We start from the raw sequence: 120,492 nt of genomic DNA, 5'->3' as shown, positions 1-120,492 counted from the left end.
CTCGGCAGTCGTCTCACATTTGTGACCTTAAGGTGTGCTTTTATGTTACTGGTTTGGGGTGGAAGGTCTGCTTATGTAGCCCAGACTAGCCTTGAACTTGTGATCTCCTGCCTCAACTTCAGTAGGTATGCACTGCCGTTTATGTTACTTTGTGATGCAATTCCAGAGGCTGTGTCTAACATTTTGTTCACTGAGCTTTTACACCTGCCCTGTTTGAGCTGATGGTGCTGAAGATGGAAGATTTGTGTTCCTGATGCAGGAGGGAAGGTAAGCTGGGCCTAATGCTGGGCTCACAAGACTTGTTAGATTCGAAGTCAGTGTTTCCTCCGCACCCGCCCTCCTGGATTTGCCAAACACAACCTATACATGAATAAAAAGAGGGAAATTTAATGGTACCACTGCATAGAGCGTGAGAATATGGGGGTAACCTTAACTCTGCATGTTCTCAACCATGAATTCATGGTTAAGTCATCCTTTTCAAAATATACTTATCCAGTCAATACTAAATGTACTGTGAACATAATAATGACTATGGAAGCTGCCTTCAAGTTAGCTGGTGTTTAAGGGCAAACTAGGATGGGAAGTAAATTCCATGTGGACCTAGGAGGCAGCAGTGAAAGATTTGAAGGTGAGAAAATGTTAGGAGCCTGCATGAGGTGGAGCAAGGCCACTGGAGGGCTGATGGGCAGAAGGTGATAGGCCACTGGAGTCTAAAGTTGTCTCCCGTCCCACCCGGCTCTGCGGTCCCACAGCTGCTTATAAAATAATCACTCACAGGCTTAATATTTATAAACTGTATGGCCTATGGCAGGCCTCTTGCTGGCTAGCTCTTATATCTTAAATTAACCCATTTCTATTAATCTGTGTTTTGCCACATGTTCTGTGGCTTTACCAGTCTGCTGGCATGTTGCTCCTTGGGTGGCAGGCTGGCGTCTCTCCAGACTCTGCCTTTCTCTTTCTTGTGTCTGTCCTTGGATTTCCCTCTTGCCTCTAAGCTGCCTTGCCATAGGCCAAAGCGGCTTATTTATTAACCAATGGGAACAACATATATTCACAGCGTACAGAAAGACATCCTCCAGCAGGCCATGCTAGGAAGTTTGGATCTTCTGTATCCTAAAGACCGTCTACGAAAGGGTTTTAAACAGACATGTTTGCACTTATAAATACATTGCTCAGTAGAGAAGTGCTGTAGAGCAGAAGCAGGGACCATGGGCTGTGAAAGTCTGGAGCAGGAAATGGTGTCATTCCCAAGACGTGGCAGTGGAAAGAAGAACATGGAACAACCACTTGTGTCTGTTGTCCATGAGGTGATAAAGGTGTAAAGACATTAGATGTATGTCCAAGGCACTGAGAACTGCAGTCAGTGAGGGAACGAGACAAGCAGCAAAAAAGTGGCTGGCTTTGGGGAAAGCTGTGGAAAACACAGCCAACTTAGGAATGGGTGGAGTGAGCAAAGGGAGAGTCAGCTGCTGGGACGATGGCTGCCACTTGGCAGAATTAACAGGAGTAAAGCCAGGTGTGGTGGTACATGCTTTAACCGTAGCTCTTGGGAAACAGAAACAGGCAGATCTCTGTATTTGAGGCCAGCCTGGAACATAGTTCCAGTCCAGTTAGGGTTACATAGTGAAACCCTATCTCAGGAATAAATAAATAAATATAAATGAGGGTGAATAAAAACCTAGATCCACACCTGGTACAGACCTTTGATATCAGCACTTGGGAAACAGACGGGAAATTGAAGGCCATTTGTGGGCTACATGGGGAGACCAACAGTAACTATGAACAAAAGAAGAGGTTTTGGCGGTATTGAGAGGAAAAAATAGGTGCTGAAGAGATGGCTCAGTGACTGACAGAACATACTTCCCTTCCAGAGGCCCTGCGTTTGGGTCTCAGCACTCAGGTAAGGTGACTTACAACTCCCTGTAACTCCAGCTCCAGGGATCCAATGCCTCTGGCCTCCATGAGCACTTGCACATAATTCAAAATAGTCTTAAAAAATAAAAAGGAGAAAAAAAATAAAAAGGAGATGAGTTCCAAGAGTGTTGGTTTTGCTCATATGAGAACATCAGAATGGAATGGAGCTTAGGAGGGAGACCAGCTCCCACTTTTTACCCCTAGGATACTCTTGAGAGAGAAGTGAGAAATGCTTAGATAGAAATATAGTATAGAGGAGAAAGACAGAAACACAGGATAGCCTTGGGAGGGCCGGGATCAAAGCCCATCAGCCCCCTCTGGCTCTACTAAAGGGCTTTTAAAGGAATGCCAAGGGGTGGAGCAAAAGACCTCCCCCAGCACAGCCAAGTGCAGGCCCTTCCAACCACCTGGGGACCATGCACGTGGTCAAGCCATCCCTCCATGCAGTCCTGTGTAAAGCAAGCTCAGATCTCACTAGGAAACCTTTGTGCTCCCACAAGCTTAGGAGAGACCTGGACTGTGAATGTTAAATGCCTATGAGTGTCTTGTGTGTGGTGGTGTGCAGTGGGTGTGAACATACCCTAGTCCTAGTCAGGGAAGCTGGTAGAAATTGTATGGTTACTACTAGGAAAGTCTTACTGAAGCTGCTATATTAGTTTGTTGGTTGTTAGGGGTCAATAGGCCCTTAAGTCTTCTCCAGAAAAGATGTATGAGCTTTTATTTCAAGAAAATTGGTACACCCTCCAGCCATCTGTGAGTCCTGGGCAGGGCTCAGAATCACCTGGAGGGCTGCACCTACAGATTGTTGGGCCACCCAGAGGCCCCAGGTGCTGTAGGTGTCCTCTGCTAGTGACCATCCTGAACTGTTGCTGAAGTCCATGGAGGGCTAAGGGGGAAGACTCAAAAGCATCGTGGGGGCCGGGCGGTGGTGGCGCACGCCTTTAATCCCAGCACTCAGGAGGCAGAGCCAGGCGGATCTCTGTGAGTTCGAGGCCAGCCTGGACTACCAAGTGAGTTCCAGGAAAGGCGCCAAAGCTACACAGAGAAACCCTGTCTCGAAAAACCAAAAAAAAAAAAAGCATCATGGGGGACAAAGTGGATTTTTGTTTTGCTTTATGGGACTTGATTTTAGTTAGGCAGATACTCTATATTTCTGCCACAGAGAACATGTCGGAGGAGCAAGTGCTTGTTTCAGGTTTAGGGCCCAGCGTGTAAAAAGATGTCTTGTAGGCTAACGTCACCTTGGCGTGTCTTGACCATCTTTTTTTTTTAATTTGGTTTTTTGAGACAGGGTTTCTCTGTGTAGCTTTGTGCCTGGAACTCACTCTGTAGCCCAGGCTGGCCTTGAACTCACAGAGATCCGCCTTCCTCTGCCTCCTGAGTGCTGGGATTAAAGGCGTGCGCCACCACCGCCCGGCTGTCTTGAGCATCTTAACTTTGCAAGACAAGAAATGATACCAAGCATTATGTGACCCATGGAGCATGTCTGACCTCTCCTCAACCTGGGGCTTTACCTTTTGAAAAACCCACTAGTGGGCATTAAACAATGCATTTGAGTTGTAGTGGAGGCTTACTTCTACTGCCCTAATGGGGGGATCTTTAAGCTCTGGCAAGTACCCTGCTCAAAACTGGATGAAGCTGCCACTTCAATAGGAGATATATTGGTAGATATATATGTTCATGTGTGTGTGTGCATGAATAACCTGAGGTGTTGTATAATATACATTACATTGGTAAATTGTCATATACTGGTTAAGCTTAGGTGGACTCTGGGAGTAAGGAGGCCCACCCTTGTCTCCTGGCCGAGCTGGCCTCTAACTAGTAACGAGGATGGAAAACAGGAAGCACCTAAGAGTCAGTATTATGTTGGGCTGGAGAGATGGCTCAGCTGTTAGCCCTTGATGCTTTTCCAGAGGACCTGAGTTCTATTCCCAGGAGTCAAGTCTGATAGCTCACTACTGCCTGTAAGTTTGGCTCCAGGGGATCCAACATCTATGGCTTCCTCAGGCACCTGCAATCACATGCACATATCTACCATCCCTATACATAGAGTTAACTCTTAAACAGTACCTGTGTCCTTGAGAATGGCTAAAAAGTAATTACTTCCAATCAAGGTTACTGTTTTTAATCTGACAATATAAAGCTACCCCCAGTAGGAAGGAAAAGTCAAATGCCCATCTGCTTTGCCTGTAACTCCAACTCCCACTAGGAGCTGCACCATGGTTCCCTGTGTACCCCATGGGTTCTGCTGGCTGTTTGGAAGACCCTGATGTGCTGATGTTACCTGTGTGTGTGTGTGTGTGTGTGTGTGTGTGTGTGTGTGTGTGTGTGTGTTTTGAGACTGGGTCTCACTATATAGCTTTGACTGTCCAGGAACTGGATGTGTAGACCAGCCTGGTCTTGAACTCATGGAACTCCACCTGCCTCTGCCTCTGGAGTGCTGGAATCAAAGGTGTGCACCTGCCTCTGATGTTATCTTTTGTTTGCTCTCTTACTTGGATTCCTCCAGGAAGGATGGATGTTGCTGGTGCTGGATTTGATTATCCTTTGCTATCTATCTGCAGCTTCTCTTTGCTATTGGCTGCTTTGTAATATAAGTGTGTGTGTGTGTGTGTGTGTGTGTGTGTGTGTGTGTGTGTGTGTGTGTGTGTTTCTCTTGCCTCTGTGTATGTCTACACCTCATGCATGCACTGCTCGTAGGGGCCAAAAGAAGAGCTGGATCTCCTGGAACTGGATTTATGGAAAGTTATGAATTGTAGTGTCAGTGCTGAAGATTGAACCCAGGTCCTCTAGAAGAGCAGCCAACTTAACCACTGCGTGTATATCTGTGTGAGGGTGCCAGTTCCTCTGGAACTTGAGTTACAGACTGTTGTGGGCTGCCATGTGGGTGCTGGGAACTGAACCTGGGTCCTCTAGAAGAGCAGCTGGTGCTCTTAACCACTGAGCCATCTCTCCAACCCTTCTGTGTAGACGTAACCAACCGTCATATTAAATAAGAAACACAGAACCAATGCAAAGAAGAAAGCCAAGAGGTCAGAGCTAAGAGCTAAAACCTTACCCTTCCTCCTGCGGTGGTCCTACCTCTCCGAAAGAGAGCTACTTCCTATGTTAAAGTCTTTATAAAGACTTTCGGTTCTGCCTTCTCATTGGTTGTAAACCCAACCACATGACCGCCTCGTCACTGCCTGTCTGTACAGACCTCCAGGTCTTCTATGGTTGGTATTGAGATTAAAGGCATGTGTCTCCAATGCTGGCTGTATCTCTGAACACACAGAAATCTACCTAGCTCTGCCTACCAAGTGCTGGAATTAAAGGTGTGCGCCACCACCGCCCGGCTTTCCTATGGTTTGCTAATAGCTCTGACCCCCGGGCAACTTTATTTATTAACATACAAATAACATTTTAGTACAAAATAAAATATCACCATACTTCTGTTTTTAGTTTTTGTGAGACAGGGTCTCTCTACAAAGCTCTGGCTGTCCAGGAACTCACTATGTAGACTAGGCTGGCCTTAAACCCAGAGATCTACCTGCCTCTGCCTCCTGAGTGCCTGGATTAAAGGTGTGTGCCAGAATGCCTGGCAGTACTTGCTGTGTGTATACTTAATCAGAATCCAAAGCGTGGGTATTGTTCATCGTTTTCTGAATTGTACAAATAGTTTGACATACTATCACTATTCCTGAAAGCTTTAACACAAATTTTGACTTGCCAGTTAGCTGTTTACTAGGTGACCTGCGGCAAACCATTGAATGTTTCTGAACCTCAGCTCCTCATTTGATAAATAGGTTGGACAAAGGTACAGCAGGTGAGCAGCTTCACCCAGTGGGCATAGCTTTTATCTTCCACTAGAGGGCACCAGTAACCTGAAAATCTGAGGAAGTTCATATTCATCCTACATATTCATAAGGATAACCCCTTAGGTCCAAGTCTTTAAAGACCCATACTCATGGTGTTTGAGGGATCGTTGGTAAGATTCTTCTAAAGTCCACCAGTAAAGCCCTGAGTAAAAGAACATGATACTCTAAAATTTCTATTTTGTCTACATTTACTCTTCTATCTCCATCTCAAGCCTGTCTGTAGCCTAGCTACAAATTATTCTCAGTAATAACCTATTGTAGTTCCTTTGTTCCCAGTTTATTCAAACGCATTGCTCTCTTCTTCCCCTGCTTTGTCTCCCATCCCCCACAGTGGCAGCCTTGCTCCCAGCAGGCAACAGGGATAGGGATCTATTTCTGAACTCTGTAGAGCTGTAGAAGTCCTCCCTTGATCCCACATTGTGGTGAGAGTCTAGTGATCCACAAATGTCCACCACAGAAAGCTATGTCCCGGGCGGTGGTGGCGCATGCCTTTAATCCCAGCACTTGGGAGGCAGAGGCAGGCGGATCTCTGTGAGTTCAAGGCCAGCCTGGTCTCCAAAGCGAGTTCCAGGAAAAGCTACACAGAGAAACCCTGTCTTGAAAAAAACCAAAAAAAAAAAAAAAAAAAAAAAAAAAAAAGCTATGTCCCAAGGAGAAAACTCTCCCATGAGTTGGGAGACACCTAAAAGACAAGGTCACCAACCACCACAGTCTCCCCCAGATATCACTGACTTCAGGAGAGCAATATGTAGCAGACTACACACGTGCACGCACGCACACACGCACTCACAGCTTCTTAAAATCTGTCTTAAGTCCTGAATGATGGGGAAGGAAATACAGCACCAGGTTAGCTCCCAGCATCCTCCCTGAAACCACTGTCCTGGATAAGTGCCCTAAGGAAGCCTGGGGGGAATGCCATGCGCATTGTAGGGCCTGAGAACCAGAGAATACTTAGATGGGTGGGGAGAATCTCCAGAGATTAGCACCAGCCCCTTATGTTTAGAGAGCAGAAGTGGCATGGCCAGGTCAAAGGCCTCATTAGTAGCAGAGTGTATCTCTTTAGAAAGATTTGTTTTTATATATATGGGTGTTTTGCCTACATGTATGTCTGTGTTCCACATGCATGTAGTGACCATGGAGGCCAGAAGAGGGCAGTGGATCCCTTAAAATGAGGTAGAGGGAGAGAGGTGTAGGGGTGTGTGTGTGTGTGTGTGTGTGTGTGTGTGTGAGAGAGAGAGAGAGAGAGAGAGAGAGAGAGAGAGACAGAGAGACAGAGAGACAGAGACAGACAGAGAGAGACAGAGAGACTGACTATCCCTTCCAAATTGGAGCATCTTTGGGCCCTCATGACAACAGCACATTTTTCTGAACACCTTAAAGATAGTCATGGCCTTCCTCTGCTGAGGGCCGCTGATTTAGGTGTGGGCATAAAGAAGAATAATATATAGAATAACTTTCCTGGCTTGGGTGTTTTTATATTAATAAAGGCCACAAGATGGACACAGGAGCAAGACAAGAGGAAGAAGACTCCTGGGATGGAGCATGGCTCCAGAAGGGATTGAACTCTAGGACTATCCCAGCCATGGTCACTGGTAAAACCTGGACTGACCTCACAGATACCTACTTGTGGAGTTCAGTGGGAACTCATAGACAGGGAAATCAGCTCGGCTGGGGTAAGCCAGAGAGCCATACCCACATTAAGAGTGCCTATTAGCCAACTCCAACCAGGTGTTTCCAGGTGGTAATGGAGAGCCATTGTTACCTGCCTTTCTCATGTTACAGGAGAATCTACAAAGACAGATTTTCTAGAAAACTTCTATTTTAGTAGTAGTAAGCCAGGTGGCGGCGGCGGCGGCAGCGGCGGCGGCACATGCCTTTAATCCCAGCACTCAGGAGGCAGAGGCAGGTGGATATCTGTGAGTTCAAGGGCAGCCTGCTCTACAGAGTGAGTTCCAGGACAGCCAGAGCTGTTATACACACACACACACACACACACACACACACACACACACACACACACACACAGTAATAGTAGTAATAATAATAATATAAGGTTTTAAAACACTTAGTTGACAAGAATAGCCTGTGACCTGTGGGTCAAGTCATCCTGAGGGCCACACCCATCTGAAATGCTGTACCGCTCTTCTAGCAGGTAGAAGGAAGCGAGGTTTTTGGTGTCTTGCACACCACACAACCCTGCAAGGCAGGTTCCAATGTATGCCAGAAGGAATTGGCCACAGTCTAAGCTGGCCGCTAGGCAGAGAAGTGAAGAGTGTATTCCTGGGACAGTGACTCCACTGAGGTGGGGATTCCTGTCCTGTGTCCACCCCTTCCAGGCCCAAGTCTGGATTTCTGGTGCCATGGTCCTTAAGGGCAGAATCAGGAACACAAGAGTTCTAGTGCAATGGTTCTGAACCTTCCTAATGCTGTGACCCTTTAACACAGTTCCTCGTGTTGTGGTGACCCCCAACCATACAATTATTTTTGTTGCTACTTCCTAACTGTAATTTTGCTACTGTTATGAATCATATTGTAAATAACTGATATGCAGGATATCTGATATGGGATATCCCCCCCTCCCACCCCCTGTTGAGAAACACTGCTCTAGAGCTTGTTTATGGTTGTAGTGCAAACAGCTCAAGCCCTGGCAACTGGTCCTTTGCCAAATCCTGTCATTCTACCTGGTGTGTAGGAACCGGAAAAGAAGTCACCCAAGTCTGTGCTCCCCAGGGGCCTTTGCCTTGATTCATAACATTGGCAGCTTTTACTCTCTCAGCCAATGAGTCCCAGCATCAAACTGCCAGAGCTAAATAACTGATTTTCCAACCCAGCTATTCAGCTGCTCCACGGTGCCCTTTGCTGAAGCCCTCTGGGAGCTGTGTCTTTCCTCCTGCTAACAGAAAAGGCCAGATGTACCAACACTGTCGCCCAGGTACTCTGCCCTGGTCTCAACCCGCCTTCCCTTTTAGAGCACAATGGGGCTCGCCACCAGTTTAGCTGGAACCTGGAACTCCAATGTGCGTGTTCTCCAGGACTTTCCGGAAAGGGGTTGCCAGGGGCTTGCTTTCTGGTCCAGCAGCATTGTGCCTTTACCCTGAGTGTTTCTACCTCTTTAGCAGTGGGATATCTAAAGTAGGGGAGAGAGCAGGGCATCATCAACCAAACTCCTGATGAATTGTAAATGTGGGCTGCAAATCCTCGTCTCTAACATGCTGAGAAATTGCTGCTCGGGTTTATCAGGCCCTGGCCAGTCTTTTCTGAGGCCTGTAAGCACACTCCTCCTCCTCCAGCTGCCTGTTCCAGGTAGGGGTCCAGGAGGGAGATGGTCCTGGTTGTCTGTCTTTCTTGCCTGCATGCTAGCAGGCTAGGTTTGATGGTACTGCAGAAATTTCTGTTACATGGGGCTGGAGAGATGACTTGGTGGTTAAGAGCACTGGCTGTTCTTTCTGAAGGCTGGAGTTCAATTCCCAGCACCTACATGGTGGCTCACTACTGTCTGTAACTTCAGTCCCTGGGGATCTGATGTCCTTTTTGGCCTTTGAGGGTACTGCACACAGTGGGAACAGACATACAGGCAGGCAAAACACCCATACACATCTTAAAAAAAAAAAAAATTTCTGTTAGAGGACCATATAGCCTTTAAAGCACTGTGGCAGAGGCCTTTAATCCCAGCATTTGAGAGGCAGAGGCAGGAGGATCTCTGAGTTCAAGGCCAGTGTGGTCTACATAGTGAGCCCTAGGACAGCCAGGGCTACACAGAGAGGCCCTGTCTCAAAACAAATCAAAACTCCAAAACAAATAAACAAAAACCCCAGAGAGGACCATATGGGTAAAGGCTGTTGACCATTGGGACTGACCCAACAAAATGTCTTACGACTGGTAATTTGTAAACAATGTATTAATGTTCTAAACATGGAAGCCTGTGCTCAAGATGCTGGTGGGCCCTGTGTCTGGTGAATCTGTTCATCGGGGTAGAGCCCCATGGTGTCATTGCCTCTTAAGGGCCTTCAGACTCTCATGTTCAGGATTATAGTGAGTGTGTGGGCATTGAGACCATATACAAGCCTTGGAGCACAGCCCCAGGAGAGGCACTCCGCTGAGTTCCCTTCATCTCCACTCTGGCATCCCAGGAGTCAATCAGCAGGTCCATCTTTTTTTTTCCCTCTTTCTTTCTTTCTTTCTTTCTTTCTTTCTTTCTTTCTTTCTTTCTTTCTTTCTTTCTTTCTTTCTTTCTTTCTTTCTTTCTTTCTTTCTTTCTTCCTTCCCTCCCTCCCTCTCTCTCTTCTTTTCTTTCTTTCTTTCTTTTTTTTTTTCCGAACAGGGTCTCACTTGGCCAGGGCAGAACTCACTTTGTAGATTGCTGACCTCAAGCTCACAGAGATCCACCTGCCTCTGCCTTGCAAGTGCTGGGATCCAGGAGTGTGACACTATACCCAGCCTGGCCTTCCTTTCTTGACTGTGATCATCTCCGTGTCACCCACAGCAGCAGCAGCAGCAGCAGGAAATCTGTTTGGCTGTCCCTTGATCCCGTTCACAGAGATGATACTTGAAATTCTGTCTCCAGTGTTGTCTGGACAGTTGATCACAGATAGCTTTTACTGGAAGACTCAGGGAAATCCAGAATTTCACTCCTGAGGACATGTCCTCACTTTGAACACCTGGAAAGAGTAAAAGAGATGGCTTAATTTTTTTTTAGATTTATTGATTTTATTTTTTATGTATGTAGCATGAATCTTTTTTTTTAAAGATTTATTTATTTATTATGTATACAGCATGTATGACAGCAGTCCAGAACAGGGCACCAGATCTCATTACAGATGGTTGTGAGCCACCACGTGGTTGCTGGGAATTGAACTCAGGACCTCTGGAAGAGCAGTCAGTGCTTTTAACCTCTGAGCCATCTCTCCAGCCCTGTAGCATGAATCCTAAATGGTCTTATTAATAAAAACAAACCTGGAGCCAGGTATTGGGGTGAACACTGAAAGATCAGAGAAACAGAACCAGCCACAGCTAACCTCACCTCACCTCGCCAATTCCTCAGCTGATCTCATTTCCTCAAACTGGAAGCCTCTGTGTCCTCATCTGAATGGATCCTAGCTGAACTGATGCTAAAAGCCTAAAAGTTTAACCAGGCTCTAGTTCCTGTTCCTCACGCCTTCTATACTTTTCTGCTTCCTGACATCACTTCCTGGGATTAAAGGCGTGTGTCACCCTGCCTGGCTTTGAACTCACAGAGATCTGGATGGATCTCTGCCTCCAGAGTGCTAGGATTAAAGTTGTGTGTGCCACCATTTTCTGGCCTCTATGTTTGTCTGTCTATCTATCTATCTATCTATCTATCTATCTATCTATCTATCTATCTATCTATCTATCTATCTATCATCTGTCTATCTATTGGCTGTTCTGTTCTCTGACCCCAGATAAGTTTATTAAGATGTACAATATATTGGGGAACACAGTATCACTACATATGTGTGTTTTGCTTTGCCTGTATGCATGCTTATCATGTGCATGCCTGGTGCCACAGAGCTCGGAGAGGGCATCGGCTGCCCTGGAACTGGAGTTTCAGATCGCTGTGAGCCACTGTGGGTGCTGGGAACTTGATCTGGGTCCTCTGTGAGAACAGCAAGTGCTCTTAACCACTGAGGAGGGTCTCTCTGGTCCCTGGCTTTGTTTTGTTTTGTTTTTAGTGTGGAGCTTTAGAATCAAATTGAGGTCCGCATGCTTGTATGACAAGCACTTCGATGACTGAGTTATTTCATGAAGGATAGTTTAAAGCCTCATAAAGGATATCATCCCCAATAAGGTAAACTTCTCTGAAGATCATTTATCTTGCAGGAAACTATTGCATTCTTATTTTTTAACGATTTTTTTAAATGTGTATGTGTGAGAGCCTGTGTGTGTGTGTGTGTGTGTGTGTGTGTGTGTGTGTGTGTACCACATGAGTGCTGGTGCCTGTGGAGGCCAGAAGAGGGCATTGGATCTCCTGGATCTGGGGTTACAAGTGGTTGTAGGCTGCCTGATGTGGACGCCGGGACTCAGACCCTGACTCTGTGAGAACAGCAAGGGTTCTTAACTGCTGAGACATCTCTCTAGCCTCCACATTCTTTTTTTTTTTTTAATGCTGAATGCCATTTATTGAAGGAGGGAGGAGGTCTTAAATACAGGCTTACAGCACAATGGGAGAACCCTGGAGGGCAGAAGTATGCTACAGATGTTTTACAATCTTGCATCTAAGCTGTTAACACCCATTATGCAGGATACACAGATAAGGAACTTCCCTTAAGCATTCAGGAGGGTGGAACTGGCAGGGAATTAGCATAGGGAGGACATCAAGGACAAGGTCAGCAAGCAAGGCAACAGTTACCCAAAATGGGGGGCCAGGGTCCTACAGGTCCCCCCTTTTACTAAAAAATGAGCTTCTGACTTAGGTTGTGTGGGACGTCATCAGGTCACCTTACCTGTCATGGAGACGCCTGCCCAGGTCCCACAGGCGCTCTGTCTTAGGTTGGTGAGTGCCCCCCCCCCCCAGGCATTACCTGTCTCTGAATACTCATTATCATATAGGCTCAATCGTGTGTGAGCTGCAGAGTTAACTGCTGCCAAAGATCTCAAAGTGGCGCTTAGCCTCCACATTCTTATTTTTCTCATTTTCATCCCAGATGTGACTGCCCCGGGCCTCAGAAGGGATTGGCTCTGGGAGCCGCTGGGCTAGCTGGCTCCCCTCCCCCATGTTCTGTGCTTGCAACTGCAGTGTTAGGTAATTGGCGGAAGACCTTGAAATGGCCATTTTTAGTTTCCCTTTGGGTTGTCTTTGCCTTCCGTTGTCTTTGGGTCTTCTTATGACTGTAAAATAGAGAAAGCTGTTAAAACAAATGATTGTGTTAGAGACATGCAAGGTATATCTAGTGGAGATACAACTGATTGTTGCTCCGTAGATATTGACCATCTACTAAGCATATTGCTTTCAGCATTCCTGAAGCTTGTATAGTTTCTGCTCTCTAATCAGTTCCTTCATTAATTGATGAATTAAGTCAAACCATGGCATAGGCTAATTCTAGATTTTTAAGAGGGATTTGGATTTACTTTTAAAGAAACTTTCCCTTTAACAATATTGACTTTGAAGGTTGTTGTAAGGGTGAAATACATCTGTGACTAGGAGAAAGACTGCACCAGATTTCTGGCTGGCCATAGTGGGGCAATTCATGTTTCTCTTGTTGTCCATGCTTGGGGCCCCCTGTGTCTTTACAGGCAAAATAAACAATAAGAACAAATTTTTGAGATAGGATCTCTCTATGTAGGCCATGTTGGCCTTGAATTTACAGTGATCCTCCTGCCTCTGCCTTCCAAGTGCTGGGATTGAAGGCATTTGCTATCATGCCTGGGAGCAAGAAATCTTTTAATAAAGAATCTGCATTAGGGTGTTAGAACTTTTCACAGGGGTTTTCACAGTCTGAGAGAGTGCATTGGTAAGTGTAATGGAGAAGATGCAGAGGTACAGTGTACAGGTGTTTCAGGTGCTGGGGCCTGGCTGCCTTTCCGGTATTTAATTACAGAGGGAAGTTTCCTACCCTCTCCCACCCTCAATGTTGGGATCACAGCTCATACACAAAGGAGGTTCTGACTTTGCATCGGCATCTTGAACACTTACCACCGAATCCTTTCCTCGGCTGTATGGGAGGGGGACGTGGTATGGAGACAGAGGAGAACCTGATGACTTACAGATAGAAAAATGCTCTCTGGGGTTTCTTAATCCCAGGGTCTGAATCCCAGGCTCATGGTTCTCTGTGACTGGAGCCATGCTGTAGTTCTAGTCAAGATGTCTTGGACCCTCCTGCTTCCACGTTCTTGCAGTCCCAGCACTTAGGCTGAGGCAGGAGGATCTCAAGTTTGAGTCCAGCATGGACTACATATTGAGACCCCATCTCAGGAGGAAAAAAAGGCTGGGCTGGTGAGCTGGCTCAGAGGGTAAAGGTGCTTGCTGTCAAGTCTGATGGCTGGAGTTTGATTCCCAGAACCTACATAGTGGCAGGAGAGAACCGAGTCCTGCAGTTGTCCTCTGATCTCTAAGTGGGTATTTTTTTTTTTTCCCGAGACAGGGTTTCTCTTCGTAGCTTTGGGTGCCATAATACCCACTTAGAGCCAGGTGGTGGTGGTGGTGGTGGCGGTGGCGGCGGCGGCGGCGGCGGCGGCGTACACCTTTAATCCCAGCACTTGGGAGGCAGAGGCAGGCGGATCTCTGTGAGTTCGAGGCCAGCCTGGGCTACAGAGTGAGTTCCAGGAAAGGCTCCAAAGCCACACAGAGAAACCCTGTCTCGAAAAACCAAAATAATAATAATAATAATGTCAATTACCTTGACCTGAACTGGTTAAAGCCAAGTCCAGGGTAGCTCAAGGAGGTAGGAGGGGGGCCTCTCCAGCACAGTGCTCTGTGCTTTAGTGGAGAGATTGCCCGAGATGCTGGGAGAAGAAGATCTTACAAGTCAGTGAGGGAGGCAGCAGCAAGGAGTCTGTCCTCTCTTGGATTCTCGGAAGGGCGGAGCAGTTCTTAGGACCCGAGAAATGTGAGAAGCCACATCCAATAGGTGGCTTCCTAAAGGTTAACTGACCAGACCTTCACGCAAGGTCTGGGCTAACTGTAGCAAGGCTGATGGATGCTGGGACAGGCCAGAGGGCAGGACAATATCCCTGTTAGTAGGAAACCCAGGAGTCCTGGGCACGTGCAAGCCAGAAGAGTGTCTTCATGACGGATGGGAGTCCCATGGGAAGCAGCCTTCCCTCCTGCCTTCCCCGAAGGACGCACCCAGTGGCTCCAGGCCCCTGCCATCCACTGATTGCTTTATGATGAATGCACATCTTGTCCTTGCTCCATACCCCACGTTCCCATGGCAGACCCTTCTTAAGTAATTCACTTAGAAATTATTGTCCCTAGACTCTCAGCATGCAGTATGCAGGCAGTGACCAGTGAGATGGGCCCATGATTTCCCTGTGGAGTTTGAATCAAGGACAAGCAGGTGAATCTCAGCATGATGGAGAACCTTAAGAGCTGTTGTGAGCAAAGCAAGGGCAGCTGAGTCAGACTCTGCTGAGCAAGAACTGCCCATCTTCCCACCCTGCGCACTCTTGGGCTTGGCTGGACAATAAAGAATTTCATGTGGTGGCTATTCATTGACACTGTCCGTGGAATTTCAGCCTAATTTCCCATAGAAGAAGCAGCCTACCCCTCGTTTATCTGAAACTACACAATTGGGAGTCGGGAAGCCTTTTCTCAAGTCACCTACACCAGACAGTGGATACCAAGGAGAGAAAACAAACACTCTGAAATGAATTTCCTCCTTTGTTTCCTTCCATTTCCAATTCCCTTTCCTCCTCTCTCCTCCCTCCCTTCCCCTCCCTCCCTCCCTCCCTCCCTCCCTCCCTCCCTCCCTCCTTCTTTCCTTTTCTTCCTTCCCCTCCTTTTTGAGACAGGGTCTCACTATGTAGCCCTGGCCTGGAACTCTCTGTATAGGCTGTGATGGCCTCACATCCCCAGCCTCTGTCTCCTGAGTGCTGGGACTAAAGATGGGCACTGCCACAACCTGCACATCTTCGTGTCCTTTATCTGCGTCTGGTCCCAACACAAGCCGCGTATGAACTAGACCTGACGCTGGTTTAGCTACATAGACTTTATAATTTATCAAAGCAGAATTGCATGCTCTTAAGGCAGGCATTCAACAAAGCTTCACTAGACACAGAAGATAATGGGAGTTCTCCAGGGAGAGCATCACACGAACGTACTTTATTCCACTCACTCTCTTACGCTGTCAAACTTTCCCCTGCACCCACTTCATCTGCCCTTGCCTCCCTGCCTTCTGCCACAGGGCAACTCAAAGTGCGTGTACTTGATTTAAGGAAGCCGGGTAAGGTTGAAAAAAAAAAAGCTGGAAGGGGGCACCCTGCCTATACAATAGGGCCAGGGATACTGAGGCAGGCAAGCACAGCAACCGGGGACTGCACCTGGCTTGGGCTAGCCCCACACCTCTCTTCTAATAATGCACTCAGCAACCTAGGATGCTCAGGTGCATCCAGCTGCATGGGTGCCTGAGGTGTGGCCTTGTTGGAAGAGGTGTGTCACTCCCTGGGGTGGGCTTTGAGGTTTCAAAAGTCCATGCCAGGTCCCCCCCCCTCCCTCTCCCTCCTGCCTGCTGCTTGTGGATCAGATGTAAGCTCTCAGCTACTGCTCCAGCGCCATGTCTGCCTGCCTGCTGCCACACTTCCCACCACAAACCCTCTGGAACTGTAAGCAAGTTGCCAATTAAATGCTTTCCTTTATAAGTTGCCTTCCTTGGGACTAGTGTCTCTTTACAGTAATAGAGCAGACACTAAGACAGCATGCATTCACAGCAATGCAACTGTGTCCACTGAGTGAACTGGAAGGAAGGGAGAAAGAAAAGAAGAAAGGAGGAAAGGAAAACAAAACAAGAAAGCTTACTTGCCACCTCTAAAACTATTTTTAGATTAGTTTGTATGCATGAGTGTTTTGCCCACATGTATGTGTGTCTGGTGCCCAAGAAGGTCAGAAGAGGGTGTCAGATGCCCTGACACTGGAGTTATAGATCGTTGTGAATCATGTCAGTGCTGGGAACTGAACCTGGTTCCTCTGTGAGAGCAGTGAGTGCTCATCTGCTGAGCCAAGTCCCCAGTCCTCTATTTACCATCTTATATCTATCCATAATTTTGTGTACATATGATCAAAATCAGATGCATCATCAGAAGGGAGATACACAGCCAGAAATGACTTAGGTATTTCAATCCTGTGGAGAACCACCTAGATTACATACCTTGGCAACGGGCCCCTCCTCCTAAGACCTCATAAGGAAAGTCCTAGACAGTAACCTGGGGCCCTGAGCCCTGTCCCTCAGGTACCCGATGCTCTTTGGCCATGAGCCTGATCTATACCATTGTTTTGCTTCTGAATAAAGCTTCCTTGCGCCAGGCAGTGGAGGTGCACGCCTTTAATCCCAGCACCCGGGAGGCAGAGCCAGGCGGTTCTCTGTGAGTTCGAGGCCAGCCTGGGCTACCAAGTGAGTTCCAGGAAAAGGCGCAAAGCTACACAGAGAAACCCTGTCTCGAAAAAACAAAACAAAACAAAAACAAAAAACAAACAAAAAAAGCTTCCTTGCAACTTTGCATTTGGTGTTCACATTTCTTCCATTTCTTTGATGCCGAGAGCCTGGAAACACAGGTCTAGATGCTGGCCACTGGTAACATTTTAAGTTCTTGAGTACGAAGTTATGATAAGTTGAGGAATGTGAATTCCTTCAGTAGCCCACGCAGGGGCACAGAAAGAAATCAATCTTCTGCTGTCAGGGAGCGTTTAACTTAAACCACTCTTTGGAGGAAGCAGCTACTGTGAGGATGGGCAGCCATACTCAGGGGCCAGGTTCTCCCTGCAATGCCATAGCTCAGCATCCTCTCTGTGAAGCCAGTAGACATCCTTTTTCCTGGGTGTATGCAGGGGATGAGTGTCCCCGTGTGCAGGTTCCCAACCTTCTTGATTCTCTCCACTCTATCCCTGCACTCTTGGACTATTTAATCCCTGCCTCATTCTGTGGTCCTTCCTATTCTCAGATGTGGCCTTGGGAGGATGCTATCAGGGAGCGGCCCAGGGCATGGCCCAGGAATGCTTTGGATGGGAGCTTGCTGGCTGGTCCAGCAGCTGAGGTTGGAGCAGTGAGCCTGGCCTGTGCTCACGTGGTCTTTCAGTCAGACCTTGAGGGAAAAGAGTTCACTAACCACAGCTCTGTGAGTGAGCGACTGCTGTGACTCAGGTTGACAGATGTGGTATGGAGAAGCTAAATGACTTCCGTGGGGTCACACAACTAGCAAGCAGTGGCACAGGGACTTGATTCCGGGCAGTCTACTTCCAATGTCCACGTGCTTACAAAAACCCACTTTGCCCTCCCACAAAAACACTCTCTTAGACTCCCTTTGGTTGTGAGAGACGAACCCCATCCCAAGGACATGCCAGGCAAGGCAGCAGCAAAGGTGAGGTGTGGAGCCCAAGAGGGAAACCGTGTGATCAGGGAGGTTCTAAGTTCCTGAGAGTGAAAAACGGGGACATTGGAAGTAAGCTGCCCTGAATCAAGTCCCTGTGCCACTGCTTGCTAGCTGTGTGACCCCACAGAAGTCATTTAGCTTCTCCATACCACATCTGTCAACCTGAGTCACAGCAGTCGCTCACTCACAGAGCTGTGGTTAGTGAACTCTTTTCCCTCAAGGTCTGACTGAAAGACCACGTGAGCACAGGCCAGGCTCACTGCTCCAACCTCAGCTGCTGGACCCTCAGTTGGCTCATGTGCACAGAGGCAAGGGACTTCTGCCTCAGTGGCTTGACATAGCGCACCAGTTATCACTGAGGCTGGGAATGAGGGGGGCACCGGGAGCGGGGCCTGGCCTGGCATTGTGCTCTTTGCTCGTTTTTCATACCTTCCTCCACTCAGCCATCTTCTCTTTCCTCATCTTTCTGTGGGTCTCCAAACCGTTTTCTTCCCACCAGCCTCCCCCGAGAGTGAAGAGTACTGTGTGGAGTCAGCTTTGACTTCCAGTCTTCGGGCAGATTAAGTCCACCAGTCCACCTCAGTGCCTCGCATGCAGATGCAGGTCCCATTCTTTTAATCAAAGATTCAACAGGAGAGGGGTTGTGTGCCAGGCACTGAAGGTGACAGGGGGCCGTGGGAGTGCTTTGGAAGCCTTCTTCCTTTGGGGGTTTGCTCTTTGATGCAGTGTGTGTGTGTGTGTGTGTGTGTGTGTGTGTGTGTGTGTGTGTCCGTCCCCTTGCTACTCCTGATGTTCGTCTGTGCTAGTTTTGATATTTGAGTTCTCCCTGAATCCATCCAGTGGACTGACTGGAATCAAAAGTTCCCTCTTTTCCATACTGTCAACTCGACTGCCATTCTGGATACCAACTATTGGCAAGCAGAGGAGGCTAGCCTGGCAACCACTTCTACAGGAGACTGAATGCCTCATCCTGAGCCTGGGCCAGTCGCTGAGAGGTTCTAGGCTTTGGTACCTGCCTCAGGCAGGCTGGCCTGACTGTTCTCCAGTTCCCACAGAAAGAAGGGCCACAGCACATACAGAACCGAGAGACTCCAGGAGGCAGAGGCCTGAGGTCTTCTCCCTGGTACCCAAGCCTCTCAGCAAAGAGTTTCTGGCTGTTTTTTTTACATTGGCCTCTCTGGGCTCCTGTGGTTGGAGGATGGGAGGAGAGAGGACACAGGATGTTATTGTATGTAGCGGTTGCTCTTGTCAACTAGATTGTACTGAGAAGCTCCTAAGACACAAAGCATGCCTTAGGGTGGGGCTGTTGTCATTCCTAGAGGGATATGTGTGTGTGTGTGTGTGTGTGTGTGTGTGTGTGTGTGTGTGTGTGTGTGTGTGTGAGAGAGAGAGAGAGAGAGAGAGAGAGAGAGAGACAGAGACAGAGACAGAGACAGAGACAGAGAGAGGGAGAGAGCTGCCTTGAATGTGGATGCATCATGCGGTGGGCTGTGGGCTTGGAAAGAATAAAAGGAAAAGAGAAAGCAGACCTCTCTGCCTCCATTATGAGAGCTGTTCTTGGGGTTGGGGATTTAGCTCAGTGGTAGTGCTTAGCCTAGCAAAGGCAAGGCCCTGGGTTCAATCCTCAGCTCCACACAAAAAAAAAAAAAAAAAAAAGAGAGAGACAGAGAGCGAGAGCTGTTCTCAGTCATACTCTTCCCACCACACCCTTCCCCCCACCACACCCTTCTCCCACACACCCTCCCCCCACCACACCCTTCTCTTTCATACCCTTCCCCCCACCACACCCTTCTCCCACCACATCCTCCCCCCACTTCCCACCACAATGGCCTGAAGCCCCTGATATTGTGAGCAAAAGAAATCTTTTCTTAGAGCCAGGCAGCTCTCTGTGAGTTCGAGGCCAGCCTGGGCTACCAAGTGAGTTCCAGGAAAGGTGCAAAGCTACACAGAGAAACCCTGTCTTGAAAAACCAAAAACAAACAAGCAAACAAACAAAAAAACCCTTTTCTTCTTTGCACTTGCTTCCGTCGGGTCCTCTGATGAAGCAACAACAGCTGACCGACACAGAGTGCAGAACAAGTCACAGGGTCCACACCTGCCCTGCAGGTGCACAGGGCTGCTAGAGTGCAGGCAGTGGCCCCTTCCCTTGACCCCAGCCAGCTGGAGTGCTGACAGCCGGGGCTGGACAGGACTTCATGGAAACAGGAAGCAAGATGGCGGGGGCTGCATGGAGGGAGGGAAGGCTGGGTTTTAGATTCCGCCTTTCACCCTCCTCCCTCAGTGCTCAGGAGCCCTGAGGATGACAGTTAGGGTAGAAGGGACTTTAGAGATTGTGAGGACAGCTGCTTGCTCTCCACAGGGGAGGATAGGGAGACCTGAAGAGGGAAAATGACCTCCATGTCTCAGAGTTTCCAGATTGCATACTTGTTAGATCCATTCCCTGGGAGCAATAGACATTTTTTTCTCCCTTCAAAAAAAGATTTATTTATATGTATTATTGAGTGCATGCATTCATGTATGTGTGTGTGTGTGTGTGTGTGTGTGTGTGTGTGTGTGCACCTATGTGAGCATGAAGGCAGAAGAAGGTATCCAGTGCTCTCTTCTGTCACCCTCAGCTTATTTCTTCGAGTCAGGGTCTCTCCCTGAACTTGGGGTTCACATTTTCTTGGCTAAGCTAGACCCCAGCAAATACCATCTATCCTCTCGTCTCAGTCTCCTTTGGAATTGGGGTCACAGGTGTGCATGGGATGCCCAACTTGCTACATGGATGTTGGGATCTGAACCCTGGTCCTCATGATGTCACGGCAAGATGTCTTAGCCACTAAGCCAGCTCTCCAGCCCACAGTTTTCGACACTTAGGACCATCTTCCAGAACTGTCTTCCCCAAACCTGACAAATACCTGAATTAACTAGAAAGGCCTTTGGTACAACTCTGGATACTGAGTGCTGACAGACTAGTAGATGGTAAACGTCTCCATGTGGTAGAGGATGGTATGGATTTGGTCTGGGGTGTCCCACTAGCTTGCTGATGACCTTGGCAAATCACTTCCCTTCCCTGGATTTGGTTTCTTCCACTGGGGTAACTAGACTTGCCTCTGTGTCTTATTGGACTAGAGGCTAAAATATGATAATTTTCCCAATAGATTCATAAGTTCATTTAATTCTTCACTCAGGTACATAGAAAATATTCTGAAATGTACCTGTATAATATGGGAGGTCAGACTCTGGAATCCAGAATGAGGGCCCATGAAATGTCTGAGTAAACAAACCCACTCAGCCCAGGCCAAACCCAGCCCTAGCTGCACAGTCCTGGGGTTATGTGTATGGGTATTTTGTTTGCATATAGTCTGGGTAACATTTTTGTGCCTTGTGTCTGTGGATCTCCTGGAACTGCTATGAGGTACCACGTGGGTGCTGGGAATTGAACTCGGGTGGCCTGGGAGAACAGCCAGTATCTTAACCTCTGAACCATCTCGTCTAGCCCCCACAGAACTGGAATTTTAGGGGCCCTAGAGGTAAACAGTTACATTATTGAGAAATCTTTAGATTTATTTTATTTTTTACATGTACGAGCATTTTGACTGCGTGTATGTATGTGTACCCTGTGCATGCCTGGTACCCTCAGAGGTCAGAAGAGGGGGTTGGATCCCCTGAACTGGAGTCACAGGTGGTTGTAAGCCACCACACAGGTTCTGGGAACGGAATCCAGGTTCCCTGGAGAGTAGCAATTGCTCTTAATGGCTTAGTCATCTTCTGAGGGCTTTAGAAATCATGCCCAGTTCTCTTTCCTGTAAATGTTGCCATCTCGCTGACTACTGTTGTTCATTTTCTGTACTCTGGGAAGCTGAGTATAAAGTGGCTGGGATAAAGTGAATATGCAAGGCCACATAGCGGGTCGTAGTGAAAGGCCCCAGCATACTTGCTTAGCCTAACGCCATTTTGAGCAAGGCCTGAAAAGTACGGGGAAAGTTCAGTTAGAGGACATGGGCACAGGAACAAACAGGGTATCTGCGGTCGGCCACCTGGCCCCAGAACAGGGAACTAAAAGGTCAGAAAAACAACTTGTACCCTAGATAAGAGCCAAGTCAGCAGGCGTGTTGAGCTCGGGGAAAAACCACGAGCTGTCCTGAGCTTGAACCTGGCCTCATATGTATCGTCCAATCAGAACCCTGTAAAACATGGCCTCATATGAGTCGTCCAATCAGAACCCTGTAAACCATGGCCTCATATGAGTCGTCCAATCAGAACCCTGTAAACCATGGCCTCATATGAGTCGTCCAATCAGAACCCTGTAAACCATGGCCTCATATGAATCGTCCAATCAGAACCCTGTAAACCCGCCCTTCTGCTGCCCGACCATATAAAAACCCTCCACTCCAGCCCGTGGGCGCGCCAGCCTCCTGAGCTTCTGGAGTGACTGTGTCGCCCCGGGTACCCGTGTTCCGGAATAAAGCCTCTTGCTGTTTGCATCTGACTTGTGGTCTCGGTGTGATCTCTGGGCGAGGGTCTCTCCAGAGGGAAGACTACCTTCGGGGGTCTTTCAGTAGAACCAGGACTACTCAGTCCAGGGCGTGGTGGGTGCCAAAGAGTGTCTGGGGATCCTGGTCTTACAGCTTCAGCTACCCATAACCTCTGCAGATGGTGAGGCCTAGGCGAGGGGCAACACAGGTTAATGTGGCCTTGTGACACCTTGGTAGCCAGAGCGGGAGTGTCTGCGACAGGGCAGAAAGGGAGTTAGAGGCAGAGGATAGACCCAAGTGGGTGGGGCTTGGAGAGCTGGGTCCCAGACAAGGCAGAGCTCCAGGGTCCTTCCCATCAGGAGGATCCCTGGCCACACCACCACAGCTCAGAGCCAGTCCTTTCTGGCACACATTTGTGTTAATAAGTTTGTGTTATTATAATTTCTTTCTTTTTTCTTTTTTTAGTTTTTCAAGACAGGGTTTCTCCATGTAGCCCTGGCCATCCTGGAACTCACTCTGTAGACCAGGCTGGCTTCGAACTCAGAGATCTGCCTGCCTCTGCCCCCTGAGTGCTGGGATTAAAGGATTGCGTCACCACACCAGGTTTTGTAATTTCTAAGTGATAAGGTTACATTGCAACTTCTCTCTCTTTTCCCTTGTGAGGTCCTCAAGGGCAGGACTCCATTACAAGGCCCCATACAGCCTAGTGGAGATTAGTGGGTGATTAATGAGAAACCCTGGAGTAAACTATTAATAACGATCCTTCCCAAGACTGTAAAAAATGATCCATAGACATTCTGTTATTTACTCATTCATTAAAATCCTTGAGCTGGGCGATAGTGGTGCACGCCTTTAATCCCAACACTCGGGAGGCAGAAGCAGGCAGATCTCCGAGGCCAGCCTGGTCTACAGAGCAAGTTCCAGGACAGCCAGGGCTACACAGAGAAACCCTGTCTTGAAAAACAAACAAACAAACAAACAAACAAAACTTCATGCACATTTGCTGAATCATCAATAACATGCCTGGCTGGGGGTGTGACCCCTCGGTACAATGGGATCCTAGCTTGTGCAAGCCCTGGGTTCGGTTCCCAGCACCATACTAGAAAAAAAAAGGTCAAGACACCCTGTCTGTGTCCAAGGAATTGGTGGTGGGTTAGGGCGAAGCAAAAGCAGAAAATACAGAGAAGAGCATATGCAAATTGAGAGGAGGGTCATGGGAGGTCCCAGGAGGGATGAGTCAGGGCTGGGCTTTGTGAACTAGGGGCACCAGGCTACCATGGACATCTGGGATGGGATGTGTTTGGTCTTTTGCTGCTCCCGTCGAGGGAGCGATGAGTGAAACAGCAGTTTTGATTTGAACATGGGACGCTTTGCATTTTACATCTATATCTCAAATTAGCCTAACTGCAGCAGGAGCAGCAACGAGCAGGAGCTGGCTATTTCTAAAAAAAAAAAAAAAAAAACCAAAAATACCCGTTTTTGTGTTTTACCTGTGCTAGTTTCATGCAGTACCCATAGAGGCCAGAAGAGGGCACTGGGTCCTTTAGAACCGATCTATTCAAATAGATGGCCACGTCAGGGCTGGAAATCCAAGGCAAGTCTCTGGAAGAGCAAGGAGTGAGTGCTCTTCACCTCTGAGCCCTCTCTCAGCCCGCTGGCTGTTCCTAAGAGGTCTGTTTACCTGTGTTATCTTGACACCACCCTTCTGAGCAGGGGAGGCCCAGAGAGAACTTGAGGAGGAGGGAGATCGCTGACTTCCTCACTTCCCTGAGTGATGGAAGTAAAGACATGTTTGGGATGTGTGTGTGTGTGTGTGTGTGTGTGTGTGTGTGTGTGTGTGTGTGTGTGTGTGTAGGATATATGTCTGACCCTGTGACAGGCAGATTACCCAGGTTCTGCACTGGATGTTTGGCAATGTATTCTTCTAGAAATCTCCAACCCCAGATAGTCCTGAACCGAGCAAAGAAGCAGGTAAATCTCCAACCCCAGATAGTCCTGAACCAAGCAAAGAAGCAGACAGCGAAAGCCAGCTGGGGCTGTCCTAAAACTTTCTCCACACGAGCTTGCATGTCACAGAGGGGACCTGAATGTCCCCACCAACAGCAGTGACTTTCTTCGAGTGGAGCTTTTTGGCTAGCTATTAAAGCAGTAAAAACCAGGGCCTTCCAGGGAAAGCGACCCAGGGTACCCGGCCACAGGCATCTACTAGCCTCAAGGCCTATTCCAGTTTGTGCGGCTGGTTACCAAGCCGGTCAGTTGTGCTCTAGCTTTGGCCCTTTGATAGCCAGCCTGGCTTCGTGGTCACCACTAAGGCAGGGGCCTCCCTGATGTCACTTCAGGGAAGAGTCAGACCCGGGAGACTTTACAAATCCTGGTTCACTTCTGTCTCCATGTCCCCAGGATTGGATCTGTAGTGTTGACACAGTTCTTACCCTGCTTCCCACATTCTGGGTTCCCTAACGTACTAGTCTTGGGGGCTGAGGGAGTAGGGGGAGTTTCCTTGTTGGCCAGAGCTGCAGTTATGTCAGCCTGCAATAAAGACTTTTTTCCCCCGATGGTTGTCGCTTTCTCCTCTCTTCCTTCCTGTTGGCCATTGAGACTGCATCTGTGACCATCTCTTTGCCCAGCCCTGGGTCGGGCCAGCTTCCACACTACAGAGAATCTAACCATTGGCCCTGCCACCAGATGCCCAACCTGTGGCCTCGCTGTTCCCTGCATGAACCTTTCCTTTTGTGTGTCCTGACCCTGAAATCTCTCTGGGTGATGCCTGCTTTTCCACCCCATGGAAATGACCTGTCTGCCAGTGCACCATGCTCACAGAATCCTCTCCTGACCATGGGAGTAGAATAGACAGCTGATGGACTCTGGCATCCGAACATGGATCTTGACTGAACTGGCCGCTGTCCTCTGTTGACACTCTTGACTAGAGCGTGTCTGATCACGATAGCTACTGAACTCTCAACACACACTGTCACCTGTGAAACCACCTCTTTCTGTGACAGTGAATTTGCAGGTGGCTAAAAACTTCTCAGTACTCCTCCTCACCACCCAAAGCGCTCTGGGGACAGGCACCCCATTCACTCCTGTTTACAATGTCTGGCACGTGTTTATTTTTGGATAAAGCACCACGGCTAGACTGCCCCCAATTCTAGTGCCAGTCATTTCTTTTAGTATTAAAACTCTAGTTAGAAAAGTAATATATGAGGTTGTAGGGCTGGCTCAGCAGTTGAGCACTGGTTGCTCTTCCAGAGGACCGGGGTTCAGTTCCCAGCACCCACATGGCAGCCCATGCCCTCTCCTGGAGTTCTTGGTCGCCAGGCATGCAAGTGGTACACAGACATACATGCAGGCAAGACACCCACAGGCATGAAATAGAAAATTTAGGAAAGTAATACATATTTACTGTAGGAAAATTGGAAACATACTTTAAATATATGAAAACAAAAACTAGTCCATTCCTTTGAAATAGCTGTAGAAAATGTTTGATGAATTTCACCATGTATGAATGCCTCATGTATGAATTCACCATGTATAAATGCCTCATGTATGAATTCACCATGTATGAATTCACAATGTATGAATGCAACATGACTCAGGTGACAGAGCTGGATATTTGTGTTGCTTCTGTGTTGTTTTTGTTTTTAGATTTATTTTATGTGCTCTAGCTGCATGTACACCTTTATGCCAGAAGAGGGTATCAGATCCCACTAGAGATAGTTGTGAGCCACCATGTGGTTGCTGGGAATTGAACTCAGGACCTCTGGAAGAGCAGCCAGTGCTCTGAACCTCTGAGCCATCTCTCCAGCCTGTTTTTGTTTTTTGTTTTTTGTTTTTTTTTGTTAGTTTGATTGGTTGGTTGGTTATTTATTTATTTAATTTTATGTGTATGAATGTTTTGCCTGCATGGATGTATGTGCACCATGTGAATGCCTGTGCCCACAGAGGTCACAAGAGAATATTGGATCCCCTTGGAACTGGAGTTACAGTTAAACTACCATGTGGTTACTGGGAATTGAACCCAGGTCCTCTGCAAGAACAGAAATGCTCTAACCTGTTGAGCCATCTCTCTAGTCTTTTGGTTCCTTTTATTGACAATCTAAATAGAGCTGCCCTGAACATCCTTCTGCATCAATCCTTGTATGAGTCTCAGACTTAAGATTTTCTACCAAAGATTATTTCTACCAGATAATTCACAGGTTTAGGAGTGGAATGCTAAGGGCCCTATGTAGACTAAAGGTTCTTCAGAGCGGTGGCACTAATCTGCAGGGCTCTGCTGTGGAAGGTATGAGAATTCTCCCCACCAGAACACTGTCATTCAAGACAAAATAATATTCAAAATGGAAAAGTAAAGCACAAGAGGGCTCCTGTCTTGCTTGTCCTGGGTGCTGGGGCCATGCACATGCTGGCAAGTGCCTCACCATTGAGGCACCGTGTCTTCAGTCAGTCACCAGGAGCCCTTGACAACAGCACTTGACAATTCTTGACATCTTGCACTGGATGATTCCTAACTGTATGATCTGTCCTGATATGTGAGATGGCTCAGCATCCCTGGCTGACCATTAGATGATGGTGTGATGGTGGTGCCCTTCCTCCCCATTTTCATAACCCCAAATACCTCCAGATAGTCCCAAATGTCCCCTGGCAACAAAACCACCCCTAGTTAGGAACAGCTGTGTCACACTGCATGACCTCTTTATTGGCTTTAAGTAATAGGACCAACTCAAAACAAACAAGAGGAACCTGTGCAAAGAATCTTAATGGGCTCTTGGAACCCAGGGGCAGGGATGCAATGGGCCTTCTCTTTGTGGATCAGATTCTTTCTTTTCTCTTGTTGCAGATGGGCTTTCTGTACATGCTTCAGTGCATGGCGAGAAAGGACACCTCTAGCAGATCTGAAGCTAATGCGAAGTCAAGACCACGGTAGAATCTCTTTCCAAATCCAGATTCGTAGGGAGGGACTCTGATTGACCTGGACTGTGGTGGGTCGTGCATGGCTGATCCAGTCAGTGCTGCTGTTCATTGAGCACAGGACACAGGGTCCTTGGAGTCTTGCTGTAATTGCTATGCAGATGTGCAGTTCCTGGAAAGGAAGCGGGAAGGAAGCAGCTGGACCACTGGTGTAGGAATCCCCTAGACAGTGTACGTTTGAAGGAGGTTTAGGGAGTTCACGCACAAGTGTGCAGATATCCAAGCTGCACAGTGCCTGAGAGAGAGGGCAGGGACCATCTTCAAGCTTGACTGTTACCTCAGTCCCACTAGACTTCTAGCTAGGCCTATGGGTGACAATTACCACGCCACCCAGCCTTTGGTTTAGGGGCCTCTGTGGGGCAGCATAGCTTACTCAGGCAAGTCCACTCTAGAGAGAGAACTTGAGAGTCTGGCATTTGCAAGTCCATAAAGATGTTTTATGTAGGAAATTGCTGCCGTCTGCCTTCATGGTGCTGGCTGGAGTGTGCAGACACTGATGTAGCGCAGGCGAACACTACTCCTGTGCACTCAGGGACTCAGTCTCCGCCTCCAGGAAGGGGGCAGTTGGTGCTGGATCAGGACTGCCCTGAGGCCCAGCCCCTGGGTGGCAGGTTATTGCCTGAGAGGACCCTGCCCTGAGGGCTGCAGGATCACCACCAGTTGTTTTGACGCAGTGCTTTCTAAGGACTGCCCACCTCCTGCCAAGCCATAAATATCCCAAAGTCTGAATATGATCTATTCACCCCTGTGCCCAGAACTTGGGCAGTGTGGTTGTTTTAAGAATTTATTGATTTTTATTTTACGTGTATAGGTGTTTTCCCTGCATGTATGTCTGTGCATCACATATGTGTCACATGCCTGGTGCCCATGGAGGCGGAAGAGGGCATCGGATTCTCTGAAACTGGAGTTACAGATGGTTGTGGTTGCTGGGAATTGAACCCAGGACCTCCGGGAGAGCAGCCAGTGCTCTTAACCTCTGCACCATCTTTCCAACCCCACACATTGTGCAGCAGAGCAATAAGTGAGCCTCACCTTGTGCCAGGGTATGTGTGAATAACCCACAAAGCCAATGCTTTTATTGTGGTCATTTCACAGATCCTGAGGTTGGAGCCCAGGAAGATGCCATGTTTATGATCACCCAGTACCAGTGCCCCTACTCATCAAAGGGCTCCTGGGTTTCTTGAGGAAGAAGGACAGCTCAGGGGCAGCGTGTTCCCGATCTGTTGAGCAATGGGTGGACTTGGGAGTTCAGAGTTTCTCTGAAGAAGTAGTGACCACAAATACCTTTATTGCAATAAGATGTGTGCAGCTTCCTCAATATATCTGCTTTCCCTAAGACAAGATCTCACTATGTAGCCCAGGCTGGCCCCAAATTGTGATCCTTCTGAGTGCTGGGATTACAGGCACATGCCACCATGCCTTGCTTGCAATATACTGTTTAGGGTTGTTTTGGGGCTGTTTGTCTTGTTTTGTTTGAGGCAGGGTCTTACAGTCTAGGCCTGGTGTTGAGTTTACTATGTAGACCAAAGTGGCCAAACACTCATGGGTAACCCTCCTCTAATCCTAGCACGAGGGAGGCAGAGGCAAGCGTATCTCTGGGAATTTGAAGCCAACCTGGTCTACTGTTGTAGAATATTTGTTTACACTGTGTGAAGAAGATATGTCTCTGTGATTGATTAAATAAAGAGCTGAGTGGCCAATAGCTAGGCAGGAGAAAATAGGTGAGACTTCCGGGGAGAGAGAGGAACTCTGGGAAGAAGAGAGCGGTGGGAGACACCATCCAGACATGGAGGGAGTCAGACATACAGAATGGAGGGGAGGTAAATAACATGTGGTAGAATGTAAATGAATAAAAACAGGTTTATTTAAGTTATAAGTGCTAGTTGGGAGCAAGCCTAAGCTAAGGCCAAGCTTTCATAATTAATGATAAGTCTCTGGGTCATTATTTGTGAGCTGGTGGCCCAAAGCAAAGTCCGACTACAGTCTACATAGTGAGTTTCAGGCAAGTTAGGGCCGCACAGACAGGCCCTGTCTTGAAACAAAAATAAAAGCAAGCCGGGCAGTGATGGCACACGCCTTTAATCTCAGCACTTGGGAGGCAGAGGCAGGCGGATCTCTGTGAGTTCGAGGCCAGCCTGGGCTTCAGAGCGAGCTCCAGGACAGGCTCCAAAACTACACAGAGAAACCCTGTCTTGAAAAACCAAAAAAAAAAAAAAAAAAGCAAAAACCAAATACTTTTCTAATTAATATCATTTTAGATGCTGTGCCATAGAGGCAGCCATCATCTCCACCCCAATGAAGGAATTAAACTCTAAGAGAAAGGACCCTTCCAAGTCCCCACAGCCTGGTGCTGGGACCTCATCCGCCCTCTGCAGCAGCTCATGAGAGTATTGGATTGTTGCCAGTTTACAGATATGGTACATGAGACTCATATCCGCAAACTAGTAAGTAGGAGAACTGAGGTTCAAACCCAGACTGGGGGGCTCTTCAGCACCAACTTGCTTCTCAAGAATGGTCCATCTTTGTTGAATGAGTGGCAGGGGGAGAGGGAGAGATGGGGGAAGAAGAGACAGGGTGAGGAAGAAGAGAAGGGAGAGAGAGAGAGAGAGAGAGAGAGAGAGAGAGAGAGAGAGAGAGAGAGAGATGATAGAGATAGACAGACAGACAGACAGATAGATAGAGAGATAGTTATCAAGCACATTATGGGAAATGATAGGAGGAGCAGATGGTAAAAGCAGAGTGGATGCAATCAGTGCTTGCCCTGAAGGGTACCTGAGTGGTTGTTGATTGACTGACTGATACACACTAGAGCCGAAACATCTATCCTGCCTCAGCTCCTGCTTTTATTCTGGTGAAAATAATCGGTGGGTCAGAGTCTGAGTCTTTTTCCTGGGTGTGTTGGAAGGATACCACTGGGCACTTTAGTACTGAGCTGCCTGGAGAGCAGGTAGCCTGAACTGCAGATAGTTATTTTGGGATGTCTAGGACATCAATTAAAAATATTCAATCAACCATCCCTGGAGGCTCCAGCTTTGTTACAGTATATTTTAGGGGAAGACACTGGGGTATTCAGAGGCACTGAGACCTGAGTGCTCCCCTGTAGCTAGAGTTTTCCTCTCCGGGTCCCGCCAAGCCCTGGCAGTCCCGTAGCCTACTTATAAAATAAACATACAGACGCTTATATTATTTAAACTGCTCAGCCATTAGCTCAGGCCTATCATTGTCTAGCTCTTACTCTTATACTCAGCCCATTTTTGTTAATCTATATGTCCCCATGTGTTTCGTGGCTTTACCTGCTGCCTTTACATGATGCTCCCTGGACAGCAGGCTGGTGTCTCCTCCTTTCCGCCTTCCTGTTCTCCTAATTCTCCTCTCTGCTAGTCCCTGGCTACTGACCAATCAGTGTTTTATTTATCAATCAATCATCCACAGCACTCCCCTCCTACGCGCCCCCCCAGGCCTAGACCACTTCAGTGGTACCCACTGTTACATACTCTTGGAGAATTCCCACAGCCTTACCAGACACCCTGTGCCAGAAAACCTTACTATATATTCTGATGTACAAAGGTCACTTTCCCAGGTGGTGAAAATATAATTGAGGGTTTGTTCTTCTCCTTGGGGAATGCCCGATGTCCTGCCTTTGATCTACAAGGCTGGTTCTCTGAGCTGGCATGCTTATTTGGTGAGTCAGAGCATCCCTGCCCTTCAAGGGAGCAGATACTCCATGTGGGAAACAGGGATGTGGAGATGATGGCTTTGACAGAGACAAGGGGCAGGTTCACACAGAAGCTGAGGTGAAGCCAGAGACCCTGGAAAAGACTGTATCCACCTTAGAGAAAGCCAGATACAAGATGGCGTCCAGGACTCCGAGGAAGTGGGTGGGCTTCCCTGGGCCAGTTTTGAATCCTCTTCCTGGAGGCATGAGGCAGGCATGAAGATGGGAGGAATCCTGAGGCTGACGGGAATGGGCCCTCTCTTGCTTGGGAGGCTGGAGGGAGTCACCCAATAACCAGCACAGGCTGAGGATGTCCCTTTTATGCAAAAAGAGGTAATAGGACAGAGCATGGAAGGTCTGCATCTTTGACTAACAGAGAGTTCGGGTGGGCAAGAAGGGACTTGGGTGGTCTGTAGTCAGCAGTAAGCCAGAATTTGGTGGCCTTTGACCTCACTGCGTTTAGAGATTTCTTAGGGAGTGCCCTATATGAAACCTGCTCTTAATTACCTTAAAGGAGAGAAACCGTGCATGCAATTAAGGTCATTGATGTAAGTTCTAGAACCATCTGTGTGAATCCACAGTGGCAGAAATGAGAGCATGGTAGACCCAGTGGGGGTTTTCTGAGGCAATGGGAATATTTATTCCATATCCTGATTTATGTGCTGGTTATCTGGGGTATACACTTTTTAAGCATATTAAACTGCTCACTTAAAACCTGTGCATCTTACTGAACATAAATCATATATCAAATAAATAAGCAAAATCATCTCGTCACACTATGTTTAGAGGGGAAAATTTTCTTCTTCTCTACTGTGGGGAGGTGGATGGCTGCCTGCTCCACCCCTGCCCCGGGGTAGGAAGCAGTTGGGTGAACTTGAAAGTCTGTGGCTTTTGACTCAGTCATTGATTCTAATCTTGTTCCGCCATTGCTATTGTGATCTTAGATGATTGGATTTCCAGTGTTCTAACTCCTAAAAAATGGGCCGGGTGGTGGTGGTGGTGGTGGTGCACGCCTTTAATCCCAGCACTCGGGAGGCAGAGGCAGGCGGATCTCTGTGAGTTCCAGGCCAGCCTGGTCTACAGAGCGAGCTCCAGGACAGGCACCAAAACTACACAGAGAAACCCTGTCTTAAAACATGCAAAGCAAAGCAAAACAAAACAAAACAAAAACCCAACCAAACAAACAAACAAAATGACTGGGCTGGGCTGGGGTGAGGTGGGATGGGGCGGGGCCTGTGATAACCAAAGGAGCCTATGGGCACTTTGCTAGTATTCTTCGTTTACCTCCTGCAGGAAGCCTTCCCCGACTTCCCACGGCCTCTGCATGTGCCTTCCTCACCTCCACACACCAACTTTGGTGCGTGTGTGATTCCGGCCTCCGTGTCAACAACAGTGTACTCTGTCAGGAACAGAACCTTGTGGTGTTTGGCAGATAGCCATTCTATAAATCCTCAAGCACCCAGATCCTGCCACATTGTATCTTTGTGGTCCCTGTGATGGCTAGTCTTGGTTGTCAACACGAGTACATCTGAAATCAACTAAAAACACAAGCTGCTGGGCACTCCTGTGAGGGAGTTCCTTAATCAGATGATTTGAAACAGGGAGATCTACCCTAAGTCTGGGTCACACCTTCTGGTGGCATTGCAGGTAAAAGGACATGGAGGAGGGCAGCTTGGCCCTGTCCTTGCCTGTCCCGCCCCCCTTTTACCGGCAAAGTTGTCTATCTTGTTGCTGCGGCCAGTAGCAAATCTAACTTCTTCAGGATTCCAACTTAGATGAAAGGCAAGTAGCTCTCCAGGAATCTTCCAGGAGTCCAGCACCAGATTGGGACTGCTGAGACATCCAGCAGTTATGAGGTTCTCGGCCTTTCTGTGGCGAGGCAGCCACTGCAAGACTAGCCAGACCACAGGCCGTAAGCCACTGTAATAAATAAATTATTTAACATATTATATATTCATTCTATCATTTTTTGTTCTTGAGACAGGGTTTCTCTGTATAGCCCTGGTTGTCCTGGAACTCACTCTGTAGACCAGGCTGGCCTTGAACTCACAGAGATCCGCCTGCCTCTGCCTCCCAAGTGCTGGGATTAAAGGCGTGCGCCATCACCACCCAGCAGTTCTGTTTCTGTAGAGAATCCTAACACAGCTCCCGTCTCCTCCTACCCTCTGAGACCTGCATCTCTACTCCCTTCTCAGTAGACATGTATCTCTACTCCCTTCTCGGGGACAAGGCCTGGGCCTTGCTCAGCTCTGCATCTCTCCTGTTTATTATAAGATGTGTTCAGTAAGCACTTGGCCAGTGAGTAACTGAGAGGTGAATTAGAGCACACACGACGACGAAGGACAGAATGCTTGAAAGGATGCATGTCCTAGTGCATGTGTGAAGGAGGGGGTCAGTAAGTGTGCAAGTGGGGAGGGGTGACTCAATAAGTAAGAATTAAAGACATTCATGGGAGGAGATTGGTTTCCTTCTAGAGGATTGTATAGTGGTGGTGACCAGATGGGCTAGTTCCGGAGTCCAGAGGAGTCCAGAACGGGACAACCTGACGGACAGCACTAGGGAAGGGTCTGATAGCCCCATATGTACTCATGGTGGAGCCTCCCTCTGTCCCTCTGTCCCTCCATCCCTCCGTCCTTCCATCCCTCTGTCCCTCCATCCCTCCGTTCTTCCGTCCCTCTGTCCCTTCATCCCTCTGTCTCTCCATCCCTCCGTCCTCCCGTCCCTCTGTCCCTCCATCCCTCCGTCCTCCCGTCCCTCCGTTCTTCCGTCCCTCTGTCCCTTCATCCCTCTGTCTCTCCATCCCTCCGTCCTCCTGTCCCTCTGTCCCTCCATCCCTCTGTCCCTCTGTCCCTCCATCCCTCTGTCCCTCTGTCCCTCCATCCCTCTGTCCCTCAGTTCCTCCGTCCCTCTGTCCCTCCATCTCTCCCTCCCTCCATCCCTCCGCCCCTCCGTCCCTCTGTCCCTCCATCTCTCCCTCCCTCCCTCCCTCCGCCCCTCTGTCCCTCTGTCCCTCTGTCCCTCCGTCCCTCTGTCCCTCTGTCTCTCCTTCCTTCCTTTTGTTTCTCCATCCCACTGTCCACTGCACTTCCAAGGAGACAGTAGTTGAGGGGACTGAGGCAGGAAATGCTTCCGAGGGCCAGGGCCGGAGAACCCGCCGCCAGTGACTGCCCCTTCCCCAATCCCCTTGCCTCCCCTGACACCATGCCCCTGAACAGATGCCCCCTCCCCATCTTTCAGCCGCAGAGCAGAGTGCCTGTCAGGAGTTTGCGTATTTATCTGCTCTGTAACATTTACAGGGATTTAGTGTTTAATAACTGTCACTCCAATATATCTTTTCTTAATCCCTTCAGATCTGCTGCTGTAGCAATTTTAAATATTTATCAACACTGTTTGTGTGTTCGCTGGTTGGGTTGCAATCTTCATGTAATTAAAGATTTACAACACTCCGCCTGAGATTTACCCAGGCTTGGTGAGATTACAGGGGAAGGGAAGAGAGAGCTGGTCTTGGAATCTGCGGTTTGGAATTTGAAACTGGAGTTGCTCTCCTGGGAAAGGCTCCATGGGGCTCTCCTTTACCACTCCTTCCCACAGGTATTCAGTGCATAGGGCATGGAGGGTAAGACACAGGCCACGTGTCCGAACTCTGCCTCCCTTTAGGGGGTGGCAGGAGGTAAGCAGAAAAAGACCTCTGCTGATTTGCAATTTTTATTTTAGTGGCAGAGACAAGAAATAAGGAAATGATTTTTTTTCTTTTCTTTTCTTTTTTTTTTTTGCAGCGGCTCTATGTACTCTGTTCAGGGTGTCCACGGGGACATGAACATCATCCTCTGGCCAATTCAGGTACCTTGTTGTCAGTGAACTTCCAGGGGAGTTTGTTAGCTGAGCATTCCTTGGAATCTAAACCTCCAGACAGAAATCTCAAACTGACCTGAGGTGTGAGGAGGAAGGCCTGGCAGCTGCGTAGCCGCACCCAAGCGTCCTTCAGGAGCTTATGACATAGATGACCTAGGCCGCTGGGGTACGTGGTCAGTCTCTCCTAACCAAAGTGCACCCGCCCCTCAGCGTGTGGAGCCAAAGCCTTGGGCTCTCCCGTCTTCCTGGAATTGTATCTTCAGCTCCAGAACAACATTTTGTTTTTCCTTTTTTATTTATTTTAATTTTACGTGCATTGGTGTTTTGTCTGCATGCATGTCTGTGTGAGGGCGTCAGATCTTGGAGTTACAGACAGTTGTGAGCTGTCATGTGGATGCTGGGAATTGAACTCAGGTCCTCTGGAAGAACAGTCAGTGCTCTTAACCGCTGAGCCGTCTCTCCAGCCCCGGAAATGATTTTCAAAAGAAATCGTTTTTGATCACGAATGATGAAGGAACAATTCCTTGGTTTTCTGCTTCTGTTTTGTTTTTTGTGGTTCTGGGGGTGAAAGCAGGTCTTGTGCCCTCTTGGCAAGTGCTCTGCCACTGCGCACATCCCTAACCTATAGTTATTTATTGCAAGCAGTAGAAACTAGTTATGCACTGGGCGGCGGTGGCGCACGCCTTTAATCCCAGCACTTGGGAGACAGAGGCAGGCGTAGCTCTGTGAGTTCGAGGCCAGCCTGGTCTACAGAGCGAGATCCGGGACAGGCACCAAAACTACACAGAGAAACCCTGTCTCGAATGACAAAAACAAAACAAAACACCAGAATTTAAACATAATGGATGCCAAGTACATAAATAAACGAAATATACTTACTATGAAGAAATTCATATGAATGTCATCCAGCTTGTAATAGCAATAATGCAAAAAAAAAATCAGAGCCATTCGATAAAGCAATTTTGACTTTTGACATGAGCTAACCCAGAGGGTAAAGGCACCTGCCTCCAAGCCGGAAGACCGGAGTTCGATCTCCACATAGTAGGAGAGACCAGACTCCCGAAAGTTCCCTCTGACCTTCACACAGGCATTTACTGTGGCTGTAAACTGTAAAAAAATGTAAAATAGAATTTGTGATGGAATTATTATGTAAATAATAACTGAAATATTCAACTTTTTAAAACTGAATTTGTTCTGTACCATCTTATTTAGAAATATATTTTATACTTTTTTCTTTGAAAAAAAAAAGAAGAAACTGGCTATGGAAAACCTGGACATTTCTGGAAGGATAAGGAGAGGTCAGAGGATCAAAGAAAAGAGAAAAAGACAAAAGAAAAACACGGTTGGGCACTGGGCTGTGTTGTGGGTCTTCATGACAGGACACATCTAACAGTGACTCTGTTTGTCACTCTTCACAGGGAAGGCGAGGATGGAGACCAGTGGGTTTTGACTGACACTGTGGCTGCGTGGAGAATGACCAAGGAGGAAGACAGAGATGGCTTTGCAGAACTCTTTATGACATGGTGATAGTCGCTCAAAGTAAACAACTCTAGTACTATTTCTCCTCAGGAGTAGCCATGGGGTAGAAAACAGAAATCTGCCAGTTGGCCACAACGGGTTGTTGATTCATTTACTCGGAAAGACAGATAGCCCGAGGCAAGGGTCTCACTGATTCCTCTGCGTTGTGAATGATTCAGCCAGATGGACTGAATCTGGGAGGGGTAAGATTCAGGGCTTGGTGATAGGGACTTTTAGGAAAAAGGGTTTGTGTATGAGCCTCTTGGAGTGAGCACTGTCGATATCCACTGAATTATTACTGGTAACCGGGTAGACAAGATGGCCCACTTTTTGCCTGTCCGTTAATATTCATCACCAGTGACACAGGGTTTGTTTAGTCTGCTGCAAAACAGTGGTTCTGGTGACTCAGCTGAGGGAGCAGCTTGGGCTTAACCACATGGACTCACTGAGACTTACCTAGATACTGCCATTTTTGAATGTCCAACTTTCTGAAGGAGAAATCAACCCTGAGCTCATGATTTGGTACCACCAGCCAACCAGTGATTTGAGTTCCCTGACATGGAAGGGTTTCACAGTCTCCTAGAACAGGCATTCCCAGTGGAATAAGGCTACCATCAACCAGTGATTTTTATAGTGATGGGGGTCTGCCGGCCTTTGGTCTTTGCTTGCTTCTTTGCCGAAGGTTAGATTCCTGATGAACTAGGCAGAGAGACCTTGCTGCTACAGATAGATCAAGAGTCCAGAGGCAGGTCTGGAGAGATGGCTCAGCAATTAAGAGCATTGGCTGCTCTTCCAGAGGACCTGAGTTCAATTCCAAGCACCCACATGGTGACTCACAAGCAGCTATAACTCCAGCTCCGGGGATTCGACACCTCCTGGCTTCTGTAAGCACCGGGCACACATGTGGTTCATAGACATACATGCAGGGAAAACACTCAAAACATAAAACATTTTCTTAAAAGAGCCCAGAGACAACCAGTGAGATGGTATGTGAGTCGGGAGCAGTGACCAGAGTGAGCGAAAAGCCATTAGCTCCGTTCATGCTTGGCATGGGCTCAGTGTTGCAGTATGGTGAGGTGTGTTGGGGGCAGTATGTGTACTGCGTGCTAGGGAGGGAAGAGAGTGGAGGGCAGTTTCTGTTCTCTCATCCAGTCAGGATCTAGCATGGATTCTGCCACAGTAGCTCATACACTGAGTGGTAAAAACAATAAATAAATAAAAGAGTGAATTAATCTAGATGTCCTTTGACCTGCGGTGATTGTCTAGCCTGTCCCCAGCCAGGAGGGACGTCCTTTGTTAGCATTCCCCAGTTAGAAGCCGCCTTTGCTGAAATCTGTCCGGGCTTACATTCGGAGGCATCCTGCTCTCTGTGCACTAACCGCACGTGAGCTCAAACCTGTCACACGCACGGACCAATGGTGACGATGAGCTTCGAGGACTTGCTCAAGGTCGCACAATTAGTAAATAACAGAGCCAGGAACCAAGGCAAAAAGCCTTGGACTCTGCAGCTTGAGTGCTGTCTGCACTGCTCGAGTACATATTCAAACTGCAGCTGTCACCTCCCAGGAGCCCCGTGTTAGCTAGTGTGTCTGTTAGATAAAGTCTCCCCTGGGCTGAAGGATGGCTTGGTGGGTGAAGGCCCTTGTCACCAGGCTTGATGACCTGAGTTCAGTGCCGGCATCTGGATGATGGAAAGAGAGAAGTGACTCCAGCAAGTTGTCCTCTGACCTCCGTACATCCATGCCAGGTGTGTGCACATGCACATGCACATGCACAATAAATGTGATGAAAATTTTAGAGAGAAAGCATTCCCATTTTGTTCAGTGGAAACACACCTCCCTATTTAATTCACACGTGCGGTTCTAAGTGTTAGCTGAGAACTTTCCTCCTTTCTTCTCCACGGCTTTCTGGGTCTCAGAGGCCACCATACATCCTGGTCCTACCTAGCCCCACCCCATACCGAAGGAGCTCTAATTCTCCAGACTGTGACTCTCAGGTCAAGCAAGGTGAAGACTAGCCAGTGCAGTTTCAGGCTTATTATTTGCTGTCTAGACACTGCAGTCATTAATCCCATTTCACCTCACATTAGGTTTTTTGGCAAGAGAAATTCTGTCACCGGTCTGGTCTTCTTGACTGAATCACTGAAGAGCATGGCTCAAACAGGAAGTCCTAGGAGAGGGCAAGACCTGCAGGCTTCCCTGGGTCACCTGCGATTCTGGAGCCGGTATCTAAGTACCAGGGCGAGAGGAAAGGGGAGTGGGCCGCACACAACCGAGTGCTGCGCTGGTGTGGGGTACTTGGCGACTGTCTTTTCTGAGGAGTCCGCAGGTGCTTGTATGCAGATGCGCACACGGCGGAGCAGGAAAAGCCAGAGCAGCGGCTGAGCCTCATCTGCCCACATCTTTCCAGTCTCACTTGAAAGCCAAAGTCCAGACTGAATGGAGCTTTGCACTGCATTGTGTTCTCCACATTCGTTTGCCCCACAGGGAGATAAAGATGGCTGTTCACACCTGTGCGGAAACCCAGACATCCAGAGGGCAGCCTGTGGCAGGACTTGGAGCAGTCTCCGAGCCCTAGGGCCCAGCACCGCTGAACAGGTCTTGTCCAGCCTCTGACTGCCGGCTGGTGGCTTCAGTTCTGTAACGCATGTCTCCCATGGAGCCTATGATAATTGCCTTTGATTTCCTCCTAATTGAGATTGCATGTGGCTCCCGATGGTTACTCCATTGACCTTCTGGAGTCCTCCAATGGGGGGTTCCGGGGGAACCCTAGTGTGTGCAGCAGGCAGAGGAAGGCCGAGTAGGCTTCAGCTCTCCTCCTCTCTGGCATTTGCTCATCTTTTCCGTCCTGGATGCTGTCTAGTCTCCAGGGTGGCCAATGAGAGAGGGAGTCTGAGGAGCCTGACCCCTCGGAGAACTTTAGAGCCCCTGCCCCCGAGGGGGTGCTTTTTCTCTTATTATGTGCGTTTGAGTTTGTAAGCATCAGAGCTCAGTAGCTCGGTGCTTTGCCTGGACCTGGGGAGCAGCTTTGCCAGCAGTAAAGAAGTCTGTGCATTACCAGGAAGAGGCCTAGATTTGGGTCTCCGCTGTGTGACCTTGAGTATATTATCCAATGTCTCTGAGACTGGGGTTTCCTATCTATCTGTTATCTGGGGAGAGAAATGCTGCCTTGCCCACCTGACAGTATTGAGCTGTGGACGGGGAAAGGGTCTGTAATGTTAGGTGCTGGGATGATGAAGGTGCTAAGGCTGGGCATTAGCATCAGTACTCTGGTTGTGCCAGCAGGTGTGGGGTGGTGGCTTCCCTTCTCACTCTGGCTTATTGTGAGGTTTTTTTTTTTAAAGATTTATTTATTATGTATACAGTATTCTGCCTACATGCATGCTTGCAGGCCAGAAGAGGGCACCAGATCTCATTACAGATGGTTGTGAGCCACCATGTGGTTGCTGGGAATTGAACTCAGGACCTCTGGAAGAACAACTAACCGCTGAGCCATCTCTCCAGCCCCCTTATTGTGAATTTTAAGAATGATTGTGAGTTTATGGTGGGAGTCAGGGTTGCTTACAGAGCCATGGTGGTGAGGTTATTCCCCAGTAGGAAGGCTCATGAGTCGGGGCATTAATACTCTGAATTCCTTAGTGCCAGGCACACCGACTTTAGGGAGTCAGGTGGAATTGGGAGCAGAATTCAGCTCTGGCCAGGCCAGGTGGGCAGAACTGTGCACGGCAGTCTCCAGGCCGGACCCTGTGGCATCAAATACACAGCCGCTCTAAGGCTTGCAGCCATCTCCCTCCCAGCACAGTGAAGACTGCTGTGCCCTGCTGAGTTTGGACTTGGGGGCCCTGCAGCCAGGAGCAGGGAAGACTTGGATTCTCAAACCTGGTGCAGTCTATAGGAGCCCTGGGCGGCAGGGTTTCCTGCCAAACTCAGGAGGATTTCTGTTCCGACGTCTCTGCCTGAACGATCCCAGGTTTTCTCCCTGGCATCAAGAGGATGGTAAAGGCCGTCAGAGCCTGGGGTTTCCACCAGAGCAGGGAAGCATCTTAGTCCCCTGTTCCACACTGCCCCTTGTGAGCTGTGGCTTGGGGACAGATTTCACCACTTGCCACAACGAAGGAGGTACCAGAGGCCACAGAGGCCATAGCTCTGGAAACATTGGACTCTGGTCCACACTCTGGGCCTGAGACAGGGTAAGTCACAAACACTTTCTGTGTCTCAGGTTCTCCGTCCACAGAATGAGGTTCATGCTCTCCACCTCAGCACAGTGGAGTTTCAGGCAGTGAGACTGCCCTGGGCAGCACTGCCGTGGTTGGCTCGTGACGTCATACATTTGCCCAAACCCAAGCAAGGCACAGAAGCATTGAGAGTGAGCGCTGGGTGACAGTGATGTGTCCCTGAAGGCTGTATAGTCGGCTCACCCTGAGGCTGGACACTGAGGAGGACACGACATGGAGGGGGTGCTATGTGGGAATTCTGTACCTTCTGCTCAATTTTCCCGTCAGCCTAAAAGATTTAAAAAGAAGAAAAAAAGAAAGTCGTGGCTGGAGATAAGGCTTGGCGGTTATGAGTAAATGTTCTTGCGGAGGATCAGGGTTCAGTTCCTAGCACTCACCGGGAGGCTTACAAACCACCTGTAATTCCAGTTCCAGGGACCAACGCTCTCTTCTGGTCTCTTCAGCACTGGGTATGCGAACAGTACACAAACATACATACAGGCAAAACACTCATATACATAAAATAAATAAATAAGTCAAGGAATCAGCAAACACCAAAACAAAAAAGTCATCAACAATGATGACTAATAATTATTACACTTAAGACTTGAATATTCGGCGGGTTTGTATGTGTGTGCACGCACACATGTGGAGGTCAGAGAACACGGAGTTAGGACTCACCTTGGGTCCTGGGACTTGAACTCACGCCATCAGGTTTGGTGGCCAGCACCTTTACCAGCTGAGACATTTTACAGGCCTCGATCTTTCCTCTTTCATCTCCGTATCAAGTCTTGGACCATGCATCACTGTGGCAAGATCAGGAGGATGGGATCCCACCTGTCTCCTGACGCCTCCCGCCTGCCTGCTGAGCACAGGAGTGGGTGGCCATGCTCTTAAGGGTTTGTTTTATTCATTGCCCTCAAGGCCTTCATTTTCTTTATTCCTCCCGAGCCTGCTGGAAGGCATGATACCTCAGGAGCTGAGTAACGGCAGGAGATTCCTCCAGAAGTGTGTGTGTGTGTGTGTGTGTGTGTGTGTGTGTGTGTGTGTGTGTGTGGTGAGGGGTTCTCTGAAGAGAGTCAGAGAAGGGGCTGGAACAGCAGCTGAGGTCCTGGGTTGTCATTTCCAGCCCCGAGGTCTGGGGAGCCCTTGGCTCTCAACTATTTTTTTAAAATACAAAGCAGGCTACAGCCAGGGGAATCCTTCCTGTGTGGTGTGGACGGGATGTAAAATGGGGCAGCCCCTGTGGAAAACAGAATGGCCGCTCTTTCCACGATTAAAAACGTTTAACAAAGTGATCTAGCAATCCTGCCCCTGAGTGTTCACCCTCTGGAACTGAAAGCAGTCGGGAGGAGCCAGGAGCCAGGAGGTGAAAGCAGTCCTGTACACTGATGGACAGTGGATAAATATGACACCACGTGACTGCACAAGGGGATCATGATCAGCCCGGAAAAGGAGGACAGTTCTGAGGCTTGCCACAGCACACGTGAACCCTGAGGACATTGTGCTAAGTGAAATAAGCCAGCCACAAAAGGAACAATACGATTTGAGTCCATCTGCAAGGGAGGTACCCGGAATAGCCAGATCTGTAATGACAGGAGGTAGAATGGCTGTGACTCCGGCCGCAGGAGACAGCAAGGAGCTGTTTTGTGACCCAGTTTGAGGTTTTAAGATGAAAGATGATCGGGAAAGTGGTTTGTCGCGTGCACATTAGCACTGGCAAGGATTTTTGACATCATAGGCTAGGTCAAGCGGAGGCTGGGCTAGGAGGAAAGTGTAGGCAAGAGGCTTCAGATTGTAAGGCAGCTGGTTCACTGTAAATATTTGCATACACTTACAGAGGGTTTGGAATATATATATTTTATGTAGCCCAGGATGGCCAGGAACTCCTGATCTTCCTGGCTTAGTCTCCTGGGTGCTGGGATTACAGGTGTGTACCACCACAAGTGGCTAGATGATGCGCGCGCGCGCGCGTGTGTGTGTGTGTGTGTGTGTGTGTGTGTGTGTGTGTGTGTGTAGCCACAATTTAAAATAAAATAAAGTAGCTGGGAGTAGAGACATGCACCTTTAATCCCAGCACTTGGGAAGCAGAGGCAGATGGATCTCTGAGTTTGAGGCCAGCCTGGTCTACCCAGTGAGTTCCAGGACAGCCAGAGCTACACAGAGAAACCCTGTCTCAAAAAAAAAAAAAAAAAAAAAAGGCAAATAAATAAATAAACAAACAAGTAGTAAAATAAATGAGATCATTTTAATAATAACCATGAGAGCAGAGGCTAGGATGCCTGGGTGAAGGTGGGCTGTCCAAAGCTCCTTCCTGGGATCAACAGGAAGTGAGGGACTACCAGCTGTGCTCAGACTCCCACACCTGTGCTGCCTCCCAGGCTAGGGTCTGGGCTTCCCAGAACCTGTCACTCACTGGGGACTGGTGAGAACACAGAGAGGCAGTTGAAGGAGAGAGAGCTGGGTCTTTGGTCCTCAGACGGGCAGGGATCACAGCGACTACGCCCCCTTGCTGTACCCGCCCTCCCCCCCATGTACAGACTCATAACTATTTTCCCCTTAATTTTGATCTTGTCCTATTTCTTCTCTGTGAAAGTAGTGAGTTCTATACCCAACTAGGGGTTCTGCTTTATCCACCCACCTGCTCATCTTCTGGAGTCCGGCTGGAGGTGGGATGGGTGGGGTGCTAGGTAGGAAATCCTTTTCTTCTCATGGGAACATCAGTATGGAGGGTAAGGTTGATTGCTGTTGACCTTCTTCTCTCTCAAGCGTGATTTTTGCCCTTCCCTGTTCCCTTCTGGTGAAAGACCTGCTGAGGCCCCTGGGCACAGGCTGACTGGCAAGCACACTCTGTGTGCTGGGCTGGAAGTGCCACGGGGCCTGCCTGGCTTCCTTCACCACCGAGAGCTCCTTCAGTTCTCAGCCTTCATCGGCCGTGGCAGGATCCATCGCCATGTTTATGCTCTTGAGATGTTGACCATAAGCACTGCAATTTGATTTTCAGTATGCTTGGCACAGAACTGGTACTTGGGCATCGGTTGCCTGGGCATTCTGGGCATCAGTTGACTAGAATACAGTGGTGTCTATTGAGGAGAAAGGAGACAAGTGGCTGTGGCCATGGTGCCTGTCTTCCTCAAAAACAAGCTTGCTCCCTTCTCATGGCAAAGGCTTTCTGAATCTCTGGGTTCTCCAGCTCTTAACCCACACTCTCCTTAATCTATCATTGATTATCACAAGCGCCTTGGACACAATATAGAAGTTCTTTTACTGGTTAACAATAGACTCCTTTAGCAAACAATGGACTCTATTTCTTCTTGACTTTCAAAGCAGAATCTTATTTGAAAATTATTTTATTTCAAATTATGTGTATGAGTGTGTGTCTGTGTGTGGGTATATGCATGTGCATGCAGGTGCCTGTGGTACTTATGGGTGAGGATTCCCTGGAGTTGGAGTTACAGGGGGGTTGTGTGTGTTACCCTGTGGGTGCTGGGGATCAAACTTGTTTTTTTTCTTCATTTAGAAAAAAAATTTTTTATTGATTTTTTGCATACCAACCACAGATCCCCTCTCATCCCTCCTCCCACTCCCCCCAGTCTCCCCCCAACTCACCTTTCACCCCCTCCTCCAAAAGGGTAATGGCTCCCATGGGGAGTCAGCAAAGCCTGGTACATTCAGTTAAGGAAGGACCAAGCCCCTCCCCACTGCATCAAAGTTGAGGAAGGCGTCCCACTATAGGTAACAGGCTCCAAAAAACCAGCTCATGCACCAGGGATAGATCATGATCCCACTGCCAGGGGCCCCTCACACAGATCCAGCTACACAATTGTCTCCCGTATGCAGGGGGCCTAGTCTGGTCCCATGCAGGTTCCACAGCTGTTGGTCTAATGTTCGTGAGTTCCTATGAGGTTGGTTCAGTTGTCTCTGCAGATTTCCCCATCATGATCTTGACCCCCCTTGATCATATAATCCCTCTTCCCTCTCTTCGACTGGACTCCTGGAGCTTAAGGCTAAGCTTGGTTGTGGGTCTCTGTATCTGCTTCCATCAGTTACTGGATGAAGGCTCTGTGATGACAGTTAGGGTATTTATTGATCTGATTACCAGGGTAGGCCAGTTCAGACACCCTCTTTACTATTGTGAGTAGTCTAATCTGGGGTCATCCTTGTGGGTTCCTGGGAATTTCCCAAGCACCAGGTTTCTCCCTAACTCCATAATGTCTCCCTCTATCATGGCATCTCTTTTATTGCTCTCCCACTCCGTCCCTCCCCCAGCTCAACCATCCCGTTCCCTTATGTTCTCATAACCCGTCCCCTCCCCCTATTACTCCCCCTCATCCCCAGTTTACTCATGGGGATCTCCTCTGTTTCCCCATTTGAACCTGGGTCTTCCTTAGCAAGAGCAGTATGCACTCTTAACTGCTGAGCCATCTCTCTAGCCCTGGAGCAGAATCCTAGAGAAAGTCTTTGTGTTAGTACAATATACGGCTGCAGGTCCTTCCCATACACTCTTCTTGACTTTTGATCCTCACATCATTTCCTTTCAAGGTGACTCTTATGTCATGATCCTTGTTTATTTTTTTCTTCTTCTTTAATATAATTGGTCTCCTCAGATCCTTACATTTTTTTAGTAGCTTCACAGGTGATTGAAATAGATGCCTGACATTGATTTCATCAGCTTCATTAAAATCCGCATGTGGGCAGGCTGTACAGTTTTGCTCTGTGGTTAGTTCCTGTGATTTTTGTGTCTCTAAGCCACTCACAATCCACAGAAGCTGGTGAAGACCCCTGAGAGCATGGCCTGGGTCAGGCAGAGGCTGGGTTAGCTGTCGAGCATAGGCGTGAGGGTTCAGGTTACAGAGCATCTGGTCCACTGGTAACTATTTCTGTGTGTGCTGACTTTCTCTTCTCAGTGACTGGTGAGCTCATTGGTAGGAAGGACCACTATGCTGCCCTGACTCGCTGATGGTAGTCAGTAAGGAAAGTGCCTCGGTTTCCCTATTGTTCCCTCTCCTTGCCAAGGGAGAGAGCAGGAGACGTCAGTCTAGAAGGGGGAAATGAAGCCTGGGATGAGGGGTGCCGGAGTTAGAGCTAAGGCGTGGGGGTTATCGGGCAATGGGTTCCATTTGTCTGAGGAAGCTCTTTCTAACATGTAGAGTTGTTAAGCTGATGGCTGGGGTGCTTTGTGAGGTAAGGCACTTTCTGACACTTCAGTGGGAATGGGATGACTGACTGGGAGGCAGAGTTGGACCTTTCCAAATCTTACACTATTACTTTACATGTTTTGTGTTATACTATAAACTCCTGCAGATACGGTTGGGTTTTATTCACCCCTGTATCCTCCGGGTACCTTGTGGTTACAGGCACCACAGCCTGGTTGTTGATGAATGAGTAAAGCACCATCCAACTGAGTGGTTAAGCCACTGAATAGGTGAAGCAGCCCCCCACCTCCATGGTCTGACTGACTATGTAACCCAGGCTAGCCTTGAACTGGCAGTCCTCCTGCCTCAGCCTCCCTAGTGCTACGATTACGGGTGTATATGGCTGGGCATATGTGAACTGGCTGTTCTCTTCCGTGTGATCTTCTGTAATCTCTCTAGGTGCCAAAGCCAAAGAAAGCCTCCCTCCAGTTCTCCCTGTGGGCGCTTCAGTGGAACATAGAGCCCTGGAGAAAGAAGGAGGAAGATCCTGAGAGGAGGGGGGTCGAGTATCTCAGACAGGGCGTTTCAAATTTGAGCTCACCGGGTGGCGTTGGGGCACGCCTTTAATCCCAGCACTCAGGAGGCAGAGGCAGGTGGATCTCTGTGAGTTCGAGGCCAGCCTGCTCTACGGAGTGAGATCCAGGACAGGCACCAAAACGACACAGAGAAACCCTGTTTCGAAAACAAACAAACAAAAATTTATTGAGCTCTACAAACCAGGTGTGGTGGCTCCCACTTATAATCCTAGCACTTGAGGGGCTGAAGGGAGGAGAGATCTGGAGTTCTAAGCAAGCTTGGGCTACACAACAAGACCTTATCTCAAAAACAGAACAAATAATACATGCGTGCGTGCATGCGTGCGTGCGTGGGCACACACACAAAAAGTATCAAGCTCTCTCTTAGTATGGTCTCTCAATCTTGACTGCATATGTAATTCACTAGGGGTTTGAATAAGAAGTAATATTTAGGGGATGAGGAGACGGCTCCGTCTATAACATGCTTGCCACACAAAGCATGAGGACCTGAGTCGGAGCCCCAGCACCAGACTATATCTCAAAAATAGACATGTAACTTTGACCTCTGGCCTCCACATTGCTTATGTGCATGTGAGTATGTGCACATGTGAGCCTCCGTGCACACACACACACACACACACACACACAAAAACACGCTTGTGAATTCAGAAGCAATGTCTGTATCTCATCTCTAGAGACTTTGGCCTGTGGTGCTTGGCATCGTGAGTTTTAAATCTCCCCAGGTGATTCCATGCACAGCCAAGGCTTACTATGTGCCTAATGCTGTACTCATGTCTCACCACGAGCTTAGGAGTTAGGCCAATGGCTGACAGAATGTCCCAGAACCCACCATATCCTGGGAACTTGTGCTAGAAATTTAAATCTTCAAGACTCGCCACACACTTAGTGAATAGGAATCTCAGGCTTTGTGATGTAATGCCTTCAGGATATTTTGATGACTGCCTGCTCAAGCCTCAAAACCCCCAGACTGAGGAGTCACCCACTTCTTCATCATTGAGGTGGAGAGACTTAGATGTTAGCTCAAGGGAACCTGGACAGTTAGGTTCAGAACAGGGGTCAGAATGCCCATGCCCAGACCCATCCATCCTTCCTCTTTACCCACAATCCTCACAGGACATAAACGTTCCTCACCGTGGGTCACTGGGTCTTTTTCTCCTGTCTTGGCTCTGTAGCAAAGTTTAGCTCCATTTGGAGCATAATTGCTCTTGCCCTGGGGAAGCAAAGGGCAGATCACCCCAGGAATCTTTCTAAAACAGTTTTATTAGGTGCTTAAAATAGCTTCTGGCAGATGGAGTGTAGAGGGAGATTGGTTCACAGCTGCCTGTGACATTTACGAAGTGTATGTGTTCATGGGAGCACATGGGCGTGCATGTGTGCACACAGCTTGTGCACCTGCATAGGGGTGAGTCAGAAAGCTGAGGAGTTGAGAAAGGGCATAAGGAGAACAACGATGATGGCTTCTAATCTCCTTGACCAAGGAGGGAAGAGGCTTACATCAGGTTACACGGGTGTTTGGGTGACTCCTTTGCCTTTCCCGGTGCATGCTGGTCAGACATGCTGGTCAGACTGGAGAAGGTAGCCTTGATATGGGTTTCCGGAGCTGATGCTGCACAGTGCAGCAGAGCTCCGGAAAGCTTGTGGGTTTCGATGGATTAAAAGCTTGAACTTTGGTTTGCTAATAAAAACACTGAGATTTCACTTCATTTCCCTCTTTTTAAAGGCGATCGCTATATAAGTAAATGTAAATCCCATTTTGGTGCAGAGATGGGACAGAGATACCCATCAATCTAATCCTCTCTGACAGGCTCTCAATCGTTGTGGGCGGCTCTGAATCCCACGGCAGCTCACAACCATGCTCTTGAATCCTGCAGCACCAAGTGTAGCTCTCAAACCTCTAACGCAGTCTTTCTTGGCGGTTCAGCATCCTACTAACTCCAAGATGTTCTCTCCAGAGCATTTCACACACCCATGTACACAGAAAGGTCTGTCAGTACCTCGGGGGCCCATGGCTCAGCTGTGAGTCACTCAGTGTTGTGGAGGCGCTGTGAGGACTAGCCCTCCATCTTCCCTTGCCTCTAACCCTGCCCGGCCTTGGACCTCATCACTGCTGGATGATGAGAGACAAAGGTATCTAGACGTACACAGCATAGGCCTGCCTTAGAAGGGTCTTTGAGTAGGTGACTTCAGCTGTGGTCACGAGGAATTTATTCTGGGAGGGTGCCTCTCAGATCCTTCAGCCACGGGGGCCCGGCTCTGGCTAGCCCATACCTGTGTGTCCTGTGACCACACTCGGGATTCTTTCTCCTCTACTCAGAAGAGAGTAAGTCTCTCTCTCCTCGGTAGTTACCACCTGATTCTTTTTGCCTAGCGAGGCAGTACCCCGCTCCCCAGGCTGCTTCCTGGATCTCCATGGAGAAGGAGCCGAGCAGGAGAATGTGAACTCAAGAGACCTGGGCTCGATTCCAGTTTGACTCTTTTTGGTTAGTGTGACCTTGGATAAGTTACTTCGGTGTTCTAAGCCTCACCCTTCCTCACCTGTAAACTGGAGATAATAATATCTGTCCTGCTGACTCACTGAGATTTGCTGGGCCAATGAGAACCCCTGTCAGCGAGCTGAGTCACAGCCTACACTGGCCTCACGTAACTCTTGTCCTGTAGGCTGCATCTGGGCTCTTTCTCAGCTTCTCACAGGTTGACATCCTGGTCCCTTGGGTCTCTGAGGGTGGCAACAGGATGAAGAATAGACCCTTAGTACTCCTTCAACCAACCAGTGTCCTGCAGCCAAGGAAGCTAAGACATTGTTAAGTTCTAAGGCATCCAGAAGCTAGACAAACTGTGGTCAACAAACCACAGTCCTTCCGTGTGCGCTGGTGCTGAAGGGCGTGCGTACGTGCGTGCGTGCGTGCGTGCGTGCGTGCGTGCGTGTGTGTGCTGCAATGCTTGGGAGCTTCTACAAACAAGGTAGATGAGTTCTCTGCCTGAAGATGCACAGAAGGGAGCCTCTAGGAACAGAGAGGCTTGCAGAAGGGTGGAGGCAGGATGGGGTCCTTACTCAAGACTATACCAAGACAATGAAAGGTCAAGTTTAAGCAGCAGCCTTTGGATGAGGATGAAAGGGGATGGCTCTGGGGGCTTCAGAATTGTTGGTCTCAAGGAAACCATGGATACTGTGTTTTCTAGCTCAGACTCTCAGAGCCCCAGAGGCAGAGGAAGCAGCGATAAGGACCTTCCGCCATCTACATGCACACTTGGTATGGCTTTGCTGTCTCCAGTCCCTGATGAACTCTAGACCTACCTAGCCGACATGGGAGCTCAGACGCAAGGAAGCCCCTGGGCAAAGCTCATCTGCACGGATGGATGAAGAAGTGAGAGCCCCTCCAGAGGAGCCACCACAGAGTCTTCAAGTTAGTAGGAACCAGGGATGGGAAGGTGAGGGAGGGTGGTAAGAGCTCTAAAAAGCACGGTTCAGAACTTCAGGGGAAAGGGTCGTCAGCTGTGGTTCTCAAGATAATATCATTCAAGGGGTTGAAAAACTGAAGTCCTGACAATAAAATTGCAAATTATCCTGAGTTAAAAAAAAAAATGAGGGCAGTATCTAAAAATAAAATGGCTGCACGGGGAACTCTCTAATGCACAGAGCTTGGAGAAGGGTTCATGTTCTCAAAAAACTTTTGACATACTTTTAAAATGCATGAATTTGAAGCTGGGCATGGTAGTGCATACCTACAACTCCGGCACTGGGGAGGTGGGGTAGGAGGATTGCAAATTCGAGGTCATCCTCAGCTACATAGTGAGTTTGAGGCCAGCCTGGACGACACGAGACCCTCTCTCAAAAATAAAAGCCCAAATCTAATAAGGTGTATGGATTTGTTTTCGTGATTTTGAGATGGGACTCTCACCGTGTAGATCAGGCTGGCCTTGAACTCACAGACATCTGCTTGCTTCTGCGTCTGGAGTTCTGGCATTAAAGCTGTGAGCCATCAAGGAAAGCCAGAAGTCTATGAACTTGAACACACTAAGTAGAGCAGAGTGGTTAAGGCAAGAGTCTTTAGAATCAGACAGCGTTTAAATTCCCTGGTGCCACTTAGTGGCTGTGTGACCGTGGAGACCCCACTTAACCCGCCTCAGCTCTCGGTCTGAAGCTGCAAAACGATAGTAGCCACTTCACGAGGCCATGGTGAATAAAAGGACAGGGTACACGGGGAAATCCCTGCTATTGTGGCTAGCAGACAGGAAGCGCACAACGCCAGCCATCCTTGCCTTCCTACAAACACACACGAGACTCTTCAATAAAGGAAAGCTGCAGGGGTGGGGTGGGGTGGGGGGCAGAAATAAAAGAACGGTTCAAATGGGTGAGAACCATGCGAGGTAGACTGAGGCACGTGACTTGTGACTCCCCCGAGGAGCAGTCACTGGTGAAGTCACACTAGACAAGGCATTCATTGGTAGTGTTCGGTGGGCGAGCAGGTGTGACTGGCTTGTGGCGGTGCCTTCTCCCTGGTGACACCCTTTCACAGCAGACCCAGCTGATGTAGAATGGAAGGCTGGGCAAGATTGTTCCCGCCACCTTCATAAGCTTCTGCCTGTTTTATGAGATGGGCCAGAGCACAGCCTACGAATGCCACGATGGAGGATTGATTACCGGGAACTGTTCCGAAGAGTTGTGGGGAAATGGAGAGGGGTCCGAAGACTGTAGAAGAACACCTGGGTCTGATCTATAAATACAGGGAAAGGGTGAATTTAGAAAATACAGAGGTTTGCTTAATAACTAGCCCTGTGAAGTTCTAGAAGGATGATAAAACAGATTGTTTTGGGGTTCTCCACGTCTGCCTTGCAGTCTGGTAACCTGAGGGGTCCCCTGATGTCAAATCATGCCATGTCTGCACACCACCCTCTAATGACTCCCGTCTCACAGGGAAGAAAAGTCACATTCTTTTTTTTTTTTTGGTTTTTCAAGACAGGGTTTCTCTGTGTAGCAGGGTTTCTCTGTGTAGCTTTGCGCCTTTCCTGGAACTCACTCTGTAGACCAGGCTGGCCTCGAACTCACAGAGATCCGTCTGCCTCTGCCTCCCGAGTGCTGGGATTAAAGGCGTGCGCCACCACCGCCCAGCGAAAAGTCACATTCTTTACGGTGGCCACAAGGTACTGTGGCTGCTGAGACCTCAGGCCTCATGGTTATCCCCCCTCCTGTGCTAGCCACCTTGCTCTTGGCCTCACTCTTTTGACCTGGAACACTCATCCAAAGAGAAGGCAATAGCTCTTCCTCCCCAAATCTTTGTTCAAATGTTACCACCTTAATGAAACTTTATAACTACCCTGAAGTGCTCGGTTTCTACTCATTCCTGACATATTTTTCCTCTCTTGTACTCATTCTGATCAACACATTGCACATTTTTAAAATTTCTTTGTCTGTATTTACGATTCTGAGAACAGTACCCGCCGAGTTAAATATCTTTGTTTCAGAGGGAGTAGGTGGAGAGCGCTGACTAGCCTGTGCTGGCCAACCATCCCAGTGTGTTCAGAGCTGGGAGAGCCCCTGAAGCATGGTGCGAAGACCAGCAAAGTGCCAGTTGCCCTCTGTGTCTGACCTACAGTCTCCTCTTCTGTGACACAGTGACCAGACTGGGTGGGAGGAATGCCACACACTCACCTCCTCCTCCTGTGGCGCAGCCCCTTACCAAGTCTGTCCTGATGGCCCTGCCAGTGCCATGCATCAGTGTGGGCTTCCAGACTGCTCGTCTAGGTAGCCTGAAGCTGCCGGGCAGACAGACATGTTTGCTTAGTGGACCACTGGGGAAGGTGGAAAGGCTGTAGCGTCGTGATGAGGGCAAAGGATGGTCTCAGTGCCTCCCTTCCTGGTGCTAACACACCTGACCCTGACTCCCGTCTGCCTTTGTACCATCTTAGTTAGAAGCGGTCCCTTCCATCTGCTTGGCTTCTAGCTTTTCCAAGACTCGGTGAACCACATGCTTTTCCCTCCTTGTTCCCAACTAGCTGTCCCCAAAAGTGGCATTTCTCTTTTCAAGAAGAAAGCAGTCCCTCCCTGCCTTCTGCTCTCCATCTCACCCAGCTTAGTTCTCTGAGCTAGTCAACCCGTAAATCTTCAGAGGGCCAGGGCTTCATTCCTAAGGACCTGGGCAGCTGGGTAGCAGCAGGGTGGGGGTGGGGGGTGGGGCCCTAGAACTTCTGGGGCCATGTTTTAGGTTCTTATCATTCAGTCCAGGGCTTGCTGGGAAGCTCTAGGGTGGTGGCAGGAGGATACTAGGTGCTTACTTAAGGGAACAGCGATTTCATTTTTCCTGCTGTGGGCTGACCACAATATGGCAACTAACTGCCAAACAAAAGATAGATAGATGGTCCTAGGGCAAGCAGGGCAGTGACTTCTGATTCTGCCTGCCTCTTCTCTACAGCTTCTGGCTGAATCCCCTTTAGCCAGCTCCAGCCAATCAGGAGTGCAGCCAAAGTACATCAGGAGAGAACCCTGGGGAGGTCCGGAGTGCCTGGCCGGGGTGCGGCAGGGCACAGCATGTGTATTCATGTAGCAAGACTACATAACCCTGGGAAAGAGCATCGGGTGCTCAGGGTATTGGAGATCACCCTGTAGCTGCTTCTCCAACTTTCTTTAGCTGTCTGTAAAAAAGCCAAAAGTGTGGTGGTATGTACCTGTAATCCCATCACTCAGGGGGCAGAAGCAGGAGGATTGCCAATTTGAGAATAGCCTGAGCTATGTAGAGCTTATAGACCCTGCTTCAAAAACCAAACACGAAACAGAAGGTGGGGATCACAGAGGCATGGAGTAATTATGGAAAATTCTAGCCATCCCAGCCTGGGGTCCAGTGATTCTGAGTGTCATGCCCAGGCTGGCAGCATCTGTTTTAGACGTGGACATGGGAAACTCAGGGGCGGGGCCAGCCATTTGTATTTAACCAAGTCTGCAGGGGAGTCTGCAAACTGGTGTGAATGTCCCTGCCAAGGAGATGGCAGCTTCTGAGTGCCCTGCTGTGGAGGACGCTGTCCTTTAATTTCGGGGAGCCATCCCGGCTTAGGTTCCTGGGACTGTGTGTAGACCCTGATCTGGTGCCCACCTGTGTATACATTTGCAGTCTCGGTGATGGTTTGGGATCTGTGTCCACCAAGTCTACCACACATCTTCTGTTACAGGGTGACTCTTAAACTCCTGTGTGGATTTGACCAGTCTCAGGAAAGTTAATCCGTTCACCAGGCCAGTTGCCCAGTGGCCTCCGGCGTCACCCATTGCTCCCCCCCCCCAACCCTTTTTGCCCTTATCTCTGTTGGTTTTCCCACGGCCGTTCTTCTTCACTCGGTCACCAGAAGTTTATCAGTTAAGAACAAAACAGCCAGAGCAGGCCAGGCTCATTGTGAGCCACAGCGGAACGGCACAGAGAGAGAAACAGCAATTTCCTCCTCCACCACCTTCCCTTCCTCAGACCTTTCATCACCCATGCTCGCTCCTGCCTGTGAGCCAAAGTTCTTGCTCTCTTCATGATTTGCGATTCTCTGCATGCTCCTACCTCTTGGGTTTGTTTAATTAGAAACAGGCTGGGGATGTGCAGCCTATGCACTGGCGTGTTAACTGCTTATCGGAAGAGAGAGAGAGGAACCAGGTTCGGGGATGGAAATTTCCACTCTCTCCCCACGCCTCTGTTTGTCTCCAGTTTTCTCTCCCACTCTGCCTTTCCTCGCCTGTGTCATGCTCTTTCTGGATGGCGGCTTCTCCTCAGTTCGATCCTCTTCCCCCGGAGCTTCCGCTCCCTGCTATGGGGACACCTTGTGTTTGGAGCAGACACAGAGGCCAGAATTCAAGCCCTTATCACATCCCAGCCCCCACCGCTGTCTCTGAAGAGACCCAGGAGATCTCCTGATGCCCAGCATGCAAAGGATTAGTCCCCTCCCCGTTGTTGTTATTGTTTATTTTTATTTTTTACAAAACAGGAGAAAAGAGTGAATTGGGTTGGGGACAGGTGACACGTTTCTCCACAAAGGTACAAAACTGCCTATAGAAAGTCAACTTTAGAGCCCAGGCTATGAGACGAGGCATCCCTGGATACCCCTCTCCCCAAATATCCTTCAGATCCAGCTGGGGGACACTCCCACTTTGGGGCAGGCTCCCACTTTGGGAGAGCCTCTTTCAGCTCTTGCCCAGGAGGGGGATGAGCAAGCAACTGATACTGTACAAAGAGAGGAGGGAGGGAGGGAGGGCGCACAGCCTGTGGGCCAGGGGCCTGGGGACACAGGCAGCAGCGGACAGCCAAGCCGAGGTCCAGGAGCCTCCGGGGAGGAAGGAGGCTCTAGGCAGAGTCCTGCCTGTTCCTTGGAGACACTCCTCAGAACAGCAGCTGAAGACCCCCCAGAAGGCCACAGCAATCATGTCAGAAGCTGCAAGAGCACCCCCAGGAGCCACAGAGCCCCGTCATTCTTGGTCAAGCTGCCAGGCCTCAGGCACGTGGACCAACGCCACTTTCCTGGCAGGTACCTGGCCCAGATCGCTTCCCCCCTCTTACTGTAGTGCTGTCCTACTTATTTCTCTACCGCTGAGACCTGGCGGCGCCTCAGGAATGTGGAGACAATGGAGGCGACACGGTCTCCCCATTTGAGCATCTGGGCGGGTTCCTCCCCGGATTCCAGGGCAGGACAAGGGGTGCAGACATGACTCGGACAGAGGGGGTGCTCCAGCCCCAGAAAGCCCAGGCTGGAAGGAGAGGCTTCTCACCCACCCCCTGCTTGGGCTGCTGGCCTCTGCCAAGGTGGGCAGCAAACCCAGCTGCCAGCAGGAGGACAGCAAGAGCCAGGATGGCTATGAGCCCAGGCTGGTCCCCCAGGGCTCTGCGGCAACGAGAGGCCTCTTTAGTCCTGGCCCAAACACAAGCCAACTGGCTGTGGGCATCAGCAAAGGCCACTTGCAGGCAGGCCCAGTACTCTGTGCCCGGGAGGAGGCGGGTAATGTTGTAGCGGTGGGTGCCCTGGGGCAGTCGAGCCGAAGCAGTGGCTTCATGGTCCCGGAGGGAGGAGGCCCTAGACCAGGTGAGGTTGGTGGAGACTATGTTGGGTGGCGGCACCCATAACAGCAGGATGTGATATGGGTGTGTCTCCTGCACACGGAGCTCCAGTCCTGGTCCCTTGTCCCTGCCTGGCTGGAAGGGAGCGTGGCCAACCACAACACTGACTGTCTTAGTGTCAGCCCCGACCAGGTTCTGGGCCACACAGGTGTATAACCCCGCCTCTGCTGCCGTCACCCTCCGCAACTCTAGGGTCCCCTCAGGGAACACCCGGTACCTCCTGCCTGCACGAGCAGGCGTCAGTCGAACTCCAGCCGGAGTGACCCAGTAGATTTCAGGCTCTGGTTCAGCCAGCGCCCGACAGTGAAGTACCACGCTCTCTCCACTGGCCACCTGCAGGCTGGAGGGGAAGCTTCGGGGAGAGATGAGGGGCAGGCAGTGGTCTGTCATCTCCCGGAATGGCACCTCCCGGACTGGGCGGCGCTGGAGGTCTGGAGGTTCAGCACACAGGGTGGACTGTGGCTCGATGAAACGGACGTGGGTGCCCGTGGCGTTGGCCCAGCGGATGACACAGTCACAGCGGATGGGGTTGCCGTGGAGCCCCACCTCCTGCAGGTTGGGCAGAGACTCCACTGTCTGCTGGTGCAAGGCACTGAGAGCATTGTTGTTGAGCATGAGGGTCTCCATCTGGGGCAGGTGGTGGAAGGCGCGGGGATGGATGAAAGAAAGCCGTGGGTTATTGGTGATGTCCAGCTTGGTCAGCTCAGGGAGATTGACCAGGGCGAACTTGTCAATGGAGACCAGCTCCTCCATGTTGTTCAGTCCTAATTCCTTGAGGTGCAGCATATTGGCAAAGTCTCCCGGCCCTACCCGCTGCAGTGGGTTTTTGTTCAGGTCTAGGAACTTGAGCCCAGGCACCTGCTCCAATGCCCGCTTGGGCACCTGGGCCAGCTGATTGTCATAGAAAGAGAGACTCTCCAGGCTTTGCAGTCCTTCCAGAGCGTAGTCTGAGATCTCCCGCAAGTTCATGCCGGCCAGCACCAGGCTGCGCAGGCTGGCCAGGGGTCGGAAGTTCATGTCCAAGATGGCATCCACCTTGTTGCCACCAATCATGAGGATTTCCAAGTTGGGCAGCATCTCGAACCAGCGGCTGTCAATGGTCCTAAGCAGGTTAGAGTTGAGGTGCAGTCGAAGCAGGTTGCTGAGGCCTTCGAAGGCCCTGGGGGCAATACGACAGAGCTGGTTATGGTTGAGATAGAGCTCCTGCAGGCTGGTCAGCCCAGCGAAGCTGTGATCCTCCAGACGGCTTAGCTGGTTCTCTTCTAGGTGGAGGCTCAGCAGCTGAGGCAGGGCCTGGAAGTCACAGTCTCGGGCATCTGAGAAGCTGTTCTGGGACAGATCCAGCTCTGTGAGGTTGGCCAAGTAGGCAAGCTCAGTCTGGTCTATTCGGCTGATGCTGTTGCTCTGTAGCAGCAGGGTTTGCGTGCCCGCAGGGAGCCCTGGGGGCACTGCCGTCAGGAAGAGGTCATTGCAGTCCACAGTGGTGGCCTCGCGGTAGGAGGATCGGGGTGTGTACCAGGGCCGGATCTGGCAGGCGCACTGAGGAGGGCAGGGCACACGCCAGGGTACCACGGGTACCGTGGCAGTGGTACCAGCCGCCCAAGATAGCAAGAGGGCAGCCACAAGGAGCCTCATGGTGGAGCTGGAAGGCAGGGGACCCTCCACAGGAAGAGTCCTGCTCTTCACGACTTTCAGACTGAGGGTCAGCAGCCCTGCCAAGGTCTGGGGAACCACCTGCTCAGGGCCGTCATTCTACACGGGGTGGGTGGGCATCACTTCGTGCCCTCTTGGGTGTGGGTCCTCATCTTTGTGTGCTGGGCTGGGATTCACTCATGTCCTTGTCAGGCGGCCCTGGAAGAAGACAACAGAATTAGGGATGAACAGAGTGAAGGAATGGAATCTGTTCCTCCAGCCTCCCCTGGTAGTCTTCAGAAACCAGAGGAGCAGCCCAGGAGCTGGCCCAGTTGGAAACCAGGCGTCCCGGGCCCTGTTCTGCAGCCCCCAAGGTTCCGGGGTCCTCTCCTACCACCTTCTCTAAGTCTCTGGATGACTCAGAGCTGTGTATGTCTATGGTGTGGTGTGGTGGGTGATGGTGGGGAGTGCAGGTTATGTGTGTGCGTTGGGAGGAAAAGAGAATGGATGGGCTGAAATTGTCATCATTGGAGCCCAGATAAATGGGGAATAGATTGTTTGACCTTTCTTGCTCTTCCTCCTTCGTTGGATCACTGGTTAAGTGAGATAAATGATAGTTTCTAGACGTTTCTCTGGGGATGCAGGAAGAAGGAGGTGGTGGAAACAAACCCAGCTCTAAAATATGGGATGGGCTTCCCAGAACTCTGGAGTTGGGCAGCGGATCCCGACCCCGCATTCACATAGGCTGGGGTGCCGGGGCAGTCCAGTCCTTCCTGGGGTCTCCTGGGTGAGCTTTGGTTTGGGCCACTGTTAGTTATTATGGACACAATGTTAGTCATTATGTAGTGCTGTTTACCATTGGAGAAAAGCCACGGTAAGTGTTTATTAGGGGAAAGAGAACAGAGGGGATGTGCTTAGACCTGTAGAAGATCGTGCAGGGAGAGAGGAGGGAGGGGTCTGTGACCCGCTTTTTATGGATTTCGCCCGCACATGTGCATGTGGGCTTACATAGCTATGCCACGCATGCGCATAGGTTACACGATCATGCTGCACGTACCACTTTCCACCCTGGAGGCATGGGCCTGCCTCTCCCAATAGCTTGTTGGAGCTGCCCGGCGGATGTGCAGGGACTGGAGTCTACCTGCCTCAGCCCTGCAGGGGTGGCCTTCTGCAATCTGGCCTGTTGTTCCAACCCCCCTCCTACTCTCTGCACAAACCTTTTGGGGTGAACTGACATCCCACCCCCTTTTGTCTCATTTCTCTGAGACGACTTCGGCTTGTTCTTCAAGACTCGAGTCCAGTCACTTCCAGAGAGTGTCTCTTGGGCGACAGGGTTTCTTGGAGGCCGATGAGCTCTTAGACATTGGGGCACGTGTCTCCACCTCTGGGTCTAAGGGGCTGGCACTGTGTGCCGCAGTGGTGGACTTGCTGCTGTCCCAGCCCTGCCCGGGTCACCTGGGAAGCTTCCTCTGACTATAGCACCGCCCTTTCTTCACCACACCTGACACACAGGGCATGGCTGGTGCTCACTGTAGTCCCATGTCCTTAGGGCCCCTTCCCCCTGGAGGTCTCCTCTACCTGGAACCCAAGACACTGATGTTTCTTCCCTCCTGGGTGTATGAAATCAACCTGGCTTCTTGCTCAGACCCTAAGGTCAGGCTGTACTGCCCTGAAGGTACATCAAGCCTTGGCTTAGAACAGAAGATGGATACAAAACTGGGGCATAAGCAGGGTGGTGGTGGTGGTGGTGGTGGTGGTGGTGGCGGCGGCGGCCGCAGCCGCGCACACCTTTGATCCCAGCAGAGCCAGGCGGATCTCTGTGAGTTCAAGGCCATCCTGGTCTATAGAGGGAATTCCAGAACAGCCAAGCTACACAGAGAAGCCCTGTCTCGAGAAACAAACAAAACAAAACAAAAACTGGGCCAGATCCCCGCTCTCCTCTTTGGCCTGGTCTGACTCCCAGGCAGAGGTCCGATCCGGCAGCTCTTCAGTGGCAGGTGTGCAGATGTATTCCTAAGACTCTCAGCAGCTTTTTTCCTGTGTAGCTGTCCTAAGAGGCCTGTGAGATAAACACTCACACCTCCAGTTTGTATGGGTCCAGAAGAATTCCAAGAATTTGGCTCAAGTCTCCATGCTGGGAAGGATCCACAGAGAGGAAATAAGCCCAAACTGGAGGCCGTGCTGTTCATACATCGACACTCTTGTCTCAGGTCTGGCCCAGCTTGCTCTGGTCCCAAGGCTAGGGTGCACTGGCTGCCCTGAGGCAGGTTGGTGCCATTCCTGTCTTCTAGGTGAGGTCTCCCTTGCCAGGAAGCTGTAGGAAACTCAGGATGGTGTTTACCAGCTTCCAGGCTGTGCCTCTGACTGGCCACATGGGACTCTTTGCCTCATCATCCTGCTTCCGGGATGCTGGGAGGGGAGCGGTGGGTGCAGGGCACCCTTCCCTAAGCAGGAGAGCAGCAGCATGCCTGTGTACATCTGACTGCGTCCCACTTTCCATAGCAGCTATTTCTGAAGGTGGGAAAAACAACGGTGACTTGAAAGGCACAGAGGTTTGCGTAGGGGTGTGTGTGTGCTGTCACATAGATCTTAGGGTAAACAAACACACGTGCACCAACATGCGTGCCTGCCTACATACATGTGCCATGGGAGCCCCGGGGAAACCAGCTGCCTCAGCTAGTAACTGGGGCTGGGGGTGTGTGTGGTGTACTTTGTGGGTTGGGAACTGCAGGAAACAAGCCGAGAAGCACCTGCCATGCACATGGCTCCAAGTGCCATGCTTCCACACCAGAGGCTGGGATACCAAGCGTGGCTCTACTTCTGCCCTAGGAAAAGCTCCTTGACCTCTCCAAGCATCTGTTGCTTTCTGTGTCCTTCATTTTCTTAAAGAAAGACTGTCACGGGACTGAAATGAGCGGGACTGCTCATGTAGAGAGTTCTAGAAATGTCAGCTCCTTTTCCAAGATTGGGAGGTGCTCTTGCCACATAAGACCTCCCTTCTCTCTCCCCTCCTCCCTTCTCTCTTTCCTTCCTCTTGCTATGTAGGAGACTGTCCTTGAACTCAGGATCCCCTTCTTCCCTCTCTCAAGTGCTCAGAGTGCAGGTGTGCAACACAGTGACCACAGGACTTCTTAAGGAGCAATAGTCTTCTAGACAACAGACAAAGGTGGCCACATGTTCCCTCTCTACTGAGCTTAGCCAATCAATACTGGCTCCCAAGGTGGGGCGGAGAGCTGTGAGCTGGCAACGTAGCCACCAGCAAAGAATGTTCATTGTTGGGGAATATTATTTTAAGGTGTGTTACTTTTGTATGTTGCAGTTGTTTGATTCTGTGAAGCTGTGTTACTGTGCCTGTCTAAGACACATGATGGTCTAATAAAGAACTGAACAGCCAATAGGGAGGCAGGAGAAAGGATAGGTGGAGCTGGCAGGCAGAGAGAATAGATAGGAGGAGAAATCTGGGAGAAGAAGAAGGAGAGAGAGAGGAAGGAGGAGGACTTGAGGGGTCAGCCACCCAGCTACACAGCCTGACATGGAGTAAGAAGGAAAGAAAGGTATACAGGAATAGAGAGAGATAAAAGCCCTGAGGCCAAAGACAAACAGGATAATTTAAGTAGAGCTGGCAAGAAACAAGCCAAGCTAAGGCCAAGCATTTATAATTAGGAAAAAGCCTCTGCGTGTGTTTATTTGGGAGCTGGGTGGCAAGCTCCCTAAAAGAGCAAAAAACAAACAAACAAATAAACAAAAAAACAACAACAGTCAATGGGTGAGGCAACCCCAGGACGGTTCCCAGATGGAGAGGAAGGTGAGGCTGAGTAGGCAGCAAGGGTTCTTCAGAAGGGACCTCAGTGTGTCACTTGACCTTTAGATAAGACCTGAACCCCTGCCTTCCCTCTCCTCCTCCACCACCCTTGTTCTGAGTGCCAAGTCAGCATTCAACTGTGCCCAAGGCGTTAGAAGCCACCAAACCTACAAAGTCCCATGGCAGACAGCTCCTCTGCTGGCCTTATCTGTCTTCCTGGGCAGGAACGGCAGAATGTGCTATTCCTGGGCTAGGAACAGGGCTGGCTTTAAGAGGAAGAGAGAAGTAGCAGCTGAATCTGGAACCCCAAAGAGTGGCAAATCCTTAGAGGAGTCCCTTCTCTTGAGGCTGGGCACATAGCCCCTCCTGGGATGGAGCCTGGAGCTGCCCATGCATTTGCCATCACCATTTAAGGCTGTCACGGACCCACTCATTCAAGCTGATCAGCGAGTCCTACAGGAGCCGCAGAGAAAGCGAGTCGTCTTTTCTCTCTAATGTCCGGGTGACCAGGAGTTCATGAGCACACGCACATGTCTCCCAATTGGTCTGCAAGCTCCCTGTGTCCACAGAGAATGAAGTGAAACAGAATACTTGAGGGCGAATATGAATAATAAAACCCACAGAACACGGAACATTAAGTTTCATATCTCCACCAGCTCTGTGCGTGGGCAATGAAGGGATTCTTTACTTCCATTTTGTCAGGGGGACAACTAAGGTTCAGAAAGGTTATAACAGAAGTTACACAGCTTCTTTGTGGTGAGGGAAACCAACCCCCCCTTTTTTTTTTAACTATAACCAGCCCCAGCAGCCCAGTCAACAGGGATCAATGTTTGCTTGAAGGGAGCTGGGTGTTGGACTGGCTTCGAACACTTGCCTCAGTTGCAAGTTCTCTCAGAGATGGACTTGGGTTCTTAGCAAATATATCTTGTCCCCTGATGGGCCCCCTAGACCCCTTCCTTGGCTCCTGGCTAGACTGACCCCCTTGAGGAACATGCAGGAAGCACCCTGTTATTGTTTGAGCCTTAGTGGGCCTGGCACCACAGGGTCAAACAAAGCTCAGTGCTGCACACAGACCTGACCCTGCCATCTGACTGTGCCGTGGGTAGCCACCCGGGCTGCTGGCTCCCTCCAAAGGCACACCGTTAGCTTGGAAGGGCTTGCACTACAAATCCCAGTGGACCTATTGCTAGTTGGATTTGCTCCAGGAACCATCTTTGGACTTGGCAGAATGCATGGAATCGATCCTCCAATCCCTCTGCTAAAAAGACCCTTGGCAAATCTCTAAAGGAAGAGTTTTGGGGGACACTGTCATTCCAGCCTTTCTTCTCGGCCCCTGTCCCCTGCAGCACAGAGGTGGAGTCCACTGGTGCATGCAGACTCCTCTCTCTCACCTTCCTATCGCTCTCTGCTTCCTCCCTTAGTCCCTGCCCAACCTCTAAGAGCAGCCTTCCTCCAGCAGGAGGCAAGCAAGCAGGCAGCTACCGATTGCCTGGCCTTGGCTGCTTTGGTACCAGGTCCTTCTGAGCTGTGGAGAACAGGTGGGTGGCACAATTGTGTGTAGCATTGATAAACTCCAGCCTCCTCAGCAGCAGATAAGCACTGGGCAGGAGCTGCAGAGGGTGGAAGGCTGGCCTCCAGCTGTACACGTGGTCTCCAGTTCCCCTGGGAGGTGACTAGGTCCCTCACTCCTACCTCTCACTTAATCATACACAACCAGAGCTTCTGCATGGGAGACCCCGTGTTTATCTAGTCTTCCAGAGCCCGAATTCCATTCTTAACTTATGTGAAGGAGGGCTGGTGGTGCAGAAGGAACTGGGCTTTACCACGGAGTTTGAGCCCCCGGCTCTTCCATTCTCCATGTGACCTTGGGCAAAGTACCCAGCTTCCTTAAATGTTGCCGCCATGGAGCCTGGGATGTGATGACTCTGTTCCCTTCACTCCTTCCATTACTGTGGCTTCTCATTCCGTCTTTGTTCCTCACCTTTTGTAGTCATTGTCGTCGAGGTCTAAGATACTACACAGGCCTGTATACACCAAAGACACGGAACCCCAGGCTCCGTGAACTTGGGCTAATCCCGGGTCAGCCCCACTCAGATCCAGATGCAGCTATCCCAGCATTTAGAAGGTCTCTACATGCCCTTGCAGGTCCATACGCAACCCTACCTGGTGACCACTGCCTGACTCTAGCCTCACCGGCCAGTTTCATCTTGAAGCTTCTCCCCTCGCCCCTTTCCACCATAAGTTGAGAACAAGGTCATCGGAACTGGGTGATTATTCCTGGATCTCCTACTAATACTTCCAAGTGGTTCAGAGCCTCTCAGCATCCCTCTCAGCCAGCAAGGTGGGGCTCCTTTCTTGTTCTTACACCTAGAAATAATTCTATGCCTCGGGGTGCCAGCTCTGGCTACAATCCTCATGGCCTGGGCCTAGGTGTTCCGTGTCCCTTGAGACAGGAAGACTGCTCGGTGGTCTCTGCTCCTCATGTTTCTAGATTTTCTCATCCCAGAGTCCCGGGGCAGTAGACAAGGGGGTACGTGGGAGTGATCCTGCACTCTTAGCTTCCCTATGCCTCTCAGAGCCCCTCACATTCATCTCACCCCAAAGCCAGCCTCTCTGCTCACTAACCTGCTCCTCAGGTCCCGTCTTTGTCAGTTTCTGCATCCCTCAGTGCCGAAGACCGGAAATCACTATTTTGCATTGCACCTCTTCCCCTAGCAAATACACCTACTTATATCACCCTTAGGGTGGCCTCTTTGGTGCTCTCCTCTTAACATCAGAGGAGCCTCACATTCCCAGACCTGCTGCTCTGCCACACCCAACCTGCCACCGTCCCCAACACTATAGGTTCTCACCCTGACTAATGCTCTGTTCCTTCCAGCTCTCACTCTTCTTCAGCCTCCAAACCTATCCCAAACACCGCTTCAACTGGAGGGAGACGCGAGGTATCCCTGAGGACTGGTGTGCCGGGTTTCCCGTATGCCACCTACTTTGCCAACAATCCTGTAAAGGAAGTGCCTCTTAGATGAGAAACTTAGCTCAGAGAAGTTAAGGGACAAGACTGAGGTCCCACAGCTGGTCCATGGAGGGCCAGGAAGGACCGGATAGATCTCATTCACAGCCCTGGCTATTTCTGGGATTCTGGCGCCAGAGCTCAGCTGGTCTGTCGGGCAGCAGAGTGGGGAGGGTGCGAGTCCTTTGTTTCTCTCTCCATTCCTCTGGAGGTTCAGAGGTCAAGGTTCTGATAAAACTCCATGGGTGGAGAGGGAAGGGTCTTGTTGCCAGGCAGGACTCTCTCTGGTGTCCAGGCAGAGGGTGTGAGAGCTCCGAGCCTGGAAGGGAGCAGGTCTCGTTATTTCTTAATTAGAATGGAGGGTGCCAGTAGGTAGCACACAGTCATTTCTGTCTGACGGCACGGCACCCAAACAGGCTGCAGAGGAGCAGGGCCAGCAAGCCCAGGCCAAGAGTGGCTCAGGCGGAGCCCAACTCTTCCTGCTGCCAGGGCTTCTGCAAACCCACGAGGACCGCCTCTCTGACCAGAACCTTTCTCCTGAGCTCCTGGGGTGCCCTCGATCCCTCCATGAGATCCTGCCTGCTCTCCCTGCAGACTGCAAACTCTGCAGGGCTAGGAGCCTTGCTCAAATTCACAGTAGGAACTCAGAACATTATCTGGACAAGGCCCAGGCCAGGCCAGGCAGGGATGTCTGTCTGTCTAAAAGATCAGAAGCCACAGGTGCCCAGAGAAGAGGTCTTTGTGCGGATTCTTCCTTCTGCCTCTCTTCCTGCCCCCTGAAAGGAGACAACATCCTTCTGGAGTCTGTTTTTCCTGGTTCAGACTTTTCTGTGGCCATTTTGCCTTCCTGGTCACTGCTCCTGGGTGAAAGTCACTTTTTTTCTCATTCAAGTTTCTGTCTGGTTTAAGAGAATCTTACATTCACCTCCACTCTTCTGGGGCTTTCTCTGGATCCCTCTAGAAAATTCCGCAGACTCCACTAGCCTCTGCTCTGAGGCCAGTAGTTGAAACACTGGATTTGGAGGGGACTCAGTAGTTGAGGCGACGGAGAGGGATGCAGGCAGTTCTTTCCCATGCCCTTGCATAGTCGGGTCCTCAACCGGAAGTCCTGTTCTCCACTGTGCATCTAGGAAGTTCCTTCCTGCCTAAAGCCTCCATCATCCAGCACCACTGTGGAGTGCTCCTGCATGAGCACCCCCACCCCCACCCCGCTCCCTCCACTCTCTCTGAAGCCACAGCCTGCCATCCTGAGGGGTTCCTGTCTCCTCTCTGTGCACTGTTAGACAGGGTAGAAGGCCCCGAGGCCCCCGCTGACAGGGAAGCGTGGAGAGGAAGGATTCTGCCCTGCCTGTGAGGAGTTTTGGGTCGCCCTGGCACCTGGTTACAGGCAGAGGCAGGTGGGGTGGCCGAGTGAGTGTGGAGCAGGCTAGTTAAACACGGAGAAAGGCTAAACCCCTTCTAACGGAAAAGGAAAATGAAATCAGAATGAAAATTGATGAGGCGGGGAGAAAGGGAGACTCATTTCATCAGCAGGTTTACCAGATGAAGCCCGGAGATAACTCACACTGTGGAAGGAAGGAGGCCGGGGCTGGAGGGCGCAAGCCTTCCCCTCTGCCAGCTGTGGCAGGCAGGCTGGGAGATAAATGGCTGCAGCTGAGGCCCTCGGTGGGTGTTTTTCTTTCTCCCTTTCCCCTCACTGCAGTGAGGTAGCCTGCCGGTCCTCGACACCCTTCCGTGTTTGCCCTGGCTGGCCTCTCGCTCAGTCCCTCTTCTTCGGCTCTCCCTACCTCACTGGTCACCTAGCAGCTTAGATCTTTCTTGCTCCATAATCACCTGGACTGCCTACGGTCACAGGGAAGACGGGAGGGCAGGGCTTGGGGATTGGTGGTAGGTAGTACAGCCCAGGCCAGGGCTGGGAACAGGCTTTGGATCATGGCCTCATCCCTCCTCGGGCCTAGGGGGCCCTAGGCCAGGACGATCAGCAGCTCCAAGAAAGTTCTCAGAAATGCAGATTCTCGGGCCCACTCAGTCCTCCAGGATCAGAGAATGAGGGTGGGGCCTAGAAACCCAAGTTTGACCTGGATGACTTCGGAAGTCCAACTCTGTAAACCAAGGAATGATCCTTAGAAATCTCAAAGGCATTTACTCGTAATGTGCTTGATGTTGCTCTTCTGACAGGTTAGGATGGAGTCTTCCAGAAGCCCCTCACCTCCTTTGTCCCAGGCACAGAGAAACTTCCAAGGAGCATCAATGAAGGTCTGGTGGAATGTTGGGCACGGTACATTTGGTAATGGCGAGAGACACAATGTATAGGAACGACAGGCAAGGTTTCACAGCTTGAGAACAAAACACAGAGAAACTCTCTGTGGAATAATAAGTTGTTACAGAAGGGCCCTGGGGCTCAACCATGGGAACAGCGCAGTCCCACCACACATAGGAAGTTAGACAAGTATTCAGGGGAAATAAGCTAAAAATGAGTGTGGGGCTAGCTTTATATCAACGTGACACATATTATAGTCATTTAGGAAGAGGGAGTTACAGTTAAGAAAATGCCCCTACCAGATTGGCCATCTTGATTGATGATGGATGTGAGTGGGCACTGTGGGCAGTGCCACTCCTGGGCAGATGGTCCTGGATGCTACAAGAAAGCAGACCGAGCCATGAGTTGCAAGCCAGTAAGCGTCACTCTTCCATGGCCTCTGCATCAGTCCCTGCCTCCAGGTTCCTGCCTTGAGTTCCTGCCCTGATGTCCTTTGATGATAGACAGTGACTCGGAAGTGTAAGAGGCAATAAACCTTTACCTCCCCAAGTTGCTTATGGTTCTGGTGTTTTAACACAGCAACAGAAACCCTAAGACAATGAGTGAGCTTGGTAGGTAGGTACTTTAATAAATTTTGATTGTTTTAAAAATCTCCCTGGGGTGGGAGGTGGGGGACCAAGCTGGAAGCAGAGATGGTGGAAGACATTCAACCCGTACAGGAGGCACCGTGAGCAAAGGCCTGGGAGAAAACCGCAGGAAGTGAAGGCCAAGGAGTGTTTCCCTGCAGCCTGTGGGTAGAGTGGGAAAGAGGACTGCAGGCAAGAACCAACACATCTGGACATGATCCTGCAGGCCGAGTGCAGTCACAGTGGAGGTCCTTACAACTCCAGCCATCATTAGTAATAATCCACGGAACCAGACTCACCTTGCAATTGAAATTCTACCATTCCCACTCTCTTATGTGGCTGTGGTCTGAGTGCATGCCCCAGATTCTTGCGTTAGAAACCTGATCCCCACTGAGCATTGATGGCTCAAGTCCCAGCACTTGGGAGGCAGAGGCAGGTAAATCTCTGAGTTTGAGGTCAGCCTGGTCTACAGAGTGAGTTCTAAAATCAGCCAGGGCTACACAGAGAAACCCTGTCTTGAAAAACTGAAAGAAAAAGAAAAAAGAAACCCACTCCCCAATGGTGCAATGTTGGGAGGTGTTTAGGTCACAAGGGCTTCACCTTCCTGAATGGACACATGGTATTTGGAAAGTCATGAGAAGAGGGAGTTGGGTCTTTTTCTGTCAGTCTGCTTTTTTCCATGTGGAGATACTGTATTCCCCAGAGAACCCAGAGTTCAAAAAAACTATCTTGGAAGCAGACAGCAGGCCTCACTGGATGCTGATGCCTTGATCTCGGACTGCTTGGCTTCTAAAATTGTGGGAAACCAATTTCTAGTCTTTATAGGTGCCCAGTCTTTGATGGTATCTCGAAGCTGCCCAAGGAAGACCTGTTTGACAGTCACAGATGCCACTGCCCCTGTTTTTAATGGCAAGAGTATCAAGTGACTGGCTCAAGTTCACACAGCACAGTAACGGGCCAAGGCTAGAAGGCACAGTGTGCTTCCAGCCGGGTCCTGATTTTCCCTACGGGAGGGCAATACTAATGGTAGCCGCTGAAACAGTCTGATGGTGAGCCAGGCCTTGGACTAGGCAGGAGTGGCTGCCTGTGTGCTCATAATGCCACTGGGATGAGGGCGTGACGAGCCCCACTGCACTGTGAGAGGGTGAGTGCCTGGCCTGAGAGTATTCAGCTGTTAAAGCCAGGTCATTGCTGGCTGGTGCCAAAGCCTGTGCTTCACGACCTTCCAGTCCCACTGCCCAATTCTCCTCCATCCCAGAATGGAATGGGAGGGAGGGGGGTTCCAGTTGACTTCTTTTTGATCAATCTCCTTTGGATCTGGACCAAACCCAAGAAAAAGAGGCTGGTCTCTGGCCCGAGTTTATAGGCCTTCCTCAAGGACGAGCCTTTCTCTGCCTTGGCACAGCTTCTCCGCCACACCTGTGCAGCCTTTTCAAAGTCCAGAGTGCCAGGCGGGCTGACGGCTCTCGAGACCCTGAGCCCCGAGCCCGGTGGAAGGAAATGCTTCCATCTGTGATCAATACCAGGCATAATTCAGTGACTGCAGCAAGTACAAAGGAGTGGAGGTTAAATCAATATTTAGAAGCTTCAAAATTAAACTAATTAAGAGCAAGCCTTAATGATTTTTTACTGTCTGGGAATAAAAAAGACAAAAAGCCTGCCTATATTTCATGATTCCACTTTAGTTGCTGGTAATAATTTGGACGAGCAGAAATGGACGGTGCTCTGGCAGCCCTGCGCTATGCTGCAGAAGAAGGGCACCTTGTCTGAGGAGACAGAAAATGGGAGAAGCCGGAGCAGCAAGGATGCAAGGGGAACACAGTGCAAGGCCATGAGCCTGATGTCAGGGGTACTATGCACAGCACAGTGTCCCCCCCAAAAGATATATTGAACTCCCACTCTGGATATTTGTGAATGTACCCTTCTTAGAAAGTAGGGTCTTCAGAGATGTAATGAAGCAAAGATGAGGTCGTCAGGAAGACCCTAATCCAATATGACTGATGTCCCCGCAAGAGGAGGAAAATGCCACATGAGGCACATCCTCAGGGAAAAGGGACAGGATGCAGCTCCAAGCAAAGGAATGTGCCCTGCCCCTCTGCCCCCCCCCCCCCAATGATGGCTGTGAGTGGAAGCCAGCAGAGGCAAAGATGGATTCCTCTGGTCTTGAGGGAGGCTAGTTCTGCTAACGCCTTAAATGTGAACTTCTAGCCCACAGAACTTTCGGGACAATGTGTTTATATTGTTGAAGGAACGAGTTTGTAGTGCTTTGTTATGGTAGTCTTAGGATGATAATCCAGGGATTCTGGGTTCTCATTCCAACTCTGCTGCTTGCTAACCATGCCAATTAGGGTGAGATGTTCACCCTCCATTACCTCCTCTGAAAAACGGGGACAAGACTTCACTCTCTTTTAAAGATCTAAAACTCGAGGGTAAACATGCACCACATCTGCAGTGCTGGCTCAGTACTGGGAGGGAAGACCTGGCAGCCAGCCGTCAGATGAGCCTGGTCCTAGGCCCGTTCTACGGACCCAATCAGACCACAAGGGAGTGTTCACTGCGCCACTAGAGATGCTGTGAACATAAAAGGCGTTTTTATCGTCATTTTTAGTGGAGTTTTACTTACTGCAAGCTGATCTTTTCCAATCTGTAAAATGGAAAAGTTGGATGACATCATCTCAAAGATATTTTCATTATTATATATCTGTATATATGATGGTTCACACCTGTAATCTCAGCATCTTGGAGGCCAAGGTAGAAGAATTGCTGTGAGTTTGAGTTCAAGGTCCGCCTAGGCTACTTACTGAGACCCCTTCTTAAAAGAAAAACGTCGTGTGTCACTGTGGTGGTGCACACCTGTACTCACAGCACTTGGAAAGTGGAGGCAAGGGGATCATTTCAATGCCAGACACTACTACATAATGAATTTGAGGCTAGCCTGGGCTACATAAGACCCCATCGTAAACAAACAAACCAAAACCAAAACCCCAGCACGTCTGTGCAGTCCCATCTCATTCTCATTACATTTTCCCAGAAGTACAGTAAGATTGGTTCCGAGGGGTGCCGGTTTTGATTGACAAGATTTCTGGAGTGTTCTGAGGTCTTGTGAAGCTGTCTCTGCCCCCGTTGGCCAGGTTAAGGGAGGGGTCCCAGAGCAATTTCCTTTATCCTCCTTACAGCATGTGGAGTATGAAGGGGCCAGGGAAGCACACAAGCCAGAAATAAAATTCTGTTGTCAAGAGTCACCCGAAGCCCTGTGCACAGCTTAAGCAAATGTTCCTAAAGGCCCACTCCTCAGCCCTGGTGCTGTATCCCAAGTGCAATATAACAGGGCAGCTGCTCTGTGGGAGCCTCCTCTGGGGTCTGTGGGAGAGGGTCTTCAGGTGGTCTCGGGATTTCAGAGGAAGCTGTAGCTTGTAGCAGTGGGGGCGTCTCAAATGGGGTCCCAGGGAAGCAGCCTTCCTCCCATGTGACGGTCACCATTCTTCTCACAAGGGTATCACTAGAGTGAATGAGCCTCACTCTCACAGGGATGGGTGACAACAGCCACCGCCATCTCATCGCAATGCCGCCATCTGAGATTTACTGCCGTGCCCTCCCTACGGGGTCAGCCCTCTGTCTTGCCCTGTTAATACCGCCAGTGCCACGCCTGCCGTGTGCGTCGTTCCCGGCTCTGCTGGTCAGCGGCTCTGTCTGTCATCACCACCTATTTGAGTGACCTCCCCTGGCATCCTCATCGTCATCTGCTGCCACCATCCTGGGCTTCACAAGACCCTGATCACCATAGGAACACAGGCATGTCTCACAGTTGTGGTGTGTACAAACCCCAGAACAGACCCAGATTTTGCCACTGGCAAAGACACACGAGATGGTGAAATTCCAACAGCGAGAAGACATGGGGCACAGAAGTACACACACAGAGAAGTGTGCCCATGGGCATGTGGTGCTCACATGCACAGAGCTAGAGGAACAGGCATGGTATGGAAAGGGAGAGCAGGGGCAGGCCCAGATGCCAGGGGAGCTGTGCTTTCCACATTCTGGATAGGAAAAGGACCACCATTTACTCCCTGTTACGTGTTTTCAGCTCTTGCTATATCAGAGAATTATGAAGGAATCTTAACATGGTGTGGTGATGGGTAGCCATAATCCCCACATTTGGGAGGCTGAGGCAGTGAGAGGGATCTGTCTGTCTGTCTGTCTCTCTGAGAAAGCATCTCACTACATATCTCTGGCTGGCCTGAAACTCTCTATGTAGACCAAGCTGGCCTCAAACTCACAGAGATCCACCTGCCTCTGTCTCCTTAGTACTGGAATTAAAGGCGTGCACTACCACACCCAGCCAGGATCTCTTAAATTACACTGATACCTAAGGTCTGTCTACTCTAGCCCAGTTGTATCATCTCTGAGAGGAGAATCCAAGTACGGCATCCAAACAGAACTTTCTAGGATTTCTTTGTATGTAAATTTTGTAATAATAAAACAAACAAACAAAAAAAACCCCCACAACATTTAAACTCCAGCATTGTTGATATTGAACTCTCTAGGGAGAAGTGTACCAAGGTCTACATCTTAGTCTTAAATGTACCAAAAAGAAGATGGACAATGGACAGAACTGGGAGTTAATGGTGAAACCAGGTGGTGGGTATGGGAACATCACCGAGATTTCTCCAACCTCGCTGTCCGTGGGAAACTGTTCATAGTTTTCGTGGTGGAGGTGTGAGGGATCCCTGATTACTTTACTGCAAAGTTAGGGCTGGGAACCACACCTTCGAAAGAAAACAGATGTTTCTCACACCTCTCCACACAAGTGAAAGAGCAAGCCTGCTTTCTTATCCAGCCAGGCAGACTCTGAGCAGGGTTTTGAGGCTCTGCTCAGCGGGTACAGATGGGTCTGCCCAGGATATCAGGGAAGGTAGAGGGGCTGTGTGGGAGAAGCTGCTGTGACCCCCACAGGGCTGCTCTGTGGGCCAAAGCTGGGCTGGCACTCACCACAGTCGGAGTAGGAAGTAGTTCTGCTCTATGTAGACACCCCCAAACCTCCCAGTTCTAAAGCCCAACGCAGCATTCTCAGCAAGGATTTCAGCTCCCACTTAGGAAAGACAGCTTCCTAGCTGACTAATGCAATGTGTGGGGAATGGGCCTGGGGGTCCGGGGGTGGCATTTGGGGCATCGTGGTGAGGGGCTGGGAGGATGCCACGGGCACTGTGATGGTAGGAAGATCTGCTCATCTGCATGCTCCTCCACAGCCTGCCCTGAGCCTGCCCTGGTGCGAATGCCATAGCAACATCGTGCTCTTTAAACACAGGAGTTTGTGCTGCCATCGCAGAGCAGAATTAGGCAATTTAATTAAGGAGCTGGCAGCAGACAAACTTTGTGAGTTAAAGGCATTTTATTAAATCCCATTGTATTATGCAGCTTGCTTCCCGCAGGGGCTGTGGGACTGGGAGAAGACGGGAGAATTCATGGGGGGTTTCTTTCCCCTTCCTTGCTGCTTCTGGTCCTCCCTCTAGCTTTAAGACAGCATGACTGCATGTGTGGGGGGAGGGGCAGCTGTGACTGCTTGCCCTTCTAGCCTTGGGCCCATAGTTCGAACAAACGCCACTATTCAAGCTGTGGGTTTTTTTTTTGTTTTTGTTTTTTTTTTTTCAGGATGGGGTCCAATCCCAGCTTCAGTGTCAGCCATGCAGCTCTGGGTTAGACAGACTTTGGGGGCCCTAAGGCCTCACCTCATTGAGCCCCATTCCCTTGAAGCAGGAACCGCCAGCATTCCGGATTTTACAGATGAGGACATGGAGGTGTACAGAGGTGAAGGAAATAACTTTCCCAAAGCCTTGACAACTGCATGCCATAGAGAAGCCAACTCAGATTTGCCTGGTGGCCAACAGGGACACTGTGGAGGCCCATGTGACTCGTAGTTTGCACCAAGTGGAACAGGCCCCCTAGCTGGTAATCTCAGCATGTCTCTGGGAGGCCTTCCTGTGTTGGCAAGCACAAGGGCATGGCTCAGTCCCGGCCAGTTCTGGAGCCCATTGGCTCTTAGGTCCCCAGTGGGCTCCTGGTCATAGTGCCTCCTTGACCTCCCCAGGTGGTTAGACCTGTCTCACCTCAAGAGGAGCTAGAGCTCTGCTTCCTAGTGCCAGGGCCTGCTGCAAAGGGAAAGAATCGCCCTCATCCAAGCCTCCTGGACATGGCATCATGGACTTGGGCCACCCAGCCACCTCGCTCCACACTTGCATACCAGGGCAACCTCTCGGACTCTATTTCCTCAGTTTTAGAATGGGAGAAGTAACGTATGAAATGGATGCAGGAAAATTAGCCAACTTCTCTGCCAGGCACTTGCCAATCGCTGTCATTGTAAATCCTCGAAGTTCCGGTTGTATCATCTCCATCATGCAGAGAAGGAAACCGGGGATAAAAGAAGGTAAGCCTCTGGCCAAAGTCACTCAGCCAGTACGGGGCAAGAAGCAGGGCTGCCAATAATAGGTGACTGATTGCATATAGACACATCTGCAGCTGTGTGTGTGCACAGCTGCATACACATACATATGCGTGGGGCAGTTATGCTGATAACTTCTGTAACGAGAAGTCATGTACAGTGAGCTCACAGCCACATATTTTATTTCTTAGCTGGACTGGCCACTGTCTTAGCCTGCTTGGACACCATCACTAAGTACTATAAACTGGGTAGTTAATAAACAACAGAATTGATTTATCGCAACTCTGGAGCTGGAAGTCCAAGACGAAGGCATCGGCAGATAAGGTGGAGGCGGCCTCCTTCTGGTCCACAGGTGAACGCTGCCTTCTCAAGGTGCTTGCACGTGGTAGAGAGGCTCAGGCAATTCTGGAGTTTTAAACAAGCATGCACCCCACTTGTGTCCGAATGTCAACACTTGCAAATTAGGTTTCAGCAGTTGGACAGCGGACACAACTACCCAGGTTACTGCAGTGCCGGAAACCTTGGTGAAGCATTTCCTGGATGTGCCCTCTCTTCTTGCAGCGTGGTCAAGAGCTGCAGCCCTGCAGGTCTGGCTGCAAGGCCTCCCAGTATGGTTGGGAGGCCTCCTTTCCTCCCCCCTCCCTACCTCTGAGACCCTGGGGCTTCCACATGGTTGCTCCTTGGTCCTATGGCTTTGGACATCAAGTCACACCTTGAGCAGTCTCCATGTGAGTAGACAGGACAGAGAAGAGGAGAGCCAAGTGGCCGGATGGGAGGGTGCCCAGTCCCACAGCACCACACAGGTCCTCCCAGAAAACAGCGACATTTGGCAGTGAGAAATCTGCACTCACTGGGCAGTGGTGGCGCACAGCACACCCCCTCCCAGAGCTTCCCAGCTGCCTCTGCTCAAGTAGGGCTGCCAGTGTTCCTGCAGCCAGTGGGGATGACATCCTGCAGGGTTAGCCCCTGCAGGGGACAGCTGATGGCTTTCTCTGGTCTCAGCCAGGAGTCATTACCCATGGAATGCCTGGTTTAAACAAGTGATTAGGCGACTGTATTAGAAATGCCTGTGCTTCCCACCGGGGAAGGATGGGAACTTCCCAGACCACAGGACCAGCCACTCTCCTGCAGAAACTCTACTGGGGAGCCCTGCATCCTTCCTTAGAATGTATCCAGCCAATACCCAGAAGGGCTCTAAACAGGTTGTCAGCCACAGAGCCCACTTCTGCCCACACCTTGACAAACACAAAGAACCCTAAGCAGTTTAAATGATTTTAAAGCTCCCAGGGAGCCAGGGACTCGCGACACTGGCAGTAGTTTGCTGGTTCCTTCACCTCCAGGAACTTCAGGGCAGGAAGGAGTCAGAGGGGAGACGAAGATTGGAAGTTAGAAGATGGACTTCATGATCAACTTGCCCCACCTGAAAAGCTCCAGGTATCCAAACGCTCTGAGCCTGGGAGTCCATGGTGGGGATTTCAGGCCAGGGCAAGGCTGGGCAGAAACTGTAGGCGGCCTCGAGGATGTGTTTTGATGAGGTTCTCAGCAGCTGCTCTGCCCCCAAGGCTGCTCCCAGCTTGACTCAGGACGCTGGCAAGCCTCTTGCCATGGCCACAGCTCCCTCCTTCCCACCTTCCCCAGGGATGACTCTGTTTGAAGGCCAGGCTTCTCTCGGCGGCGGGAAGAGGGGCCTGAGAGAAGATGATGTGGCTGAGGGGTTTGCAGAGGCTTGTGTGCGGCAGAGCGCTGGCCTCTGGAACTCCCCAGGCAGTGATGGAATGCCTTCCTCATTGCCTCATTTTTCCCACCGTGACAGCTCCGTATCTACCTTTCCCTGTCACCATGCTGACAGCCTTTCATGATGAAAACAGCCCCGGTGTCATATAAATTCTTCCAGAATCCTAGGGGCTAGAAGGAGAGCAGGTTTGGGAAGCTGGGGAACCAAATGCTTTTCACCGCACAGTGGAAGAGAACAAAGCCTCGGGAACGTTAAAGACTTGGGTGCAGGTTCGACCCTGGCGTCTTTCTAGCTACTGACCTTGAACCAATTACTTAACCATTCCGAGCGTCCGTTTCTAGGTCATAAAATGAGAACAGTACCTCACAATGTTATCTTGAGCGTTAACTAGAATCATGACAGAGAACCTGGCATACAGCTGGTGTTTAACAAGTGAGTTCCTGTTCCCAGTGGGCATGGGCAGGGACATGGAATTACTATCCATTAGGTCTCAAACCCAGGACAGAAGGCTAGCTGAGGTGCCTATTAACATACTAAAGTGGACACTGTCTGCCAGCCTCTCTCTCAGCATCTGCCAGTACCTATTATAGAGACATCCTGGCTGGCATAACCCCCTGCCCCACCCTAAACTCTCCAGCCCAGAGACTGGGCTGGGACCCTTCCCCAAGCAGCTCTTCCGTATATAACCCAGCCATCTTGGCTACACTGATCTCTTGCTGCTTGGCCAGTGCTCTTGGTTCCCACTCTCCCGGCCTCTGGCCTCTTGGCTTCTGGCTCTCCTGTCTCCCCACCCCCGTCTGCTTACATGGACCCGTTTAGTCCGTCATGTTCACTCCGGACTCTACCAGATGCCTCTGCCTCTGGCTATGCTTTCCCTCGTGTCTACAATAAACCTTCTCCTCCACCCCTACCTAGGAGCGTCATGTCCTCCTCCTTTTATTTCTTCTTCTTGCATTTCCTTTTCATTCACTGTCGTACTGGTAGCACCAATGAGGTGTGATGGAAAGGGGGCTGTTTCGGGTGGCCACTTGGTTGCGTGGAAGTAGTGGTCAGAGCTCCTTTCCCTGTGCTTCTGACTGGAGTCTACCAATCCTCATGGCTTCTCCACCAAGCTGTCCCTGGAGCCACTCCCCGGCATCCCACAGCGGCCATCTGGGCTTCCCTTCTGTGTCTCTCATCTCGAGAGTTGCTAATCTCCTTGGTGACTAGGGCAGCTCCCCCCCCCCCCCCCCCCCCCCCCCCCCCCGCCTGCCACCACCTCCATCCCCTGTACTCGCATGATCTGGAACTTGCCTTCATGCTTCCAAGTCTTTGAATCTGTCCTTCTGGAATTTTCTTCTCTGCTCAGGGAATTTTTAGTTATTCAGCTCTCTCTTGTCATACTTTTGTTTTTGTTTTTTTTGAGACAGGGTTTCTCTGTGTAGCTTTGGAGCCTGCTGTGGGATGGTCTGTATGTCAAATATGTTGCTGATTGGTCAATAAATAAGGCACTGATTGGCCAGTGGCCAGGCAGGAAGTATAGGCGGGACTAACAGAGAGGAGAATTGAGAGAACAGGAAGGCAGAAGGAAGACAATGCCAGCCGCCGCCATGACAAGCAGCATGTGAAGATGCCAGTAAGCCATGAACCACGTGGCAAGGTATAGATTTATGGAAATGGATTAATTTAAGATATAAGAACAGTTAGCAAGAAGCCTGCTACGGCCATACAGTTTGTAAGCAATATAAGTCTCTGTGTTTACTTGGTTGGGTCTGAGCGGCTGTGGGACTGGCGGGTGAGAGAGATTTGTCCTGACTGTGGGCCAGGCAGGAAAACTCTAGCTAAAGCCTGTCCTGGAACTCACTCTGTAGCCCAGCCTGGCCTCAAACTCACGGAAATCCTCCTGCCTCTGTCTTCCGAGTGCTGGGATTAAAGGCACGCGCCATCACCGCCCAGCTCTTGCCATACTTTCTGCTGCCGTAGTGCTGGCCCAACCGTAGCAGGAGTTGGTGGCCTTGGCTGCCTCCCTAGGCTGAGTTCCTCAGGGCAGGGGCTGGGCACACAGTCAGTGTTCATCAGTTTGTGTTAGGTACAACAGATTATGCGGGTACCCATTGATGAAAGTTTCCTGTTAAGGGGGTAGTCCCTCTCCCACTTGGGTCTTACCAGAGCAGGCCTGGCCCTGTGTGTCGACAAGACAGGGGGCCAGGCCTGCTCAGTTGGGGGTGCAGCCATCTGGAGTCTGTACTTCTACTCCAAGCCAAGGCAAAGAGCCACCGTCAGCTCAGGTGCTGTCTCCCCCTCAGGCCTGCACAGCAAGAGGGAAGGGACAGGGTGGGGACGAGGAAGGGAACACAGGAGCAGGAGAACTCAGAGTCACATGGACCTCTGAGACTGACATCCTGCAGTTATTAGATAGATGAAGGAACCAAGGGAACTTCCTGGTCAAGAGCCATCTGAGAAGTTACACAGCGAAACCTGGAGCCAGACTGGTCCAGCCGTGAAGCAAGAACGCCTTTCTAAGATGCTTCCTTCTGCAGATGCTGCAACACAGTCCCCAGAGGAGTCAGGGAAAGGCTCACGCTGAAAAACTGTATCTATGTGGTTTGTGTTCCTGCTGCCGCTTCTTCATAGACCACAGACGGCAGGTATAATAAGTACATATGTATTGATGGGTTGGATAGATGGATAGATGGGTTTATGGGTGGGTGGATGGATGGATGGATGGGTAGGTGATATGATTGTTAATGTTGTTTGCCAACTTGACAGGATCTAGGATCACTGAAGAGACAAGCCTCTGAGCATTTCTATGATGGGTTATCTAGATTAGGTTAATTGATGTGGGAAGATTGATCCTAAATATGGGTAACACCATTTCATGGGCTGGGGTGCCAGACTTCATAAAAAGGAGAATGCTAATTGAACGTCAGCATGCCTTTCGCTCTGCTTCCTGACTCTGGACACAGCGTAAGCAGCTGCCTGAAGTTCTGTCACCATTGAGTTCCCCACTCTAGTGGACTGTATTTTCCAACTGTGAGCCAAAACAAACCCTTCCTCCCTTAGACTGTTTCTGTCCCAGTAACAAGAAAAGTTGTTTATGAAAGTGAGTGGATAGATGGATGGATGAGTGGATGTATGTATGGATCGGTGGGTGGAGAGATAGATGCATGGGTGGGTGGATGGATGTCTACATGGGTGGACAGATAGATTGGTGGGTGGGTGAGTGTGTAAATGGATGGTTGGATGGGTGAACGTAGGCATGTATATGTGTATGCCTGTATGTATGTGTGCTGGACAGTTTTATGTCAACTTGACACAAGCTAACGTCATCTGACAGGAGGGAATCTTAATTAAGAAAATGCCTCCATAAGACTGGGTTGTAGGCAGGCCTGTAGGACACGTTTTCTTAATTAGTGATTGATATGGGAGGGTCCAGCCCATTGCGGATGGTGCCACCCCTTGGCTGGTGGCCCTGGGTTCTGTAACAAAGCAGGCTGAGCAAGCCCTGAGGTGAAAACCAGTAAGTAGCACCCTTCTATGGCCTCTGCATCAGTTCCTGCATCCAGGTTCCTTCTCTGTTTATGTTTCTGTCCTGGTTTCCTCCAATGGTGGACTACAATGTGGAAGTGTAAGGCAAATAAACCCTTTCCTCCCCAATCTGCTTTTGGTCATGGTGTTTTATCACAGCAATAGAAACCCTAACAGTATGGATAAGACAGGGCTGATAGAAATATAGATGGGTGGGTGGGTAGTTAGATGGATAGATGGTGGATGAATAGATGGATGGATAGGCGAATATATGCACGTATACACATATGTCCATAGAATATTGTAGAATATTGGCTGATTTCATTGTAGATACTGGACAGCACGGCATGTGGGTCCCAACATCAGCTTCTAAGGCACCCTCTGCTAAGTGACACCACATGAGGCAGGGCGTGCCCTCTCGACTTACTGACAAGAAGCTCCAGAACGGCTCCTCTGATTTGGTGACAACCCGGACCAGTTAGTGACTTGCCATCCCACTGTGTGCGGTCACCTGTACTTCCTGGCCAAAGTCTGCCTGTCAAAGCATGGGAGGAGGAAGAAGTCCTCTGTAGGAGAGGTGCGGAGCATCTCAGATACAGGAAAGGCTGAGACCAAGCTGCTTGGACCCAACCAGCCCATTTCCCCAGGAACTTAATGCTGTTATTTGGATCAGAAGTACATGATCTGAAAATACTTGGTACTCACTTTTCTTGTTGGCATTTTTCCTTTTTATATGTCTATTACTGTTTTCTTTATTTTTTTTTAGCGAATGTTCCTTAAAAAAAAAAAAAAAAAACCAAACAAACCCTGTTGTTTCCATTGAGGCTGAGAGGAAAGAGGGATGGAGAGAGGGTGTGGTCCCAGAGGCTAAGGATGGAGAGAGGGTGTGGTCCCAGAGGCTAAGGATGGAGAGAGGGCGTGGTACCAGAGGCTAAGGATGGAGAGAGGGCGTGATACCAGAGGCTAAGGATGGAGAGCGACGAAGTGGGAGGAGCTGAGTGAAGAGAGGGGCTAGCCATTAGGAACTGGGTGGACCTCCTTTCTGCATAGATGAACTGTGGAACATCAGGACCCAGGCAGGCCACTCTGAGCTCCTGATTCACAGCCCAGCCCAGGGTCCCAGCAGCGCTTACATGATTCCTTTTCGGTTGTCAGGGCTACCAAGACAGTGGCCGGCCTGACTGCTGAAGCAGTGGGAGAGGAGGTGCTTAGAGCTGGCCTCTGCTGACCAGAAGACTCTGACTACAGGTAGCAAAGGGATGAAGGAGTGACACAGGCTAGAAAGGGCCAGAAGGGCCTCGGGAGCTGGGCCTGTGGGGTTAATCATGCATTTTCTGCCTTCAGGAGATTTAATGCCACATAGACTAAATAAAATACTACACAATTGCAAAAGAGGCATCCACGGTGTATCAGATACACCACACTGTCACCGTGTCTGTCTGCCACCCTCAGAGTGACAGATGGCTTATCAGAAGCCACTCTGACATTTCCAAATGTGATGTTTTGATACAAGGTGCCATTCAACAGGACGAAACCTCAGTAGAGCCAGAATGTAAATGAGGAACACTTGCCTCCTTTGTCTCATGACTTGAAGATGAGATACACTGACAAGGACAGCCAAGGCTGGAAAGAGGGCGTGGTCCCAGAGGCCAAGGATGGAGAGAGGGCGTGGTCCCAGAGACAGCAGGTAGACAGGTGAGTGGAAAGGGAAATGGATGTCAGTTGCCAAAGAGCCCAAAGAAGAATGGCAGAGGCCAGGACAATCTGAAGATCAGGGGAAGCCAGGCCAGGTGAGGTGGCTTAGGTTTTTGAAGTGGGTCACCTTGTGACTAAGAAGAAAGGAACAACATCAATAACAGTGGCCTGAATTGTCCAATGTGACAGCCTCACAAGTGGTTACCGAGCAGCTGTAATTGTGTATGTGGGGTCTAAATGGATCCTAGCTGTATCATAACTACATACCCAACATGGGTACTGAAATAGAACCCAGGTCTTCTTCAAGAGTAGCAGTGTGTGTGTGTGTGTGTGTGTGTGTGTGTGTGTGTGTGTGTGTGTGTGTGTGTTTAACTGATGAGCCATTGCTCTAGCCCCTGAAATAATATTTTTATATACAGGCTTAGCGATAACGATTTCTCCTGTTCCCTTTTACCTGTTTAATGTGTTCATTCAGGTAGCACCATTACACCGTAGGCTGCATTCTGTTTCTACAGGAAACTGGATTAAAGACTTAGGTGGGAAACCTACCTCTACCACTTGCTTGGGGAGTGTACTGGCTGGTTTTGTGTGTCAACTTGACACAAGCTAGAGTCATCAGAGAGGAAGGACCCTCAGTTGAGGAAATGTCTCAGTGAAATCCATATGTAAGGTTTTTTTTTTTTGTTGTTGTTTTTTGGTTTTTCAAGACAGGGTTTCTCTGATAAATACATTTATTTACTATGTATACAATGTTCTGACTGCATGTATGCCTGCAGGCCAGAAGAGGGCACCAGATCTCATTATTGATGGTTGTGAGCACCATGTGGTTGCTGGGAATTGAACTCTAGACCTCTGGAAGAGCAGCCAGTGCTCTTAACCTCTGAGCCATCTCTCCAGCCCAATATTTTCTCATTTAGTGATCAATGGGGGAGGGCCCAGCCCATGGCAGGTGGTGCCATCCCTAAGCTCTTGGTCCTAGGTTCTATAAGAAGATGGGTTGAGCAAGCCATGTGAAGCAAGCCAGTAAGCAACACCTCTCAATGGCCTCTGCATCAGCTCCTGCTTCCAGGAACCTGCCCTGATTGAGTTCCTGTACCGACTTCATGAATGAACAACAATGCTGAAACGTAAGCCTTTCCTCTCCAACTTGCTTTTTGGTCACAGTGTTTCGTTGCAACAATAGAAACCCTGAGACAGGGATTCAGTTAAAGCTGGACTGTCTGGAAAGGCATAGAATTATGACAGGTTGGCAGTGGGAACAGAGAGGGGGGCCTGGACAGGCAGCAGGTGAAGGGGGCCACCGATAGGTTGCTCTCACTATCGTGGGTCTTTGCAGACTCCTAGCATGGCAGAGCCGGAAGAAGTCTGGTAGATCATCCGCCCCAGGACAAAGGAGTAAATTCTTTGCTTTCCCCATGTCCAGATGGATACACTTTCTAGCCTGCAGAACCTCAGTTAGAGCATACACCCCACACCAGTTACGTGGTCCTCTCTGTCCTGCAGGGTAGACTCACGGGCCCAGGCCTACTTGTTACCACGCAGTTGGGCACTACTATCCCCATTTTCCAGATGAGAAAACTGAAGTTCAGGAACTTGGTGTCACCCATGGTGGTGGCAGGCCTAGATCTCCACCTCTGACCAGAGACGATCCTCCTGCCCTAGCTCTGCTACCTCTACTAGCACCTTAAAGGCTGCGTAGGGTGAGCTTCTTCCAGAGTCATCCATAGCCTGGTGGAAGCTCCAGAGTCAAGGCCCTGCCTTCAAGTTGGAAGGGATCAGAGGAAAGGATTTGTAGGTGGCCACGGAACAGATCAATGTCAAAGCCAGGACCAGCGCTCAGGATTCCTGTTCCAAACATGTGCTCAAGCTGGAGGGACCGAGAAGGGTAGGTAAGTGGTTCCTTCCGCAATAAGGGGCAGAAGCTGGAAGATCAGTTCATTCCTTTCTCTGCCGCTGTTCAGGTTCCCGGGGACACCCATGCTGATGAGCAGCTCCTGAGGGCCGGGGCTCTGGGCTGGATGGCTCCATATCTAGGAGCTATTAAGGAGGTTGAAGGGCAGGTGGGGGATTTATCTTTTCATCCCCAGAACCTGGCATGGTTCTCAACACACAGCTGTAGTACGGAATGACTGCATGGACGGACAGCTGGATGGATAAATAAATCAAACCAACCCAACCAGACACGAGGCTAAGTGGGGATGAGAGATGGGTCAAGGCGGAAGACCGCATGGGCCAGGAGATGCTTCTTCCTTCTTCCCTGCATCCTTGGATGTAGCAGGTGGCGCTGTGGGTGTGGATCACAAGCAAGTGTTTTAAGAAATACATAGGAGAGAGGAGATTGACAAAAAGCAGGAAGAACTCTGGGGTCCTGCAGGGTCCTGACCTTGACCAAGCCTGCCCCTCACCCCCACCACCTCTAGGCCTTGGTTTGTTTATTAGGAAATAGGGTTAGACTAACCAAGCCAAAGCCACTTCCTAACTGACCCCAACAGCTGGCAGATGTGAACACTAAGCATTTGCTCAGATGCTGCATCGAGGCAGGAAGGTGGTGGGAGGAAGACCAGGTAGAGACTCCCTGGCAAGAGGGAGGCCGACAGATGCTCCTGGAAGCAGGCCTCTGGAGATTGCATGGCTAGAGGTAACTGACTGTGACAAGGATCAAGCCTGTAGTCAATTCCATTCAATAAAACTTTGATTGCCTATGAGCCTTGTAAACATGCAGCTTCCCTGTGGGCCAGAGATTCTCTTCTTTTTCCTCTTCCTGCGGCACCTGCCCTGGGCACTGTGCCAGCCCTAAAAGGCCCCTCGGCTCCTGCTGCAGGATGGGCAGCTGAGGGTTAAATACTGACTGGCAGGTGAGGGCCTAGGCCTGGGGACAGTGGGAGCCGGAGGCAGCCGGAATCACTTAGCCCTCATTAGTCCAAATTAAAATCAGGAGTGAGATGACAATTACAATTTGCAGTGGGCTAATTGTTTTTCCTCAGAAGCTGATCGCTTTGCAGATTGGGGAAATTAATTGTTTGAAATCCCAGGTGGACTGGCTTTGAACCCAGTGAAGGGAGGCAGGCCTCCACCTGGACACCACTCCCTAAGGCAGCCAGCAGCAGTGGTCTCGCTGCTGACCTTACTGGTCCGCATGCAGGGCCAGGGCTGCAGGGAGCCTTGGCCTGCGTGACCCCACTTGCCATCAGACTAGAGGGCCCTAGGAAGCCTCCTTGGATTTTCCAGATGTTTCCATTTCTCTTGGGGGGCTTAATGGCCACCATAATGTTCACTCAGTCAACAAGCCCAGCAGCCCGCTGTGTGCCAAGCACTAAGGGGGCATTGCTAGGCACACTACAGTTACTGGTCACGTAGGGGTGACACGGTGAGGCCATCGTGGGTGACAAAGGTGGCAAGGGCTCAGAAGGCACTCTGTGGGCAAAACGGCCCTCCAAAGACCACTCTGGAAGCTGGTGACGCTGCTGCATCACATGGCAAAGACTTGAAGGTCAGAGAGTGTCTCGGGCTATCCGCTTGGGGTAGCTCTCAGCAGGGGAACCCTCTAGAGCAGGGCCTCTCTCCAGCTGGGAGCAGAAGAGCTCTAGCATGTTGGGATCTGAAACACACCTCACTGCTTCTGGGGTGCAGGAAGCTGTGCAAAGGGCAGCAGAAAGCCTCTGGGGGCTAAGGGTGGCCCTCTGCTGACAGCCAGCATGGAAACAACGTTGGTTCTCCAATAGGGCCTGACGCCACCAACCACACAAGTGGCGCATAGAGAAGGTTCCCCCATGGTCTGCCTGACACCTTGATTTGGCCTTTGGTAGCCCCAAATCTGAGAAAACAGCCCATCAGCACAGTTGGACCTGTGAGGGGCAGGACCATGAAACAATACACCTGTGATACTCGAAGCCACTGTGGCTGTGGTGACATGTCATGGCAGCAATAGAAACCTGAGCCGGGGTAACGGAGCAGTGATGTGGTACTCCCGTATTTCAGGTGGCCTCTTGGAAGAAGAGACTTGTGAACTGAGACCAGAAGGATGAGGGAGCAGAGAGGGGATGCTCTTGTCTCCATCTTCCAGTGTTAGCACTGAAGTCCTGCATCCCGCGCCCCAAACCTCTCCAGCCTGGGGCAGGGGAGAACCCATGATTGGCAGAGGGAACAGCAAGGGCAAAGGTTCTGGGGTGGAGGCATCCTGAGGGGAAGCTCTCTCAGATACAAAGCAGGAAAGGAGGGAACGAACGAGGAAAGCTCTGGTTTGAAAACTGGATGACCGAGGAGAGACCCATTTCCCCAGCCCCTCCTCCCAGCTGACACACTGTCAGCCTGCCCTGGCCTGTGTCACCTCCCTCCCCTGTGCCTCCCTTCCCCAGCTGGCCCCTTCTAGTCCCCAGGTGGCTCCATGTGCCAGGGTACCAGGTGCCTACTGCTGCCTTCCCCAGCAGGGGGTTGGCACGCCGCCAAGCAGCACATTGCAGGGGGAATTTTTCAAGCCGTCTTTAATTAGGGAGACAATAGGAGGCTGGGAAGAAGGGAAGAGAAAGGTGGTGGACAGCTTCAAGGTCTGTCAAAACAGTGGCTGTACACCTGAAGAACTTCATGGAAGCGGAAAGCGAGGGAGGGAAAGCCAGGCAGGCACAGGGACCCTGCCTCCTGCCCTGTCACTCACACCCTCCTCTCCTCCCATCTATGAGTGAGTGGGTGTGTGGGCACTGTAGAGGGGCAAAGGGCTGGTTATACATTTGGCTTTGTCTCATTATGTATGATGGCTGGCAAGTTAATTGCCCTGGGTCTCGGTTTCCTCTTCTGTACAATTAGTGTAGTAATACCTACTTTTCAGGGTGGTTGTACAGATTAAAGATGTCAAAAAGTGATCCGTGTGGGACCGGATAAATGGTGGCTGTTTCCTGTAGGAGAGCCACACCTCCCACTGCTAGATTGCACCCCCCTTGCTGAACACAGAGCTGGGCTTGGTGGCATATGCCTATAGTTAAGCACTCATGAACCTGAGGCAGGAGGATCATCAGCTCAAGGCCATCCTTGGCTACAAAGCAACTTCAAGGTTAGCCTGGGCTACATGAGACCTTGTCTCAAAAAGAAAAACAAATTGAAGGTAGAGTATGTCCAAGAACCACAGAGCCCCACTAACATGCAAACCCCATGCAAACCTCTGAGGGTAGGGTTCAGAGACCTACGGAGGGAACCAGCTCCCAAGCAAAGCTGGGTCCACACTGCCGTCCCAGGACAGTGTCCGCCTCTGGAGACACTGTCCCTTTTCCCGGAGTCACACACACAAAGTCTTGAGAGAGCTGGCTTGAGGGCGGAGTCTTCTCCCACTTCTACACACACCTTAGGGCTTGTTCCTTGGGCAGCTTCCACCCTTAAGCAAGGCCAGCTGGTCCCCAGGTCAGAGCTACTGCAGCAAAGACCTCAGCATCCGCCTCACTTTGCCTTCTTGCTTTCCAATGGAACAAATAGAGGGCCAGGTCTGGGCCCTACCCAGAAGCACCTGCTCAGAACTCAGTGTCTGCCATCATGGGCAGGATGAAAGCACAATGTCTCTCAACTGAATTCTAAATGTCAGGGATCTTCCAGCTTCTCTGGGTTCTGCTCCCCTGCTCTGAAGTAATGATGAATTGGCCCCTACGCTGGGACCCGCCAGGGGCTGTCCTGAGTGCTTAGCATGGATTCCTGCACCCAGTCCTATGACACTTTTCCTTTCATTTGTAAGCAAGGGTGTAAGAGACAGGGCCCTGCCACTGAAGCTCCGATTGGAATCTTTGCAGCCTAGCCTCAGAGTCCGTGTCCTGAAACCCTCACGCCACACTTGGGCATCCTCTTCTTTCCTCCTCTCTCCTCTTTCTCATAGTGCCTCTATGCCACGGTCGACGCCACCTTCTCTCGGCCAGCGACAGGGGCAGGTTGTACATAAGCTAATCAAGACCCCGTGTCTGTCCTGAGGAAGCCTTCCATCCAGCAGGGCATACAGGCAGATGTGGTCTATGGCTAGGACGTGTTCCATGGGCACCTGCAATCCAGCGTGATGGCGTTGGGGTCTGTACAGTGGCCTCAGAGCCACCCATCTCCTCTTAGCTTCTGTTATTTCTGTTTCCACAGCACCATCTCCTGCCCGCTGGCTCTCTGTATCTGCATGTGACAAATCACAGCCATTGGTAGGTGCACTAGAATATTATTACTGAAAAATGAGAAAACACAGAAGAGTATGGAGGAAATTTAAACTGTGCTCCATTCCTCCTCCCAGGGCTAACTGCTCCTGCAGGCTGACGTCGTCTCTCAGCTCTGTCCTGTGGTGGCGAACATTTTTGTCTCTGTCCCTGGTCTCACATCATCTTTTTTAAAATCTTGTTTTTAATGCAGCTTATCTTCTAATTGCTTTTTTGTTTTGTTTTGGTTTTTTGAGATAGGGTTTCTCTGTGTAGTCCTGGCTGCCCTGGGACTCGCTCTGTAGACGAGGCTGGCCTCAAACTCAGAGAGATCTACCTGCCTCTGCCTCCAGAGCACTGGGATTAAAGGCATGCAACAACACTTCCAGCTTCCAGTTGCTTTTGAAATCTGTTTTTTCTCATGTGTATGAGTGTTTTGCCTTCAGGCATGTATGTGCACCGTGACATGCACGTAGTGCCCTAAAAGGCCTGAACAGGGAGTCAGAACTTAGGAACTGGAGTTAAAGAGGGTTGTGAGCTGCTATGTAGGTGTTAGGAACCAAACCCAGATCCTGTGCTGTGGAAAGCAGAAGGCCTGAGTGGATGAAATCCTGAGCAAATGTGTATTACTGACATGGGCAAGGCCGTGTCAAGGACGCCAATGCCTCAGACTCATGGGGGTGGCAAAGCCTTCCCGAGGTGAAGCTGAAGGGATGGCAAAGCTTCCTTGGGGTCCTAGTACAGGCGTTGATAGTATGTGCAGAAGATGCCCAGTCGTGGCTTTCTCTGTTCCCCTATAGTCTCCTCCCGAGATGAGCTAAACCTGCCTCCTCAATTCAGCTATATGCAATAGCCCTGCCTCTCTGCATAATGAACAGGCTAAGCATCCAGGGTGCTGAGGCTTCTCCATTGGAGAGCCCAGACCGCCCAATCCCAGCTTTTCTGAGTGTTTGTCTTTTCTTCATTCCTACACTGCCCCAGCCAGGCCAATCCCTGGAGCCCTGCAAGAACTTGGCATCGTACAAAAGCACTAAGTGCTCTTAATTGCTGAGCCATCTTCCCAGATCCTTCCTGTTGTTTTGGAAAAAAGAAGTAAATTTCTTGAAAATTTGCATGCTTGCACATCTTTACTCAATCTGCATGGATAACTGACATTTTGGTAGGATTTGACATTGAAACAACCTTCCCCGGCATTTCTGAAGGTACTGTTCCATTGTTTGCTGCTAGGGTAGCTGCAGAGAAGTCTGCTGCATCTTAAAGCCTATCTTTGTCTTTCTGGATTCTTGTAGAATCTGGATTTTATCCTCAACATTGTGAGATGTGAGACAGGGTCTTGACATGTTACTCATGATGGTTCCCAGACTCCTGGATTCAAGCAAGCCTCCCACCTTAGCCTCCCAAATCCTGTCCCGGACCTACAGATCCATGCTCTTGGCCTTAGCTTTAGTGAAGCTCTCTCTCTCTCTCTCTCTCTCTCTCACTTTTTTCACTAATTATGCCCATCACAGAGTGGACCCTTGCAATCTAAAAAGTAACCATTATTATTTAAGGAAACAGAACACCCACACAACGTATAGATATAGATATGTATTTGCAATGCCAGCGACCAAACCTAGGGTCTTATACATGCTAGGCAAGAATTCTGCAACTGACCTACATCCCAGACCTTAGTGTGTTGGGAAAGTGTCTTGACATCTAGCCCAGGCTGGCCTGGGACTTTCGGTCCTCCTGTTTTGCCCCATGAATTGGGATTTCAGGTGTGAGCCACCACATCCAGACAGAACATATTTTAAATTTCCAAGAGCTCATTCTTTTTTAAATTAATTAATTAATTTTTTTGCATCTTCCTTTAAAGAGCCTGAATCATCCAAAAGCCTACCAGCATGGATTAAAATGTACTATATCACAAATATAATAAAATATATCCGTGCATTGCAGTATTGTTGTCCAATCACATCAAGGAATGAATGACGTAACAATGTGTGCAGCAACGTGGAACCTTGAACACATGTCGGTGAAAGAAGCCAAACATGAAAAGCTACATACTAAATGATTTTATTTCTATGAAATGCCAGAGCAGGCTGTTTTATAGCTATAGAAAGGGGTTAGCAGTCACCAGGGACTGGGGGTGGAGGAATGTGTGGCTGTTAATAGGCACAGGGTTCTTGGGGGGGGGGGGGATCATGAAAACATTCTAGAATTCATGTTGGCTACATAGCTTTGTGAATCTACAAAACCTCACCAAATTGTGTACTGTGATGGGATGGATTTTATGATGTGGTGAACTAGTTCCCAGTTTTAAAAAGCATCCCATGTCCTTATTTCGTGGCCATAATAGCTTGACTCCTGGAGGATATCACCTCTGTTGGTCTGGTGTCCTTTTGGGCCTCCCCTTCTCCTTCATCATGATTGATTTTTTTTCACATTATTTTCATCTTATTTTACCTTTCCCCCAATAGTAGATGTTTTCTTTTAACATCTTGTAGTTATTGATCAATGGTTTGCATTTATGAGCGAGGTCTTGAAAGGCTGATTAAAAGTTCCATGTGCCCAAGCAGAGCTGTGAACTGGTGCGTGTCCCCAGGAGAGGGCACAGCACCTGTGCTCCCAGTGTCCCCAGCATTCCTAGAGCTGCTCGAGAAAGGGGGGCAAAGGGCCTCTTCGTGTTGCCTGCAAGCTTTTAGCAACGCTCCAGTTTTCAACATCTTCCCTCCATCTGCACTCCTCTGTGCTCGGGTTCCCAAGTACTCACTTCTTGGTCAGCCTATCTGGGAAACAAAGTTCTCTCTGGGTGCTTTAGGGGGCAAGTCACAGGGTGAGGTGCAGTTAGGAGGTGACCTAGGGTGTCACGGTTCTATACCGTACCTTCGGGACCAGGGAGTTCTGAGCCTCTGTGCGGCTCTGTGGCAGGAGTCTGCCCGTTCCTCCTCTCTGCCCTCCCCACAGCCTCTGAGAGGCCTTTTGTTCTCTGCCAAGTCAATGTACTCTCTTCAATTTCCATAATGGGATGGATGCTGCTTATTAGCTTTGCTCTCTTCTCCCCGCCCCCCTTTACTTTCTTTTCAGTGTGGCTTGGGAGGTAGCAGAGAGACTCTTGGATGTGTTTAGCCTGCCATGCTTAAGCAGAATGCCCCCTTAGCTACTGCTACAGCAGACTGGCATGTCAGCTTTAGGATGAAGTGGTGTGATTTGACATGACGCAGTCTATCTTGCTGATCTGCAAAGTCTGAGACTGGTACTGGGAGGGCACTGGGCAGCTGGGAGTTAGGTGTACCCTTGTAGCCGTTCGTTACATTTCCAAGCCATACTTTATTGCATTTTAGGGGGAAAATGAGGGGTCCTCTCTAATCCTTAGACTCATGAAGGGCTAGGCTGTATCCCCTGAGAATGTCAAGGGTCTACTGTACCTGCGTCGCTATGGAAACTAGTTCCCCGGTGGCAATCATGTTTGCAGCATCTGCAATGATGCGATGCACACAGATTGGAGCAGAGCGGTCCCCAGAGAGAAAGCCACCCTCCTTTTAACCACTGGTCACATCCTTCACAATGTCTCCAGGGTTTCTTAGCCTGAGTGCCTTGCCTGGGGCTTGCCCTGGAGTGTGTCACTCAGAGGTAAAGGAGGGAGATGAGGAAGGAGCCTATTGGCCTGGTGAGGTCTAGAATTACTCAAGGCTACCTGGAACTTCTTTGAAACCCACTTCCTAGGACTTCTGCTTCATGGTCACACTGTTTGGAGGGTGGTTGGTACAGATCTCTTAGACTGTGTGTGGGTGTTGGATAGTTCAAAAGTCATTTCTGTTTGGTTTTGAAATGCATCCTAGGTTGTTTTTTTTCTTCTCCTAGCATACTTACTATGCAAATGAGTTAATATGTGCGAAGTGCTTGGAACAGCCCGACTCATGGTAAGTGCTTTATAAGTGTTTGCTATTATTATTATTACTAAAATTGTATTTAGCTTGGGTCCGTATAAAAACAAATCTGCATTCCCTGCCTCTTTGCAACTCTCTTAACAAAGAAAACGGGCGCCACAGAGACCCAGGGTCTGAGAAGCCGTGGCTCTTTGAACTTCTTTATATAATAGGGGAGAAGACACCACGTCTCATTTGTCCTGGACTGACGCTTTACCAAGAGCTAATGCTGCTGCCTGCAAAGGCGTCTGGGGCCTCTTCCCAGGACATCTTCCCAGCCACCTTCTCTGTGCCAGGGAGGATGGGGGCCTCTGCTTCTCCTCTCCAGCCTCTGCCCTGCTCACTGCTCCTCCTAGCTCTTCTTTCTCTCATCCATAAATGGGTCCCATCTCTCCCTGCCCTCTCTAGTACCATCACTGACTTCTCCACCCCTGGGCCAAGCACGCTTAGAGGCAGATCTTGTCCATTTTCACAGTCAGAACACCAGCATGGGGCTGGGGCCTGGCATGTAGTAGATATTTAAAATTTTGGGGTTCTTTTTGCAGGGAAGGCGATGAACGTCACCCTCTTTCTCTAGTACCTGGCCAGTGTCTTCTACCTGTTTCGTCCTCTCTTCTTTACACACACACACGCATACGCACACGCACACGCATGCATGCATGCGCACACACATACACACACACACCACACACACCACACACACCACACACACCCTCTACCTTCCCCCAGGAGCCTCTTCGGCTGCTCCTCTGCCTGGCTGGGTTGGGGAGGAGATGGTGTTTCCCACTGTTAGGAAAAGCCCTTCTGACCCAGCTGCGGAGACAGGCTGGAATTAGTTCCACAGCTCAGTGTGTCAGCTCCGATACCTACACACGAGGAGGAGGCTTGTTCGGTGCAATTTCCATCTCATTTGTCTCTTCATTTGTAGCTGAAATTGGCCAATTTCATCTGGAGTGTGCCTGGACTCTCTAGCAATCCACGGCTGACAAAGGAACCAACTTCAGTCGCTGTCTGGAGAGGGACTGGCGGGAGCCGGCCCAGGATCTCCCCAGCTGCTAAGGTTTGAAGAGTGACACCCCTCCATGTGGTCTCCACACTTGAATGTAGTCTCCACAGAGCTGAGCCGGGGGGGGGGGGGGCAGGAAACTGAAATGGCAGGGATTTAGGGCTAGGCCTGACTTCTCTGTGTCTCAGGAGAGGCCAAAACACACAGGATGGGAGAGAGGCGGTTTGCCCCGGGGAGTGTTATGTCATTATGGACATAATGCTGAGTGGGAGAAGTCATACTCCATTCAGGCAAAGTTAAAGTCAGGTAAGATGAATCCGTGCTGCCGGGCTCCAAATGGCAGGCCCCCCCCACCCCCACCTCCTGTTACGGGGTGTAAAGGAACAAGAGTGATTCTGTGTGTTCTAGGCCTTGATCTGGGAGTGACAACCTGGGGACATTGCGCATCTCACACTTAAGTTAATCAAGCTGCACATTGAGAATCTGCTTGTTCTTTATGAATTCTACCTCAATAAAACATGGGGGGGGGTTCCCCCAGTGTTTTTCAAACTTTATTATACTTACTGATCTCATGGGAGCCTATTTGAAATACAGGTTTCTGAACCCTCAGTCTGAACCGCAAATGTATTATTAATTTTTTTCATTATGCATTCATTGTACAGGGACTCTGCATTTTTAATGCTCCCCACCCTTAAGGATATTTTGATGCAGGTAGTACTCAGGGTTGATAAGATCACAGAGAAGCTTGGACAGCTATCTAGACAAAGGGTCTTAATGGTTCAAGTGCTATTTTGCCAGGAGCCTCACAGGTGGTTAGGAGGCAAAGGGCTCCCAGATGCCCTTGACAGGGAAGGACAGAGGTCGGCCAGGCTGTGGCATAAAGGAAGGGCTGTCGGAACGGTGGATGACACACTTGAGTCAACTTGGATCAGGACAGGAAGCGAAGACAAGGGAAGAAGATTCCTCCAAGCTAGGAGCATTCTCCAGCACTCCTGGGCCTGGCACCTCCCCGTAGCTGGACAACCTCATCAAGTGGCCAACTGCCCAGGGAGTGTGGTGCTGGGAAAGCTGGTCTCCAGCAGAGGGATGGCCGCAGATCGCAGGCTCTGCAGAGTGGAACTCATCAGTCTGGCATTCTTCAGCATGTACCTGCTGTTCAGCAGGGAGAGGAAACGAGATCCCAAAGACATGTGACTGGAGATGTGCCCCTGGGGAGGGTACAGACAATGTGGCATTTCAATAGACAGATGCCAGGGTAGGCTGGGTGTCTGAAAACATGTGCAAATGATGTCTTCTGAGATGCCCTTGACTTGAAGCTCTAAGAGGGCTTTGACAAGAGGGAACAGAGCCATCCACAGGACACGCGGCAGATTTCCTTTATATATCGTATACATAAAGATTTCCTTTACATACGTGTCAGCCCTTTACAAGACCATCACCACTGAGCAAAGTTTAGGCTTGGTTTATGGGTAATAACACCAAGACAGGTTCACCAACCTGTCCAAAGCCACAGATACACACAGCGGGAACTGGCCTCAGGTCCATATGGGTCAGGACCAGAACCTGCCCACTGTCCTTGCCATCCTTCTCAGTCTGTGATGGGACATTTAAGGACCTACAGACTTCTCTCACCTTCCTGTAATTTCCCCAAGTACTTGATGTGAGGCGGGCGCTGAGTTCTACTCTCTGGAGGAAAGTTGATCTAGAGTCAAAGAATGACCAACCCAGGCTGAACAGTTGGGCAGTAGCTGGGACCTGGAACTTAAAATAGAAGTTGAATACTTCCAAGTCTGCAGCAATCTTTTATCACTGGGGATGGATGGCCCTTCTAAAGATATAGCTTATTTTATTATATATATATATATAATATAGTATATATATAATATAATATATAATATATAGCTGGGCCTTTCTGTTCTCAGGATGACTCAGGAGACTGGGCTAAGGAGATGACCTCAATGGAGAAGTAGAGGCTCAAAAGAGCTTTGGTGAGCCTCACGGTTACATAGGATTACACAGGACCCCAAGCCGGAGGTGAAGCATGAATCCACATTTTCTTACAGCATTACTTCCACAGCCTTTGAGATGTCCCTTCAGTCTTGTGTTTTCTGCCCCAGGTGCCCTTCTGTGTCCTTCATTCAAAACACAGATGCCAAAGGGACAGCGGAGGCACCAACCAGCACTGACTAAGGAGACGGGGTGACAGTGCCCAGGCCTCAGCTCGCTGACGTGGGGCGTGTCAGCCGGAGCACAGGCAAGGGTGGAGGATGCCATCGGGACCCTAGCCACGAGACCTCTCACTACTACTTCACCTGGCTGGCAGGGAGCCCGCCTACAACACGGGAGGCATACCGAGAAGCAGCTGGTTCTGGGGTACCCTGCCGTAGTTGCATTCATTCAGTGTGCAATGTCTACAAACAAGGGCACCTACCACGGGCTCTGTGGGCTGCTTGGGCATGCACGTGGCTATTATTCACTTGCTTCTTCGCAGCAAACATTTTGAGCCAAATCTGGTTTCTCCTGGCTTTACACTGGGAAATGCACCCTGCCTTCTCCAACTCAGTGCTAATTAGGCCAGCAGTTGGGGGCTTTCTGGTCGACACCGCACACTTTGGCACAGGTGGAGACTCTGCTTGCTGTAGCCTACAAGCTGTTTGGTGTATCTGCTTGTGTTGTCCATTCTTTGTGCCCTGCCTTCTATCACCCCCCTTATGGAAAGGCAGGACACAGCCCCCACAGGCTGACATTCATCTTCCCAGCCCGACCCTTGGGAAGGAGGCTATTAAGCTGCTGTTGCCAGATCTAGGAGGAGAGAGAAAAAATTGAAACAGTGCTCAGGGAAAGCAGCGGAGGGCCGAGGGACTCCGAGTCGGAGCCATCTATAAGTCAGGCCAAGGAGAAACGATGGTAGCTTTCAAGGTAGAGAAAGCCCCTGGACAGCAAGGCCAGGGGGAGTGGGCTGTCCACTGGAAGAGGCCAGGCTCTGCAGGAGGGTAAGGTTCCTGCTGCCTCATCTCGATTAAAGCGTTGGAAAGTGGCCCCTCCTAAAGCATTGCGGAAAAAATACGGAAGCCAGCAGATCTACCTTATCACAGATGTGTGATTCTAGCTCATCCAGCACCTCTGCCTGGTCCCGTCTCCCCTCTGGCTGCTGCCCAGGCACTCTGCACAGCCCGAGGGAACACACACTGCTACACACCGTCTGCGCCATGGATGCGGCAGGCGCGTTCTCTGTCCCGTCCTCTCCGCCACCTCTGCCAGTCTGCCCATTCCACCTGCCTTACCTCTGGCGTACAGGGAAGGGACTCGTAAAGCCAGCCTCCGTCCTATCCACCCCCAGGAAACTCAATCACTTACTTTCCTTCCTCTGCCTTAAGATGAACAATCAAATTGTCCCCTTGGTCTATCACTCCTGTACACAGGTCCCTCCTGCTTAAGCCTCTGTGAGTTGGTTTTGGATTTCATGCCTTCTTCCCTATCCATCCTCATCTCCTCGGCTTCCATTCTCTGGGAGCTCCTGGGATCAGTCAGCACGCTAAGAACCCTGATTCCTGACTCCAAGTTCCATGCCTCCCTTGGACTCTCTTTCTGGGCCCAACCTCTGCCCGTCTGCATCCTTCTCTTTTACAGGCTCTCCTCACAATCTCTTGTACCACCAAAGTTAGACCAGTGACCATCTTTTGCACAAATTTTTTCCTTCCCATTCAGTTCTCTCAAGCACCAAACTTCTACTTGAATTCTTAGAACCAATCCTAAATCAGGTATGTTATCCCTCTGCTCTTATGGTGGCCCCACTACTACTACTTCTTTTTTTTTTTTTCAAGACAGGGTTTCTCTGTGTAGTCCTGGCTGTCCTGGAACTCACTCTGTAGACCAGGCTGGCCTCAAACTCACAGAGATCCACCTGCCTCTGCCTCCCAAGTGCTAGGAGTAAAGGCATGTGCCACCATCGCCCAGCTAAACAGCAATTGGTGGCCCCACTTCTTAACAGTCCATTCTATGTCCCCAATTACTATTCTGTCTGTTTTAGTCAGCTTTCTACTACTGTAACAAAATTCGTGGGATACATCAACTTACAAAGAGGAAAGGTTTATTGAACCCACACTGGGGGAGGTTTCAGTCATGACTGATTGGTCCTGTTGCTTTGGGCCATTGGTAAGGAAGCATGTCATGGTGTGGAGCATGTGGCAAAGCAAACTATTCCCCTCATGGCCGGGATGGGAAAAGAGGAAGAGACTATGGTTCTTACAGTTCCTTTTGAGGACATGCTCCCAGTGACCTAACCCTCCCAAGAGCGCCACTCTGGAGAATTCTCTGACTGAGTCCCTGCTCAGATCATTACACCACCTCTTTAGTGCTCCTGGTGGTAGAGTGCTCGCAAGTTCCAGGGGCTGAGGACACAGTTGCAAATGGGCACCAAGAAGCCACAATTACTGTGAATTCTCATTTTAAGCTATTTGTAAACACCACAGTAGACTGCGTTTGCTTTCCTAAAATACCCCCCACTCCCACCCCTGAGTTTGTGTGTCTCTAGGGCACCACTGCTGAGAAGCGAGTTCTGGGACCTGCTCTCCAATGCCCAGCATGAGCCCACCCAGACCGGAGCCGCCTCCAGGATTCCAGTCAACATGGACCCCTTTCCACATACAACTGTTGGTGCTGGAGCCTGTGTGATGAAGAGGTCTGATTATTCAGAACCACTTCAAGGGGGAGTTCTTCTTTGAGGTAGAGTCTAGTTGTACCTGTGGCCCTTGGTAAGGCCTCGGTTAGCCAAAACCACAGGTTCTCTTCAAGGTCATGTGCATATTTCCATATGCTCTCTGTAGTGGGGACCCAGTGTATCCTTAGTGTGTCCCTGTAGGCATGGGCTGGTTCTTGTCTTAGGATTTCTATTGCTGTGAAGAGACACCACGACCATGGTAACTCTTACAAAGAAAACATTTAATTGTGGTGGCTCACTTATGGTTCAGAGGTTCAGTCCATTATTGTCGTGGTAGGGAGCATGGCCATGTGCAGGCAGACATGGTGCTGGCTACATCTTGATCTGAAGGCAACAGGAAGTGGGCTGAGTATCACACTGAGCAAAGTTCGAGCATATCTGAGACCTCAAAGCCTACCTCCAACAAAGCCACACCTCCCCATAATGCCACTCCCTTTGGGGGGCATTTTCTTTCAAACCACCACAGTTCTTATCGCCTACCTCTACAGAGAGGGTGGCAGGAGGTGCCCAACGAGATATTTCTAGTGTTGCGCCAGGGCAGGGCTGGTCCAGCTCGTGGTTCTTTAATCTCATCCGGTACTCCACATCTCAGGTTGCAGTCTAAGAGCTCCACAAATCCTTAGTTAAACCTCCTGAGGTCCTTGCTGAGTGGTAATGACCTCCTGTGAGCAAAAACGCCCAGGCAGGCTTTGCAGTGTAGGGTGGGCATGTTCAGGACACAACGGATAGTTTTCCTAGGCTGCTCCTGTCCAGCCTGACCCGGGATCCGACAGCTTGACCCAGCACTTCCTGGGAAAGCAATGGTGGCGAGAAGCAGGGGCTGCAGAGGTTGCTCAGCATGTTGATTAACTGAGCAACCTGCAAATGAGATGCAAACTACCATGCAAATATGGAAATTACAAGACAGCCAATAGCTTTGGGCATTTTAGGCAATAAAATGGCAGACCTGTCTACGATCAATATTTACTGCCTCAATTTCACTTTCCTAACATTCTAAGTAAAACAGGAAGGGCAGACATCAGGCATGATACTGAGAAGATCAAGTCTTGTCCTGCAAATGGTGGCACTCAGAACAAGCTGGACATGACTCTCACCCACGTAAACACAGGCGCATCTTACTGGCAAGCAGTTACTGAGAACCTACTATGTTGAGAACAACTTTCTGGATGCCAGGGTAAGAGCATACAGTACTCTCATGAAGTAGAGCTCAGGACAACAAACATCTTAGTTTCCTCTCATTTAACATTTATTAAATGCTGTTTGCTAGTCAGAGGACCCCAGACAAGTTAGTTTCCCCACTTGCAAAACAGAGTGAGACAGTTATCTCCCAATGACTGAATGGTTCAACAAACTGTAGTGTATCCATTCCTATCTGGGAATACTACTCAGCAACTAAGAGAGACAGATGATTGATGTGGACCATGACTTGATGGACCTGAAGGAGATTATGCTAAATGCAGGAAAAAAAAACCCAAATCTAACAGTAAAAGATTACAGCCTGAATGATTCATCTTATGGAACATCTGGACATCCTATAACTGTAGGGACAGAACAGAACATCTGGACATCCTATAACTGTAGTGACAGAGAACAGAACATCTGGACATCTTGTAACTATAGTGACAGAGAACAGAACATCTGGACATCCTGTCACTGTAGTGACAGAGAACAGAACATCTGGACATCCTGTCACTGTAGTGACAGAGAACAGAACATCTGGACATCCTATAACTGTAGTAACAGAGAACAGAACATCTGGACATCCCATAACTGTAGTGACAGAGAACAGAACATCTGGACATCCTGTAACTGTAGTGACAGAGAACAGAACATCTGGATATTGTATCACTGTAGTGACAGAGAACAGAACATCTGGACATCCCACAACTGTAGTGACAGAGAACAGAACATCTGGACATCCTATCACTGTAGTGACAGAGAACAGAACATCTGGACATCCTATAACTGTAGTGACAGAGAACAGAACATCTGGACATCTTGTAACTATAGTGACAGAGAACAGAACATCTGGACATCCCACAACTGTAGTGACAGAGAACAGAACATCTGGATATCATATCACTGTAGTGACAGAGAACAGAACATCTGGACATCCTGTAACTGTAGTGACAGAACAGAACATCTGGATATCATATCACTGTAGTGACAGAGAACAGAACATCTGGACATCCCACAACTGTAGTGACAGAGAACAGAACATCTGGACATCCTGTAACTGTAGTGACAGAACAGAACATCTGGACATCATATAACTGTGGTGACAGAACAGATTGGTGGGAGCACACTGTCATAAAGGGGCAGCAGAGCAGAGTCCTGTGACTCTAATTAAGTATATTATTTAGTAACTTGAGATAGTGTCTGATTGTGTAGCTCAGGCTAGCCTGGAATTCTCTATGTAGCCTAGGCTAGCTTTGAACCTACAGTCCTCCTGACTCAACTTTCTAACTGTTGGGATTACAGACATGTTCACTATGCCTAGTTTCTGTTCAGTATCTTGATTTTGGTTGTAGTTACACAAAGACACACACACACACACACACACACACACACACACACACACACACACACACAAATGAACATGAAATATGTGTAAGGGCTATAGGTCATACCAAGTTAGTTTTCTGGTTTCCTTCCTTCCTTCCTTCCTTCCTTCCTTCCTTCCTTCCTTCCTTCCTTCCTTCCCTCCCTCTGCCCTACAAGACAGGGTCTCACTATGTCACTATGTTGCCCTGGCTGTCCTGGAACTCACTTTGTAGAACAAACTAGCCTTGAACTCGGAGATCTGCCTGCCTCTGTCTCTCAAGTGCTGAGATTAAAGGTGTGTCTCCTCGCGCAGTTTAGTCTCCTGGTTTTCAGTATTGCAGTGTGGTTAGGCAGGATGTTAACTCTAGGGAAGGCCAAATGAAGGGTCCTTAAGACTCCCCTGCACATTTCTTTGTACCTCCAGTGAATTTATACTTGGTTTAAAATAAAAAGCTGTTTTAAAATTCGGTGCATCTAGCCCATAGCAAGTGTTCAATACATGTTATTTTATTGCTACCACAGCATGCCAGCATGGGAGTACCCCTGTGAATAACTCAGGCTGTTTTTGAGGAGCTTCCAACCCAACAGAAGAGACAGACCAGTGAAGAAGGGCATTTCATAGACTATGCAGAGCGTGTGCAGAACGTGGGGGGAATTTCCTGGAAAACGTGTCACTAGAGTGAATGCTGATGTGAGGAAGAGACAGCCAGGGAGAAGACTGTGAGGGTCCCCAGGGTCAGAGCTCCCCAAGGTTCAGAGGTGTGGAGCAGCAAGGGGTGGCTGGGGGAGCAGGGCATTTTGCTCTGTGTGGGCATATGGAAGGCAGGGAAGGGCTGAGGAGAGGCTGGCAGAAGCCAAGCCAGGGAGGGCGTGGCTCTTCTTCAGGAGATGGTCTGAGGAGCCTCTGCCTTCTACCAGCTTCCATGTCTGCCTCCTTCACTATGGTTCTCTGGGCACTTTTGTTTCTGGGTGGGACATTCTGTCCTTAGCATGGAGTAAAGGTCATGAGGATCTCTGCAAAAAGTGGGAGGCCCAGCTGGCTCTCCTCAACTGCGGGTTGGACCTCCAGTCCTGTCTTCCACCCCATGAGGGTCTGGTTTTGGTCCATCCCTTGTTGTGATCATCTTGAGTATGCAGCAGTGCACACACCCCTCTCCCCACAAGTACAGATGTGTAGCAGCAGGGGAAGCACTGGAGTGAGGACCCAAGCAGCAGGCCCAAATTTACCTCTGGTTGCTCAGCCATGTGACTGCAGGTGAGCCATCAAGCCCCTGCTCTGTGGCTTCCTCCAACTGTGCGACAGGCCAACATTATACATGCTCCAACTCTCCTCCGGGTGACCCAAAGGACCAGGCAATCGAGCATCATAATGCTCGTGAAGGTTCTGTAGTTTGCAAAGAGAACTTCAAATGTCAGATGTGAAAGGGTATGATTCCCCAAAGACCTACCAGTGAGGAGGGGCCTGATAGAGACTCTGGCTCTCCTTTGAACCTGGGCTGGGTCTGAAGCTAGTGGAAGGGTGGGAGGAGAGGAGAGGAAGGATACTCAGAGGCCACTGACAAGGTGCGGCCATCTGGTTACCAATGCTACATTCAGAGTCAGACTTCCCTCCAGCTTAAATTTTTTTTCTTTTCTTTTTTTTTTTTTTTTTTTTTTTTTTTTTAGGCTGAGGACTGAACCCAGGGCCTTGCGCTTGCTAGGTAAGTGCTCTACCACTGAGCTAAATCCCTAAACCCCTCAGCTTAAATTTTTTTTAAGATTTATTCATCTTGATGATTTTTATGTATATTATGTTTTTCTTGCATTTATGTATGTACACCACATGTGTGTCTGTTGCCTGTGGAGGTCGGAAGAGGGAATCTGGTCCCCTTGGACTAGAGTTACAGACAGTTATGAGTAGCCATATAGGTGTAAGGAATTGAACCTGAGTCCTCTGCAAGAGCAGCCAGTGCTCTTAACTGCTGAACTACCTCTCCAGCCCCTCCTCCTGTTTTTTGCTATGAGATTCTTTTAGTGATTAAAATTCTTTTCTTAATGAGTTCACTCCTTAATACTTTTTATCCATTTTTTTGGCTCCCTCTGTCCTTTTGTTTTATTTGAGACAGAATCTCACTAGGTAGCCTAGGCTGGCCTCAGGCTCATGTTCCTCCTGTTTCTATCTCTGGAGTACTAGTGTTACAGGTATGCAGTTATTTGAGCTTTTGAGAGGTCTTCCTGTATAGAGAGATGGGACCTGGTCACACACTGGACTTTGGGGGTAAAGGAAGAATGGCCAATGAGTTCTAGTGCATGGCTTGCAGAATAAGCATGAGGTGGTACCATTCACAAAATCAAGCCACTCAGTGGAAGCAGGCAGGGGTGGAAAGGGCATGGAGAGTTAGGTAAAGCAGGACTCTGGCTTAGATATGCCGAATTCCAAGTTTCCTGGCACATCCATCTTAATCATCTCAGCAGGTGGCTGTGAGGGTACAGAGCTAAGCTGAAAAGACACAGATTAGAGATTTGGATGTCGTCTGCATGTGGATGATAAGGAAGTTACTCCTGTGAAGCCATGACCTGGAGACAGGAGCGCCGGTCAGAAACCAGTACCACCAACAGAGACAGACCGCAAGGAACGCTAACATCTAAAGATGGAGATGAGAAGGGTGAGTCAGCAAAAACGACTTGGGGGTCTCCAGAAAAGCCAGGAGGAATCCATGGGGTCAGAGAAGCCTAGAGAGAAGCAACTGCCAAAAGTGAGGGAAATGCTTCCACAAATGGAGCTTGTTCCCTGCCTTGGGCAGAGTGGAGAGCTGTTTCTCAGGGCTGGAGGAGGAAGCCATACCCGAGTGGGGCTGAGGAAGGTGTGGGCGGTGTGAAGTAGAGCGCACTGGGGGAGCCAAGTCTCTCAAGACACTTGGCTTGAGAGGATGAAGATACGGTGTGGGCAGCAAGTGGGCTTGAGGAAGGATTGTGTTGTTGGTTTGTTTTTCTGAAGCCAGGAGAAACGACTGGAGGGCCAACGGTAGGCTCTGGAACCCACGAGGAGCACTGATCTGTGGTGGCTCCTTGTTGCCTGGGCTAGAACAGAGGGAGGAGCAGAGGACGAGAGGCAGTGTGCCCGAGGGTTTGCTAGGGACAAGCTGGGACATTCTGCCTGAAGACAGCTATTTCTCCATGAAGTGGGAGGTGAGGTCCTCAGCTGAGATCACTGATGGAGGCGGAGGTTTGGGGAGGAGGGTGTGAAGTAGTCATCCATCGGAGAGTCAGGAGGGAGAACCAGGGGATGTGATAGGAATACCAGGCACTTTTGAAGAACAAGTTGGACTGGTGATGGGGAGCTTGTAGATGTGCCCATCTGCCTCTGTATGTGTGTGTACGTGTGTACGTGTGTACGTGTGTGTGTGTGTGTGTGTGTGTGTGTGTGTGTGTATGTGTACATGTGTGTGTATGTGGGAGCTTTGATCTCAGCCAAAAGACAGAGCAATTGATGCAGAACTGGGACTTTGGGGCAATAAAAAAAAAAAACCAAAAAACAAAACAGAGGGTCAAGACAGCTTAGAATATGGGCAGGAGGATCCTTAACATGAACCACTGAATCTATCTGGAATCAGAGGAAGGAAAGAAAAGGGTCCAATGGACCCAAGATCCCAAAGTTCAGGAATGGTGCTGTGGGGGTCCTTGGCTAAGCAAGTTGGGGGACCAAGAGGTGGTCATCGAGAGCAGGGTGATCCTCTGGGTGACTTGCAGGCTAAATCTAGAGCACGGTCTGATGGGGAGGAGCCACCAAAGGGCTGCTGGGCCTGAGGTAGGATGTGCTGTCCACAGAGTCATTGATCTTACCCGTGACAGACAGGTTTGGAAAGGGGAGGGTGAGTATGAAGGGAGGGTGATTATTTGGCGGGGGAGGATGTGGGGAAGGGTTATAGCAGTAGAGGAGATGGGGAGAGGGGAACTCTGGGTAGATGCCGAAGGCTTTACCTAGAAAGGCAAGTGGCTAACAAAGAGGGTGTCAGTGAGACTTAGAGAAACGGCCTCCCTGGGAACTAGACCGGGAAAACCAGGGAACTGGAGAGCAGGTAACAGGTGTAGCACAAGGCCAGAGTTAGGAGCTTTATGTCCAGTTCCCACAGCACTGAACACATGGCGTGACCTCAGGCAAGTCATTTTCCTTCCACGTGGCTTAACTTTCTCATACATAAAAATAGGTCTGGGGAACTGGCTGAGGTCTGACTGCCAGCCCAGGTTAGGTGCGTTCAGGTAGTAATCCCAGGAACCCCGAAGCCATTATCACCTGGATACGAGCTTCCGTGGGAACCTGAGTGGTGAGACCACCACTGGCGAGCCAGTCCCTGGGCCCCAGCGTCACTGCCAGTACGCCAGAGTGTCTCCAGTAGACACTCAGAGGTGACTGGAGGAGGGCTCGTAAAGACGCTTGCTTGCAGGCAGAAGCCAATCTGCTGGCAGAGGAAGCCAAGTGTTGTAGCTCCCTTCTCCTGTCTCCCGTGCTGCACCAGCCAAAGGAGCATGCGCTCTGTTGAGCAGGAGAGAACTAGTGTTGCCTGCTTCTGTCTTAGCTGGTGGCTGGGGTGGTCCTCAGTGATCCCTTAGTGCCTCAGAAGCTCTTGAAGGCAGAGGAGTGACCAGCCATCGGTTCCCTGACTCTAAGCCTTTCTCCTCCCCAATTTAGCTCTGAAAACACTCACCCTTCCTGCAGAGTTGGGCATTATCTCCTTGCACCCCTTAGAGCTTCCACAAGGCGGGCCTTTCTCTGGGGACCAGCCCCTTCTCAGAGAGCCACACAAGGACCACCTCCAGGGTGCCAGAATCCTGAGAGGTGCTATGTGCTCAGAGCATGCACAAGTGAACTCGTTTCGCCCTAACCACAACACACCAGGAAAAACCCAGTGTCTGCTGGGTGCTTGTACTCAGTACTAGATGTTCAATAAACATTTACTGAATAAATGAAGGCATTTCAAATATTTAAAGAAGAAAACCTCACCAAGGCCATTCTTCGTTATTGATTGCATTGCTCCTGTTTATTTGGGTAGATAATTAGAAGTCTGTTAAAAACATTCTCTAATAGTTATCAGGGCCAACCATGCACCAAGCATTTTACAAATGTGAGCTGATTTTATTTCACAATCCCATGAGCTGGGTATGTCAATCCCATTTCAGAGATAAACAAACTGAGGCTTAAAGAAAAGTTAAGAGCCTGTCTAAGGTCATAGAGGTGGTAAGTAAGCGGCGGCCATTGGATTCTAACCTAGGTTAGGAGCTACTTTTAAAGGTGAAGCTGTGTTCCCATGTTTTCTCCCATGGCTTCACAACACAGTGGCACCAAGAATGACAGGACTGAAGAAGACTGAGCTGTGTGAGAGAAGAAGGCAGTGAGTCTCCCCACAGCCTGTCCCCATGGCCTTGTCCTGGGGAGAAGGGTCAGGCTTCTGTTGGCCTGTTCTCTCCTCCTCTATCATCTCACATTTCATGAAGTACTGCACTCCTTAGTTCTCTGAAGGTTCCAGAGGCCTAGAAACAGCAAGGACCTAGGGCCTGTGGACACCGTCTTCGCTCTTGTCCCCATGGGACCTGGTGACTCCTGGCTCCAGATAGGACCCCTTGTCCCAGAGCCCAGGGGAGCAGGAAGAGAGTGCCGGAGGACAGGCGTGGTCTGACCTGCCAAGGCTGAACACAGTTACAAGCTAGCTCCCCGACACCTGCTCAAGCCGCCTGACAGGTGAGCAGCTGTGCTCCACATCTGTCTGTCCATCTGTCTCCTTTGCAGGCCTGTGGGGCCAGCTGATGCTCTTCAGAGGGGAGACCCTAGGCCTGAGGCAGCTCCCTTACTTGGACTATTACTCTGCAGGGACTGAAAAGGGTGGGGAAGGCAGGCTTGTGCCTCAGTCTCCATTCAACACTCTGAGCCCCTCCCCATGACCAAATCTCCCTCACTGCCTCCAGTCCCTCCTCCCAGCTTCCCAAGCTCTGCCTGCCAAGCTCTGCAAATTACCACACATGCCAATAAGTCATTAGAAACCAGAACGGCAAATGTGGGGTTGCCATGGAGACCGACACCAGGAACTGGCAGCCCTGGGGGCTGGCCAACGGCTCAGGTGTATTAGGGGGAGAGCTGGGAAGGCTGACTGCCTGACAGAGGCCGATAAGGTGCTACTGAGGCTCTACCTCCTTTCTTCCCATTCCCAAGGCCTGTGTGTTGCTCACCTGCAGCTTGCTAGAGAGATGAATCCTGCACAGGCTGGGATGGGGGCAGGTGCAGAGGAGGTGGCTGGGATAATGCCCAGGTGGCAGCCAGCCCCTGGGCAGGGAGCACTGTAGCCCTAAGCAGCCTGGGCTTGGTTACCTATGTTTTGGGGAAACTAAGGGTCCAGTGAGGGTGTAAAGGCAGGGCAGAACTCAAGCAGTACTGTTCTGAGTCTTACTTTACTTCTGCTAGTCACTAGCACAGCAGCACCCTCTGTAGATAAGTACACACACACACACACACACACACACACACACACACACACACACACGCATGCACATTGGTGACTGGAAGAGAGAATCCATGGACGCAGCCAGGATTTGACAAGATAAAAGCAAGCCCTGCGGTGGAGGCCCTACTTGTTCACCAACTCAGCGTGACCTCCAACCAAGTCCCTTCTCTCTGGGCCTTGACTTCACTGTCTGGAGGATGTGGAGGTGGTACTTTAAACCTAGTGTGTTTCAAAGTAGCTTTCAGGTCACAGGTTATGAAATGATTCCTCCAGGGTCACCAGGAGGTCAGCAGGAGGCTGTGTGGAGTTCTGGTCTACCTCACTGCATCGGCCTTATACTCATTTTCCTGTGGCTACAGTCACAAACACGAATGTAGTGTCTTCCTTGGGCTTATTTATTTATTATAGGCATAGAAGTTAGGCTGGAATGGGTCTCACTGGGTTAAAGCCAAGGTACCTACAGGTTCATTCCTTTCTGGAGGCTCCAGGGGCAATGTTTCATGCTTTTCCCTGCTTCCAGAAGCTGCCTTCATTCTTGGCCAAAGACTAGCAATTACTGGTCAAGTCTTTCTCGCGTGCATCTTTCCAGCACTGACTTGTGCCCCTTTTTCACAGGACCCTTGTGATTACTCTGGACTCACCAGGATAATTCAGGACATCTGAAGGTCAGTTGGCACCCTTCATTCTGTTTATAACTTTACGGTCTCTTTTCTTTTTTAAATACATTTATTTATTTATTTTCCATCGGGGCCACAGTCTCCCCTCCCGCCTCTCCTACCAGTCCCTCTCTCCCACCTCCTCTGTTCTCACACCCCAGTTACTGTTCCTTTTCTATGTAACAGCGTATTCACAGGTTCTGGGGACTAATGCAATACAAAAGAGCTCTCACTCTGCCCACCACACACTGCAGTTTTGTTTTGAAACAAAGCAAGACATCAAATTCTGAAAGCACTGGAAAGTGCAAGGCCAGATGACTTCCAGTTATAAAGTAACTCAGACCTGGGTTCCTCTTCTCATCTCTTGGGGTATCCTTCTGAGGAGACCCAGGAACCCAGGAATCTGCATGTCCAGTGGGAATGTTAACAGGCTGTTTTGGACCGTACAGAGATGAGTCTAGCTCCATCCAAGAAGTGGACACATGGAGGAACGAATGAGGACCACATTCTAAAGAACCTCCTTGCCTATACCTCACATGCACCCCAACATTCAGATTACTCTGCTGTGTCTGTTCTTGGTGGATTTTACTGATAAGGTCAGATGGAGCTATGTGTGTATGTCAGGTGCAGGAGGCACACTGATTTAGCTTTGATGAAGCTTTGATACCAGCTTCTCTTCCACACACCTTGACCTTCAAAAACCACACCCAAGTTCAGAAAGTTCAGTCTTGGAACCTTCCTGTGAGCACCTTGCCAGTCCTAGGGGTCATTTCTAGCATCAGCAGGTGAAAGTCTCCTCCTTGCCCTTGGCATGAGATGATGCCCCCTCTCTCCTTCCACCTGACCTCTGTCCTCATCTCCATATATACGGTCTGCCAAGGGCCTGAGCTGAGACCCAGTGAGACTGAGTAACATTCCTCAGAGAATAGTGAGAAGCAATCATGGCCTGGTGTCTTTAGATTTTATTCAAATGGATCACCCTTTTCTCAGCTCTGTTTCTTGATATAAACCAGCAGCTCGTTCCCATTCCTGCTTCTCATGTTCCAGGGGACTCTGGAAAGGCAATGTGTTGCAGGAGGGGGGGGGTGGGGAGCTGTTCTCTGGAGGAACGGCCCTGGGGAAAAGGAGGGGGAGAGGAACTAACATTTATTGAGATCCTACTTTGTAGTAGGCACTTTACACAGATTAGATCACTTAATGCGGTGGCTGAGCAGCACAGCTCTGGAGTCACAGTGATGTGGGGCTGCATTCTGGCCCTGTCACTTGCCGACTGCGTGTGGCCTCGGGCAAGTGACTTAAAGCGTCTCAGCTTTAGTTTCCTCAGCTGCAAAATGGGAGAAAATAATGTCTACTTCCCAGCGTTCTGTGGATTAAATGAGATAAATGCGGTAAAGCCCTGGGCGCCTTGTAAGCATGCACAAGTGTTAGCTATTATTATTAACCACCTTGGGAAGTAGATGTTATTAACCCAGACTTAACACAAGGCCATGTTGAGGCCCAGAGAGGTTAAGTTAAAACGCCCAAGGGTAAGTAGCTAGAAACTGGGGCTCTCACCCATCTCCAGCTGACTCCACTCACTCAAGATTGGGAGCCATAAGGACGACAGCCTTAGACTCAGCCCTGAAGCTTCAAGGAGCAGGACTTGGGGTACAGAATGAACCTTCCTTTCTTAGCTCTTGAGGGCCCAGAGCAGGTTGTTGAGTGAACAGTGGTAATTTTATCCATGTGATCCCTGGCTTCTCCTCTTTGGCTGAGGCCCAAGGTGGGGGGTGGTGTAGTTTTGCTTATGTTTCGAGTAGGTGAGGGTACCTCATTGGATTTTCTTCCTCCACCAGGCCCCCTCACCCTCTGCTGCAGAGGTGAGCTACCTCCTGCTCCAGCAAAGACGCCCAGCTCTTGGGGAAAGCAGTGTTAACAGGACTATTGGGAGGTAACCTGCCAGATGGAGGACCTGGGGGGCTAAGATTCAAGGGGACAGTCTGGCTGCTGATTAGATAGAAAAGCAGAGCCCAGGGGCATATCAGAGCAATGGGCCACAGATACCAGGTGGGTCAAGGGCGTTTGTGGGAGGTTCAGAGGGATTCTGCAAACAGAACAGAAAGCAGCTGGACCTGGGAAAGAGGCAAAAACCCTGGAGGACAGACTTCACTCCTTTTCCCAGGAGGGGTTAAAGAGGACTCGAGAAGCACAGGCCGCAGAGAAGTGACTGTTCCAGGGACATCCCCCACATGTCCCTTACTTCCCTGCCATGGCGCAGAGCTTGCTGAGTCCCTCCCACCCCTAATGTGACCCCCGACCCTCCCCTCTTGCTTGATCACCCTTCTCAACCCTCCACATATAGATTCTTGGACCCTCCCCTCTGCAGAGTGGAACCCCACTTTGTTCTCCAGGCCCCAATCTGCTGCACCTCCCGAGGAAGCGTTCCCTGTGTACTCCCACACAGAGCGCACAGTTCTGATAACATTTATAGTCTAAATCACACAGTTTAGCACTTGGTTTTAAATACTGTCTGGTATTATTCCCTCATTATTTCAGAGTACGAGTTTTGCCTCCCCAGCTCATCTGAGCATCCCTCTCCCTACCATCAGAAACCAGGTCTTATACTTTATGTTCTTCCCAAACCCACATCCATACCCACCCCACCCCGATCAAGTTCCACAAACAAGTGGGCACCCACTGATTGACCAAAATAGTGGCAATGGCAAGAGGATGCTGGAATGGATGACCCCAGATTCCAGGTTTCAAGAATCCAAATTCTGAAATGTCTCCATCGCACTCAGAAGAAGCCCAGTCCTCAGTCAGAACCCTAACTCTAGTCTGGCCTCCTGGTTATTTCCCCAGCCTCGGCCTTTGCCTCTCTCACATCCGCTACACTCCCACTCGCCCCTCCTTAGCTCCTCTCCAGCATCCCTGGCCGCATCCTGCCTCCCAGCCTGTGCACCAGCCATTTCTTCTGCGCAATGCTCATTTCACCTCTGCTAGCTGCGGTGGCCACCCTGAACAAACCTCAGCCCCCAGCCCTCAGCCCTCCCATCATTCATCTTCTATTTCTTTTCCTTGCTGTGTTTTTCTCAGGAGCACTTAACACTAATATGCCATTTGCTTTCTAAGTTTACTTTGCTGTATCCCCAGACAGCAAAATAAAAGCTCCTTAAGGGCAGAGCTCTGTTATTCCCTGCCGCCTGTACCTCCGGGCAGGCAGGGAGGCTCCATAAACACTGGCTAATGAAGAGGCGCACCACCCACCCTGCATACAATGGCAGAGCATGGCCATGCAGAGATGGGCTGTGGGTGGAGCCATTCCACAGATCGCCTGGGTGGCGGAGTCCAGCCTACCTCCTTGGTCAGGTCCAAGTATCAACCTCCTTCCTTCCCCTTTCTCCAATATTTATAGCTGCTGCACCTTCAGGACACCCCGACCTTTGCCTTCCCAAGCTAGAAGTGCTCTCCCCTGGCTCTGCATGCTCAGGTGCGGTGTTTTATGGACCTAACTCTTTCCTGCTGTCATCCCCTCCGCTTCCTTCTTTCGGGAAGGATCGGATAAGACAGACCCACTTCTCCTGGGGGACCCAAGCTGGCTGCTTCACAATCATCGCCTCTTCTACCACATGTTTTCTCTGAAGGAGCTGCCTCAAGAGATGCTTGTAAACAGAACCGGCTGCACTGCCTCCTCCCAGGACACATGAACCTGCCATGTTAACAGCAGCCCGCCGACGGTCCTAAATAGCCTGCCTGTCTCCTTTCACCTTCTCTGGGTGTATCCCATTCTCCCCTCCCCCAGGGAGCCATGCTTTGGTTGGGCCCTTTCCTGCGTCCATGGGCACTGAGTCATGGGCACTGAAGGCCCTGGAGGCTCTGGCCGAGGCAGAAAGAAACAGTGTCAGACCGGCTCATTGGCAGAGTGCTTGTTTCGCATGTAAAAGATCCTAGGTTTGATCCCTAGCACAGCCAAAAAAAAACCGCAAACAACAAAATTAGGTTCATGGTATCGGATATCACGACCTGTTGGAGCAGGAAGAAGGGGTCAGGGAGATTCTGGAGTTTCCTAAAGAGGGAAAGGAATCACTGGCTTGGACAAGGCAGGCTTGGGGAACTTGTTCCACTAGGAAGAAGTTAGCTGGGAGAGTGGGCAACATGACTCCAGGGTACCCCTGGGGCAATAACTGCTGGATCCTGAGGGTGCTGGAACCCTGAAGTCAGAGAAGGGCTACATCCCTCCCTCATTTTGTCTCCTGGAGCAAGTCTGAGCCCCAGTTTTTCCCTGTTTAAATTAGGGGTAAGAGTAGCACCCGGGTGGTAGGGGGGTTGGGGGTCTAGTCGAACAACACAACTTCGCACCATCCTGGCCCACGAGTGCTTGGTAAATGCTGGGTCCTCTAATGTGTGTCATTACAAGTAGAGAGGTGGAAGCTGAGAAACCATTTTTGCCCCAGGAACTCTGTGCCTGCTCTTCATGTTGGAACTTGCTTCAAGTCCATCAAACGCTGAACAGCAGGGAAGATGTGGGTGGGAGAAACACACAGAGACAAACTGAATTCTAAAGCAGACCCTGGTTAAACTCACCTCCTATAGCACCTTTCCAAGGCCAAGGCATCTCCCAAGTCCCCAGGAAGCACCAGAAGCCAGAGTTCAAGGCCTTGGCTACAGCAGAATGTGGGCACGGATGACTTAGAACTGTGGGGAGGGCCAAGGTCACACAAACAAACCCAGCAGGTCTGCACTAGACCCCCTGCTTGGCAGCCCACTCTTTTAGACCAAGGGGTGTGGGGCTGTTCTGGGCAGCTAGCCAGTCCTGCCAGAAGTCCAGCTCCGAGCACCAGGAACAGAAAGGCTGAAGAGGGACACTAAGCGGTGTTAGTGATGTTCATGAAGGACACCTCATGCACACCCCAGTGCCTTTTCATATACAATTCCTGTGCCCCAGACACCCTCAGCACCACTGTCCCAAGGCTCCCCACTAGCTAGCTGGCCCCTTTACAGGCCTTGTCCCCAATTTAGCAAGTCTTTTTCTAGTCTGCAGAGGTGAGCAGCCTCCTGTATCCAACCGTGAACCATAGCACTGCCTTCTTGATAATAGTAACACGTATGTGGCACTTCCTATATTCCAGACACTGCTCTGGGCTCCTGGGCCTGTGTCCCCTCCTCTTATGAAGTAGGTACCATGATCAAACCAGTTGTAGATGAGGAACCTGAGGCACAGAGAGGTCATATGACTTAACCAGAGTCTCCCAGCAACAAGTGGTACAGCCTGGGTAGAACTTGGGTGGGTGGCTCCACCCACTCTATACCCTTAACGTGAGCCCCCCCCCCCCCCCCATGGCAGAGACAATAGCTGATTCATCTCTGTTTCTGCACAGAGTAGGTGCTTTGGGGAAGATGAGTTGACTGAAAAAGTTGAGCCTGAACGAGACAAATGCCACATAATTTCAGCCTGTGCACTATAGCCTAGAGAAATCTACACCGCTCAGGTAGTCTAGGACAAAGGCACCTCTCTGGCTTGGCCTCTCTTAGAGGCCAGTCACACACATTCCCGCAGCAGGACCTCTCTTGCTGTGGCTATTTTTCCATGCCCTGCTGTTTGTTTTGAAGCTGTCCTCTGTCATTGTCTTCTTCCTGTTTGTGCCCCCATTGCCTGTCCCATTTCCAGCCTTGACCGCTGACCTTGTCCTGGCCCACAGTCCTCGCACCGCACCCAAGCTACCTACCCCTGTTCTCCGTCTCCGTCCTCGTGACAGGGAAGGCTTACCTGAGGAGGCCGAGAACAGGAGCCATCCTGACTCACTAGGCTGGCCCTGGCTGGAGGGCCAACGCTGACCTCACACGAACATGGCAATGTCCTCCTCACTCTTAACCCTCGATGGAGGTGGAGGCCTACGGAAAGCGGCTGCTGGCCACAGCTCGTCACACTTGTGGGTTTGAAGGAGTCTCTGCCCTCCCCATGTCCTCTGCAGTACCCTCGCTCCTATAGCAAGCATTCCTGGATCATGTGAGAAGGTTTTTTTCTTTTTTTCATGCTACTATTCAGCAAATACAGTCTGCACTCTAAGTAGAGAGACGAGGCTCACTCCTGAAAAGCTAGAGCAAATGTGAGCTTCATCGCAACTTTAGAAATTAGCAGATGTCATAAACGTCCTAAGTGCCACCTGAACTGCAGTGGTGGTTTAAAAAAAAAAACAACCGAGGGCAGGGCTCCATCCTCTCCAGGCCCCAGACTCCCCAGCTAGAGAGCATGGACTATGATGCAGCCCGTTAGGAGGACCGAATACAATGGTGTCTGTAACGGTCCTCGCAAAGCCTGGTGCAGAGTAGGGCTTCCTAAACGATCACTGCGTCCCTCCTGGTACACACCACTGCCTTCTGCACAGCCCTGGCCTCCAAGAGAGATGATGCTGGTGTGTAAACTGCTCCATCCTCTCAGGTTAGAAATGACTTCAGCGACACATCATATATGGGAAGCAATGGGCCTGGGATATCAAGGGCCACTCTGTGAGTGTGTTGTTAATTTGCTAGGATTATTTATACTCCTCCTCTCCCTCCACCAAACCTTTTGAAAGAAACGGGTGGGCGTGGAACTAACCAACTATCAAGTTCAAGTTCAGCTCTGCCTGCGACATGACGGTTTGCCCATTACTTGTATCCTCCACTCTTAGAATTGTGTCAGGCGGGGCTGGAGAGATGGCTCAGAGGTTAAGAGCACTGGCTGCTCTTCCAGAGGTCCTGAGTTCAATTCCCAGCAACCACATGGTGGCTCACAACCATCTGTAATGAGATCTGGTGCCCTCTTCTGGCCTGCAGACATACATGCAGGCAGAACAATGTATACATAATAAATAAATAAAATCTTTAAAAAAAAAAAAAAAAAAAAAAAAAAGAATTGTGTCAGGCACATAGTAGGTGTTCAGTAAGTAGTTGTTGGATGAATAAGTTTTTAAAGAGCAATGAGTTTTCTCCCTTTCCTTCGAATAAAAAACATGGGAGCAGAGAGTAGGAGGGGCAAGTGAGTGAATGGCAGGTCACAGGAGACGCCAGGGCAAGGAAATTCAGGTGCCAGACCTGCCAGCCTGGGACTCGCTGCAAAGGGGATTCATCGGGGGCTACTGTGTGTATGCTCCCACTATCAAGATGTGAGGGAGCCATTGTGTGCCCAGCTTGTGGTTTAAGCTGCATTTTACAGAAAGGCAAAGGAAGGGAGGGAGGTAAACTTGGAGAGGAAGAGGAGGAGGGGAAGAGTGAGAGATGAGCAGCGTAATGTGAGGGCAGAGGGAGAGGTGCTTGAGGAAGAGAGGGGAATGAAGGAGGGATGGGAGGAAAGGGGAGGCACAGGCAGAGAGCAAGTGACCTGCGGGCCTAGCTTGAGGCTTAGATCTCCTAGTGCCTGCTGAGTTCCTCAGGGTAGGCTCTGTCAGAAGTGGGTTTGGGGAGGCTTCTAGGTCCTGGACCCTGGGAGTGTCAAAATCCCTGAAACGCCAGCGAGTCTTCATGGCACCCTTTCCAAATAACGTTCTACCCCAGACCCCAGGCACCCCTAGACAGGCATCTGAGGCAGCACAGGGAAGGAAGAAGGCCTGAGAGGCACAGACCCCTAACTGTGTTCCTTTTCTTCCCTTCTTCCCAACATCTCCTGGTCAGGAAAGTGGGTCAAGTCACCCACATGTGACTTTTTCTGGTAAGTAGAAGACCCATTGGCTTGGAGGAGGGGGGGCTTGTGCGTCCTTGACTCAGCCCGGCCCATCTGTGCTCTTTTGGAGGACTGTTCAGTGGGCCACTGACAGGAGGTTGCTGGCCTTCTCCCTCAGAAAGGGAGCACTGGCCAGAGAGATGTCGAGACAGGGGGCATGGAGCCAGCCATCTTTCTGGATAAGTAAAGACGCCTAGGTCTTTGCTTTTGGTCCCCTCGACAACGGTAAAGAAGCTGGCAAGGGGCCACTCCTGCTGTCCTGACCTGGCATCTCTCTCCACTGCCCTCCCCCTCCTGGGGTCTTCAAGCAGAGGGCCTGCCAGTCCATCTCTGGCAACCAGCGGCAACCAGCGCTGTGCCCAGCCCACCCCCTCCAAGCCCTGCCCGTCGCCCAATTAGAAGCTGCGTTGGCTTCAACAGATGGGAGCTGCGGCAGCCCGAGGAACAGAGCACAAAGCCCAGCTGACATTTTTCTTCCTGTTCATTTGGTGGTGGGGGGAGGAAGGGCAGGGGCAGCCGGGAGCATTGTAACACCCCACTAGGGCCCACCCCCGGGGGTCCAGTTCACCCCACCTCTTCAGCGTCTCCGCTCAGCTGCCTCACCCCGCCGCTGGCGGCTCTTGGCTGGCTGGGCAGCCTGCGCCCGCACAGCCCTGTCGTGCCAGCAGGACAGACGGCCCACCTGTGGCTGGCCAGCCCAGCCTGCCGTGATGCGGTGGCCTCGGAGCTGCTTCAAACGGCACAGCGCCCGGGCCAAGCCGGGCCGGCCCCTCCCCCACTCAAATGTCCCATCCTGGACTGCAGTCAGACCCCAGTCTCCCACCCGGGAGGAGCCTGGCTCTCGGTGCCAGATACTTGCAACAGACCCAACCAAGGCCATCCATCCTGTCTCTTCCGCACGGCCACCACCCGAGCTCCCAGGAAGGGAAAGTCCCCCTAGGCTCCGGTGCGCTTCCATCCTGGGAGTCCGCCTCTGTCACGCCCTCTCTTAACCCCGGGGGGGCCACCTCTCTGGCTCCTCCGCATCTCCAGGGCTCCCCGCTACCCAGCAACAGTTAGAGGGGTTGGGGCTTCTCCCGGTAGGTTCAGGCCCCGACCCCCTCCCCCGCCGCTCGGGTCCAGCCGGCGCAGAGGCCACCTCCTCTGCATCCTCCAGCTCTCCTTCCCTCGCCCCTCCCGGCCTTCTCCCCAAGTCACCGGCTCTCCTGCAGGCATCTTGGCGACCGCGGCGGTCGCGGCCGCGCTCCCCTCCCCCACCCGGTCAGCAGAGTCCGAGCTGCGGGGACCGGATCGCGGCGACCCTCGCGGCCACGCCAGAGGCCTCGGCGACCCACGACCCCGGCCGCCGGGGAGCCGCACACTCACCGCGCGGGAGCCGTCCTATGTCTGTCGCTCGCCTCCCGGCTGGGGACGTTGCTCCGCCGTCTCCGCGGCGCGCCGCCACCCAGGCCGGGGAAGCTCGCAGGGCGCCTTCCCCAACCTGCACTTGTCCTGGGAGTGGTCGCGATGCCGAGCCTGCGAGGACGTCAGGGGAATGGCAGTGTCCCCAGTCCTGCGCGCCGGGGCCGGAGGCTGGCGGCCAGGGCCGGCGCTCCCGGAGCGCCGCGCGTCTGCGGAGCACAGAGCAGGCCCGCGGCGCCCGGCGCCCCCGCCGCGCCTCCTCCCTCCCGGCTGCTCGCGCTCGTCCTCCTCACTAGCTGCTCCGCCGCGCTCCCAACCTCCCCAGCCCACTCTGGTCGCCTCCTCCCTGTCTGCTTGCCACGCCAACCCCCTCCAGTCCTGCTGCCATTTTAACTCCTGAGTGGCCAGAAGCCCCTTCGGCCTCATGTGCTCACACCCCAGAGGAAGGAGTTGGGTGGGGCACGATGCTGTAGTTTGAGCGGTTCTTCTGCATCAAGACCCAAGGCTTGCGGGAGAGAGGGAGAAGCGAAGAGCGCTTGGGGACCAGGGGAGAAGTGGGTAGCGTTGCTGGTGCTCCCTCCGACCCTCTTGCGAAAGCCAGAAGGACAGATGGCAAATTCAGTTTGTAGGACAGGTGTGGCTCATAGGCAAAGCTGTGGCTGTGGCCACAGTTTTGCATGGCGCTCCCCTCCCCCACGTTTTCGGTGGGTAAGGACAGTAGCGGTGGGTGAGTTTGTCCATGGGCCCTGGTGGCTCTTCTGCTAAAGGGAGGAGTAGCCTTCCCAGCACTGCCTCCAGAATCGGCCGCTCCAGCCTCCTGACACTTCGTAAAGGGGGTTAGTCTGGATGGGATTGAGGAAGGAACTGACAGGACCACACAGGGACTTGGCTGTAGTGTTCTCCACCTGCAAGGCTGGCCATGATGAAGCCATGAAACGAGGGAGTGGAGCAAGACCCCATGCATGCAGAAAAGGGTGCTGGGCTACTGCTTGGCGGCTTAGAAAATTTGGGTCATTACCACACATCGGGGCTTAGAAGAGTCAAGTTCCTGCTGCAGGGAAGGCTTCAGGCCCAAGTCTTTGAGAGGCCTTCGGTGTGGGCCACTCAGAATGAACGCCAGAGCTCAGCTTCATAGCAGGCCACGCCCAATCAGAGCCTGGAAAATCAATGAGAGAAGATGGAGCCCAAGGTATGGAGACTTCTGCAAGTCAGGGCCTCCTTAGGCTGCCATTCCTCACATAGGGCTTCAGCTCAGTGCTCCTGGCTAGACACAGAGCTCCTGGGTCCTGTCTTTTCTAAGGGTACAACCAGCGGTGACAGCCATGGCTACAGGCTTGCAAAGTGGACTTGAAGTTCTGTATAGATGGAGGAGTTGGCCCCCTTCATCCATCCAATAAGCGCAAGCTAAGTTTCCGCTGAACCGCTCCCGGGCCTCCCCCTGCCACCCCTGCTGTGAGGTATAATGGCCTGCAGGAGCTGAGAGGGACAGGTTGGAAGTACATGAAACAAATTTTAGCATTTCAAGGCAATGGAAGGTGCCATAGAAACACAGAAAGAAAATGCCGTTATGGGCTCTGGTTATTCATGGGAGGTTTTATGGAGGAGCTGAGCTTCCAGCTGAGCCCAGCTGGAGGGATAGGATTTAAACTGGCAGAGAAAATGGGGACCAGCAAGGCAGGAAAGTTGAGGCCAGCAAAATGGCATGGGCTGTCTGGAGGTGGAGGGCGGGCGGCAGCACGAACTTAGAGAGGAGCTAGGAGGCACCAAGCCTTTCCACACAGCTCTGGTCACAAACTGGCTTATGTCCCCATTTCACAGCCTGGAGAATGAAGGCTGGGAGCGGCTGGAATTGGAGCCCCTCACCCCCGCGGCACTCTAGCCCTAGTAACAGGACTTCAGTTATGCAGAGTGGGAGCCTGTGATTAAGGGCTTGAAACTCTGGGCTCAGACGTTCATCTGTGGCCCAGGACACAGTGATATCGGGAGGCCAGGGGCGGCAGCTCTGGAGACACGGAGCGAAGGAGCAGTAAGAAAGGAGAATAAGCCGGGCGGTGGTGGCGCACGCCTATAATCCCAGCACTCGGGAGGCAGAGGCAGGCGGATCTCTGTGAGTTCGAGGCCAGCCTGGTCTACAGAGCGAGTTCCAGGAAAGGCACCAAAGCTACACAGAGAAACGCTGTCTCGAAAAAACAAAACCAAAAAAAAAAAAAAAAAAAAAAGGAAGGAGAATAAATGCCCCAACCTTTGTGAAGAAGCCTTGGCAGAGCCTAAGTGAGTAGAAGGGTTCCAAACTTGGCCCCAACCTTTTGAGTCTGAGCTTATGAGATGCTTGTCAAGTCCATGGAGCCATTTTTCCAGCCTGAAGGCCACCATCAATGTATGCAGACTGATGTCCAAAAGGAGGAGTCTTTGCCAAGCCTTCCCAGCTCCAGGTCTGAGCTGGCACTCCCCAGCCCCCCTCCCCCACCTCCTATTACCCACGCCACCAAGTGTGTCTTAGCCCAACTGGAGCACAAACCTTGGAAGGCTGCACCTGACCCAGGCAACACTGAGATGTTACAGGGGCTGTTTAGTCGCTGCTGTTGTAGCTTTTGAGACAGGGTCTCTGTAGCCCAGGCTATCTTCAATCTTGTGATCCTCCTGTCTCAGCCTTCTGAGTGCTGGGATCACAGGCATGTGCCACCACATCTGGCAACAACTAGATTAGTGAACAAATAATCCTTGCCACTGGCTGATCCTGGAGCGGCAGACCCTGTTACACACGAGGTAAACATGAGGGAATCACATGAGCTCTTATAAACTAGTGGGAAAGGATTTAGAGTCAGGGAGATCTGGGCCTGGAACTTACTGGGCCACACTCTGTGCGGCTTTGGGAAGATTATTGAGCTTCTCGTTCCTGTGTAAAAAATACGAGTGTTTAGTTTAATTCATGGAGAGCAGTCTGTTAGTTAAGAGTAGCAATGGGCATTTGCTGATTGTGCGCTGTAGGCAAGGACAGTGATCTCATTTGTGAATCATCTAACTGAAAAGTCCAGCAGGCACAGTGAGGCCACAGTCCCAGCTGTTTCAGAGGCTGAGGCAGGAAAAGTATAAGCCTGAGCACTTTATCAGGATCCTACTTCAAAACAAAAATAAAAGCCGGGTGGTGGTGGTGGCGGCAGCGCACGCTTTTAATCCCAGCACTCATCTTGGAAAACCAAACAAACAAAAAACAAAAATAAGAAAGGGGTGTGTGACTCAGAGGTACAACCCTTGCCTGGTGTGCACGAGGCTTCGGGTTCAATCCTCAACACTTAAAACAAACACAACAACAAAAGAGAAAATCCCACCAAGCCTCGGACTCTGGAAATAGACCAACATTCTTATAATTAGAACACAATAGGACTGAGATCAGAACTCGCAACCCTTGCATGCAGAGTCCCTGCATGGAGATGGTTGCCTGTTACACTTCTTCCAGAAAGAGGGTAGCAATCCAGGCATGAATGTGCATTCAAGGATGATCTGAGATGGAACAGGGGCTGCACACATCTGAGGTGGGCATGATGTCTGGATGCAGCATCACAGTGAACAACAGGCATTTTTCTCTCAACTTGCTCCATGCTACCATTTCCCCCTTTTATTTTATGTTTGTCTGTGTACCACATGTGTGCAGTGCCCAGAGAGGGGGGAATAGGGTATTGGACTCCCTGGAACTGGAGTTACAGATGGTTGTGAATGTGGGTGCTGAAAATTGAACCCAAGTCCTCTGGGAGAGCAGCCAGTGCTCTTGACTCCAACCCCAAATAAACTTTTTTTGAGGCAGAGTCTTGCTCAAAAGTCTTGTAGGGAAGACTTGGCAGAGCCTAGGTGAGTCGAAGGGTTCAAAACTTGGTCCCAAGCTCTTGAGTCTGATCTTACAAGACACTTGTAAGGAGCTGTTCTCCTAGCCTTAAGGCCACTGTCAGTGTGTGCAGTCTGATGTCAGAAAGGAGTGGCCTGGAACGCATTAGTAGACCAGGCTTGCCTTGAACTTACAGAGATCTGCTTACCTCTGCCAGGAGTGCCATTCTCAGGCAGACGCTTCCCTGGGAGGAGATGGGAACTCAATGTACATAATTACTCAGAGGATTTTAATGGCTCTGTTATTGACCTTTTGCCCTTCAAGTCTAATCTCTGGGCTTAGTAAGTACATTGTCCTGCCAGGAAGCCTAAGACTCTAGAACATCAGAGAGTCTCAAGAGAGGGATGCTGGGATTATGTACCCCTAGAAATAACCCTTGGCTCAACTTCACTCGGCTGTTTAGTGGAGGGATCAGGACCCTGAAATGACGGGTGTGCTGTTTGTATATTTGGAGGCTCCAAGGAGAGGAGCCTGGAGCCTGAGATACAACACATAGGGAGAGTGTCTCAAAGATGAGCCGAGACAGAGGAGGGATGCTGGAATGTGGTAGCATTCTTCCCTTTAAAGGACCCTCCACTGCTGTATCTCTCCTTTGCTCAGCTTCCATCTCAGGAAGTATAGGATGGGGGGGGGGCTCAGGGGTCAGTGAGGACTTTTGTCCACCAGTGACTCAACTACAGGGAGTGTGACCCTGGAGCAGTTGGCTTCAATATGGGAGTCATGCAGAATGATTGGATAGATCTTGCTTTCAAATGTGCTGGCTGGAGTGTCCACTGCTCTCTGTACCCCTACTTGGGCCCCCCAAGTTGTCTTAGTCATGGTTCTGTTGCTGTGAAGAGACACAATGATCAAGGCAACTCTTATAGAAGAAAGCATTTAATGAGGGGCTTGCCTACGGTTTCGGAGGCTTCGTCCATTATTTATCACGGTGAGAGCATGGCGCAGGCAGGTGCCATGCTGGAGAAGTAGCTGAGAGCTACTACATCCTTATCTACAAGCGGAGGCGGGGGGGGGGGGGGTTGCGCGCACATGTGTGTGTGTGTGTGTGTGTGTGTGTGTGTGTGTGTAGCCTGGCATGGGTTTTTGAAACCTCAAAGCCTGCCCCCACCCAGTGATACACTTCCTCCAACATATTCCTCCACACCTCCTAATCCTTCTAGTCCTTTCCGAGGTCCACTCTCTGGTGTCTAAGCATTCAAACATATGAGCCTATGGAGGCCATTCTCTTTCCAACCACCACACCAGTGCAGAGCCTTGCCCTTTGGGCTATTGGGCATTAGCTAGTGAAAGGAGAGCATAGCCACTCAGCCCAAGGCAGATGCTAAGGCTTTAAAGCTGGGGGTTTCTTGCCTGTGGAGCACCAGGAGCATCAGCATCATTGAGAGGTGGGTGTTGTAGAGTGTTCTTGGTGGGGAGGGAAAGCCATCTTACAATCAGGAACTATTATAATGTAGGCATTTATTATAAACCGAATGAAGGGCCTCAAGAGGAAAGGCCCGGGTTCCCAATGCTCATGTACTTTGTTGTGACTTCCTGTCTAGTCCTAGACAAAAATCACCATTGGGTGTCAGGGTGGGTGAGTACCGGAGAGGTGGCTCAGCCGTTAAGAGCACTGGCTGCTCTGAAGAGGACCCAGGTTTGATTCCCAGCACCTACATGGCGGTTCACAGCCACCTGTAACTCCAGTTCCCAGGGATCTGAAGTCCTCTTCTGGCCTTCTCAGACACCAGGCTTGCAAGTGGTGCATGGACATACCAGCAGGCAAAGCACCCATACACATAAAATATACATAATAAATACATTTTTAAAATTTAAAAAATTACCATTGGAGCTGATTTTGTGGGTGTTTTGCTTGGTTTTTTTTTGAGAATTTGTTGTTGTTTATTTGTTTGCTTCTCATGGCCCTGGGGAGCTAACCCAGGCGTCATGCATGCTGGACAGTTACACTGCTAACTAAATTACACTCCCAGTCCCAGGATCTTCCCTGGCCACCTGCCCTTAGGAAGCTGCCAGCACCCACAGATACCCTAGGAGCT

The 120,492-nt window shown here is 50.3% G+C and overlaps 1 protein-coding gene and 1 long non-coding RNA gene across 2 annotated transcripts; one reads left to right on the top strand and one right to left on the bottom strand.

The window, feature by feature from the left end:
* Window positions 1–23,755: 23,755 nt before the first annotated feature.
* On the top strand, window positions 23,756–42,714 carry LOC128109685 (uncharacterized). Its single transcript, XR_008217893.1, has 3 exons — window positions 23,756–28,281; window positions 29,497–29,682; window positions 34,730–42,714. It is a non-coding gene; the product is annotated as an uncharacterized LOC128109685 (long non-coding RNA).
* Window positions 42,715–54,179: 11,465 nt separating this feature from the next.
* On the bottom strand, window positions 54,180–114,842 carry Lrrn2 (leucine rich repeat neuronal 2). Its single transcript, XM_052736931.1, has 2 exons — window positions 114,541–114,842; window positions 54,180–57,195 (listed from the first exon to the last, which is right to left on the bottom strand). Exon 2 carries the CDS (start codon window positions 56,977–56,979, stop codon window positions 54,838–54,840), a length of 2,142 nt encoding a protein of 713 aa, XP_052592891.1. The 5' UTR covers window positions 56,980–57,195; window positions 114,541–114,842; the 3' UTR covers window positions 54,180–54,837.
* Window positions 114,843–120,492: the final 5,650 nt, after the last annotated feature.

Source organism: Peromyscus californicus, unplaced genomic scaffold, assembly GCF_007827085.1.
Source record: "Peromyscus californicus insignis strain IS unplaced genomic scaffold, ASM782708v3 Scaffold_14__1_contigs__length_90479793_seg_2, whole genome shotgun sequence".
NCBI lineage: Eukaryota > Metazoa > Chordata > Mammalia > Rodentia > Cricetidae > Peromyscus > Peromyscus californicus.
Note: the sequence above shows the minus strand (reverse complement) of the source record. Positions and strands in the feature narration are given on the sequence as shown.

Excerpts from the sequence above, each read along its gene's own strand:
- Lrrn2 (XM_052736931.1), bottom strand. The coding sequence starts at position 56,979 with ATGAGGCTCCTTGTGGCTGCCCTCTTGCTATCTTGGGCGGCTGGTACC.